The sequence below is a fragment of the Cetorhinus maximus genome, chromosome 17 (assembly GCF_964194155.1).
Source record: "Cetorhinus maximus chromosome 17, sCetMax3.hap1.1, whole genome shotgun sequence".
Classification (NCBI taxonomy): domain Eukaryota; kingdom Metazoa; phylum Chordata; class Chondrichthyes; order Lamniformes; family Cetorhinidae; genus Cetorhinus; species Cetorhinus maximus.
Window position 1 is genome coordinate 42894883 of NC_135895.1, and position 144179 is coordinate 43039061.

At 42.2% G+C, this 144179-nt stretch overlaps 3 protein-coding genes across 6 annotated transcripts in view; 1 reads left to right on the forward strand and 2 right to left on the reverse strand.

Moving 5' to 3' along the window:
* The window catches only part of ipo13b (importin 13b), a 151503-nt gene extending 117146 nt beyond the window's left edge, over positions 1 to 34357 (reverse strand). Inside the window, exons 1-2 of one of the 3 annotated variants that reach the window (XM_078561077.1) lie at positions 33683 to 34357; positions 7535 to 8268 (exon numbers count right to left, since the gene is read on the reverse strand). In XM_078561077.1, the coding sequence (XP_078417203.1) occupies positions 7535 to 8268; positions 33683 to 33742 (794 nt within the window). In that variant the 5' untranslated portion in view covers positions 33743 to 34357. The remainder of the gene's footprint in view (positions 1 to 7534; positions 8269 to 33682) is intronic. The other 2 variants (XM_078561074.1, XM_078561076.1) reach the window with 2 other exon arrangements.
* A 27830-nt stretch (positions 34358 to 62187) lies between these two features.
* Positions 62188 to 101295, reverse strand: armh1 (armadillo like helical domain containing 1). Of its 2 annotated transcripts, XM_078561078.1 has the most exons (12): positions 101148 to 101295; positions 99152 to 99385; positions 92279 to 92347; positions 91334 to 91500; positions 86909 to 87105; positions 85641 to 85725; positions 82648 to 82767; positions 75906 to 75978; positions 71135 to 71264; positions 63837 to 63914; positions 62835 to 62916; positions 62188 to 62734 (listed from the first exon to the last, which is right to left on the reverse strand). In XM_078561078.1, the coding sequence occupies exons 2-12, from the start codon at positions 99355 to 99357 to the stop codon at positions 62715 to 62717; spliced, it is 1227 nt and encodes a 408-aa protein (XP_078417204.1). In that variant the 5' UTR covers positions 99358 to 99385; positions 101148 to 101295; the 3' UTR covers positions 62188 to 62714. The 2 variants fall into 2 exon arrangements, with proteins under 2 accessions (XP_078417204.1, XP_078417205.1); XM_078561079.1 differs by lacking the exon at positions 82648 to 82767.
* A 1980-nt stretch (positions 101296 to 103275) lies between these two features.
* On the forward strand, positions 103276 to 119000 carry tmem53 (transmembrane protein 53). The gene is made up of 3 exons (XM_078561080.1): positions 103276 to 103441; positions 111142 to 111233; positions 116108 to 119000. The coding sequence occupies exons 1-3, from the start codon at positions 103387 to 103389 to the stop codon at positions 116798 to 116800; spliced, it is 840 nt and encodes a 279-aa protein (XP_078417206.1). The 5' UTR covers positions 103276 to 103386; the 3' UTR covers positions 116801 to 119000.
* The last annotated feature ends 25179 nt before the right edge of the window (positions 119001 to 144179 follow it).

The following is a 144179-nucleotide window of genomic DNA, read 5'->3' on the forward strand; positions in this document are numbered from 1 at the left end:
AAATCACACAAAAAAGGCACCTTCAACAATTGAGCACTACCGCAGCACTGCATTCCCACAGCACTGCACTGAAGGATTAATATTTTTCTTTATTTCCTACATAATGTGATCTAGAATCATTTGTTACAAATTGCCTAGCAATGAACAAAAACACCCATCTGCTTATCTTTAAACAAGCCACTGGCAACGTCAATTCCTCTTCGTGTAGCCAGTTAAACAATGTAGTTTGCATCTGCCTTTGAACACAGAATTTTAGAACAATGCTGCATTCACAATTTCTTATTGAATGTACAGACGTTTCTCCTCCAGCCTTCACTGGGTTGAATGACTTTGAGCTTTCTTCCTAATGTGCTCAATTTTGATCAAGCTACAGTTACGCTAGGAGAGGATACAATACAACTGATTCCAAATGTAGAAGGAATGATATACAAGGAAACATTAGAGAAGCTGGAGCTTTAAAGATAGAAACAAAGCACTTAAGTATTAAATGTAGTTAAACCAAGTCATAGTATTTGTACATGCAGCAACAATTTGAATTTTTTTTCTGGTTCCTTCCTCTTGTTGAAGGTTGGGTGCAATGTTGCACCGGTCACTTCTACTGTAAGCTGTCCTCAGTGCATCGCAATAGCTCATGTTTGCTCTTTACTTGATGTTGCTTGTCCATGAAACTCTTGGTCTTTCTTGGCTCCTTTTCCACTGACATGGCCTTCAAGCAGTGTTCTGCACGTCTCATCTTGCCTTGTCAGGTGGCCAAAATAACTCAATATCTTGATGATGTCTATCATGCCTCTTCTTGATTTCATTCTCCCTTGAACGTTCTCATTTGTTTACTCTCTCTTCCCAAAATATTCTGAGCATTCTTCTGTCAGCCCACATTTGATCATTTAGTTGCCTACAGTCCAGGTTGCACAGCCATGGAGAAGTGTTGACCAGACATAATATTTCAGCAAACATTTTCTTGTACAGAGGCTCATTCTCTTTATTTTCAGAATCAAATTACTTTTGCCGAAAGCACCTCTTACTATTTAAATTCTTCTGATAATTTAATTGTCATGTTTAACATCTTCCGTAATGATCTGACCAGGGTACACACATTTGTCCATTTGGAAATTAATGGCGGAGAAGAAAAGAATCAGGATACATGTTTGGAATAACCAATCAAGAAAGGTAATAAAGTGAAAACTAGGAGGTAAAAAAATTTTTTTAATTCTTTCATGGGATGTGGGTGTCACTGGCAGGGCGAGCATTTGTTGCCCATCCCTCCTTGAACTGAGTGGCTTGCTCAGCCATTTCAGAGAGCAGTTAAGAGTCAATCACATGCTGTGGGTCGGGAGTCACATGTAGGCCAGACCAGGTAGGATGACAGATTTCCCTCCCTAAAGAGAATATAGTGAACCAGATGGGTCTTTTTTAAAACAAAAAATCGCTGGTAGTTTCATGGTCACTATTACTGAGACTTGCTTTATATTCCAGCTTAATTTCCTGAATATCCTCAGATCATTATCCTGGGCCTCTGGGTTATTCACCCAGTGACAGTGCCACTACACCACCATCACCCCGTAATTAGATACTATGATAATAGAGTTATATGCTGGAGAGTTACAGTTTTGGTCTTCTTACTTAGCAGGATATACTGCATTGGAGGGAAGGTTCACTAGGTTAGTTCCTGGGATGAAGCAGTTGTCTTATGAGGAAAGGTTGAGAAAGTTAGGCATATATCCTTTGGTGTTTAGAAGAATGAGAGGTGAACTATTCAATGAACGGCACAACACTAGGAAGTTTTGAGGAACAAATGGACCTTGGCGTGTGTGTCCATAGATTTCTGAAGGCGGAGGGGCATGTTAGTGGGTTGGTGAAAAAGGCATATGGGACACTTGCCTTTATCAATCGAGGCATAGATTACAAAAGTAGGGAGGTCATGTTGGAGTTGTATAGAACCTTGGTGAGGCCACAGCTGGAGTACTGTGTGCAGTTCTGGTCGCCACATTATAGGAAGGATGTGATTGCACTGGAGGGGATGCAGAGGAGATTCACCAGGATGTTGCCTGGGGTGAAACATTTAAGTTATGAAGAGAGATTGGATAGACTTGGGTTGTTTTTGTTGGAGCAGAGAAGACTGAGGGGTGACCTGATCGAGCTGTACAAGATTATGAGGGGCATGGACAGGGTGTATAGGGAGCAGCTGTTCCCCCTTGTTGAAGGGTCAGTCACAAGGGGACATAAGTTCAAGGTGAGGAAAAAGTTTTTTACCCAGAGGGTGGTGACGGTCTGGAATGCGCTGCCTGGGAGAGTGGTGGAGGCGGGTTGCCCCTCATCCTTTAAGAAGTACCTGGATGAGCACTTGGCATGTCATAACATTCAAGGCTATGGGCCAAGTGCTGGTAAAAGGGATTAGGTAGGTAGGTCAGGTGTTTCTCATGTGTCAGTGCAGACTAAGGGCCTCTTCTGCACTGTGAGATTCTGTGATTCTGTGATCTTATTGAAACACTTAAAATTCTGAGGGGACTTGACAGGGTAGATGCTGAGAGGATGCTTCCCCTCATAGGGTAATCTAGAACTAGAACACAGTTTCAAAATAAGTGGTCTCCTATTTAAGACAAAGGTGATGAATTTTTTCTTTCAAGGGGTCATTAATCGTTGGGAGTTCACTACCCCATAATGCAGTGGAGGCTAGGTCATTGAATATATTCAAGACTAAGTTAGTCAACAAGACAGTCAAAGATTATGGCGCACAGGCAGGAAAGGGGAGTTAAAGCCACAATCAGATCAGCCTTATTCTTATGTTCCCAGGCTGGAATGGAAAATTGGTCCCTGTCCATGTACTAATGGCATTTCTGGAGGAGTATTACATAACTAGGGGCTTGTAGTGATGGGTTGAACTATGCAATTGGAGCATTCTTTCATCTTCAATTTTGTCATACAATTCAAGACTTGCACTTAAGCAAATGTTTACTAGAGATCAAGGCTGTAATACTAAATACAATAATCAAAATGACATCAAATCAGAGGTCACTTAGAATCATACATGAACGCTAAAATATACGCAGTATAAATATTAGAAGTTGGTTAACCACATTGAATTCACTCCTAGATATTCATTATTTAATATATCTGTTGATATTAGTCCCAAATAGCTATTATTAATGTTTTTGAGAGGGAAACGTTTTGGTGTGTAATGCTTTAAACTTTTGATCAAGAGCAAGTTAATTGTTTTGATGCCACTTGCACGCTGGAAGAGTCCACTCTTACATGCAAATGATTTTTGTTGCTTAACACAAAAACAAATTAGAACAACTAGAGTTACTTAAGCCTGCTTTGCTGGTGATAGAACTGTACCCATGTCAGGACCTGCACTGTTCAACCTACAAAGATTGAACTTTTATATCCAACTGGCTATTCCCATTCAATATATGCACACGTGCTAAATGCAGCTTTACTTTCACTCAACAATGCTGCAACCAATTAACTGAAATTCACCAAACATTGACCCTACATTCACTACGATATTTTGAACATCCCCCTACCACAAAAGCTTTCATTTTTTAAAAAGTCCTAATATGTATGAACATGATTTATTGATGCAGTTCCAGGGCAGTGTAACTGAGGGCTACCCCCAAAGATGCGTTGGGGACCCCCCTCCACCTCCCTGAGACTTCCAGGTAAGGGTTGCATGGCAATCGCCCAGGAAGTGCAAATTTCCTTTGGGCAATTGCCCTGCAGTGGGAACCATCTGAAAATATGATTTAAATCGCAAGCTGCGGATGGCTCTGACTATGTTACATCAATAGTTACCCAGAAAAAGTTAGAAGAATTAAAACCGCTTCTGGCTTCAGGGTAACTACTGTACAGACCCACACCAAACCCAATGGGACTCTCCCAACTCCCCCAACCCAACCCCCTCTCACCTACCCCACCACTAGTGCTGTAAAAAAAAAAGGGAGTGCGAGTGGCCTCCTTACATCCGACTCTGAAGCCCAACTCTGAAGCCCTTGATAGAAGGCCCCAGGAGTGCACTGCCCTGCACAGTTCTTGTCCGGCTTCAGTTGGAAGGTCGGGCAAGACAGGATCGATAGGATTTGAAGGTAAGAAAGGAGGAACGGAGTGGTAATCCGACTCCAATTGCCACTCCATGGAAGCTCAGGCCCATAGTAATAAAACACTGATCTGACTCTAATTAAAACAATTAGAAAGGTTGCTCAGAACATATCTATTCCTCCGCGCCCCCCACCCCCTGGAGCCTTTACACAAGAAAGGAGGGAACTTCACAGGATAAATATTAGCAGGATATAGATACTTCATCTTAATTAAAAAGGGGGGGGCAACAGGAATAAGAGCCCAAGTTCTATCATTTATATAGAGTTTGGCTTAAATTAACCTATAAAGATCTACTTGACAGTCAATTCTCACACTGAGTATTTCCCCAATGTTAAAATGTCCCAAAACAATATTCAACATTGTATTATGCTTCCACAAATGTACAGGCACCCACCCTTTCAAAATTATGTAAATGATTTAAAACTTGGATGGTAACCTGAAATTAATCATTTCATCTATAAAATAATAGTTTTACAGCAATCTGTGACCATTTCTCACCATATAAAAATCATACATATTTAGAAACAGTTCTACAAATACCATTTTAAGATCGCATTGAAGATTTAACTGAATGCTTGGAACCGTTTTACAGAATACTGAAAATGTTTCTGAAACATTTATGGAATAACTAAATGAATTTCATAATTCTCTCCTCAGCTTGAACCAGGTCTGTATAATTCAAAAGCAAACTGAACACTATCAAAATTAAATATTCACAGTCAATTTGTAAATTAGGTTTTCTTCTGCTGTGGTACGTAAATCTAAATTGGTACTCTGGCTACTGAAATTAAATGAAGCAAAAGAGGGATGTTCAGCAATTAATTGCCACCGATTTTTTAAAAAGGCATTTATTGTACTCTTTGTAACCCAGAAGCTTCAATGCATAACAATTTCAGGATGGTAACTGTGATTTTAGTCAAATTACCATGCCATCTGTGATCCCCAATTTCATATAACATTATAACAACAAGGGTATATCTTCCACACAAAAAAGCAAACATAAATCAATTCTACACAGCAAAACCTTGAGATTTATTTGCTTTCAATCAGCATTATTGACCAGAGAAGTAGTGAGAGACTACCAAATATGTAAGTGTGTTTAAATAGTTTAAAGCATTAAATTTCAGAGTACATCCCTGTAACCCTAACATTAGTTTCAAAGTGGATGATAGTGGAACCGCAGCTTTGGACTTTTATCCACCTATGAGACGCCCAACTCCCAGGAAGTGCGCTAGTGATCAAAGGAACAAGCTGATCTTTAGAAGTTACTCTACCCAATTTGCTAATAAACTGAGGCAGAAAATACAGCTGGCTGGATTAAAAAAGCATCTATACAATAGTTTCTACGTTGAAGCTGAGGGGATACTGGAAAGAAACATAAGACATTATATTCAAAAGAAAGTGCTATTAAGCTGTTTTCTCTTCCTCAGATTGAGTTAGTCCATTATTATTCCTATATGTTCTTCAGGGTCTCTTCTGTTCCCTTCAACCCACTATCTTCCATATGTTTCTTTTCATACTCAGAATCTTCTCATCACAACATCAGATACTTCATCAGTTAAGACCAATATGACCCTAACCTCTCTAAGGCCCCACTTCCAACTAGTCATAGGTCTGTGAAGGTAACATTGACACAGGATTTAATCAGTTGGGGACATCAAGCAAAGCGGCTTCATCTTCATTTTACAGACAGGTTACCAAAAGAACAGATTTAAACAGTCATCACTCCTTTTTCTCCTCCTTAGACCCTATATTAAAAATCAGTGATAATACAATTTTTTTTAATTGACTGGTCTGCTTTAATAATTTTTGAAAATAAGCATTTCACAGATTAGAAAACTGTTAGATTCTGATGAATGAATACCTTCCCTAGAAGTTGCACAGCATTCTTATTTTTTCTACCCATAAGAATTCCATAGCATCCTTTTCATTTTTGAAGTTCATGAGAATTAACTGATCCAAACAAAAACAACTGAAAAAGGTTTCATTGCATTATTGATTTTGCTCTTTGTTGTGCATTTTTTGGTACCTTGCTGTAGTAACCAATTTACTTCTGACTGGAGTTAGCTTTTACACAAGACATTCCACTATTTCATCTTATTAGGAATTATAATTGAATTATTAGCAACCTAGAAAGCACAGTCCTTTTGAGCAGATATTATAATATTGTCTAAAACACAAACCAAATAGCTAGATGTTCTTGAACAGACAATGCATTTTTGCACAGTTCAAGAAGCTGACATCTTGTTCGAATCATGAGTCATTTTCCTTTGCAAATGTATTTAAAGACAATGCTCAAACATTCTAAACCTGCTGTCTTTTACTAATGCAATTAGCACTCTCATTGCCAACACTATAAATGCATGTGAATGACTAAACTCATCTACATTTTACCTAATTAAAAATTTAAAACACCGATAAGGAGAACTTAAGATCTAGGATTTATAGCCAACCCGCCGCCCTGGCCACACCACAGTTTCAGTGTCACTGCTTGAAGAAACCACCTCAACCTGCCTGCTAACTCAATTTCTTACATCCCTTTAAAATATTTTATTCTACTTCAGAAAACTGTTATCCGACTAAAAACATTTTCTTCAAAGTATGCAAATAATAGGAGGTTGAGGCCATAAAGCCCCTTGAGCCTGCTCCATTATTTAATAAGATCATGGCTGATCCTTGACCTCAACTCAACTTTCCAGCCTAATCCCCACAGCCCTCAATTCACTTAGAGTCCAAAACAACATGATTTTAAGAGATAGGTTAACTTCTTTTCAGTGGGTTGACCAATGTTATACTCATTGCTGAGTTAAATCGAGTACTTTACAATTGTAAAGTAGGGTTAGCAACTTTTCTAAGCGCTATCTATGCCACAGTCTTTACAAACTACAAGAAATTACCTATACACACCACACACACTTCTTCCCAACCCACAATGTCATATACTATGCCTATACGCAGATAGCCTGCATGCTAAAATCTGCTACGACTTTGGTATAACTAAACTGCTAATAGCTGTGGGGCAGATTACATAACAGAAAGCACCAGCCTCAGGGAGCCACGTGTCCACAACTTGGTTTCCTACATAGAACTTAATGCATGGGTTATCCCTAGGCTACTATTCTGACAAAACATTTATAATTTTGTTGGCCTAATACAAGTACTAAAATTCCAGAGACTATGTATATGCAGGCAATTTAGCCTGGTAAACTTGTAGTGTTTACAGCAAAAGGATTTCAAATGTTGAACATTTGTGAAAAGGAAATCAGAAAACGTTGAAAACACGTAGCAGAATGAACAGCATCTGTGGAGAGGACAAGCCAAGATATGAGGTGCAATCATTCAGAGTTGTGATAAAGTATTACATCTGAAATATTAACTTATCTGTTCGCTCCACAGATACAAACAAACCCATAATAAATATTAGTTAATAGTGACTTACCTTTGAGCATCAGGCTGGGAGATAGCATTGACAAGGGCTTCAACTGCTGTGTCAAAGAGCTCGGCATTCTGTAGAGAAGTAAACGAAGCCTGCATCAAACACTCACAATCCAGGAGAGGAACATCCAGTTGTACCCAGCTTGAGAAACACTTGAGAGCCTTCTGGCTGATAAACACAGGAGAATCTGTCTGTAGTAGCTGCTGTAGAAGAGGAAAGACAGCACCAGACTCTTGTGCTAGGGCATTTCGCACTACACCTTTCCGACATTGAGGCAGGCGACTTGTTTGGAACTCTTCAGGGAGGACAGTTAGTAGTTCCAGCAAAGCCATACACCTAGCTTTGCCATCCACATCTGAACTTTCAGTCTGGAACATCTTGACCATGTCACCTACTGCATTTGGCCAACTCTCAGGCATCATGTTGAGTGCCAGTGATGCTAATGCTACACAAAGTCTGGTGAGCACTATCTTGGAGCCAGAGGCAAAACATGCTATTTGATTGAAAAGTTGGGATTTCAGAGTCTCACATTGATCTGAGGGGATATCGTTCCAGTAGCGGGAGATCTTGATATGAAGGGCACTGGCTCCAAAATACTGGATCTCAGGCACTTTATTGGGACTGAGCAATGCCCAGCTAAATTGCCAAGCTTGAGGAGAGACTTGTGCCTGCATCAGCCATTTCTGTGCCAGGTTCTTGTTGTCAATATTTGGATCATAGTACAACTGATGTAATGCCTGCAAAGACAGAAAAGACAGGAAAATATGAAAAATAATATATTTTACCCATGGGAAGGGCACAAGGAGAGGAAGAAAGGAATGGAAATGAAAATACCCTATGCCTGTATCTGCAGTTCACCAATAGTAGAAAATAAAGTTTCCAACCAATTTCAACTTCGATTAGATATCACTACAAATCTAAGTAAAATTGTCAATTACTTATTTCAGTTCCTTTCCAAAGGACAAAATAATCCATTTATTTCATGTTTTTAAATCAACTGTATTAAATTGAATAGTGAAAAGGCATAGGATTTCAGAAGTGCTTAAACTCCAGTTTATGGTGATAGTGGTCCAAGTCTCAAAAGAAAACATTTAGAAAACGTACATAAAATTTTCAATTGAGATTCAAGATGTTTTTGTTATATTGAATGAATATTTACAATTTTCACTTTGCACCAAGTACTGTGCAACATTAACTCAATACTATGTTGATTTAAAAGTTACCAAAAATAAATTTGTACACACCCTTGAATCCAGCTTCAAAAATATATGCTCTATTAAAATTGCATAGGCATTCTATTTTTCATCCTAAAATAAATAAAATATGGACAATTATACAAGAATTTAGTATCAGACTCACCACAAAGAACAAAAGTGCAGAGATTCCATTTTAGCGGGATAGACTTCGGAAATAAACAAGGAAGTAGTTAAATGAACTGAAGTGGAATTGTTAGAGGGACAAGGTTTGGAGCAGAATTAGTATACATTAAATACACAAATTACTTTTTACTACTGCATAAGATTTATGAGTAAAAACCACATAGAAAACAAAGATGCTATTACAAGAAATAAGGACAAAAAGTATTCTTCAATTATAGGTCTTCAGGTCCTGTGGAAGACAGACACGAGTATAAGACTAGAATGGAGAAGGTTAAACAAAAGTCTCTTTTTACCTGTTTGCCCAATGAGATAAGGACTGACATTAAAAAGATGCTTCTAGAAATACATTTAGAATATGAATAAGAATATCAAAATAGTAATAGGGCCTCAGAAATACCTCAGGCAATTGGAAAATGCAACGTATCATAAGTAATTTCATTACAACAGTGTTCATGGAAGAAATTAGGGCTTATTTTGTAGGAATTGAGGATGAAATCATAAAGACACTAGTAATTATTGATAAGGAAGCAACTGGAACATTGAAGGCATTGAAAGAGGGCAAGACCCTGGCCACATAGCTAGAACAAAAGATAGTCATGTTCTGGTGAAGATCATCAGAATCAGGAGTCATACTGATGGATGGGAGAGGAGGGAACATAACACCCAGCTTAAAAAAAAACAGCAAAAGGTGAGTATTGGAAATTACATACCATTGAGCATACATTGGAAATGGATAATGCCATACAGAATATCATTAAATGCCTAGAGAAGTCTGAAGTTATCAGTATAAGTCAGCATAGTCTTTTGGAACTGAAAGTGGAAGGAGTAGCAGTAGGGCCTGCCTACAGGGTTAATATGGGACCGAGTACAGTGCTGCCCACACATTGATGTAAGAAGGCATAAGACCCAGCACCAGGGTCAGTCTAGAGATGGATAGAGATGTGTAAAGACCTAGGATGGAGTCCACTCCATGCCTGTGCCCTCTACTATATATAGTTATGAGTGTTAATAAAGACTTGCTGTTAATATACTCAAGACTACGAAGCCTACTTCATGGTATCCACGCCCATATCAAAAACCCTTATCCTCACAAGAATGCAAAAAAATTTAAGAAAAAAGGACACCTTCAACTAATTCTGAACTGAAAGAAGCTCCCAACTGAAGCTACAGATGCTGAGAAAATTCACCAGGGAAAGCTCCAGAGGGGAGCCTGGAAGCTAAAAGACAGAAGTCCCATGGAAGTACAGCTTCAGCAAGCAGAATTCATAGCCTGCAAGGGTGAGACAAGTTTTGTTTTTACTGCCCAAGCTGCAGCCGGTCCTGAGAAGCCCCCTTTTACTAATACAGCCAGAAGCACCATTTGAACAAGACACATTGCTAATCCCAATCTCCGACTCAGAGTCTCAATGCATGGCTCCCGAGTTCAGCAAAGAAAAAAGAAATTAAACTAATAATTAATTTTGTCTACTTCGGGTTACTTGTGACCATCCGACTTCCTAAACAGAAAGCCTATGGTTCTTTTCTACACCTCCCGACTTGCAATGCTATACCGCTGATTAAATTAAGTTGGCAGCCAGCTGGCCCACGCAGCCATTGCGAACTCTTTTCCTTCAGGCAGAAGCGCGCCGCCACCATTTTGGAAAGCCCACCAAAAACCAGCAAGAGCAGGACGATCCATTGTTCAGCAGTGAATAGCAACAAAACAACTTGGAAGCCTGTAATCTCTTAAAGCTTTACCCACACTTTTAAAAATCTTCAGAATGGATCACAATTCCACATTTCCAACTCCACTGGGATTCACCCATGGCTCAGGCCAGTCTCAGAATTGGAGTCTTTGGAGGAAAAAAAAATTAAGATACAGCATTGCTGCAGGCCTAAATAAATAAAAAAATCAGAAGCAGAACAGGTCAATACACTTCTTTACTCAATTGAGCCAACTGCAGAGGGCATCATTGCACAAACTATCGATGAGTTATCTGCCAGATTTGATAATGTTTTAAAACCCTTCAATATTTATTTCTACCTGAGATCCAACAAAATATTGGAGAGCGCTAAATTTAATGAGAGAGAAAGAGTCCAAATGCCCGATCTCTACAGGCTGGCACAGGGATGCAAATATGGTGATTTAAAGTCCGAGCTCAGAGACAATATCATGGTGGGTGCTGCAGACTATTCATTCTCTGACCTCCAACAAGTTAAAGATGATTTTACCCTAGACATGGCAATCCAGCCAGTTAGGCTGTCTGAGCCATGTGAACAACACAGGACCATCTGAAGGGGAGAGAACACTACTTGAGACAAAAACCAAGCCTCAGGCCTCCACATCTGGTCACAGAAAGGCAGGGGCCATCCAAGTCAAGGAAAGCAATTTCTGAACCACCCAGAGCAACCTTGCCATTGCTGTGGTGTGAAGCGCCCTCACAGGAAAGATCAATGTCCTTTGAGCACTGGCCAGTGATTCCACTGCAACCGACAAAGACACATTGGTAAATTGTGCAAGTCAAAACCCCAGCACCACACAGACATCCCGAAAGGTTATCCACGAAGTTGAGACCAAAAACCCTGAAGACATACAACCATGCTTCTTGGGTGACATCAGAGAATGCGGCTCTTCATTTTGGAATGATGACATCCTGGTAAATGGTCATTAACAAATTTTAAATTAGTTTCAGGAAACTGTCAGATGAGGAACCATGGCTCCAAATGTTTCACCAACTGAAATAGTTCACTTCTCTTCACTTTACTGGGCAATTTTAAGTGTACCTCCCTAGCTACTGCTTTCAATTGCTCTGTGATAAGAGCCGCTAAAGTTCCACCATTCAAATTCCCTTGCTGGGCAAACATCTGGGCATCAATAGTTGCCATTTTCTTAGTGTTTGGGAAAAAGAATGTGCTGTGATTTTTCTTTATTCATTCATGGGATGTGGGTATCACTGGCTAGGCCAGCATTTATTACCCATCCCTACTTGACCTTGAGAAGGTAGTGGTGAGCTGCCTTCTTCAACCACTGCAGGCCATGTGGTGTAAGTACACTCACAGTGCTGTTTGGGAGGGAGTTCCAGGATTTTGACCCAACAACAGTGATATATTTCCAAGTCAGGTTGGTGAGTGGCTTGGAGGGGAACTTCCAGGTGGTGGTATGCTGCACTTGTCCTTCTAGATGGCAGTATTATTTGTGTTTTAAAATTCATTCTAGCCACTGAGTTTTCCCCTTTTGGCTTCTAATTGACGCTCATCAGATTTGGCTTGTCTCTTAAACTCTGGTCAAATTCATATGGGTTATACCGGACTTGAGCTCCCAATCTCTGTTATGACAGGAGAGGGGTTTAATTTAAACAGCCCTGATTTCTCCTCGCCACCCATCCATAATCAGGAAGGAGTTTTGATTTTGATTTCCCCTTTCATAAACAGTGGCATATTTCCCAACCCCTCAGTTTTGGTGCGATCCAATTTTTATTAATAATCCCAAAGCAAACTCAGGATAGGGTAAACTCAGAGGGTGAATTTATTCGCGCACAAATAAACCACAGGAGGAGAGTGTCACTACATAGGCCCCTGTACATTCATACAATAAAAGAAGAATAGAGAAAGAAAGAGTGTTACAGGGCAAAGACCACAGAATAAAGAATTATTGTTTCATGTGAGTCCAGAATCAAAGTCCAATGGTGTACTCTTTCACAGAGTAGGTTGAAGGCTGATGCTGGATAATTCAGTTTTCCAGTAGAGATGACTTCCACAATGGGATAACACAGAGATGAATTAGTCTTGTAGGTGCTGGCACAGAAGTTCATAAGTTCCAGTACAAACAGTGTATGGACAGGGGGGGTGGCGGGCAGGTATTCAAACCTGGACAGCACCCTTTTTTCTGAGCTGCTGCTTGCTAGATGGAAAAACGGTAGACTGATTGGCAGAACAGCAAGACAGTGTTACAGGTTCCCCCAGCTAGGGGTTCATGTCACATGACTCCCACCTATCTATTTTGGCTTTGACAAATGATATATATTCCTTTGTCTGGACTCTTGAGATTGTTAATGTTTCAACCATTAAGAATTTGAAAGGAAAGATGCAGGGTCCTTTGTCCTAGCAGACTGGTAGTCTCCGTTTGCCAGGTCTAGACGAAGGAAATGAAGATGGCCTTTGTATAGCTCCCTTTGAATTTGGTTCCTGCTGCTCACAGGGTCATTAGCGTCTCTTCAGAGATAACAAGGCACAAATTTCTTCGATACTGCTAGGTTAGCTCCTATTATTAAAGGTTACGGGCAGGCATAGTTTCAGCCTTTTTAAAGTCTTAGCCCAGTTTTTAAAATTTTAGGTCCAAAGTAGGATTTTTCATAATGGGTTAAGGGAATTCACTTTGAACATTTTGGTCAGAATTGTTTGAGGAGATATTGGAGTTTGAGATAAAGGGAACTCTGTAAACATTGTTTATCTAGGCCAACAAAGTTTCAAATGCAGTACTATTTAGAAGGTTGGTTCATAAAACAGTGTTCGAAAAATGTAAATTGCATCTAGTTGGCAATCTACTTTAGTATCAAAAAAACAGAGGTTGGTCATGCACTGAGCTATATCGGTACATAGCAAGAAGCGAATTAGTGGGATGTTCCAATGACATAGTGGCTCTTTTGCTATTCATATTGATGTACAATGATTTGAAAGGCCAAAAAAAAAATCAAAATTTCCCAGTGATATTAAAGGCGGGAGCTGCAAATAACCGATAGCCAGCTAATCAGGTTTAGATGGGTCTAGGTAGATTGAAAATGGCAAATGAAATTTAATAAGAACAAAATGATAAGACAATAAAAACATTGGAACTATAACTAAATTATTAGCTTACAGGATAAACATTTAGGGAAATAATTGGGGTATTAGTGGGCAGATTATTACAGCTATTTGCTGTGTGGGGTAGCAGTTAATAAAAGGCAAATAAGATTTGGTTTGCAGAGTTTAGAATATAATACATTATAAAATGTGGTACTGAATATTCACAGATTATTGATTCACCCTCATCTGGAGTACTATATACAGTTATAGTCTTCATATTACAAGGACACCAAGGTGCTGAAAAAGTGCAACCTGTCGGATATTAGGCATGCTTGACCTACTGCAGTTTCTCCTAGTAACTCCATTTATTTAGACTGGAGAAGTTTTATTGAAAGGTTAAAGACAGTTAAGGGTGTCAAAAAGTTGGACAGTGAAAAAATTACATGTAGTCTTGCAACAAAACTCAGACAGAAATTGAATGGACAGATAAAATATAACTATTTTACCCAGATGACAATTGTGTGAAATGGGATACCTATGAAAGTAAGCGAGATCAATAATGTCTGTAGTTTTTAAAAAGAGAATTGCTTCAGCATTTAATGAGGAAAATTCAATTAAAGAGAACTTAATTCTGCTTTTGAACTATGGGACCAGCCAGACGTTTTTTTTTTCAAGAGCAGGATCACCATAATGGCTTTACTTCAGTTGATGCATCATTTGAAACAGTAAGCCTAACAGCAAGTTGCATGTCAGACCAATTAGCTCCTTCAAAATATTCCAAGTCCACATGTAGACCAGATGCATTTAACACAAGATATATACAGAGAATTTCCATATGCTTAAATAACTACAGACATTGTAAAAAAAAAACACATGATCCTACTTGCACATGTTAATCATAATCTATAGGATAGTCAAAGATGTTCAGCAAAATGGTCAGTTTTAGTCTTTCCAGCTAAAAGAGACAGACTATAAGCAACAAGTATATTACATATTTGATACAACATATACTAATTGATCGCAAGAACACTGCTCACATACAATAGTATGTCTCTCATCTTATAGCTTTGCTGGTCTTTTTTGTCATCCACTATGTCCCTTCATCTCATTTTATGCCTCATGTACTCTTTGTTATCCACTTGTTTCCTCCTTCATTCAGCAAGTATTTCCTGCTCTCCATCTACTCCCTTTTTTGCTCATTTCCAGTACATCCTATCAATGTGTTTCTCGTGCTCTTTGCCTCCAACCTCCCCAACTTCTTTTTGTCTCAGCTCCCACAGAGACTTAAAGCCAGACTGCAGGCTCCCATCCAATTGAACACTTTTTTTTTCCCCATTTCAGTTTAGAAGTGAGCGTAAAACATATTGAGTTCTGCCGAAGGGCCATGAAGGCTCGAAACGTTAACTGATTTCTTCTCCGCCGATGCTGCCAGACCTGCTGAGTTTTTCCAGGTAATTCTGTTTTTGTTTTGAGTTTTCTGCCTTATTGCATGGGTCATTCTCTGCAAATAAACTCGCCTAGGATTCTCATCCCAACAACAGGATTAATTTGTTGTCAAGTCAACAAATACACAAAAATACAGAAATGAGAGACAAATAAAAAAAATCAGATTATTTGCTGAATCCCAGAAAATCTTCTCAGTTTAAAACCCTCTATTGCATGATTCCAGGAAAAACACAGATAAAAGGTGAACAAAAATAAGCTAAAACAAATTTGTAGAAGTTAGCCTGAATCCAGGTTGGGATTTTTTTATTAAGAGGTGTGCTTCAAATCAGAGCGGAAGCTGGCCCTGTGGAATATCGAAAAAATAAAAAGTAATCGTGAAAATTTGACCTGTTAGGGCCTCAAAACACTGAGGGATACACCAGTTCAAACAAATTTCCTTACTAACCCACTATGTAAATTTTCTTTTTTTAGGCACTTATTCTAGCTCTACTTAGTTATTGTAATGATAGGTTGGTTCCACTTTCAAATTTACCTTCTCAATTCTATTCCGCCATTTTATTTAATCTGTTGTGCATGGCAATAGTTTGAATCCAATATCCCATATTCCATGATTGCTGTATTGCAGCTTTGACCCATTATTACTACATGTGGTTTACTAAAAGCTAATATTAAAAATACCTGAATTAAACTGCTGCAATTGGATACATTACTGAAAACTCAGCAGCTCAAAATTTCAATTTCAGCTACTTCTGTTATACAAAGTTTCACTGTTGATATCAGGTACCTAACAGACATCAATGAGATTGAACAGTCTCATTAGTCACCTAATCACCCAATTCGAGTGTCCTATAAAGGGAAATACAATTTTGTATGCAACTAGATTGATGAAATCTAGTACACTTTAAATTGATATTTTTGCTCGTGCAAAACACATCCTAGATACCTCAATAGCCTCTGCTAGTTTAAAAATGTTACAAGGAACAAATATTCATAGTTATCATGCAGAACAAAAGTATTTATTCATGAAAACAGTCTTTTCCATTCTTTCAGTAAATGTAGATAGAAACTACACTGAAGAAGAAGAGAGACCTTATTTTAGTAGCAAGGCTACAAAATCCAATCGCAGACCCTCACCAATACCCATTTCGTGTTCCGGTAATTAAGCTCAGATCAGAGATTGAATATATAACGGAATCAGAATCACAATTGTTACAGCAAAGAAGAAGGCCATTCAGACATCGTGTTTGCACCCACATACAACCTTCCTGGCTGAGTTTCAATACTACACCACCGCAGATAAATTATTTGTATGTTAAAATATCTCGATCAAGTAAGGTGGAGGTAGACCAACTAAAAATTGTTAGAATTTTATCACTCCGATTTTTTCACCAGTTCTTTTCCAGACGATCTCCTGTAGGACCATGCGAACAAGGGTACTAGGAACCCTCTGGTACTTTCTTCAGGTAGTCAATAAATCAGTGAGCCTAAACAGTGTGCTCTGGTCTGGCAGACTATTTAACTGTAGCATCAGAAGATAATTCTTGTCATTCAGCAACCAGCTTCTAGGAGTCTCTGAATAACAATCAACTGTACAAACCATAGTTAACTTTATCTGTTCCCAAATCCGAGGGTCCCAAAACCAACTGCAATGCCCCACGTCTGACTTGGCTGGCCAGGGGAGGATTGAAATAATCAAATTTGGAGGTAACAAAAGCATGGATGAAAGTTTCATCAATAAATTGGGTAAGGCAGGAGGCGATATTCATCTCAAGAGTCATAGAATCATAGTCATAGAGGTCTACAGCACAGAAAAAGGCCATTCGGCCCATCGAGTCTGCCTCAGTCAAACAAGTACCTAACTATTCTAATCCCATTTTCTAGCACTAGGCCCGTAGCCTTGTATGCTATGGCATCGCAAGTGCACATCCAAATACTTCTTAAATGTTATGACGGTTTCTGCCTCTACCACACTTTTCAGGCAGTGAGTTCCAGATTCCCACCACCCTCTGGGTGAAAAAATTCTTCCTCCCATCCCCTCTAAACCTTCTGCCCCTTACCTCCACCAAGGGGAAAAGTTCCTTCCTGTCTACCCTATCTATGCTCCTCATAATTTTATACACCTCAATCATGTCCCCCCTCAATCTCCTCTGCTCCAGGGAAAATAACCCCAGTCCATCCAATCTCTCCTCATAACTAAAACTCTCCAGCCCAGGCAACATCCTGGTAAATCTCTTCTGCACTCTCTCTAGTGCAATCACATCCTTCCTACAATGCGGATTCCAGAACTGCACGCAATACTCTAGCTGTGGCCTAACCAGCATTTTATACAGTTCCAGCATAACCTCCCTGCTCTTATATTCTAAGCCTCGGCTAAAAAGGCAAGTATTCCATATTCCTTCTTAACCAGCTTATCTACCTGTCCCGCTACTTTAAGGGACCAGTGGACATGCACACCAAGGTCCCTCTGATCCTCGGTACTTCCCAGGGTCCTACCATTCATCGTGTATTCCCGTGCCTTATTTGTCCTGCCCCAGTGCATCATCTCACACTAATCCAGATTAAATGGCATTTGCCACTGATCAGCCCATCTATATCCTCCTGTAATCTAAGGCTATCCTCCTCACTATTTACCACCCCACCAATTTTTGTGTCATCCGCAAACTTACTGATCAACCCTCCTACATTCAAGTCTAAATCGTTTATATGTACCTCAAACAGCAAGGAACCCAACACCAATCCCTGTGGAACCCCACTGGACACAGGCATCCAGTCACAAAAACACCCCTCGACCATCACCCTCTGCTTCCTGCCACTCAGCCAATTCTGGATCCAATTTGCCAAATTGCCTTGGATCCCATGGGCTCTTAACTTTGTCACCAGACTCCCATGTGGGACCTTATCAAAAGCCTTGCTGAAGTCCAAGTAGACTACATCAAATGTGTTGCCCTTATCTACACACCTGGTCAACTCTTTGAAAAATTCAATCAAATTGATCAGACATGACCTCCCCTTAACAAAACCATGCTGACTGTCCTTGATTAATCCCTGCTTCTCCAAGTGTAGATTAATTCTATCCCTCAGAATTGCTTCCAACAGTTTCCCTACCACTGAGGTTAGACTGACTGGCCTTTAGTTCCCTGGTTTATCCCTTCCTCCCTTCTTGAATAACAGTACCACATTGGCTGTCCTCCAGTCCTCTGACACCTCTCCTGTGGCCAGAGAAGTATTGAAAATTATTGCCAGCACCCCTGCTATCTCCTCCCTTGCTTCACTCAACAGCTTGGGATACATTTCATCTGGACCTGGAAATTTATCTACTTTTAAGCCTGCCAGACCACTAGAACCTCCTCCCTTTCTATGCTAATTTCTTTAATTACATCACAAGAGGTTTAGAATATGTAAGTATGAAAGAAATACAGTGCTGAACAGACCTCATTCAGAGTACAATATTCAATTTTGGTATCCCACCTTAGAAGGAGAAAGTTCAATGATGATTCACCATTATGAAAGCTAAAATTAAGGGACCAAGTTATGATGTGTGATGGGTGAATTTAAAATTATGTGCCATAGAAATGAGGTTAAGTAATGGAGTCATTATGGCACAAAAGGAGGCCATTTGGCCCATCAAGTCTATGCTGGCTCTCTGGAGCAATCCAGTCAGTTCCATTCCCTGCTCTATCCATATAATCCTGCAAGTTTATTTCTTTCAAATTCTCATCCAATTTCCTTTTGAAATCATTCATCGTCTCTGCTCCCACAACCCAGTCATTACAATTTGCTGTGTAAAACAGGTCTTCTTCTCATCCCTTCTGCATCTCTTGCCCAAAGTCTTAAATCTATGTCCTCTTGTCCTTGTACTATCAGCTAATGGGAAGAGTTTTTCTTTGTCTACCTCATCTAAACCAGTCATACTCTTGTGCACCTCTATCAAATCACCTCTCAATCTCCTTTGCTCAAAGGAGAACAACCTCAGCTTCTCCAACCTAACTTTGGTTCTAAGATGAGGGATTTTAGCTACATTCTGGTAAATCTCCTCTGCACCCTCTCAAAGACATCCTCCCAAAGTGTGGTGACCACAACTGGACACAGTACTCTAGTTGTGGCCTAATCAGAGCTTTACAAAAGGTTCATCAAAACTTCCCTTCTTTTGTGCTCAATACCTCTTTTACCTGTGATCTAATTGGGGCATTATAAATAATGAAGGGAATTAATTAAGATTAGATAGGGCCGATTCTATTTTCTAGTAGGGAAATCCAAATTAAGGAGCAGGTTATTAGAATTAAAGCTACATTGGCTAAAAGGAAATCCACTAGAAAACGTCAAAGGGTTGAGAAAATGTGGAACATAAAACTGGAGAAGCTCATAGATACAAGATCAACTGAGATGTTTAAGAGGGAGTTAGACACTTACTTAAGAAGCATGGACATTAAGGGATATGAAGAAAAACAGAATTGTGATTAAAAAGAACTGCAGGGCAAAGATGATAGATCCTAATTGCTTCAGCACAACTGGTGCATACTTTATACTAAATTATTAGCCTTGCTCACAAAAAGCCAGTTAGATAGGTGGTGTGATAATTTAAAAGTTCTTTTGGTGATATAAAATATTCTCCAGGGGTTTGAGTGCTGGATTACTCCCCAAGCTGAACCTCAAAAAATAAATCAACGCAGTGTCAGAAGATATAATGGTATTGGAATTTATTGTGAAATAGTGGTGTGTGTGTGCGTGTGTGTCTGTGTGTGTGACTTAATTGGATTAAAGGCAACTAGTCTGAAGGCTTTGATGTTTTAGAAGATGAGTTAGGTTTGAAATGTTAAGTATGTAAACATGGGGGAAGTTTAGAATGTAAGGTGTAAAAGGACATTTACGTTTTTAAATAAACTAGACTAGATTGTTTTCAAAGGGCAGGTGAAATGTGTCACCTAGCCAGGTCAAGTTCAGAAACAGTGGGTAAAATTTTTAGCTCGGCGGTCGGGTGTGTGCCTGACCTGCTCAAGCATAAAATGACACACATTGACATTGGGCGAGCGTCCCGATGTCAACACGCAGTCACGCGATATTTCATTTGGCGGGCACGCATCGCAATCGGCAGCATGCCCACCGACAATTAAAAGGCCTGTTAAGGCAATTAAATTATCAATTAAATTGAATTTTTCACTGCCCGCCCAACCTTACGGTTGGTGGGCAGGCAAAAAAGCCAAGCGGCCTTTGCACTTAAGGAAACCTCATCCACGGGCAAATAAAAACAAAATAAAAATTTTAAAACTTAATTAATAACATGTCTCTGATCATGTGACAGTCACATGAAGGGACATGTTTCATTGCATATTTATTATTTTTTATAAGCTCTGAGCCTCAGGGAGATTATCAAGCGATCACTTGCGCGAAGGTCACACTCCCCCCCACCCTCCTCCTCCCCGCCCGCACAGGCAGCTGCCGCTCGCGTTTCACACTGTGCGGGCCTTAATTGGCCCACCACCATGAAATCGCCTTCTGGCCCCAATTGCGGGTGGCGGTTGGCGTCCCGACTGACCCCACCTGCCCCCACCAAGCCCGCCTAACCTGGGTGAAATTCTGCCCAGTGTCTTTACTTTTCCTAAATATTACTAGTAAAATGAGAGATTTTTATGATCAGGGGGGTCCAAAAACATAGTGAAACAATGGGAGTTTGCATTCAAAGGGGAAATATGTATAAAGGAGCAAAGGCTGTGTGTAAGGGCAAGCATTCTAAGACCTAACAAGTGTGAAACACCTTCAGCATCTAAGCCTCGAGCTGCTGAATACAAAGAACTGAAGTTAAGAAAACTCACTTTGAATTGTTCAAGGTATCATGTTTCTTTGCCTGGGTCTTTTAATGTGTGTGTCTTACTGTTGCCTTAATGAAAATGTAACTGGGAGCTAGATTAATTAAGAGATTTTGAAGTTATCATAGTAGTAATTTGTAGATCTATGTATGTATTTAAAATTATTTCTTCTATTAATAAAGGTTTAATTTAGTTTGGTAAGAAGCCTATAAGACTTGGTGGTCTTATTACTACTGAATTCAAGGCATGCATCTCGAAATTCATACAAATTGCAAAACAAGTTGTGGCAGTTGTCTCAAGTTTCCCTCTGGGATTTGAACACCACAGCATTTACTATCGGCTGTGCCATAACATAGTTGGGGGCTCTTTGCGGGATATATTTAAAATTCCTTGATTGGTTGGAGTTGGTGAAACTTGAGGTTACAAGTACAAGAAGCACTTTGAATTCAGGAGTTGGTGTGAGGTGTTTTTTTTTAAGTGGTGAGGCTGCACTATGGCTTTGGCAGTTACTAAAGCTTGTCTGGGAGTCAAAATTATAACTTTGGCTAGTTTACAAAAGGTAGCTACAGTTAATTTAATGGAATTGGCTGATAAATTACAATTGCCACTTGCAGGGGCAAAGAAAGCAGATATAATTGAAGGTATAGCACAGCATTTAAAGTTGGAAGTGATACACTAGTGAGTCACAGCTGGAGGTGGTGAGACTTCAGATAGAAATGAAGAAGCTTGAACTTGAACAAGCAAAGGAAATGAAAAATCTTGAGCTACAGGCAGCAGAAAAAGAAAAAAGGAAGAGCATTTCAAAGGGAGCAGGCAGAAAGGCAAGAGAGAGAAAGAAAACAAGAAAGGGAATTAGAAATTGCTAGGCTAGAAAAAGAGAGAATTCCAGCTTAAAATGCAGGCAGTTAAATAAAAGATGCCAGTAGGTGAGGAAGGACTTAATTTCAGACCAGAACCCAGTAAGGAGATGTTTAAATTTGTACAAGCTCTGCCAATGTTTGAGGAAACATTCTTTATTTCATTTGAGGAGATAACTAAGCAGATGAAATGGCCACAGCAAAACTGGGCATTGTTGTTACAATCCAGGTTGGTGGGTAGAGCACATGAGGTTTATGCTTCACTGTCAGAAGAAATGTCGGTGAACTATGGTGTGGTTAAAAAAAAAGATTATTTTAGTGCACACGTGTTGGTTCCTGAGGCATACAGGCAGAAATTTAGGAATATGATAAAACGGCCTGGGCAAACGTATATTGAGTTTGAAAGAGTAAAAAAGTAATTTTGACTGGTGGATACGGGCATTAAAGATAGAAACAACACCTCAATTTTTGAAAGTCACTTCTACCCTGAGCACCTTCCTTTCTATTCTGAGAAAAAACTCCCTGGCAATTTCCACCTACTCCTCTTCCCTGACTACCCACCTTCCCACTTTCTATCCTTTTCTGATTTAAAAGTGTGTCAAAAAAAATGCATATGCAGCTCTTGAAGAGGTAATTCTTTCAGAAGAATTTAAAGATTCAATTCCTTCGGTAGTGAGAACTCATGTGGAGGGACAGAAGGTTGAAACAGTGTCATAAGCAGCAGAGATAGCTCATGATTACGAGCTAGTTCACAGATCTAAACCTTTTTTGTCACCCTTTTAAATCAGAGAAGGATAGAGTGGGATAGAAAGAAGGAATAGGTGGAAATTCCCAGGAAGTTTTTTTCTCAGAACAAAAAGGAAGGTGCTGAGGGTAGAAGTGACATTTGAAAATTGAGGTGTTTCCATTGTAATGAAGTTGGACATACAAAATCTGTATGCTGGAAATTGCAGGGAAAATCTGTTGGAATTATAGGGGTGCAGAAAAGTACTGGGGTAAAAGCACTGTGGGTTCTGAAGTTCAGGCACAAGAGAAACCAGTGGTTTGTGTACAAGTAAAACAGGGAGAAAACAGTGATAGGTAAAGAAGTGGGAATGTGTTCACAAATTACCCAAGAGAATTCTGAGGAGCAGGTTGCAGAAATGTTTGAAGGTTGTGTGTGTGAAGGGAAAATCTTTCCACGTGTACAAGGTGGAGTAGGTAAATATGTTCAAATTTTAAGAGACACAGGGGCTAGTCAATCCTTAATGGTGTGGGAGAGAGACATTTGTTGTTCAGAGGGAATGTTTCAGGAACAGGCAATAATAAGTAGGGTTCATGGAGATGCTAAACCTATTCCATTTTGGAAGGTAAAGTTAAAGAGTAAGTGGAAAACAGGTCAAGTGATTGTTGGAGTAGTGGAAAAATTGCTCACTGCAGGGGTTCAATTTATTTTGGGTAATGACATAGCTGGATCACAGATGTGGGTGATGCCTATGGTAGTTGAGCAGCCTGTAGAAGTGTTTTCAACAGAAGTGTTGCAGAGAGAGAATCCTGGATTGTTTCCAGATTGTATAATGATGAGATCACAGGCTCATAAGTTGAAACAAGAAGAACAGGAAGTTCAAAGGCAGGGAGAAGGTATGGAAATCCAATTAGCTGACACAATGTTTGATAACGTTGTTCAGGGAGAAAGACTGGAAGACAATTCAGCTGCAGTGTTTAACTCAAGGCGGTTAGTAGATTTACAGAAAAAGGATTTGCAAATAAAACATTTATATCAGACAGGTTACTCAGAAACAGAGGTAAAATGTATTCCAGAATGTTATTATCATAAGGGTAATGTTTTGATGAGAAAAATGGGGGCCTTATGCTTCAGCAAATGAAAGCTAGAGAGGGGTGCTTCAGATTGTAATACCATTTGGGTATAGAAATGAGATTCTGAGGATAGCTCGTGAAATTCTATTGGGGGAAATTTAGGAATTAGAAAGACACAGGCAGAGATACAAAAACATTTTTTTTGGCCTGGATTGCATAGGGATCTAGTCAAATTCCGTAGAACATGTCACACATGTCAGGTGATAGGAAACCACAAGCAGTGATTAAGTAGGCGCCTTTAATTCCAATTCTAGCATTTGAAGAACTTTTTACTATGGTCATGAGTGATTGTTTTAGGGAGGGTCCTACACAAAGTGGAAATCAGTATTTATTGACAATAATGGATATCTCTACTAGGCTTCCTGAAGCAATACCTTTGAGAAATATTACAAAGAAAATTGTGGAAGAATTAACTAAATGTTTTACAAGATATGGTTTACCCAAAGAAATACAATCAGATCAGAGTTTAAATTTCATGTCACAGCTGTTTAAGGAAGTAATGAACAATTTGGGGATAAAAATATTTAACTCAACAGCTTATCATCCTGAGTCACAAGGGGCTTTGAAAAGATAGCATCAAACTCTAAAAACTATGATGACAGAGTATAGTCAGAATTATCCACAGGGTTGGGATAGGGGAATTCCATTCGTTATTTGCTTTTAGGGATGCTTCTAGTGCACCGGCTGGTTTTAGTCCTTCAGAACTAATTTATGGTCATGAGGTAAGGGGACCACTGAAATTGATTCATGAAAATTTAGAAACTACTCTCTTGCATTATGTATCACTTTTCAGAGAGAGACTGGAAAAAGCATGTGAGTTGGTTAGGGAACATTTAAAAGATATCATAGCAAGTGATGAAAGTGAAGGCAGACAGGAAAGCTACAGCTCATAGTTTTGTTGCTGGGGAGAAAGCGTTAGTTCTATTACCAGTACTGGGTGGCTCATTAAAGGCAAGATTTAGTGGGTCTTTCGGCAATGAAAAGAAGCTGAGTGACGTGAATTATTTAATAAATACTCCAGATAGAAGAAAGAAGCAGAGGGTGTGTCATGTAAATATGCTTAAAAAGTACTTTGATAGGGAAGAGGACCAAAAGGAGGTATTAGTGGTGGTAGATAATGAGAAAGAAGTAGAAATGCAATATTCTGAAATTGATTTTCCTCTAATAAAATTGGTTAATGAGGGGGTACTTGAAAATTTAAATGTAATATTGAGATCCTTCCAGACAAATGTCAAAGTGATTTAGAGAAGCTATTGCAGTCACACTAATATTTTTGTGGAAATAAACTGGGAAGGATGAATTTAGCTATACACGATGTGTCTGTAGAAGCTTCATCTTCACTAAGGCAACATCCTTGTAGATTAAATCCAGCAAAGATATCACAAATACATAACGAAATTGAATTCATGCTTCAAAATGATATCATTAAGTCTAGTTGCAGTAACTGGAGTTTGCCTATTGTGGTATTGGAACCATTTGGAACACAAAGACTTTGTGTGGGCTATCGAAAGGTGAATGCGGTGACAAAAGCGGATTCATATACTATGCCACAGTTGGAAGGTTGTCCCACTTTCTCAACACAATCAAAAATTTATCACAAAGATTGACTTGCTAAAAGGATATTTGCAAGTATCGTTATTGGAGAGAGCAAGAGATAGAGTCATACAGTTATACAGCACAGAAACAGGCTCTTCAGCCCATCATGTCCGTTCAGCTTTTGTGATGCCAGATGGACTATATCAGTTTAAAGTCATGCCATTTGGTATGAAAAATGCACCTGCAACATTTCAAAGACTAACAAACAAAGTAATTGCAGGTCTGAGCAATTGTGCTGTGTATATTGATGACTTGATAGTTTTCAGCCAGACATGGGAGGAGCATTTACAATATCTGGGATGAATTATTTGCCCAATTACAAGAAGCTAATTTGGTGATGAACTTGGCTAAAAGTGAATTTGCAAAAGCGCATGTTACATATCTAGGCCATACCACTGGACATGGTAAGGTGGCTCTGAGAGATGTGAAAGTCAAGGTTATCGTGGATTTCCCCATGCCTACAACAAAATGAGAAGTTTTGAGATTTCTGATATATAACTTTAAGTGAAAAACGTACTCTGTACAGAAAACTCTCCCTTCAATGCAAAACTGTTCCCTTTTTAATTTATAAAATGATTACAAAAGCAAAACGTCTCACAGAGAATGTAGTTAGAAATTTCTTGTCCACTGCAAATGGCACAACAAATTTATCCAGAGACTAAGGAGATCCCAGAACTGATCCCCAGTCTGATCCAATTTAGTTCCTTTCAGCTGGGGCTGAGAGAGCAATACAAACACCTGAAACCTTTAGATTTAGAATAAGAAAATCATCCAAAACTCCAACTTCTGATCAATAGTCAGTGGCATCTGCTGAAAATGGACATTGGTCATCAGGTAAGGACAGATGAGGCCCTGCACAATGTCCCCATAGCTTTACAGCTTACCAAAGCTCATCATCGTCAAGACTTGCACATCACTAGTGATTTGTGCAAGGTGTTAGAATAGGTCAAGTATCCATAGATCCATATCCTAGAAGAGTCAGTCAGGAGATGAGGAAAGGTATATATATCATAGAATTTTTATTGCCGGGGGGGGGGGGCCATTAGTCCCATCATGTCTGTGCTAGCTCTCTGAAGGACCAATTCACCTAGTGCCACTCCCTGCCTTCTCCCTGTAGCCCTGCATATTCTTCCTTTTCAGATATTAAGCCAAGTAATGAAATAATAATGGAAAATTAGAACCATCAACAAACAAAAGTCTCCCAGCAGCACTGCGAGTATACCTGCACCATATGACCTCAACAGTTCAAAGTGGTGGCTCACCACCTTCTCAAGGGCAACTAAGGGTGGATAATAAACGTTGGCCTTGTCAACAAAGCCCACATCTCATGAATGAATAAAAACAATTGAATACTAGTTACCAATTTCCGAGAGCATTTACTTCTGATCTGCTGTTCAGCTGATATTACAGGAATCACTGAGTCAGAGTTAACAAAACAGAGGCAGGAAACAAATGTGCTACTGATCATTGATAAAATTGCTCCGCTCTCAGATCAATTTTCGTGTTTCTTTGCAGAATAAAAAAATGTCAAATTGATGAACACTTTTCTCCTGTCTGAAAAACAAATTACAGACCCACAAATATTGTTCAAACTAAAGAGCTATAAAAACTAATTGGCAAGATCCATTTCTTTTGCTACTAGATTCATTCACATCCTTGTACCTCACAGATGTTAACACAGTGATCAGCTAAAAGACAACCAATTCTCATCCATGCTGGAAGGCCATAAATGCTGACTGATCAGAGCTCTCCAATTAGAGTTGATAAACCAGTCTTCACCACAAACTCAAAATCAATAATACATTACGATGAAAGTCCTTGAAGTTATAAGTTCTCTTGTGCATGTCACACCTTCACTGATGATTTCATAAAATGATTGGGTACAGTGCTATTTATACATTGATGCAACTGTCTACTACCCATAAGTTGACTAAAATTTAGTTCAATCAGATCAATATGCTAGATTTTATTGTAGCTAGCGATGAACAATGTTGGATACATTAGAAACAAAACTCAAATAAATCATCTAAAATTGCATCTAAAGTGTTAATTTCCATGAGCCGACATCACACAGTAGCACACAATTACAACTAAGTAGGAAGTAGAACTGGGTTGCTTTCTTCAGTGTGCACAGGGACGCAGAGTTTTCCAAAACAAAGCTGCATAACAATCAGATGATCTTTTAAAAACAATATTTATTAATTCCACCACTAAAAGGATAGTTTAATGTGGAATTAATTTACAGTTTTAAAACAGTTTACAATGTCTGAATAAAAGTAAGGAACAAATAACTAACCCGATATGTGTATTCTTTAAAAAAACATGGGTTCTCAAGACCAATTAGTCAATATTGCTTAAAAGGTAAATTAAAAATGTTTATGACAGCATAAACTAGAAAAGTAAACATCTTAAAGTTGTTAGTCACCTGAACTATTTAATGCAATTTGGATATTATCCACAAAAAAGGTTATGAATATATTTAAACTCTGTTTTACTAGCTGATTTAGCATGCTGTTGCTCATGAAAATATACCAAAAAAAAATGAAATTTCTGCATCTCTTTCTGTAATTGTTTCTCTGCTTGTCCTAACTCTACTTCATTGTTGCTCCACCCACTCACCCCCACTCTTCCACTCTCATGACTTCACCTGAACTTTCATATTGGAAGGAGACGGGAACCAGAGCCAATGCTTAAGGTTTGGGAAAAAGCAGAGTTGAAGAAACAGTAGGAAGCGAGGGCGGGGTGGAGGGAGGGAGGAGGGAAAGACTCATAGTTATATAGCACTCTTTATAGCCACAGCACATCCGAAAGTACTTTACAGCCAATGAAGAATTTTTTGAACTGTAGTCACTGCTGTAATGTAGGATTGAAACAAAGAAAGGGAAAAAATGTATTTAAATAGTTAATGTTTCCAGTCCGTTTGATTCTTCTTCAGAGCTCTAAAGAGTCATACGGACTCAAAATGTTAACTATGTCTTTCTCTCCACAGATGCTGTTAGACCTGCTTAGTTTTTCCAGCATTTTACTGTTTTTGTTTCAGATTTCCAGCACCTGCAGTATTTTGCTTTTATCTTAGCATTTAAATAATGCCTTTCACAATCTTAGGAAATCCTAAAGTGTTTTTCAACCAATAAATTATTTTTTTTAAAAGTGTAGTCACTGGTGTAACATAACACAGGAGCTAATTCATGCAGAAAGTTCCTACCAACAGCTTTGAATTAAATAACCAGATCTGTTTTAGGTGTTGGTGGTGGGATAAATGTTGGCTAGGACATTGGGAAAACACTTCTGCTCTTCTTTGAATAGTGCTGTGGGATTTTTCACGTGCAGAGATAGAGGGGGCTCAGTTTAGCATCTTATCCATGAGACAGCACTTCTCCCTCATTACTGCATTGATGTGTCAGCTTAGATCATGTAAACAAGTCTCTGAAATAGTACTTTAGCCTGCAATCTTCTGATTCAAAGAGGAGTGTTACCGCTAAGCTACAGATGGCATTTCAGGTCAAAGTTCTCTGGCAAAGATGGTATTTATGGAGTTTCCAGAATTTCTGGAAATATTAGGGGTCTTTTAGCAGAGCATAATGCTCAAACTTATATTAAAACAGATAACCATGTTACCCAGAGTCCATGTATGCAACATTCTATTTCTCTTAGTGCATTAACAAGCATCTGCCACCAGGAAACAATGATCATTTGTTTTTAAAAATCCTGGAATGTGGGCATCATCATTGGCAAGGTTTGCATTTATTTGCACATGCCTTGTTGCTCAAGAAGGTGGGAGATGGACAGCCATCTTGAACCATTGCTGTCCATGTGATGAAGGGGTTCCCACAATGTGGTTAGGTAGGGTTCCAAGATTTTAATCCAGTAACAGTGAAGGAATGGCAACATATGTCCAAGTCAGGCTGCTGTGTGACTTGGAGGTCATTTTGATCTCATGCAGTATCACCCATGTTCTTCTAGGTGGTGGAGACCACACATTTGAAAAATGCTGCTAAAGTGGTCTTCGAAGGTTGCTGCAGTGCATCCTGTAGATAGTACACATTGCAGTCAAGTTATGCAGTGGTCAGAGGAGTGGATATTTAGGTTAATGGGTGAAATGCCAATTAAGTAGACTGCTGTGTTCTGGATAGTGTCAAGCTTCGAGCATTGTTGGAACTGCACAGGACAAACAAAACATATTCCATCAAACTCCTGGCTTGTGCCTTGTAGGTGGCAGCGAGGCAAGTCACTCTTCAAAGAATACCCAGCATCCTGACATGCTCATAATTTTGGAAATTGGAGTTTCTGCTCATTGAAGATGATGGGGGTGGGGCGGGTGTGTGTGTGTGTGGTTTAGGGGTTGTAATACCATTTGAATATTAAAGGGAAGTGGTTTGCTTCTCTTTAGTTGGGGATAATCATTAGTGGCTATTGTATGGCATAGATGTGCTTGCCATTTATCAGCGCAAGTCTAGATGGTCCTAGGTCTCACTGCATGAGGACATGGACAGCTTCCTTATCTGTGAATTTGCAAATGGAACTAAATACATGTTGACCTTATTAATTTATTAACCTGCTGCCATGGTGGGATTTAAACTCATGTCCCCGGGGCATAAGTCTGGACCTCTAGGTTCCTAGTCCTGTGATGTTACCGCCATGTCATCATCTCCCTGTTGAAGTGAAGTCTAATGATGAAGCAGCTGAAGATTGTTGGGCTAGGAGGATGTTTTCCTGAGAAACTACTGCAGCAATGACCTGGGCAGAAATGAATAGCCTCAAATAACAACGACCTTCTTCCTTTGTATTAGATGGGACTCCAGCCGCTGGGGAGTATTCTCCTTCATTCCCATTAACTTCAGTTTTACTAGAATTTCTTGGTGTGACACTTGGCAAATTCTGCCTTCATGTCAAGGACAAATCACTCCCATCTCACTTACCTAATTCCACTCTTTTGTCCACAGTTAGACCAAGACCATAATTAGGTCTGTAGCTGAATAGTCCTGGCCAAATTCAAACAGGATATTATGCTGGTTATGGGTGAATAAGTGATGCTTTATAGTTCTGTTTAACATCTCCTTCCATCACTTTGCTGATGAATGGGAGAAGCCTGATAGCACAGTATTTGGCAGCATTGAATTTGTCCTGTTGTTCTTTGAGAGAGGACATACCTATAGAATCATTGAATAGTTACAGCACAGAAAGAGGCCATTCAACCCATCATATCTGTGCTGGCTTTCTGCAAGAGCCATTCAACCAATGCCACTCCCTAGCCTTTTCCCAATAGCCCTTCAGATAATGATCCTATTCTCTTTTGAAAGCCACATTTGAATCTACCTTCACCACACTCTCAGGCAGTGCATTTCAGATCCTAGCCACTTGTTGCATAGTTTTTCAAGTTGCCATTGCTCCTTGTGCCAAATTTCTAAATCTGAGTCCTCTGGTTCTCAATCCTTCCATCAATGAGGACAGTTTCTCCCTATCTACTCCAGACCTCTTATGATTTTGAATACCTAGCTAATTTTTCACTTTGTCAGGCAGATATCAGTGTTGTAGCTGTGCTCAAACTGATGAGCTGGGGGTCAGGGCTAGATGTGGAGTACAGGCCTTTGGCCAGGATGTTCTGGGACACATAGCTTTTGATGTATCCAGTGCACTCAGCCATTTATTCATAACACATATCAAACTGGCTAAAGATTGACATCCATGATAGTGGGGACCTTCCCTGGAGGCTGAGAAGGATCATTTAGTTGAGGGATGGTTGCAAAATCTTCAGCTCCATCATCAATGAGGATGGATATGTTCATGGAGCCTTCCCCTCCTGCCAGTTGCAACATTGGTCACCACCATTCATGACTGAATGTGGCATAACTGCAAGCGTTGACCCAATGCATTGGTAGTGGAATAACTTAGCTGTTTGTAGTAGGCTGCTTCCACTGTTCAGTATGAATGCAGGCCTGTGTGGGTAGCTTCAACAGATTGGCACCTCATTTCAGATATGCCTGGTGCTGCTCCTGGCATGCTCTTCTACACTCATCATTGAACTAGGATTGGTCATCTGTTTCATGGTGATGGAGGAGTGAGGGATACGCAGAGCCATGAGTTTACAGTCTGTGGTAAAATAAAAATCAGCTACTGTTGTAGGTTCACAGCACCTCATGGATGCCCAGTTTTGAGTTGCTAGATCTGTTGTTAATCTATTCCACTTAGCACAGAGGAAGTATCACAAGGCATGGCAGAGGGTGCCCTCAGTGTGAAGTACAGGGGGCTGGAAGTTATGACATTGCTGGAGATATTCTTCTACAATCAGATAGCTGACACTGGAACCAACCCAGTGCAATCTCACTGAGCAGCACTACAGAGGAAGGGTGTTGGAAGACAATGGCATGATCCGCCATGTCAACAGCTACAGAGAGGCCAAGGAGGGAAAATGTGCCATAGTCACAGAGGATGTCATGTGCAACTTTGGTAAGAGCCATTTCAGTGCTACAGCCAGAATGGAAACCTGAGATTCAAACATGGAGTTGCAGGAAAGGTGAGCAGAAATTTGGGAGACAACACATTCCGGCACTTTGGAGAGGAAGGCAGACTGAAGTAGGTGGTAGTTTGCAGAGGGAGTGAGGGAAAAAAAGGGATCTTTTGAGGACTGGACAGATGGCAGAGATTTTTTTTTAAATAAGCAGAAAAGTACCTGAAGAGAAGGAATCATTTACAATGTCAATTAGCAAGAAAGCCAGGAAGGGAAGCTGGTTGGATTGGGGTAGTATAAAACTGAGATTGCAAACAGTAGGGTTCATCCTGAGACAGCTGATGGGGAAGTGATTGGATTGGTGACACAAGTGTGACATTTATGGTGAGTCAAAGCCAATGGCTTCAGTCTTTCCAATGGCCAACTGGAGGAAATTGTGACTCATCTAAAATTAGATATTTGTAACTCCTTTGAGAGCTACAAACCCACACAGCAAAACACACTATTCCTGTGACACTGGCACTTGTGCACCAACCCCTCCCACATGCCTTCAGCAACCAGATTCTCAAATTCCCTAAGCTCTTTCACCACCTCCCTCTCCTCCTTTAAGACCATCTTCAAAATCCAACTGTTGAGCTGAGCTTTTGGTTATCATCTTTGGCTTGCCATTGTAATTTTGATTGTATAAGCAGTTTTGGGACATTTTTCTACATTAAAGTCATAAATACAAGTTGTTGTTGTTTTTGAACTGTCTAGTTATTTATAGCTATGAAAAACTGCACACATTGTCCAAGAGGTAACAAACCTAGTCATCTCTGGTGGGATCACTTACTTCTTAAAACCCTTTTATAAAATAGCGGTAACGTATCTTCCAGATAGATAATCCTTCTTAGCAAAACTAGATTAGCACAGGAGGTAGGCACCAAAAGTCATGAGCCAGGTTCATTGGTCAAATACGGCCCTGAGATGAGCCTACCTTGGATCATTCAGAGAATGAGATCAAACTACATGGAGAAGAATCCTGCCTAAGGACAGAAAAACCTTCAGAGGTCTATATTTTTCACATTTGGATTCCTACAAATGTAGAGATTTAAAACTCCATTCTGGCCTAATTACAATTTCCCTGTTCTAAATCAGACTCTTCCGACCTCTATTTCACATTGTTTAACCTCCCACAGCCAAGATCTTGTTTTCCCTGTTCCTTGCTGTAGCAGGTCAGCTTCAAGGATTCAATAACTCATAAGCATAATACAACAAACGAGTAAAAATGGGTTGGTTTACACAGTTGTTACTACAATCACAAATAATCCTTTGGAATCTAAGATAACATAGCTCTGTACAATAAAGGTACATTTTCATAAAAATAACTTATTTTGACAAATAGCTCCATATCTTGAAAGATGGCCCACTACTAATTAGCCTTTGACACTTCAAATACACAAGCATGCTTCCAGTATGATGTGCCTAAAGAATAATTTTGTTTACTGTAGAATGATATTTTTGATAAATAGACAAATGTGCAATCTACCCTACCCTACCCCCCTCCCCTCGAGTAAAGCAGGCTAAATGTTTCTAGGTCCATTCTGGGATCTAACTTCAGCATTAAAATTTTACAAACAACAGGCACAAATACACTTGTATGGAATAATGGAACAAAAGATAACAAACTATTACTTTTAAAGCCAACAAGGTATACCCATTTGCACAGCAAAAGCTTAGCTCCAATAAGTGTGTCAAAGGTAAATTGCAACTGATGGCATCATTATATTACACAATAAAAATACTTACAATCTAACTACAATGATTACAATCCCTTTTATTACTAACTAGGCAAAAAGACACAATATTGTTACATTTATGACTAAGCATTGGTAGAACAGGGAATCCACTTGCCAGGTAATGATTTTTATGTACTGTACCTACACGTTTTAGAGTTCACAGAAACCATGATAGGATGGCGAAAGGTACCATGTTACAAATAAATGAAACTGATATAGTCTTACCTTTTCTACATTTGCTACTGAGTAATCTAAATTATCTTCACTCTCTCTTTCACGATCCATTTTTTACAGGGCTGGGAGGGAAGAATATTACTATTGTTGCTCTTTCCCTTCAATTTACCAACAGCCCTATCGTGATGGAGGTGGAGGGGGTTTGTGGGGGGAGTGGGAAGAGGGGGAAGGGGAGGGGTTGATGACAGTCAGGATGACCCTGTACCAGTTCTGGATTCCCTCCACCTCAGGATGACAGCTGAGGCAGCCCCTCGGACCTCCTTTGTGTCCTCCTCCTCCTCCTCCTCGAATACCCCGCTCACTAAATTAACAGGGAGCGCCGCATCGTCCGCCTTGAAAATCACACTCTCAGCAACAACAATGGCGGTGCCTCAGGAGGAGAGCGGCTGCACGGACCAAATCGCTGTCCAGCTTTAAATTTCTCGCAGACACCTTGGGGCCTCCAGTGACAGATCCGAGGGGTCCTGGCTGTATCAAGGGAGGCTGCGCAGCCGCCTTCTTTAAAGGAGCATATTATACAAGCAACGAAAGAAATATAGCATACTGTATTCTAACAACCAGAATTATCTTTTTCGCTTTTGACAACAACGAAAAAAACAAATATCAAGATATCTTGTTAAACGACCCCAGGGACCACTTGAAAACCTGCATGTTTAACCTAGTGGGTGTTGCTGCAGGAAAATGCATGCGCATATAGGCCGCCTAGTATTCTGGGGAATGTAGTTCTCCATTTGGCCGCCTGGTATTCTGGGGAATATAGTTCTCTATTTAGCCGACTGGCATTCTGGGGAATGTAGTTCTCTATTTGGCCACCTACCTCTACACCTGACAAAGGAGCACATCATTTCCCATCGTACATTGTACTTCCTCCTATTCCCGAGGCCCTGTGAGGAATCACGTGTCCATGCCTGCCGCTACGCTGATTGGTGCTCGGGTGGCCAGATTTCTGCCAATCACTTTGCACTTGAGTTGAAGGGTGCACGCGAGTGAACCGTTGGAAAGGGTTTTGTGCTCAAAGCGTGACCGTTCCCCGTCATCAAAGGAGCGTTGGAGCAACTCACATTTATACAGCCCTTTTATAATAAAACGCCTTAAAGAGCCTGACAGAGAGTTACGCAGACAAAAAATGGACCCGAGACAAAGGAAATATTAAATGCAGCGTAAGAATTAGTCATGAGCTTATTTCGGCTGTGTGAGGAGTGAATAATGGGACAGTCCAGTCGTAATTTGTCTTCAACAATTATTTGCGCACTTCTATTAATCACGAAATTCACCGTTGAAAATTTTATCAACTCTTATGCTTCTCTATCAAATACCTCTGCTGTCCTAGGGGTTAATCATTTACTAGTGCATCCTTGATGCATCCTTTTTTCGATAAAAGCATGCACTCTACCAGTTAGTTTAGAAGGTTCCTATAGATATCTTTTTTCTAATAATAAAGGTTTTATTTTCAAAAGTGAATTTTCAGGGATGAGAATGCTTTAAATAGAAGTATTCACAGTATCTTTACAGTGCAGGAGGCCATTCAGCCCATCAAGTCTGCACTGGCTCTCTGAAAGAGCATTCCACCTAGTCCCACACCCCTGCCTTATCCCCATAACCTTGCACATTCTCTCTCTTCCGGTAGCGATCCAATTCCCTTTTGAATACCTCGATCGAACCTGCCTCCTTCACCCTTTCAGGTAGTTTGTTCCAGACTCCAACCACCCTCTTGAGTGAAAAAAAATTTCCTCATGTCACTCCTTTTGCCAATTATTTTGAATCTGCCCTGTAGTTCTTGATGTTCTCTTGAGTGCGAACGGTTTCTCACTATTTACCCTATCCATACCCCTGCGGATCTTGAATACCTCTATCAAGTCTCCTCTCGGTCTTCTTTTCCCAAAGGAAAAGTGCCCCAACCTCTCCAATCAATCCTCATAACCACAGTTCTTTATCGCTGGAATCATTCTTGTGAATCTCCTCTGTTCTCCCTCCAAAGCCTTCACATCCTTTTTGAAGTATGGTACCCAGAACTGGACGCATTACTCAGATGAGGCCTAACTAGCATTCTGTAGATAGGCAGGATGGCAGAGGGGGTGGGGTTGCTTTGTTCATAAGAAATGAAATTAAATCGATAGCAAGAAATGACGTAGGGTCAGATGATGTAGAATCTGTGTGGGTAGAGTTGAGGAACCGCAAAGGTAAAAAAACCATAATGGGAGTTATGTACAGGCCTCCGAACAGTAGTCAGGATGTGGGGCACAAGATACACCAGGAGATAGAAAAGGTATGTAAGAAAGGCAAGGTTACAATGATCATGGGGGATTGCAATATGCAGGTAGACTGGGAAAATCAGGTTGGTAGTGGATCCCAAGAAAAGGAATTTGTGGAATGTCTACGAGATGGCTTTTTGGAGCAGCTTGTGGAGCCCACTAGGGAACAGGCAATTCTAGATTTAGTGATGTGTAATGAGGCAGATTTGATAAGGGAGCTTAAGGTGAAGGAACCCTTAGGAGGAAGTGACCATAATATGATAGAATTTACCCTGCAATTTGAGAGGAAAAAGCTGGAATCAGATGTAAGGGTATTACAGTTGAATAAAGGCAACTACAGAGGCATGAGGGAGGAGCTGGCCAGAATTGACTGGGAGATGAGCATAGCAGAAAAGACAGTGGAACAGAAATGGCAGGAGTTTCTGGGAGTAATTTGGGAGACACAGCAAAAATTCATCCCTAGGAAGAAGAAGCATACTAAAGGGAGGACGAGGCAACCATGGCTGACAAGGGAAGTCAGGAACAGCATAAAAGCTAAAGAGAAAGCATACAATGCGGCGAAGAGCAGTGGGAAGCCAAGGGATTGGGAAGCCTACAAAGACCAAGGGAGGACAACTAAAAAAGAAATAAGGAGGGAGAAGATTAAATATCAGAGTAAATTAGCCAGTAATATAAAAGAAGATTGCAAGAGTTTTTTAAATATATAAAGGGTAAGAGAGAGGCTAAAGTGGATATTGGGCCGCTGGAAAATGACGCTGGAGAAGTAGTAGTGAGGAACAAAGAAATGGCGGAGGAACTGAATAGGTATTTTGCGTCAGTCTTCACGGTGGAAGACACGAGTAACATTCCCAAATTTCAAGAGAGTCGGAGGGCAGAGGTGAGTATGGTGGCCATTACCAAGGAGAAGGTGCTAGGAAAACTGAAAGGTCTGAAGGTGGATAAATCACCTGGACCAGATGGATTACACCCCAGAGTTCTGAAGGAGATAGCTGAAGAGATAGTGGAGGCATTAGTGGTGATCTTTCAGGAATCACTGGAGTCAGGGAGGGTCCCAGAGGACTGGAAAATCACTAATGTAACCCCCCTGTTTAAGAAGGGAGTGAGGCAAAAGACGGGAAATTACAAGCCGATTAGCCTGACCTCGGTCTTTGGTAAGATTTTAGAGTCCATTATTAAGGATGAGATTTCAGAATATTTGGAAATGCATGGTAAAATAGGGCAAAGTCAGCATGGTTTCATCAAGGGGAGGTCATGCCTGACAAATCTGTTAGAATTCTTTGAGGAGGTAACCAGTAGGTTAGACAAAGGAGAGCCAATGGATGTTATCTACTTGGACTTCCAGAAGGCCTTTGACAAGGTGCCGCACAGGAGGCTGCTCAGTAAGATAAGAGCCCATGGTGTTAGAGGCAAGGTACTAGCATGGATAGAAGATTGGCTGTCTGGCAGGAGGCAGAGAGTGGGGATAAGGGGGTCCTTCTCAGGATGGCGGCCGGTGACTAGTGGAGTTTCGCAGGGGTCAGTGTCGGGACCACAACTTTTCACTTTATACATTAATGATCTTGATGAAGGAACTGAGGGCATCCTGGCTAAGTTTGCAGATGATACAAAGATAGGTGGAGGGACAGGTAGTATTGAGGAGGCGGGGAAGCTGCAGAAGGATTTGGACAGGTTAGGAGAATGAGCAAAGAAGTGGCAGATGGAATACAACACGGGGAAGTGTGAACTCATGCACTTTGGTAGGAAGAATAGAGGCATAGTCTATTTTCTAAATGGGGAGAGAATTCAGAAATCTGGAGTGCAAAGGGACTTGGGAGTCCTAGTCCAGGATTCTCTTAAGGTTAACTTGCAGGTTGGGTTGTTAGTTAGGAAGGCAAATGCAATGTTGGCATTTATTTCGAGAGGACTAGAATATAAAAGCAGGGATGTGCTGCTGAGGCTTTATAAGGCTCTGGTCAGACCACATTTAGAATATTGTGAGCAATTTTGGACCCCGTATCTCAGGAAGGATGTTCTGGACCTGGAGAGGGTCCAGAGGAGGTTCATGAGAATGATCACAGGAATGAAAGGCTTAACATATGAGGAACATTTGAGGACTCTGGGTCTATACCCGATGGAGTTTAGAAGGATGAGGGGGTATCTGATTGAAACTTACAGAATACTGAAAGGCCTGGATAGAGTGGACGTGGGGAAGATGTTTCCATTAGTAGGAGAGACTAGGACCCGAGGGCACAGCCTCAGAGTAAAGGGAAGACCTTTTAGAACAAAGATGAGGAGAAACTTCTTTTGTCAGAGAGTGGTGAATCTATGGAATTCATTGCCACAGAAGGCTGTGGAGGCCAGGTCATTGAGTGTATTTAAGACCGAGATAGATAGGTTCTTGATTGGTAAGGGGATCAAAGGTTACAGTGAGAAGGCGGGAGAATGGGGTTGAGAAACTTATCAGCCATGATTGAATGGCGGAGCAGACTCAATGGGCTGAATGGCCTAATTTCTGCTCCTATGCCTTATGGTCTTATACAAGTTCAACATGACCCACTTACTCTTGTACTTAATGCCCCTATTAATAAAGCCTAAGGTATTACATGCTTTATTAACTGCTCTCTCAACATGCTCTGCCAAGCTCAATAACACATGTATGTATACACAGAGGTCCCCCTGTTCCTGCACCTCCTTTAGAGGCTCTCCCTCTATTTTATACTGTCTCACCATATCTTTTCTGCCAAAATGAATCACCTCACACTTCTCTACATTGAACTTCATCTGCCACTTGTCTGCCCAATCCACCAACATGTCTATGTCCTTTGGACATTCGCATCTATCCCCATCACAGTTGACAACATTTCCGATCTTCATGTCATCTGCAAATTTTGAAATCATGCCCTGCACACCACAGGATATATATCAGAAAGAGCAAGGGTTCTAACACTGAATCCTGAGGAACTCCACTACAAACCTTCCTCCAATCTGAAAAACAACCATTTATTACTACTCTGCTTCCTGTCACTCTGCCAATTTCTTATCCAAGTGCCTACTTTCCCTTTTATTCCATGACCTAGAATTTTGCTCACAAGTCTGTTGTGTGGCACTGTACCAAACACCTTTTGAAAGTTCATATATATCAAATCAACAGTGTTTCCCATATCAACATTCTCTGTTACCTCCTCAAAAAACTCCGGCAAGTTAGTTAAATATGATTTCCCCTGAATAAATCCATGCTGACTTTCCTTGGTTATTCTGTACTTGATTTTATCTCATACTATAGTTTCCAGAAGTTTCCCTACCCCTGAGGTCAAACTGACTGGTCTGTAGTTGCCAGCTTTATCCTTACATCCCTTTTTGAACAAGGGTGTATCATTTGCAATTCTCCTGTCCTCCGGCACCTCCCCTGTGTCTAAGGAAGACTGGAAGATTATCATTAGTGCTTCTGCAATTTCCATTCTCATTTCCCTCAGTACCCTTGGATGCATCTCATCCGGTCCTGGTACCTTATCTATTTTAAGTAAAGATAGCCTTTCTAACAACTCCTTCCTCTCGATTTTAAGTTCTTCTAGTGTACCAGTTACCTCCTCTCTCACTGCAGCCTGAGTAGCATCTTCTTCCTTTGTAAAGACAGATGCAAAGCACTTATTCAAAACCTCCACTACTTCTCCTGCCTCCACATGCAAGTCCCCTTTTTGTCCCTAATTGGCCCCACTCTTTCTTTAACTACCCTTTTATTATGGAAGTCTTATAGAAGTCCTTGAGATTCCCTTCTATGTTCATTGCCAGCCTCTTTTCATGCTCTCTCCTTGCTTTTCTTATCAGTTTCTTCATTTCCCCTCTGGCTCTTCTATATTCAGCCTGATCTCAAACGTATTTTCTTCCTGACACCTGTCATACGCACACTTCTTCCTTTTCATCTTTACCTCTATCTCTCTCGTCGTCCAGGGTACTCTGGATTATTTGTCCTATCTTTCCCTTTCAAGGGAATATACATTGACATTGCCTGCAATACTTTTTCTTTGAAGGTGGCCCATTGTTCAGCCACCGTCTTTTCTGCCAACATTTGATTCCAACTCACTCGATTCAGATGCATTCTCATCCCATTGAAGTTGGCTTTCCCCCAATTAATTATCCCTGTTCTGGATTGTTCCCTTTCATTTTCCATGATTAACCTAAACCTTATGATACAATGGTCACTGTCCCCCAGAGGCTCTCCCACTGACATTTGACCCACTTGGGCCAACTCATTCCCCAAGACCAGGTCCAAAAGTGCATGTCCTCTCGGACTGGAAACATACTGCTGCAGAAAATAATCTTGAACACATTCTAGGAACTCTCACCCCTCTTGTCCCTTTGTACCATTCCTATCTCAGACTATATTTGGATAAATTAAGCCCCCATTATGATTACTCTATAATTCTTGCACCTTTCCGTAATTTCTTTGCAAAGTTGTTTCTCCACACCCCTTCCACTAGTTTGTGCTCTATAATACTGCACCAATCAATGTTATTGCACCTTTTTCCATTCCTTACCTCTAGCCAGAGAGACTCTGTCCTTGACCCCACAGGAACATCCTCTCTCTCCAGTACTGTAATGCCATCTTTAGTCAATATTGGCACTGTACCACCCGCACCCCCCACCCCACCCCTACCTCACTTTTCTTCCCTTCCTGTCTCTCTTAAAAACCTTGTACCCAGGAATATTTAACGTCCAGTCCTGCCCTTCTTTGAGCCAGGTCCTATTATAGCAATAATATCATAATTCCATTTGTCAACCCGTGCCTGCAGTTAACCGATCTTATTAACAACACTCCGTGCATTCACATGCATGCATATTTGCCATAATTTAGGCTTTTTTAAAAACTTTCCACTTCATTCTGATCCCACCTAATGACTTACTATTGCCTACTCTAATTCTATCAAACTCTCCAAGTATTCTGTCTACCTTGATACTATTCTCTGATATATCCTTGTTATCAGTTGATACTTCACTACTTCTCACTGCCAGTTTTTCTCCTCTACACTCTGCATATCCCCTCAGTTTCCCATCCCCCTACCATCTAGCTTAAACCCTCCCCAACAGCACCAGCAAACCTCCCCACGAGGACATTAGTCCCAGTCCTGTTAAGGTGTAACCCGTCCTTGTACAGGTCCCACCTGCCCCAGAACCGATCCCAATGCCTCAGAAATCTAAAGCCCTCCTTCCTACTCCATTTCTCCAGCCACATGTTGAACTGCTCAATCTTCCTATTCTTATGCTTTGCAAGTAATCCTGAGATTACTGTTCTCAAGGCCCTGCTTTTTAATTCCCTTCCTAACTCCTTAAAATCTGCTTTCAGGGCCTCGTCCCTTTTCCTACCTCTGTCATTGGTCCCAATGTGGACCACGACCTCTGACTGCTCACCCTCCCCCAAAAGAATGTCCTGCAGCCACTGTTATGGCACAGCTGCTGGTAAATGCTGAGTTGTTCAAATCCCAAAGGGATTTCGAGATGCGTGCCTTGAATTCAGTAGTAATAAGACCATCAAGTCTTATATCTTACATCTGTACAGGAACGAGACCAACATCCTCGCAGGGAGGTTTGCTAATGCTGTTGGGATGGATTTGAACTAAATTGGCAGGGGGGTGGGATCCTGAAAAGTAAATCAAAAGGGAGAGAAGCTGAGATGGAATTAGAAGTTAAAACACTAGTAAGTGAGTCCGGAAGGCAGAGGAAACATAGGCTAGATAAGAAAGAAGTGAGTTTAACAAGGATAAATGGAATATATTTTAATGCAAAGAGCCTGAGGAATAAGACAGACGAGCTAAGAGCACAGATAGAGTATGATATCGTAGCTATGACCAAGACTTGGCTAAAAGGGCAGGATTAGCAGCTCAACATTCCTGGTTATAGGGTATTCAGACAAGATTGTGAGAGGGATAGAAGAGGAGCAGGGTGGGGGGGGGGTCACAATATTGATCAAGGAATCAATTATAGCAGTGAGGAGGGGTGATAGCTTGGAAGGATCATCAAATGAGGCCATATTGGTAGAAGTAAAAAACACAAAAGGGACAAAAACGCTATTGGGTGTGTACTATAGGCTCCCGAACAATCAGGGAAAGATGGAGGATCAAATATATAATCAAATTTCAGAGAAGTGTAAGAATAATAAGGCAATAATAGTGGGCGAATTTAACTACCCAAATATTAACTGGGATAGTTTTATTGTGCAAGGTAGGAATGGAGCAAAATTCTTAAGTTGCATCCAGGAGAACTTTTTTAGCCAGTACATAGAAAGCCCAACAAAGGAGGGGGCAGTTCTGACCTAATATTTGGAAATGAGCCTGGGCAGGTGGAAGGCTCATCAGTAGGGGAGCATTTTGGAAATAGTGACCATAACTCAGTTAGATTTAGGATAGTTATGGGAAAGGATAAGGCTGGGCTGGGAATAAAATTTCTACACTGGGGAAAGGCTAATTTTACTAAGGTAAGATACAATTTGGTCCAAGTGGACTGGGAGCAGCAACTTGCAGATAAAACTGTGTCAGAGCAGTGGGAGGCATTCAAAGAGGAAATAGCGAGAGTACAAGGCAAATATGTTCCCATAAAGACAAAGGTGGGGACCAAGTCCGGAGAACCTTGGGTGTCTAGGGACATAAAGGTTAGGATTCAGAAAAAAAAGAGAAGCTTATGGCAGATACCTAGGGCTCAATAGGGCAGAGTCCCTAGAGGAGTATAAAAAGTGCAGGGGGGGACTTAAAAAGGAAATTAGGAAAGCTAAGAGAGTGTATGAGAAAGCATTGGTGGGTAGAATAAAGGAAACCCCAAAGGGGTTTTTTAAATATATAAAGAACAAGAGAAAAACAAGGGAAAGAGTAGGCCATTTAGGGACCATAGAGGTAATCTGTGTGTGGACCGGGAAGACATGGGTACAGTCCTCAATGAATACTTTGCATTGGTCTTCACAATGGAAAAGGACAACGCAGGTATAAACATAAGGGTGGAGGACTGTGAAATATTAGAGGAAATTAACATAGAGAGAGAGGAGGTACTAGCAGGTTTAGCAGCCCTAAAAGTGGATAAATCAGCAGGCCCGGATGAGATATATCCCAGGCTGTTGAAGGAGGCAAGGGAAGGGATTTCAGGGGCCCTAGCAGTAATTTTTCAACTCGTCTCTGGCCACAGGTGAGGTGCCAGAGGACTGGAGGACTACTAACATTGTCCCATTATTTAAAAAGGGAGGAAGGGATACACCAGGAAATTACAGGCTGGTCAGTCTAACCTCAGTGGTGGGGAAATCACTAGAAAGAACTCTGAGGGACAGGATATATCTGCACTTGGAGAGACATGGATTAATCAGGGATAGTTAGCATGGATTTGTTAAGGGAAGGTCGTGTTTGACAAATCTGATCAAATTTTTTGAGGAAGTAACCAGGAGTGTTGATGAGGGTGATGCATTTAATGTGGTCTACATGGACTTTAGCAAGGCTTTTGATAAGGTCCCTCATGGCAGACTGGTCAAGAAAGTAAGGGTCCATGGGATCCAAGGCAAAGTGGCATGTTGGATCCAAAATTGACTGAGAGGCAGGAAGCAGAGGGTGATGGTAGAGGGATGGTTCTGTAACTAGAAGTCTGTTTCCAGTAGGGTTCTGCAGGGCTTAGTGCTGGGGCCCTTGTTATTTGAGGCGTACATAAAATGATTTGGACTTAAATGTAGGGGGTATGATCAAGAAGTTCACGGGTGACATGAAAATTGGTAGGGTGGTAAATAGTGAGGAGGATAGCTGTAAACTGTAGGAGGATATCAATGGACTGGTGAGGTGGGCAGAGCAGCGGCAAATGGAATTCAACCTGGAAAAGTGTGAGGTAATGCACTTGGGGAAGGCTAAAAAGGCAAGGGATTACACAATGAATGGTAGGGCCCTGGAAAGTACTGAAGATCAAAGGGACCTTGGTGTGCATGTCCACAGGGCAGGGCAGGTAGATAAGGTGGTTAAGAAGGCATATGGGATACTTGCCTTTATTGGCCGAGGCATAGAATACAAGAGCAGGGAGGTTATGCTGGAACTGTATAAAACGCTGGTTAGGCTACAACTGGCGTACTGCGTGCAGTTCTGGTCACCACATTATAGGAAGGATGTGATTGCACTGGAGAGGGTGCAGAGGAGATTTACCAGGATGCTGCCTGGGCTGGAGGGTCTGAGCTATGAGGAAATATTGGATAGGCCGGGGTTGTTTTCCTTGGAGCAGCGAAGGTTGAGAGAGGACCTGATAAATGTGTATAAGATTATGAGGGCCATAGATAGGATGGATAGGAAGACACTTTTTCCATTAGTAGAGGGGTCAGTAACCAGGGGGCATAGATTTAAGGTAAGAGGTAGAAGGCTAAGAGGGGAGTTGAGGAGAATTTTTTTCACCCAAAGGGTGGTGGGAGTCTAGAACTCACTGCCTGAAAAGGTGGTTGAGTCAGAAACTCTCATAACATTTAAGGAGTATTTAGATATTCACTTGTGTTGCCATATCCTCCAGGGCTGTGGGCCAAGTGCTGGAAAATGGGATTCGTGTAGTCAGACCTTTGTTTGTGGACACAGTGGGCCGAATGGCCTCCTGCTGTGCTGTAAACGTCTATGAGTCTACAGGTTTTACAAAATTAGATTAAACATTTATTAATAAGAGAAATGATTTTTAAATGCATACATAGATCTAAAAATTACTACCATGATAACTTCTAAATCTCCTACTTGATCTGACTCCAAGTTACACTTTCGTTAAGGCAACAGTAGGACACATAGATTTTAAAAGCCCCAGGCAAAGAATCACGATACCCTGAACAAGTCAAATTCAAAGTGAGTTTTCTTAACTTCAGTCCTTTGAAGATAGCAGCTTGAGGCATACAAGCTGAAGGCATTTCGCACTTGGAAGATCTTCTAAATGCTTCCCTATGTCTTTGGATTATCTTCCTGATAATAAAAACCTCTCATAGCACTAAATTTTACCAGTAATTTTTGGGAAAAATAAACACATATTTCCTAAACTCCACCTGGCTAGGTGACACATTTCACTCCCTCTTTTGAAAACAATCTAGTCTGGTTTATTTAAAAATGCAAATGTTTTCTTGAAACCTATGTTTCTAAATTTCCCCATGTTTACCTAATTAAGATTTCAAACCTAATTCCTCTTCTTACATCAAAGGACCCAGACTAATTCAATTAAGTCTCTCACACACACAGTCACATATAAACACAGAGGCACATCCCACTATCACTCTATTTTACAATAAATTCCAATAATATTATGAGAATTATTTTATCTTCCTGACACCGCTCTATGTTTTCCTTGATCCTGGCACCAGGGAGGCAACATACCATCCTGGAGTCATGTATATGGCCACAGAAATGCCTGTCTGCTTCTCTAACTATGGAATCCCCTACCACTATAGCACTTCCACTCTTCCACCTCCCCTCCTGTGCAGCTGAGCCACCCGTGGTGCGACGAATTTGGCTCTTGCTACAGTCCTCTAAGGAACCATTTCGCTCACCAGTATCCAAAATGGACAAACGGTTAGACAGCAAGATAGCCTCAGGGGATTCCTGCACTACCTGCTTGTTCCTCTTAGATACACTGGCAGTCACCCTTTTTCTCTCTGCCTGTGTACTTCTTAGCTGTAGTGTGACCACCTCTCTAAATGTGCTATCTATGTAGATGCATCATAGTGATTCCAGCCGCCGCTCAAGTTCTGGAACCTGGAGCTCAAGTTTTTGCAGCTGGTGACACTTCCTGCAGATGTAGTCATTTTTGTGCCTGCATGACTTCCTACATCCTGCAAGATGCACATTCCACATCGCCAAGCTGCACTGACATACCTTAAACTTTATATAAAATATTTACTCACCTGTCAGTCACCAATCATCTCCACCTCTCCCTCTCGCGCCTCTGCAATGGTTGCAGTTTTTTGATCCTTAGACTCACACATAACTTTATAAATATGTTCTGATTCTTGCTTCTGTTATAATTATGAGATTTATAAGATTATTGTATTTTGGGACTGTTGCTTTAAATGTAGGGTAAATGAAGAGGGTCATATGACCTATTCAGAAGTCTGCTGGAGAGTAAGCCTGGGTGGTTTGATTGTTAGAGATCCAAGGAAAGCTTAGATTGTTTTACTGAGAAGGTACAAAGTATTTACCCTTGGAGACAATGGAAGCACTCTTTGAGTTTATAATGGGTAGACTCTGAGTCTCCTAAAGTCCCAGAAAGGTGTTGTTGGTATTGGGTTGCACACAGTTATGCTGTAAACTATCCATTTACTGGGATCAAGGATAGCTAATTAACATTTCTAGGTGTATGAAAGGTTAACGTGTTTCAGATTGCCATGGGGAAGAGCAGAGTAAATCATCTTTGAGTCTTCCCTACAAATCAATAAATGTCACAGATAGACAGCAGTTTTGTGTGGTCTTCAGGCTCCTTGGCTTTGCAAACTACCACAGCCAGATACAGGAAGGAGATGGTTTCTAGTCGAAGGGACACATCGTAGCCTTCCAAGGATTTCAGGAGATTTAGCCAGCCTGGCTGTGGAATGAAAAATCATTGGAACAGGCTTTACTGCCAGTGGTAGATTTAAGGAACTCTTCAATAACTGAAGAAAGCACCTGAAGACAGTCACTCAAAGTTACTAATCAGCAAAAGGGGAATATGGGAACCCACTGAAAGCTGAGAGTAACCGTGGACTGTTTGCTATAAAGACTATGGGCAGAGTTTTCCCGTTAGTGTGCGGGAGCGTACCCCTCACATCCGCACGTAAAATAACGCGCAGTGACATCAGGCAAGCATCCGGACGTCACCGCGCAACATCGTGATATTTCATTGGGTGGGCACATGATGATATCCGCTGCGCGCCCACCATTAAATAACGGGCCACTTAAGGCCTTTGACTCACCAATCAACGCCAATTTTCTGGCGCCCATGCAATCTTCGGGTTGGCGCACAGGTGCAATGGGCAGGCGGGTAGGACACATTTGTATGAACCTCATCCACGGGCGGGATAAGAGGACTCAGTGGGGTCGCGAGAGTGCTCTCTCGAGTATTGATTTTTCAAAGTTTTTGAAACTTTGCCTGTGTGATCTGCAATACTTCAAAATGCATACCAGCTGCTTTGTCTGAACTCTTAACACTCAGGTCAGCACTCTTTTTTGGGCCTGCAGGTTTCTGGAAGCCTTCCCATAGCCTGGGAATGGGAGCTGAACTCTCCACTGGAGGCACCTCCTCTGAGGAGGAAGGGAGGGCTAGAAGGGGGAGGAGGGCAGGAGTGCACATTCAACGTCCAGGAGAGCCACCTTTGGGAGGACAGGCACAGATACAAGGGGCGCAGGGCCAAGAGGTAGAGCAAGGTGAAAGGGGCCACAGAAGACGCCACTATCCTGCTGCCAGGGTATACAGGCGGCAAAGCGGCTACCTCAATATGTCTGAGATGCAGTGCCGAAGGAGGGTCCGTCTCTCAAGGGAGACAGTCAACTATATCTGTCAGATGATTGGGATTGAGAGAAATATTATTGAGATCTCCGCTAACAGTGTGGGTGGACACCCCATGCCAGTCTAAAGGTCACAGATGCCCTCAACTTCTATGCCTCTAGCTCCTTCCAGGGGTCAGTGGGTGATCTTTGCGGTGTCTCCCAATCAGCTGTCCACACTTGTGTCAAGCAGGTTACAGCCACCCTGTTTAAGCGTGCATTGACCCTCATCCACTTCCATTGGGACCAGGCAAGCCAGACACAGCGAGCCAGGGGCTTCACGGCCATTGCTGGCTTCCCCTGCATCCAGGGTGCAATAGACTGCACACATGTGGCCATCAAGGTGCCAGCAGGTGAGCCCGGTGCCTTCGTCAACAGGAAGGGCTTCCACTCCATGAACGTGCAGATAGTGTGTGATCACAGGATACTGATTCTACAAGTCTGTGCAAGGTACCCAGGCAGCTCCCATGATGCCTACATCTTCAGACACTCCCAGGTGCCGCGGGGCTCTTCAGTGCTCCAGCCCGGCTTGATGGTGGCTGCTGGATGACAAGGGCTATCCTCTCAGAAGGTGGCTCATGACGCTTCTCCGCCATCCAAGAACAGAAGCTGAGCAGTGGTACAATAGGAGCCATGCCTCCACAAGGGCTGTGGTGGAGAGAACCATTGGTTTTCTCAAGATGCCCTTCCGATGCCTGGACTGCTCGGGGGGCACACTCCAGTTCCCCCCATATCGTATGTCGGTGATATTGGTTGCATGTTGCGCTCTCCAAAATCTTGTGCTGGAAAGGGGACTGCAGTGGACGATGAAGATGTTGACACAGTGGCTGCGGCTGCACACGATGAGTCCAGCAGTGAATCCGAGGATGAGCATGCACAGGGAAATGCTGAGGGGGTAGACGCTGACCCGGGCATACTGCAGGGAGGCAGGGACACCTGGGAGGCTTTAATCCAACAAACCTTCAGCTAGCACACCACAGATGGACCTCCAGGACAAGCCTGGGCTGTAGGCTGCATACTTGGTACCTAAGTGCCAAATCTTCCAGGTTAGGATCAGTAACTAAGGGCCTTGTTAATAAAGCTGAATGGCCCACAAAGCACTCCTAACATTTTTGGAAACTATACACATGCAGAAGAAAAGAGGCACCCTCAGCCATGGTCACATGTTTGAATTTAATATCACAGGCAAAGAAACTTAATGAAACAAAATTACAAGGATGTTTCAATTCAAAGCAAATCACAAAGACCTCATCTCAGACCGACACAAAAGCATCAGTGATAAGGGTACCTTATGTTTACGTTTCCGGGTGCTACATCTTGGTGCTGCCCCATCGCTGGGAGTGGCAGCTGATACAGCCTGCTGACTCTGCTGTCCTGTTGGCCTCGATGACCTTGGCGGTTGTCCTCTGGCCTGTGGAGCCTGTGCTGGCCCCGCCTGGGAGGGAGCTGCCAGTTCCACAGCTGGCATCTCCCCGGTCATCGCAGCCTCACCGGATGATACGGTCACTGGGAGAGGGGCGGAGGATCAGCCGCCCTCATCCGGAGCATCCTGAGAGGTGCCCGCAGAGACAACAGGCAGCTGCTGCGCAGACGTAAGGTCGCTTTGGACCTCCCTGCTCACCGTGGATGGATGGGCACCAAGCTGGGAAACTTGGTGCCCAAACCATCTCCCACACTGGTATTGACCAGCTGAGGTTAGTGCCGATGTGAAGGTTCGCTGGTCAGAGCGCATCCCCAGGAAGCCCTGATGGGTCTCTTGGAGGAGGCCCTCCACGAGAGTCGTCACCCTCTCCATGGAGGACGCATGGCGCTCAGACGTGTGGCTCATTGCTTCGGCGATTGTCCGCATGGACTCCTCCACCACGGAGACCAAGCCAAGCATAGACTCATGTATCTCCCCCAGATGCTCCCACATGCCCGGCCGCATTTCATGCCCCTGCTGCGTCATGGACGACTCCAGAGGTACTTCATCAGGCACCGACTGAGCACGTGCCTGGTCCCCTGCAGTCCTCCGACTACTGGCGCCATGAGCTCTCTCTGTCTCTGCCAGCTCCTCCAGCGACTGTTAAGTGCCCTCACCGCTGTGCCCCGGGACACTAGCCATTGTTCTAACTCCCACCGAGGGGCTAGTATCTGCGTTGGTGCCTGCCTGGCAGAGATGGTGTGACGCTGGTGAGACTTCAGGACCCTCAGGTGTGAGAGGGGGCCTTTGCTGCTCCTCCTCCCAGCCCTGCTCTGCTGATGCTGAGAGGAAGAACAAGGACATTGTATCAGTTAACGTGGAGATAATAACAAAGTGCACCCCTGTCCCTGGGATCATTATGTGCTCATCCTTTCATAAGCAATGGCCAAGCCATGTTGCAAAATTAAATCACTTAACATTCAGCACTGCTTTGGCTGTTGGATGAACAATGCTGGGCATACATACCTGGCTGTGGCGCCCCAGCCTCACTGACACCAGTGGACCATGGCACATGGCACCTCTCCAAATCCAGGGCCTCCTGCTCAAACCGACTGAGAATGGCTAACTGTGCCTGGCTGCCGCCAGTCCTTGCACGCTCTGCAGAATTATGAGCATTCTTCTCATGAAAATGAGAGAAGAGCATTGATTTGTGCAAATTGTACATGGACTCTCTTAGCGCACGGCCCACCCCAACCAGAGTGGGACATATCAGGGCTCCAGTGCCTCCTCACCCTGCTGCTGCCAAACACTCACACAAAGGTGCTAGGCCTGTTCGCCCAGCCATTGTGAGCAGCCTTTCCAAGGCTGCCAGGCCTTCCTTTATACAAGCCATCAAGTCGCTGTTGGACCCGGGGGCTAAGCGCGCCAGCTGCCGCCCACCCACTCCCGCTATGCACGGGAGTCGTGAAGTACGCTGGGCGGGCCTTAATTGCTCCCACTCCCGCTCCCACTCCACCCCCCTGCCATCCAGAAAACTCTGCCCTATAATTCCGTGGAGAGTGCGATCTGTGATAAGTATAAAAGGGAATATGTTCCTCCCTATAGTTCAAAGCAGGCTTGTCCAACCTTTTTGCATTCGGTCCACATTTCCAATTTTTTCTAACTCAAGGGGCCGATGAGCAGATTTCAGTAAGATACATGAATTTTAAAAGAAACAGAGCTGAGTATGAAGAATAGAAAAAACTTGCTGAGCAACAATGAAGCAATGTCAAAGCAATAAATTTATATATATTTTTTAAAGAGTAATGAATAAAAATGACCATTAGAGGGTGTGAATGTGTGTGTTTGGCTCACTCAGTCTCAGGGTGTTTACTCACTTACCCTCCCCACAGTGAGAGTGGGTGTGAGTATGTGTTGGTCTGTGGGGATGTGTATCACTGAGAATCCTGAGCCTCCCCCTCTCCCTCTCTCTCTCTCACACACACACAGACATACACATACAGTCTCTCTCTCTCTCCCTCCCTCATACATACACACTCTCCCTCTCATACACACACACTCAAACTCTCCCTCTCTCACACACACAGTCACTCTCACACACTGACTCTCCCTTTCTCTCACACACACTCACTCACTCCCTCTCTCTTATACAAGCACTCACTCACTCTCTCTCACACACACACTCACTCTTCCTCTCTCTCTCACTGTCCCTCTCTCTCACATACACACACGCACACTCTCCTTCTCTCTCTCTCACACACACACACTCCCTATTTCATATATACACACTCCCTCTCTATTTCACACATTCACTCTTTCCCTCTCTCTTTCATACACACCCTCTCCCTCTCTCTTTCACATACACTCTCTCCCTCTCTTTCACACACTCTCTCCCTCTCTCTTTCACACACACAATCTCCCTCACACACACACTCACTCTCTCCCTCTTTCTTAGATATACACTCATTATCTCCCTCTTTCTCACGCTCTCACTTACTCTCCCTCTTTCTCCCACACACAGACTCACTCACTCACTCCCCATCTCTCTCACACACACACACGCGCGCACCTTCTCTCTATTCTTCCGCCCCCCCTCTGCCACCCTGAAATCCTCTCCTTCTCCCCAGCACACTTACCATCACTGGAGATTGTTGCTTGTCCAATCAGAGATTGCTTCTCTCACTAGTGAGCCTATAAGCAGCAAATATGGGAGAGGAATGCCATGTAATTGGAGGAGCAGCTCCTTGCAGAATCTTCAACTTCACTTACCTGTCTTACTGGCATTTTGAACAGTGCTCTGGGAGTCACACAGAATGGCTTCGGTGGCCATAATCTGGCCCACAGGCTGCCGGTTGGACAAGCCTGGTTTAAAGTGTAAGTTGTCAGCAATAAGAAATAGTGTTTAGTCAATAGTGCTTTTAGACATTTGTTACAGTAGAAGTTTCAAAATGTGAAATTTTGATGTTATTCTTTCAGCTATTAACTGGAAGTTTGAATTTTGTTTTAAAAGGTTATCAGTGTCTATGGGGATCGTAACAAAATTGAGGGCTCTGCGTGACTTTCAATCCACAGGTGGGTGTGCTGAGATTTGCTAAAATTTAAACGAATGGGATTTCATGGTAACCTTTATCGTTTTCATTGAAAAGTGAAAAATGGGTCTGTCTTGCTGAAGCTTTCATTGAAAGGGGATTTGTCTTTGAGTGCCTTGCAACAGTTAACAAAGATTAATTTAAAGGCAGTGGCAGAAAAGCTGGAAATAGAATTAAAAATAATCGCTACAAAAGCAGAAAATTTGAAGTATTGTCTCAACATTGAGACAATAGTTGAAGTATTGTCTCGAGGAAGAAGAAGAAAATCCAGATAAAATGCAGATTGCGTTGGCTGGGATTCAGCTGCAAATGAAGCAGCTTGAAATGGAAAAAAAAGTGAATGATACTTGACCTGGAAAGAAAAGAAAGAGAAAAAGATAGAGCATTGCAAAGAGATAGGGAGATTTTAACTGGATAGGAAAGTCAGGAAATTTTAACTGAGTAGGGAAAGGATTATGTGGACAGGGAATAGCAGGCAGATTTGAAGATGATTAGGATTTAACTTCTGGTTTTGATTTGGCAAGGAATATTCAGCTAAAACCTGAATTCAGGAAGGAGTTAAAATGTATTTATCATTTGAGAAAATTGCTACAACGTCACAGTGGCCACAAGAAATTTGGACAATCCTATTACAAAGTATTTTGGTAGGAAAAGAATTGGAGGTTTATTCAACCCTTTCGATGAACAGTCTGTCGATTATGACAACAGTTAAGACTGTTGCGCTCAATGCTAATGAGCTGGTTCTATAATGGGGCTATTAGACAAACATTTAAACACTTGAAGAAGAGACAGAATCAAACTTTGGTAGAATTTGCAAGAGGAAAAAAGGTGGTGTTTGATTGATGGTATAGGGCAATGAAGTTGGAGCAAGCTCTTTTAGTCACAGGATTTCTATGGCTAGACCAGTTCAGTTTCTGATCAATGCTAACTCCCAGGATGTTGATAGTGTGGGATTCAGCAATGTTAATGCCATTAAACGTCAAGGGCAATTGTTAGATTCTCTCTTGTTTGCAATTGCCTGGCACTTGTGTGGCACAAATGTTACTTGCCACTTGTCAGCCCAAGCCTCGATATTGTCCAGGTCTTGCTGAATGTGGACATGGACTGCTTCAGTATCTGAGGAGTTACGGACGGTGCTGAACATTGTGCAATCATCAGCGGACATCCCCACTTCGGAACTTGTGATGGAAGGAAAGTCATTCATGAAGCAGCTGAAGATGGTTGGGCAAGGACATTACCCTGAGGAACTCCTGCACTGACACCCTGGAACTGAGATGATTGACCTCCAACAACAACAACCATCTTCCGTTGTGCTAGGTATAACTCAAACCAGCAGAGAGTTTCCCCCTGATTCCCATTGACTCCAGTTTTGCCACATTTGGTCAAATGCTGCCTTGATGTCAAGGGCAGTCACTCTCACCTCACCTCTGGAGTTCAGCTCTTTTGTCCATGTTTGAACCAAGGCTGCAATGAGGTCAGGAGCAGAGTGATCCTGGCAGAACCCAAACTGAGTGTCAGTGAGCAGGTCATTTCTAAGCAAGTGCCGCTTGATAGCACTGTTGATGACCCCTTCCATCACTTTACTGATGATCGGGAGTAGACTGATGGTGGCGGTAATTGGCCAAGTTGGATTTGTCCTGCTTTTTCTGGATGGGACATACCTGGGCAATTTTCCACATTGCCAGGTAGATGCCAGTGTTGTAGCTGTACTGGAACAACTTGGCTAGGGGCACGGCAAGTTCTGGAGCATAAGTCTTCAGTAGTATTGCCGGAATATTGTCAGGGCCCCTAGCCTTTGCAGTAGCCAATGCATTCAGCCATTAATTGATATCATATGGAGTGAATTGAATGGGCTGTATACTGGCATCTGTGATACTGGGGACATCCAGTGGAGGCCAAGATGGCTCATCCACTTGACACTTCTGGCTGAAGATTCTTGCAAATGCTTCAGCCTTATCTTTTGCATTGATGTTCTGGGCTCCCCCATCATTGAGGATGAGGATATTTGTGGAACCGCCTCCTCCTGTGAGTAGTTTAATTGTCCACCACCATTCACAACTGGATGTGGAAGGAATGCAGAGCTTAGATCTGATCTGTTGGTTGTGGGATCACTTGGCTATGTCTATTGCATGCTGTTTACGCTGTTTGGCATGGAATTAGTCTTGAGTTGTAGCTTCACCAGGTTGACACCTCATTTTTAGATATGCCTGGTGCTGCCCCTGGCACACCCTCCTGTGCTCTTCATTGAACCAGGGTTGATTCCCTGGCTTGATGGTAATGGTAAAGTGGGGGATATACCAGGCCATGAGGTTGCAGATTGTAGTTGAGTACAATTCTGCTGCTGATGACCCACAGCGCCTCATGGATGCCTAGTCTTGAGCTGCTAGATCTTTCAAAATCTACCCTCACTTAGCACAGTGGTAGTGCCACACAACACAATGGAAAGTACCTTCAATGTGAACACTGGACTTCGACTCCTCAAGGACTGTCTGGTGGTCACTCCTAACGATGCTGTCATGGACAGATGCATCTGGGGCAGGCAGATTGGTGAGGATAAGGTCAAGTATGTTTTTCCCTTTTTTTGGTTCGCTCACCACCTGCCACAGACCCACTCCAGAAGCTATGTCCTTTAGGACTTGGCCAGCTCAGTCAGTAGTGACACTACCGAGCCAATCTTGATGATGGACATTGAAGTCCCCCACCCAGAGTACATTCTGTGCCCTTTCCACCCTCAGTGCTTCCTCCAAGTGGTGTTCAACACAGAGGAGTACTGACTCATCAGCTGAGGGGGTGGTGGTGGTGGTAGGGGGTGGGTTTGCAGCATGTGCTAATCAGCAGGAGGTTTCCTTGTCCATGCTTGAATGCTTGAACTGATGCTATGAGACTTCATGGGGTCCAGAGTCAATGTTGAGGACTCCCAGGGCAACTCCTTCCCAACTGCATGCCACTGTGCCGCTACCTCTGCTGGGTCTGGCCTGCCGATAAGACAGGACAAACCCAAGGATGGTGCTGGTGGTGCCTGGGACATGATCTGTAAGTTATGATTCCGTGTGTATGACTATATCAGGCTGTTGCTTGACTAATCTGTGAGACAGCTCTCTCAATTTTGGCACAAGCCCCCAGATGTTAGGAAGGACTTTGCTGGGTTGACGCAGCTGAGTTTGCTGTTGTCCTTTCCAGTGCCTAAATCGATGCCAAGAGGTCCATTTGGTTTCATTACTTATAAACTTCGTAGCAATTTGATGCACCTGAGTGGCTTGCTAGGCCATTTCAGAGGGCATTTAAGAATCAACCACTTACTGTCACACTTAGGCCAGGCCATGTAAGAACGGCAGAATTTCTACCCTAAAGGGCATTAGTGAATTAGATTGGTTTTTAATGGTCATCATTAAACTTTTAATTCCAGATTTTTATTTAATTCAAATTCAAATTCCATCTGCCATGGTGGAACCCAGGTCCCCAGAACATTATCCTGGCTCTCTGGGTTACTATCCAGCTTCCCCCAATTCAGACTGCTCCGCAGCCATTTCATGCTTGAATAAGTGTCAATTGGCTACAGGGGGGACTTCTGCCCCTCACTCAGGAGGAAGAGCCACCTTAGAGAGCTGCCTAGTGCCTTTTTGTTTTATTCATTTACAGGATGTGGGTGTCGCTGGCTAGGCCAGCTTTTATTTCCCTTGAGAAGGTGGTGGTGAGCTGCCTTCTTGAACCACTGCAGTCCCAGTGGTGTAGGTACACCCACAGTACTGTTGGGAAGGGAGTTCCAGGATTTTGACCCAGCGACAATGAAGGACTGGCGATATATTTCCAAGTCAGGTTGGTGAGTGGCTTGGAGGGGAACTTCCAGGTGGTGGTGTTTCCATGTATCTGCTGCCCTTGTCCTTCTAGATGGTAATGGTCATGGGTTTGAAAGGTGCTGCCTAAGGAGCCTTGGTGAGTTTCTGCAGTGCATTTTGTAGATGGTATACACTGCTGCCACGGTTCGTTGGTGGTGGATGGTGTGAATGCTTGTGAAAGTGGTGCCAATCAAGCGGGCGGCTTTGTCCTGGATAGTGTCAAGCTTCTTATGTGTTGTTGGAGCTGCACTCATCCAGACAAGTGGAGAGTATTCCATCACACTCCTGACTTGTGCCTTGTAGATGGTGGACAGGCTTTGGGGAGTCAGGAGTTAAGTTACATACCGCAGGATTCCTAGCCTCTCAGCTGCTTTTGTAGCCACAGTATTTATATGGCTAGTCCAGTTCAGTTTCTGGTCAATGGTAACCCCCAGAATGTTGATAGTGGGGGATTCAGCAAAGGTAATGCCAATGAATGTCAAAGGGTGATGGTTAGATTCTGTCTTGTTGGAGATGGAAATTGCCTGGCATTTGTGTGGCATGAATGTTACTTGGCACTTGTCAGCCCAAGCCTGGATATTGTCCAGGTCTCGCTGCATTTGGACATAGACTGCTTCAGTATCTGAGGAGTCTTGTGCATGAAACACAAAAAGTTAGCATGCTGGCGCAGCAAGTAATTAAGAAGGAATTTTGACCTGTATTGCTATGGGTTGGAGTTTAAAAACAGGGAAGTCTTGTTACAACTGTACAGGGTGTTGGTGAAGCTGCACCTGGAGTAACTGTGTACAGTTTTGGTCCCCATATTTAAGAAAGGATATACTGGCATTGGAGGCAGTTCAAAAGAGATTCATTAGGCTGATTTCTGGGATGAAGGTGTTGACTTACCAAGAACAGCTAAACAGGTTAGGCCTTTATTCATTAGCTTTTAGAAGAATGAGGGGTGGTCTTATTGAAATGTACAAGATTCTGAGGGGGCTTGATAGGGTAGATGTTGAGAAGATGTTTCCACTAGTGGGGGAGTCTAGAACTAGGGAATATAGTTACAGAATAAAGGGACACTCATTTAAAACTGAGATGTAAAGAAATTTCTTCTCTCAGAGGATAGTGAATGTCTGGAATTCTCTACTCCAGAGTGATGTGGAGGCTAGCTCACTGGAAATATTTAAAGAGGTAGATAGATTGTTGAAATATCGGGGAGTTGAGGGCTTTGAGGAGCTGGCACGAAAGAGGAGCTGAGGCCTGGGGCAGATCAGCCATGATCTTATTGAATAGCGGGGCATGCTTGAGAGGCTGAATGGCCTACTCCTGCTCTTATTTCTTATGTTCTTATGAGTCGCAAATGCTGCTGAAAATTGTGCAACCATCAGTGAACATTCCCATTTCTGACCTTATGATGAAAGGAAGGTCATTGATGAAGCAGCTGAAAATGGTTGGGCCAAGGACACTACCCTGAGGAACTCCTGCAGCGATGTCCTGGCACTGAGATGATTGACCTCCAACAAGTACAACCATCTTTCTTTGTGGTAGGTATGACTCCAACCAGCAGACAGCTTTCTCCCTGATTCCCATTGACTCATTTTGCTAGGGCTCCTTGATGCCACACTTGGTCAAGGGCAGTTGCTTTCACCTTACCTCTGGAGTTCAGTTCTTTTGTCCATGTTTGAACCAAGGCTCTAATGAGGTCAGAAGTTGAGTGACCCTGGCAGAACCCAGATTGAGCGTCAGTGAGCAGGTTATTGCTAAGCAAGTGCCGCTTGATAGCACAGTTGATGACCTCTTCCATCACTTTACTGGTGATCGAGAGTAGACTGATGGGACAGTCATTGGCTGGATTGGATTTGTCCTGATTTTTATGTACAGAACATACCTGGGCAATTTTCCACATTGCCAGGTGGGTGCCAGTGTTGTAGCTGTACTAGAACAACTTGGCAAGGGGCATGGCAGGTTCTGGAGCACAAGTCGGAGGTTTCGAAGGCCCATAGTCTTTGCAGTATCCAGTACCTTCAGTCGGTTCTTGATATCACGTGGAGTGAATTGAATTGGCTGAAGACTGGCATCGGTGATGCTGGGGACCACCAGAGGAGGCTGAAATGGATCATCGACTCAGCACTGCTGGCTGATGTTGTTACAAATGCTTCAGCCTTATTTTTACATGATGTGCTGGGCTCCCCCATTGAGGATGGGGTTATTTTTGAAACCTCCTCCTCCAGTGAGTATTTTAATTGTCCATCACCATTCACGACTGGATGTGGAAGGACTGCAGAGCTTAGATCTGATCCATTGGTTGTGGAATCGCTTGGCTCCCTCTATCACTTGCTGCTTATGCTGTTTGGCACGCAAGTAGTCCTGTGCTGTAGCTTCACCAGGTTGACACCTCATTTTTAGGTATGCCTGGTGCTGCTCCTGGCACACCCTCCTGTGCTCTTCATTGAACCAGGGTTGATTCCCTGGCTTGGTGGTAATGGTAAAGTGGGGGATATACCAGGCCATGAGGTTGCAGATTGTAGTTGAGTACAATTCTGCTGCTGCTGATGACCCACAGCGCCTCATGGATGCCTAGTCTTGAGTTGCTAGATCTTTCAAAATCTACCCTCACTTAGCACAGTGGCAGTGCCACACAACACAATGGAGAGTATCTTCAATATGAACACTGGACTTCAACTCCTCAAGGACTGTCTGGTGGTCGCTCCTAACGATGCTGTTATGGATAGATGCATCTGGGGCAGGCAGATTGGCAAGGATAAGGTCAAGTATGTTTTTCCCTCTGTTGGTTCGCTCACCAGCTGCCAGAGACCCACTTTAGAAGCTATGTCCTTTAGGACTTGGCCAGCTTTCCCATTTAGCATGGTGGTACTGCCGCACAACATGATGGAGGGTATTCTCAATATAAAGACGGGACTTTGTCTCCACAAGGACTGTGCAGTGGTCACTCCTACCAATACTGTCTTGGACCAATGCATCTGCGGCAGGCAGGTTGGTGAGGATGATATCAGGTATGTTCTTCCCTCTTCTTGGTTCCCTCTCTACCTGCATCAGACCCAGTCTAGCAGCTATGTTGCCTGCAATGACAAGAGTTGCAGTGGACTTAACAGAAATTTGAGGAAGATGCCTGAGCCCAAGTCCCAGTTCGGGATCACAGAATCACAGTGCAGAAGAGGCCCTTCGGCCCATCGAGTCTTCACTGACACGTGAGAAATACCTGACCTACCTACCTAATCCCATTTACCAGCACTTGGCCCATAGCCTTGAATGTTATGACGTGCTAAATGCTCATCCAGGTACTTTTTAAAGGATGTGAGGCAACCCACCTCCACCACCCTCCCAGGCAGTGCATTCCAGACTATCACCACCCTCTGGGTAAAAAGGTTTTTCCTCACATCCCCCCTAAACTTCCTGCCCCTCACCTTGAACTTATGCCCCCTTGTGACTGATCCTTCAACTAAGGGGAACAGCTGCTCCCTATCCACCCTGTCCATGCCCCTCATAATCTTGTACACCTCGATCAGGTCACCCCTCAGTCTTCTCTGCTCCAACGAAAACAACCCAAGTCTATCCAACCTCTCTTCATAACTTAAATGTTTCATCCCAGGCAACATCCTGGTGAATCTCCTCTGCACCCCCTCCAGTGCAATCACATCCTTCCTATATGTAGCGACCAGAACTGCACACAGTACTCCAGCTGTGGCCTCACCAAGGTTCTATACAACTCCAACATGACCTCCCTATTTTTGTAATCTATGCCTTGATTGATAAAGGCAAGTGTCCCATATGCCTTTTTCACCACCCCACTAACATGCCCCTCTGCGTTCAGAGATCTATGGACACACACGCCAAGGTCTCTTTGTTCCTCAGAACTTCCTAGTGTCACGCCGTTCTTTAAATACTTCCTTGTCAAATTCTCCTTCCAAAGTGTATCACCTTTCAGGGTTAAATTCCATCTGCCACTTATCTGACCATTTGACCATCCCATCTATATCTTCCTGTAGCTCGAGACACTCAACCTCACTGTTAACCACCTGGCCAATCTTTGTGTCATCCGCAAACTTACTAATCCTAACCCCCACATAGTCATCTATGTCATTTATATAAATGACAAATAATAAGGGACCGAGACGACACTGGCTTCCAGTCACTAAAGCATCCCTCTGTCATCACCCTCTGCCTCCTACAACTAAGCCAATTTTGAATCCACCTTATCAAATTACCCTGTATCCCATGTGCATTTGCCTTCTTTATAAGTCTCCCATGTGGGACCTTGTCAAAGGCTTTGCTGAAATCCATATAAACTACATCAACTACACTACCCTCATCTACACACCTGGTCACCTCCTCAAAAAATTCAATCAAATTGGCAAGCTAAGTTTAAGGTGTCCCAGGGCAGGGAGGGTATGGAAGACCTGGGCGGGTGGAAAGTGGGCGATTGGGTTGTTAGGGGAGAGGCCAGGGTGAGGGGAGGTCCAGCAGTCATCATTAAGTGGGTGGCACCCGAAGTAAGAAGGAGGCTTCTCATGGAAGTGTTTCTCCCCCCACTCCTGCCCGAGGCCTAAGCCAGTTCATTTTTGGGCTTACGCCACACCAGATAAATCTTCTTGCCAACCTAAAAATTGAGGTTGGGCAGGAAATTGCCCTTAAGTGGCCAATTATTGGCCACTCAAGGGCCTCAATTGGGACAAGACGGGGTGACCCATCCAAGGCCTTGCCCAACCCAGCGTAAAATCGTGGCAAGGTCAGGGCGGGCAGGAACCCAGAGGGAATCCCGTTCCTTCAATTTCAGGTACACCCCACTCTGCCTAAAAACCCACCAACAAGGGAGCATGACATTCAGGCAGTAGCTTTTGGGAGTGTGTCTAGTGTTTCGTCAGAGAATACTGCACCAGTAGGTGGAGCTGGTGATAAATTGATACCATCGAACGTATTTACAGTGGGTGTAAATCAGAACATAAATTTTGGGGGTTTTATATTTGAGGGTGAAGTAACTCCAATTTTGTCTAATCAATCATCCAAAAAAATTATTATCCTTAGAGATAACGGTTTGGCTCAAAGTTTGATGTTAGCAAAAAATTTGAATTTTCTCCAGAGAATTTGCTAAATAAAAGAATATTGATAAAGGATATTGGTGGAAATTATTTACTTGTATAATTGTGTAGAGTGTATTTAAACTGTGCTTTAGTCAATGGGTCTGTTATTGTTGGAGTAGTGTCTGAATTGCCTACCAATAATGTTGATTTCATACTAGGAAAATTACCTCAAGTCAAGTTTTACTAAAATTGACAATGTACCCAGGGTCAGAGGCTTTTTGTAATCCTGAGATAGAAAGTACTCTTTCTATTAAAGATGTGTGCAGAGAATCAAAAGCTCAGACGTCTGAGAGTAAAGAACTTCAAATCCTCTGACTTGCAGCAAAGAGTTAAAATGCAAATGAACTGAAGCTCAGGCTTTGCCATCTCACTTTGTGCTCCCACTGTGTGTGGTGGCAAAACCTGTACGCTTTTAAAGAGAGCTGATGATTCACACTCAAATTGCAACTGCTAAGTCACCTTCTTGCTACAGTAATCAATTTCAGTTGATTGACAGATAAGTACCACTGCCAGGCAGTTTCTGCTAAACTAGGCACCTTAACTAGCTTACAGTTTTAAAGTTTGAAGTCCAAGTCTGAAAAACTTGCCAAAGATATCCCGCCTGCACCAAAATCCGACTTAGCAATTGCCCTTGTTGCACTCAGGCCTTGTCGTCTTGCTCTGTCCTCCCACTTAACCTGTTAAAAGTTTGAGGGTCAGATACCGGTCAGGACACAAGGGAGAACTCCCTTGATTTCCTTCAAAATAGTGTCATGGGATTTTTAAAAAATGTCCATCTGAGAGGACATTTTAATGTCTCATCCAAAAGAGGGCATCTCTGACGGTACTACACTGGAGAGTGAGCCTAGATATTGTGCTCAAGTTTCTAGAATGGGAGTTGAATTTATAAATGAATGCCACAAACATCCAAATTACACCAGTGATTCCATGTCACTGTTGTAATTTAGGAACAATCGTGACTCCAAGACCGATCCCTCAAAGCCTCTATTCAGCAATTCCCTCTACTTTGGCATAACTCAAACACATCCTGTTTATTGCCTTTCAGCCAATTTCATATTCATACTCATTATTCACCCTCATTTCGCATGACTTTGACCTTACCTAATAACCTTTTGGGTAGAACTTAAAGGGACTGCTAAAGGCTATTTACAGAAAGGTAAGTTTTTTTTATACTTATGTTAATGCAGAGCCACAAGGGCCAGGAGTGTACTTGGCTTTGCAACAATACCACAAGCCACTGCTGGCACAGCTTGCCCAATCTTATTTACCCTCCAAAATCTGCATTGGTACACCCAATTAGAATCCACAGCTCGCCATTTTCCAGCATGAAATCACTTCACAGCCGTGATTAATAAAAAAAATTAGAAATCATGAATGCAATATTTTCTTTAAGTAATTTTCTTACAATTGTAATGTTGAGAATCGATATCCACCAACAGTTACACTTTTAAAAATATTTTTAACAGGTTGAAAGACAGGAACCATGGAAAAATTAACAGTGATGCCAAAAATTTCATTTGTATATTTTATCTAATAGACATTCATACAAATACTAGAGAATATAAGTTTCATAAATAATTAAAAGATATTGAACTTTGGTCGTCCTGTTGGTGTACAGAGCTAGTATTAAATCTAAGGTGCAAATACACATTGTTAAAATCAGCTCAACTGCAGCACCATGGTAGATAAAAGCACAATCCATCACTAATGGTTAGAATGAATTTCCATTGCTTTAAGATGGAATGGGAGAGACATTGAACTGATTCAAATGCCATTTTGTTCTGGCTACCTGAAGTCTACTCGAAAATGTAATTAATTCATAAAAATGTTGCATTGATCTTTTTCATTGGTTTAAAAAAGAGCTCAATCTTGTCATGCTACAACTGAAAACTTGGGATTCATCCTGGTACTTCTTCAACTGTTGGGTTAGAACATAACAGATTATTACATTAATGCAATTGTTCAACTGGTAAAATGTGTATTTCTTATGCTAGTACACAGAATTAACTCTGCCTTACTTCCTGGAATATTGATTTTGTTGCCAACCAAAACTGCAGCTTGGACCGAGTCCATATTCAAATACATACTCTCTGGATTTATCTGTATTGATTTAAAGGATACATATGTAAGTTCAAGATAACAAAATATTTTCCCCTGCCCTATAAAGGTGGCTTTCTATATTTCATGTGTAGTATAAAAATGTAAGTTGTATTTTTGGCTCAAAGATAAGTTCTTTGATATATTAAGTAGTGCACTGAGGTTCAATGTATGTATTACTCCAGCGCTGTTGTAAATCTGTATTAGCAAGCTGAACTCAAATCACTGTGAAGAGTGATTGGTCCTGACATTTTCTTCTCCTTCCCTCAGCAAATATTGTTTTGTCACATGACACAAGAACAGAGTAAATGGGCAAACACAGATGTAGGTTAGGATTCAAGCCTACTGATTTGAACTAAAACCAGTGAATTTTTTCTAATTTTCTGCTTGTATCAAAAGCACCTAAGCCTGATACTAATTTGCCAATATTTTCAATGCAGATTCCAGCAGAGGTCACTGGAAATCATTTAGGCCCAAGAGTCTTTTCACTTCCTGTTCTAAGACGACTGAGTACTGTGTTGAAATCAGCTAATTTAACAAGGACCAGATTAAATGTAGGAGCTTCTCTGGGTCAGTACTACAGATGAAAGCTCCAGTGAATCAAAGAAGTGAAACAAACATTTTTAAATGGGAGGAAACATTTAAAAAGGCACATGATCAAAAGTAAGTAACTACTCACACTACTTACTCAAAGATTATACATATACTCCAATAGAACATTAATGATAAATGATTTCAAAATCATATTTTCTATGTAAAGCAAAAAATCATTGTGTAATGAATTGCAATATACTTTTACATTTATATATTTTAGAAAAAGGACAATTCTAAAATGTTCAAAGAAAAGAAAGCTTGGAAAAAAATGCAGTTCTATTTGCTATTATTGTCATAAATTACTATAATTAAGATGATTAAAGAATTACCATATACAATTCATAAAGTGTTTCTCCCATGGCTTTTCGTACATTTTCTTCTACAACTGGAAATGTACGAATCAGGTGCTGAAATGAAAGATATATAGCTTTTAATTCTCATTTATACAAACAAAATGTTATGAATAATCACTTGGTAAAACAGGACTTGAGTATTGCTGAAAAAAAGAGACGTTGTCAAAGCTTTTCATTTTGCATTCATCAGGACAGAATTGCAAGAATACAAACCTCAAAGGGAACAACAATTAATACTGCATGAGAAGAGGGTGCTGATTGGTTAAAATATTATGGTATTTTGGTAACATATTATGAAATTATTTAGAACAGGGTGTAACAGAAACAGAGCTCCATCATGCCTCTGGCAGCCACACATCTGTGGTAACTTAAAGGAGCCAACTTGACCTGCACAGGTTATTGCATGATTACAGAGCTTAGCAGGAACAATGAATATGAAGTGTTGCATTTTATTAAGAAAATAACAGTAATTGGATTGTTCATGGAAGAAAGCTTAGTTCTATGGAACAGCAGAAGGATTTGGAGGTACAAGTTCATAGGATATTAACGGTAGCACTTTTTAAAAAATTTTTTCACGGGGTGTGGACATCACTGGCTAGGGCAGCATTTATTGCCCACCCCTAATTGCCCTTGATAAGGTAGTGGTGAGTCACTTTCTTGAACCGCTGCATGCCATGTGGTGCATGTAGGTACACCCACAGTGTTGTTAGGAAGGGAGTTCCAAGATTTTGACCCAACGACAGTGAAGAAGCAATGATATAGTTCCAAGTGACATTGCTATGGCTAAAGAGGTATAGAATATAAAAGAAGAAAGGTAATGATTAACCGAAGCTGACACATCAGTGCAATACTGATATGTTAAATCAAGATCCTGTGTGCCTCCATGGTGAAAGATCTTTATCAATTTGCTAAAATAAAAACAATTTTATCCCATGGAAGCATGATGATAACGTATTGGTGTTAGGAGGTACAACTCAAAATGAATCACTCCAAAACTGGGATGGACAATAATGTGACTCTTGATTTATATGACACAAAAATATTCACATACGCAATCGCCAGCTAGTTTAATTTTGTTAGCTACTTGCAATTTTAACATAGTTTCAGATAAATTTTGATCATAGCTGAAGGGAGGCAGAGACCATTTCTGTAATTTTAATTGAAAACCGCACTGTAGTTCTTGATAAATGAGCGCCTAACTCTTTGATAAATGAGCGCCTATTGTAGCATAGCAGTAACATATTCATAGTCACTTAAAATACTATATTGTGCATCATGACATGAACAAGGCTTTAATGATTGAAATTTTAATGTAGAAATTATATTTAATCAAAGTGGGTGGGAGAAATATATAATTTCAACATTGGATCATAACAAAAGATTATGAAATAAGCTTAATTGTTACAACTATTCAATCATGTTGGTTTTAAGGGTGGATTCTGGTCATGATTGCAAAGACGTTTGCATGAAAAATAAACTTTAAAACTTTCAAAGCATTGATATTCAGTGTATTAGTAATAATTAAGTAAAGATCAGATAAAAAAGGAATAGTTCTGAAAGAATAGTGTACTTGAGTATTTAAATCTCAAAGATTTGGTATTTGGGTGTTAAAGCAATCATAACTAATGTGGAAATGGTATCCTAAGGCAGGAGAGTTGATTTCTCAGAAACTATTTTACATTTCAAGCAGGAAAAAGGGGTTTTTGGTTAGTGCTACACTGGAGCTATAACTATGGAAACTCCTTGTTCAGTTCAACAAATAACTGCCAAGAATGCAAAGAGTTATGTATAATATACGAAGGAGTTGCATTATTTCAGACTGAATGGTCACTTGATTCACTCTTACTTGACATCCAACTTGGACAATGAAGTCTCAAGCTATTTCCAAATCGAAAGATTACAAATTAAGTACTTTTATTCTGAAAGCACTTTGTGTTAGTGATGTAAAAGGATTATAAACCTAATTTTTGTCCATCCTTGATCTGTACATGTTTGAAGAGGGTGATGTGGGGGAAGGAAGAAATTTCTTCTGCATCACTGGACAGTTTCAGTGCATTTCCAGACTAGGAGAAAGGGAGAGAGATTTGCATGATACTAGTGTGAGATGGGGTCTGAATTTATTTTGTGGAAACACTATTTGCTATTTTCTCTGATAGTTTTAAGTATTTCAAGTTCTAAGGTCCACTCTGGACATACAGCTCCTATTGAAAACCAAGGCTGTTTGTCCAAGATGTTTCCCAGAGGCAGTCACTGGGCAAAGTTTGTTAACGTATTTTAAAATTTATAACGGTGTTTAAAAGCTTATAAAATGTTTAAAAGTTTTTGAAATATTATAAAACACTCACCTGCCTTTCAACTGAAGATTGACCTTAATGGGTGTGCCTTCACCTCATAATGTCACCAGGGGCATGGCATCACCTGGCATGTGCCTTGCTGCAAGGCTTTGCTGTTCCTCATGTTGGCAGCCATGTTGCAGCAAGAACTTGAAATTCTCACTCCAACCAACAAATTAGTTAAGTGCACATTTCTCAGCACAGTCAGTTGTGAATACTGCTTCTCCAATGCTGGAAGCAAATTCCAGGCCATTGCTGTTTGTGAGACTTTACTATGCACAAATTAGCTGCTGCACTTCTCTATACTATAATAGTAACTATGCTAAAGAACCTCCATTAGATGTGAAATGTTTTGGAATTTCTTGACACGGTGAGAGGCGCTACATGCAAGTTCTTTTTCTAGAAACCCTTAACAACTACAGCAACTTGTATTTATATTAACTCAATGAAACATCCCAAGGTGCTTCAGAGGAGCACAAAGTATAATACCGAGCACTTAAGGTGGTTGATCAAAACTTTGGTCAAAATGGGATATTTTAAGAAGTGAATAAGGATGGGAAGCGAGGTAGGGAGGTGGAGAGGTATAGGGAGGGAATTCCAGAGTTTAGGGCCTAAGCAACTGACAGCACAGCTACCAATGCTGGAGCATTTATAATTGGGAGTGCACAAGAGGCCAGAATTAGAGAAGCACAGATATCACGGAGAGATGTGGGGTTGAAGGAGAATACAGAGATAGGGAGGGGCAAGGCACTGGAGGTAATTGAAAACCAGGATGAGAATTTTAAATCAAGATGTTGTTTGACCGGGAGCCAATGTAGGTCAGTGAGCATAGGCGTGATAGGGGAGTGCGACTTGCTGCAAGTTAAGACAATGGAAGAAGAGTTTTGGATGATCTTAAGCTTACAGGGTGTAGAATGTAGGAGAGCAGCCAGGAGTGTTTTGGTATAGTTGAGCCTGGAGGAAACAAGGACATGGTTGAGGATTTCAGCAGCAGATGAGCTGAGACAGGGGCAAAGTCAAGTGATGTTACGGAGGTGGAAATAGTTTAAGTGATGTGATATGAGGTTAGAAACTCACCTTGGGATCAAATGTGACACCAAGATTGCAAGCAGACTGGTTTAATCTCAGACTTTTGACCGGAGAGGGATGGAGTTATTAGCTTGGGAACAGAGTTTGGAGCGGGGATCAAAAACAATGGCTTCAGTTTTCCCAATATTTAATTGGAGCAAATTTCTGCTCATCCAGGACTGGATGTCAGATAAGCGGTCTGATAATTTAGCAACAGCAGAGGAATTGAGAGAAGTGGTGGTGAGGTAGAGCTGGGTGTCGTCAATGTATATGTGAAAACTAACCCTATGTCTTCAGATGATGTCACCAAGAGGCAGCATGTAGATGAGAAACAGGAGGGAGGCAAGGATTGATCCTTGGGGTCACCAGAGGAGGTAACCGTGCAGGAACAGGAAGAGAAATCGTTGCAAGTGATTCTCTGGTTACGTTTAAATAGATAAGAACAGAACCACGTGAGAGCAGTCCCATTCAGCAGGACAACAATGGAGAGTTGTTGGAGGGGGATGGTATGGTCAACCATTTCAAAGGCTGCAGACATATGGGAAGGATGAGGAGGAAAGTTTACCTTTGTCACACTCGCATAGGATGTCATAGGGAGGCCTTAAGACCTGAATTAAAGTGCTCTTTGCATTATTGGGCTCCACACAATAGGAACAATATTTAGAGAGGGTACAATGCAGATTCACTTGGATGCTGCCTGGTCTGAGAATACAAAGACTTTTTTCATAGGAACAATGGAAATTAAGGGCCAATGTGATAGAAGTGTTTAAAATTCCTAAAGTATATAACATGGGCTATAAATACATTAGATTTAAGTGGTTTAGAAAAGAGACCAAGAGACATTTCCTTCCAGAGAGTTATGAAGCTGTAAAATTCATTTCCAGATTTAGTGGTTGAGGCAGAACTTGTTAACATTCAAGATTAGATTGGATAGGTGGTTGAACGATATGGGAATATGGTAGTTAAATGTAATCAGGATTTATTGCTTGCATGAAGACTAAACGATGACATGGACAGGTTTGGCTGAATGACAATGACAAAAATTGTTAACTTATTTTGGAGAAGCATTACATGTCAGATAATGTACCGCCAGTTAGTTGCAGTATTTTTTTTACAGCTGCATAAGCGTATTCCTTGTAAATATATGCAATATTAGTTTAAGTCTGAATGTCAAAGTCTGGCAGGGTAGTGTTTATAGCTTTTTGGAATAGATAATATAATGTGTTGGAAACTCGTAATTTTTTTTCCTTCCTACAAGAAACATACATCTGTTCTGCCCTTTATCAAAATTGGGCACAGACTGAGAACAAAGTGATATACCAATTCTACTCTGCCCCAATGCTTTTGCTTATGCAGCATTCTTGCCTCCTGCCATTTTCTCACTGCTCAAGACTTAAGCCCTGATATTTCTGGGTTGTGTAAAGGCATAGGGCCTGTTTATGTGCTGTCTAACTCTATGACTCTATATGTCAGCAATTACACTTTCTTGGAGCTACCAATAACTGATGTAGCTGTTTAGACTGGGGTTTTGCAGGAAAACTATGAGCATGAAATCCATTCTGTGATTCTATGTCCAGGATGAGTTGAAGAATTGCATATCAATTGGGTGTTTTCAGGTAATGGGCATTTACTGGGGACTCACCCATGTTCATATATATATATAGGAGCAGGCTCACGGAGGTTTTCTGCAGCTCAAATTCCTGGGCTTTATATCTGGAAAAAGCTCATTGTGTAAGGATGTTCGCTTAATGATGAATTTCAATAGTTTATATAAAGAAGCAGGCTGAAATTGTGGTTATTGGATTGGAGGTGCATGGTTTGTAATGTGTGTTTCTTAAATTAAAGTTTGTAAGTATATGAAGACTAGGCCTCAGTTCCTTCACTGCCTAGCTATCTGAGTTGTAACAAGAAGCATCTGTCCTCCCAGTGGCAGCCACATGCAATGATAGAGCTGAAGAGATGACGTCAACTGTCCAAAATCCCATGATATCTACCTTCCCATCCAACCTTGAAAATATGAGGCACTCTTTAAAAGGCACAATTTTCTGGGACCCATTTATCAAGACACAAATACTTGATTAAAGCAGCTTGTGGACATATTTGGTCATATCATGGGCTCACTGCAAGTATTGCAAAGCTTTTTAAAAACTCTTATGCTCAGGAAGCCTTCCCTAAATTCTGCATTACACTTGGAAAGCAATTCATTTCAAGACAACTATTGAGCTGAGGTCTGATGGTTGCACAATAAACTTCCTAATGTGAACTGAATGTTGCATGATTTATATGTAGGAACAAGAAGAGAAGCAGGTAGCTGTAGGTGAAGCCAGATTAATCAGGCAGCACCAGAGAAGTGCCAGACCATCTCAGCAATGCCCATTCTGCAGGATGTTTGTATCCAGGTGTACTCTGTAAGACTTTTCACAAGAGCATTGTCTCAGGAAGCTGTACTTTAGTCACAAAGCTTTGGAAGAGATTAGTTAATTAGTGCAGCCAGATTGCAACTGAGAATCACAGCACATACAACTCTTACTGTGGCACGGAAAATGACCACAGCTCTCAATTTCCATGCCATAGGTTCCTTCCAGCAAAGCACAGAAGGCTTTTGTTATATCAACCAATTTGCAAGTCTCTGTAAGACAGCGCCAATGTGCTATTTACCAAGACAGCTCAATTTATTTAATTTGACAATGCTCCCACATAGGATGTCATCAACTGTTTCAATCCCCAGGGTTGTTAGAGCTATTGATTGGCACCCATATAGCAACTGTGTGTCCCAAATGTATTTACATGAACTACCATGGCTTCCTTTCCCTAAATACGCAGCTGCTTTCTGATGAAGGACACAACTTCTTGTACCTGAATTCATGACTTACTGGAAACTGTTATGATGCTTTCATTTACTGGTTTCCAAATTTGTTTTTTCCTTCATTTTCTCCCCGTGACTGCCAATTCTTAAAGGCACTGACTTCAGAAACCACAATTTTTCACATGTGAACCAGACAGTTAGTGCCAGCAGGAAGGCATCATAGCTGAGTCTGATTCCATCCTTGCCCCCATCCAAATAGATGCACTTTCCAGAGACCCAGAAGAGATAAACAGCTTTTTTTCCCTAAAGGACATTAGGAAGCTTTTTTTAATAATCTGACAGCTTCCTGGCCACTTTTACTAATACCATTTTTTCCAGGTATTTTCTAAACTGAATGCAAATTCTCAAACTGCAATGGTGGAATTTCAATTCACAGTCACTAGATTATTAGTTCAGATCTCTGGATTACTGATCCAGTAATGTAACAACTACACTACCTTACCTGATATGATGATGAACATTTTGACTCAATTAGTTCAATTTAATTATAATTGTAATGGACTGTTGAGAAAATTAGAACTTGCAATTAGAAAGCAGCTTTCATGACCAATGGAGTGTAGTTATCCTTGTAATGTAGGGAAATATGACAGCAAAGGTCACTTAATGAGCCATCTGAGGAACATGTTTTTATTCAAATTTAATACAGAAATATCAATATTGATAAATCTATGCCTTAGCATTTCTAATCTTTGATAATATATAAAAACATTTTGGCCTAGTTTCGAATTGATTATTTTCTTCACCTTTAATTACTGCACTATGCATTCAATAATCTATATTTTTATCATGAATGAATATAATCACTGTAGTTACCTGAGCATGTATTACCCTCCAAGATGCAAGAGGTAATTATGCCGATTTCACACTATTGGCACGAAACTTTGCGCATCAGCAGCAACTGTTTGGAAATCATGGGCTTACTTTTCACGATTTCCCAACTGATGCCGAGTGAAGCACCCTGCCAGCAGCATAGACTTGGAAAATTACACCCATAATGATATGCTTACTTCCAATGTTAAACTAGCCTGCCTTTGGCTGTCAGCATGATCCAGGTTCCCCATAGCAATCATGAGGTGATGCACCACTCTGAGTTGCAGCAATTCCTCAGCTATTTCAGCAGATTCTTGAATGAGTATACTGTGAAAGGCAAAAGGTTATAAAACAGATGTAAGACACATTCTGCAATTAGAATGAATAATAATAAAATAATTAATTTTACGTTTCCACCCAAAATTTGTGTTACTTCTCTCCAAAAGAAATAGGTTCTTATCTAGATGTCAGTGGTGGGAAATAGGCCACTTTTGTGATCATTGGCATCAAGCATTCCAGGTCAGATAATAGTAGCTAGATGCAGAGCAAAGCACTCTTTACATGTCAATTATGTACCTTAGCCACAATTTCGAAAGAACATTGCCTAGTGCAGTGGTATGTATGTTTCCTATCCACATTATCTATTTTAATTGATACTGAAATGCTTTTGTATCAATTACATACGAACATACAAGCTAGGAGCAGGAGTAGGCCACTCGGCCCTTTAAGCCTGGTCCACCATTCAATAAGATCACGGGCAGGATTTTCAGCTCGGAGTGCGAGCATGCGCCTGACACACATGAGCGTGAAATAGCGCGCAATGACGTCGGGCGAGCATCACGACGTCATCGAGCACTTGCACGATATTTCAGTCGGCAGGCACACACGAGAGTCGGCAGCATGCCCGCCGACAATTGAGAGGGCTATTAAACCCATTAATTAATCAATTAATTAAATTGAATGTTTCGCTGCCCTTCCAAACTTACAGTTGGCAGGCTGGTGAATAAGTCAGGCAGCCTTTGTAGTTTTTGTGAAACCTCATCCACAGGCAGGATGAGGTTTCCAACAGTGACTAAAAAAAGTGAACATATTTAAAACTCATTGTTCACAATTCCCTGTTCATGTGACAGATCACATGTGGGGACATGTTTTCCTTATTTTTGAAATCTTTATTTGTCATGTTAAAAATCTTCAGCTCTCTGAGGCAGCTCTGTGCCTTCAGGGAGCTTTCACTGAGCGTACCCCCGCACATGCACACACTTCGGCACTCGCGCTCCTCCTGCCCCTACCCCGGCTGCGCTGAGGTTATCAGCCCATGTTTCACACTGGCTGGCCATTAATTGGCCAACCAGTGTGAAATCGCGGTCGGAACCCGATTGCAGTCTGCGGTCCGTTGCGCAGCTGCTCCTGGGCTCGCCCGCCCGACGAAGAGAAAATCCTCCCCTATGACTGATCTGACTGTAACCTCCTGCCTACTCCCGGTAATATTTCACCCCATTGCTTATCAAGAATCTATCTACCTCTGCCTTGGAAACATTCAAAGACTCTGCTTCCACTGCCTTTTGAGGAAGAGTTCCAAAGACCCACTACCCTCTGAGAGAAAAAAATTCTTCTCATCTGTCTTAAATGGGCGACTCCTTATTTTCAAACAGTGACCCCTAGTTCTAAATTCTCCTGCAAGAGGAAACATCCTCTCCACATCCACCCTGTTAAGACCCCTCAGGATCTTACATGTTTCAATCAAGTTGTGTCTTATTCTTCTAAACTCCAACATTACAAGCCTGGCCTGTCTAACCTTTCCTCATAAGATAATCTGCCCATTTCTGGTATTAGTTTAGTAAACCTTCTCTGAACTGCTTCTAATGCAATTCCATCCCTTCTTAAATAAGGAGACCAATGCTGTACACAGTATTCTAGATGTCGTCTCACCAGTGTCCTGTACAACTGAAGCATATCCTCCCTACTTTTATATTCAATTCCCCTCACAATAAACGATAATATTCTCTTAGATTTCCTAATTACTTGCTGTACCTGCATACTAGCCTTTTGTGATTCATGCACTAGGACACCCAGATCCCTCTGAATTTCAGAGCTCTGCAATTTCTCACCATTTAGATAGTATGCTTCTTTTTTATTCTTCCTGCCAAAATGGACAGTTTCACATTTTCCTACATTATAGTCCATTTGCCAGATCTTTGCCCACTCACTTAACCTATCTATGTCCCCATGTAGTCTCTTTATGTCCTCTTCACAGCTCACTTTCCTACCTATCTTTGTATCATCAGCAAATTTAACAACACACCTTCTTCGGTCCCTTCTTCCAAGTCATTTATATAAATTGTAAAAATTTGACGGCTCAGCACTGATCCCTGTGGCACACCACTCGTCACACCCTGCCAACTAGAAAAAGACCCATTTATAGCTACCCTCTGTTTCCTGTTAGCTAGCCAATCTGCTAACTGCACTAATATGTTATCCCCTACATCATGAGCTTCTATTTTCCACAATAACCTTTAATTTGGCACCTTATCAAATGCCTTCTGGAAATCTAAGTACAGTACATCCACCGGTTCCCCTTTATCCACAGCACATATGACTCCTTCAAGGAACTCCAATAAATTGGTTCAACATGATTTCCCTTTCACAAAACCATGTTGACTCTGCCTGATTGCCTCATAAGTGCCTTGCCATAACATCTTTAATAATAAGTCAAACTATTAACACTTGCATTTATATACCTTTCATGACCTCAGGACGTCATAAAGCATTTCATAACCAATGAAGTGCTTTTTGAAGAGTACCCATTATTGCAATGTAAGAAAAGTGGCAGCCAATTTATGCACAGCAAACTTCCACAAACAGCAATGTGATAATGACCAGATACTGGGCAGAATCTTGTAGAGACAATGGGAGTCTCAACCACCGGTGGAGCCAGCGAGGCCCCACGTCACCTCTTTTTGAGAAGGCCTGCTGTATCTTGCGCCATTTAAGTATTTAACAGGTCAGCGGCGAGCCTAACCCCTGGGATCAAGGATCCCGGCAGCTCTTCTGTACTCTGCAACACCACCAGAGATGCAGTGGCTGCCACTGCAAGTAGACCCACACAAAGCCTCTGATCGAGTAGGGAGCCTGGTACAGGTAAGTGATGGCAGGAGGGATTTGCAGGGTAGGGTTCAGGGGGAATGGGAATATGGAGTCTGCAGCAAATGCAAGGATTGGCTTTCAAAGGTCCCCTCCCCTTCCCGATGCTGGGTCCCTCAGTCAGACATTCAGTGCCTTTGAACATGGGATCCCCCACCATGGAAGTCCACAAGCAAACATTCCAGGGTTTCCTTGTCATGCTCCCTGCAGGGCAAGCCTCCTGCCGCCATTGAGTTAATACCAGCAGCAGTGAGATGAGGCCCTTAAGTGGACATTAATTGCCCACTTAAAGACTCCTCAATTGGTGCCTAGGTGGGAAGGCCATCCACGGATGGAATGTATGAACTGTGCGCCTATGAATTTGTACCAGGTTTTACCTGGTCCTTGCTAGAAATATGGAATCAGCCCTTTTATTCTCTGAATCACTTAATTAGGGTGGAGGCAGGAAGGTGACGGAGTCCCCACCACAACCCTCCTGCCTGACTAAATGCCCCCCACCACCGAACTCACCACAGGGAGGGCACAACATTCCAACCAATCTGTTTTTTTTAAGTTTTGTTTACTGAGGGACAAATATTGACCAGGGCACCAGAGATAACTCCCTTGTTTGTCTTTGAAATAGTACAATAGGATCTTTTACATCCAGCTGAAAGGGTAATCAAGGCCTCAGTTTACCACCTCATCAGAAAGATGGCATCTCTGACAGTGCAATGCTCCCTCAGTACAACACTGAAGTGTCAGCCTAGATTTTTGTGCTCAAGTATCTGGAGTGGGACTTGAACTTCCACGTATTGACTCAGAGGTGAGAAGTGCTACCAACTGAGCCACACTGACACTATTTGGTTCCCTCACATTCTAAAAACTAAGTTGAAGTTCCTCAAACCCATTTCATATGAAATCTTAGAGTCAGGAGAGTTGACCATGAGCCACACCCCCCCTCCCCCGCCTCAGTTTCATCTGATTAAAGCTAAGACTGACAGCAATTTACTGTCCATTATTTCAGCATGTGATGTGGACTTAAAGAAGAGAAGATTACAAAAAAGAAGTTATGGAACTGTATTTCTATGTTTCTATTTTTTAAATTGTTCGGGTAACTGATTCCCTTGTCAATGATGCTGAATTTGGATACTGTAACCTCTCTACACATTGCTCTAGTTTGAAATGTGGCCTTCGTTTACCAGTATGTCAAGACACATAAAGATCAAGTTTGTGCTTCCAAGAGGAAATGAATTAAAAATGGATGAAATGTATGAACTGCGTGCCCATTAATTTGCACCAAGCATTATCTGCTCCCTGGTAGAAATATGGAATCAATTCTTTTATTCCCTCAATCTATCAATATGTTAAAAATCATATATATGGTATTCACATCCTATCCAAACAGCAATTTCTTCTTTCACTTTCCATGTCAAAATTTGCGATGGAAACTGTTATGTAAACATTTCTAAAGGGAAAACTCAATATCAACATTTTATAATTGGATCCCTCCAAATTTTTTGGAAATAAAATGTCCATCATTTTGTTTCTCAGAAACTGAAATTTTTGGAGTCCAAAATAAGATTTTTTAAGAAATTCAAATTTCAAACAGAACCTTACATAAAGAAGTTCTCTCCCACACATTTAAACTCACCCCCTCTTCATCTCCCCACACCCCATCCCCACCAATGTTATAAAACAGAGTATGCTCTAACTTTCTAACTTGCTGCACTGAGCAGTATACCATAAGTTTCTTTGGTTTGTCAACAATTAGTGATTTGCAATATTAGTGGCAATGCAGAAACCCACTTGCATTTTGTCTTCTATAAAATCATTTGGCACATGACTTACCCCATAACTTTTGCTGCTGCAGCCTGCTGTACAAACAAAGGTAAGGATTCTGTAAGGATTGTTGTGGGTTCATCTAAATGTGAAAGAAAATTACTGTCTTAAGAAATTTATAAGCAATTAGATGCCATTAAAATTATATAATTTTATTGGCATTTAAGTTATATTGAATTTAGGAATTAAAAACAAAACAAAAACTTGTGAAAATATTTTCAGGTACCAATACATATTTTGCATTAGAAAACAAATTAATAGCTCTTCAGATGGTTTATTGGGAAAAGTAATGTATAGCTGAGCTATAAAGACCAGTAGGCCTGGGGTTTAATGTATGATCTGTATTGAGTTGGCTGATCTTAATGGGACAATATATTTCACCTGAGTACTAGTTTAGGGAAGGAATGTGTCAAAAGTTCCCAGTGACTTCTGCTGCTAAGTTTGCACATGTACATGTTGATTCAGGATAGACTAGGGCACATGACTTTTATATGATATTGTTCACTGTTGAACAATTTCACGATGTAGGTGCCATCACTTGCCAAATGTGCACCCATCTTTCTTGCAATTTCCAGTTTGAATCTCTCTGTTTAGGTTTCCACCCTGCCACTACACTGAAACGGCACCAATCAAAGTCACAAATTATATCCTCCATTACTATCACCATGGTGCACTATCTCTTCTCATCTTTCTCGACTATTGCAGATTGACCACATCATCCTCCTCAACATCTCCCTTCTATTCAGTTGAATGGTTGACCTGGCTTGGTTCCACTCTTATCCAAGCATCTCGAGAAATGGCTTCTCTTCCTGCACCCTGCAATTTCCTTCAGCTAATCAGCAATATCAAAGCCATTGTCTTCAACCCCTCATCCCATCCCCTCCAGTTTCTCACTACCAATTCCAAATGCCTCTCCAGCCATTGTATCAGGCTGATCACAATCTCAGCATACCATTTTTTACCTCAAGCTGAGCTACTGACCAATATACTGTCTATTGCAAAGATTGCCTCCTTACATCTATGTAACATTGCACAACTCCACTCCTGCCTCAGCTCCTTTGCTGCTGAAATCCTCATCCGTGCTTTTGTCACCTCGAGACTCAACTATTGCAATGCTCTCCTGGGTGGCTTCCCATCCTCCAAAAGTCTTAGCTTATGCAAATATAAAAATGCGAACATACAACAGGTAGAACAATGGGTTCAGGCGAGACAGTAATAAGAATAGAGACATCTGCATAGGGAAGACATTTTTATTTGGACAAGAAAGTGATTGGAGTAAATGATTTAAACCGACAAGGAATGAATTAAAGCAAACAATAAAGGTGAATAACGATCGAGTTATTCAATTTAAGGTAGAAAGAAATAAATGACAAAAATATGTTGAAGAATATAATGCCAAAGAGGGAAAGCTAGTTGACACTGAAATGGGGAAGATAGAGGAGCTAGAAGTTGATTTTAAAAAAAGCAAAATACTGCAGATACTGGAGATCTGAAATAAAAACAGAAAGTGCTGGAAAAACTCAGCAGGTCTGGCAGCATCTGTGGAGACAGAAAGAGTTATCGCTTTGAGTCCAATATGACTCTTCATCGGAACTATCGATACTATTGTGAGGGTTGCAATAAAGAAAAGCTAAATGTGTGGCAAGATTCATAGCGTCAATCTGATTTCACATGATGCAAACATTATGCTCAGGTTACTTACAAGACGGTCATGATCAAAATCAGAATATTGGAATAAGTGTACTTCAAGATGGCAGATGTGTCAAGGAGGGTAGTGCTGTGTTGCAATGGTTAAAATTTATTTAATAGGAGGAAGAGTGTATTGACTAGAAAACTGAACATAAAATTGAAGAAAAAAATAGTTTGATTATACATGAGGTGCTGAAACATGGATGCTAAAGAAAGAGGTCAGTTCTAGGTGCATAGAGAAGTAAAATAGACAAGAAAATTAATGGGTTGCTAGCAATAATACAAGAAGAATGTAATTTTATGTTATTAGAAAATTTGAAATTAATTGGTTTAGGCACATGCTGAGAGGGGATGGGATGTTGAAATAGTTGATAGTTGGGTGGATGGATGAAAAAAGACCATGACCAAGAAGGATGCTTCAGGACCGTATGAAGAATAGGAGATCATATATAAAAGCACATGACAGGGGGTGAAATTTTCTTTGCCCACTGGCGTCAGGTGTTTTCGGTGGCGAGAAGGCCAAAAATCACTTTCACAACATTGCAAAACCAGTTTGCGATCATCCGCTGAGCCTGTTGGTGGGCTGCTTTCCCCGCCATCAGATATTGGGAACCTCATTGTAACACATCAGCATATTATTACTAGGCCAGCCCACCGGACTCAGTCCTCTCCGCTGAATCGACCACCCACGTCAGCGGGAAAATATGCTGGTGCAGAACACGTCTTGACAACTGTGACATGCAAAAGTCCGAGACTTACCACCAGGTCTGTGCTCACATTGCGGACATTCGAGGAACAGAAGATGCTGGAGCCCAACAGGAACATCCATGGCATGCTGTGTGGATTCTCATGGACATGGCTCTGCTGCAAAGCAGCTCACAGAAATTGTAACGTCATTGTTGATGCTCATGGTGGATGATGGTTGAGTGGGTGGGAGAGGAAGGTCTAGGATCGACTGGGAGAGGAAGTGGTGTCGTGGGGGGTGAGGTTAGGAGGGGGGAAATTAAGGTGTCAGGGGGCTGAGGTTAGGAGGGAGGGAATGAAGGTGTTGGGGGGGTGAGATTAGGGGATGGGCGGATGAAGGTGTCGGGGATGAGGTTGGGAGGCAGGAGTGAGTACAGGGGTAATGAGGGAGAAGATGGTAACTGGGGATGTAGGTGTAAAGGGGGGTTGAAAGGTGTAAGGGAAGGAGTTCGGAGTGGGGAAGGAGTGCGGAGAGGGGAAGGAGTCCGGGGGAGGAAGGAGTGCGGAGAGGGGAAAGAATCCAGGGAAGGAAGGAATGAGGAGAGGGGAGGGAGTAAGGGTGGAGGAAGAAGTGCAGAGACGGGAAAGAGTCCGGGGGAGGAAGTTGTACGGAGAAGGGAGGGAGTCTGGGAGGAGGAAGGAGTGTGGAGATAAGAGGGAATAGGGGTGGAGGAAGAAGTAAGGCTGGAGGAAGGAGTTGGGAGGGGGTAAAAACTAAGGGTGGTGGAAGAAGTAAGGATGTCTGAGGGAGTCAGGAATGGGGAGGGAGTAAGTGGGGGTGGGGGTGGGTTTGGAGGACTAAGTGGGGAGGGGAAGGAGTCTGGAGGAGAGGAAAGAGTTCTGGGGGGTGCGGGGTCCTGGGGAGTGGGGGTCCCAGGGGGTCCAGGGGTGGGAAGGGGTTCCAGGAGGGGGAAGGGGTTCCAGGAGGAGAGAAAATTTCTAGGGGTTGGAGTAGGGGTCTGGGGGAGGGGAGGAGGGGTTCTGGGAGGAGAGGGTTGAGGGGTGGACAGGGGTCCAGAGGTGGGGGATGTACAGGTGAATGTGCAAGGCAGGGGTCTAAAGGGTCCATGACTGCCTCCTGGGGAGTGAACTGAGGGAGGGCATGGTATGAGGGAATGGTGAGAATGACCGAGGGCAGAGTGAGGTGGTAGGGTGAGAGGATGAAGGTTCGGCAGTATAAGTAGAGGGATGGCAAGGGTGGTTGGTGGGGACTCAGAGACAGACACATACACTGGGAGTGGAATGAGGAGGTCAGGGAGGTGAATATGGATTGAGGTGGGATTGTCGGGAAAGAAGGGAACGTACACATTCGCCTGGACATCCCCTAAGGAAAAGTGCTTTGGCTGGTAGGTCACAGAGCTGAGGTGGAAGGTAATGCCGGGGGGTTAACTGTGATGGAGGAAAGGAAATGGGTGACTGGGGGAGGGAAAAAGACGGGCGAGCTGACGAAAAAGCGAATCCAGACCATACTGTCAAAATCGAAAGTGAAACGACAGTCATGGCAGACGAGGTCAGGTACTGCATGGGAGCGTGATCATTGGGTGTGCAGAAATGCAAGTCAGCTCAGATGGACAACTGAAAGCGAACCCCAGCGGGCAGCATTCAAAATGCTCAGGACATTGAGGTGAGTGCGATATGTGAAGGATCACATGCGTGGGAGAGTGCTTGCACAAGGCTTCGAAAGGCTGTACCACATACACACACTTCTCCCTCCAGGGTCACTTGTTAACTGGTTGCTCCCTTTGCGGTGACAGAGGACAAGGTTGAGGGACTCACAGGCAAAGGAGACACGGAGGGAGGGGATAGCATTTGAGATTCCTGAGTGGATGACCAAGGGGTGTCCAGCTGCTGCTCCTCTTCCCTTCAGGTGCCCGGTGGCCCCGGCCTGACTCGAGGGGGAAGGAGCACCTGGAGGCGTGTCGAGGTGCCCTGTTTCCCTCTCATGTTGCCACTGCAGGAACTCATCCATGGCTCCCGCGATGGAGTGCAAGTCGACTCACATTTCTGCATTGAGCTGGACCAGGGTCTCTATGGCATCCGCCATACTCCCCATGAAAACCTCCACACACGCATATGTGGGCACCGCTTCAACAGACAGCAGGCAGACAATCTCATCTGACTCAGGTGCCACTCTGTCGAGGGCTTCCAACAGCTCTGAGTGATGTTCCCATGCCTTCTGCTGACTCTCCGGGATGAATTGGAAGGCCAAATCCAGAGGCTTGTCATCTGACTCAGACCTCACAGATGCCTGATCCCCAGCAGTCCTTCAATTGCTGGGGAGCTCCGTCGAACTTTCCTCCTCCTGCTGCAGACACGTGTCCTTGCTGTAACCACCAGATTATGTACCCAAGCGTGCTCTAGATCTAGGTCCCACCAAGGTGTGTCTCTGCGCTGGTGAAGGACGTGGTTAAGCGCTGTGATGGGTTTTCCAGGCTGCTCATTTCCAGCTCCTCAATGGAGGAGTGTCCTCTTGGCTGGAGGTGAGGACCTGGCTGAAACTGAGGGACTTCCTGGCTGAGGGTGTCGGTCACTTGGCAGAGCTTCCTATGAACCGAAGTAGAAATAATTAGTGCATGGCAGCAGAGTCAAAAGCAGGAGAGAGAGTGTTGCGTTGAGAGAGGGATGATCTGGTGCAGGATCCTCAGGTGGCTGTTTGCCACCAACATCACCGTCGCCGCAGGGCCCACGTCCTCACCAGTCAGCGCAATGGCTTGCTCCTCAAAGTGAGTGAGGGGCCTAATGTGGGCCCAGTCTGGGGCCTCTCCCTGCTGATGTGAGCAGGCTTCTCCTGCATGGAAACAGATGAAGAGAGAGTAAGCAGGACACATGGCACTGCATGAAATGTTTGTATGGTGAGCGGAGCCATGGACAGGATGAGGATGTAAGCTTGAGAGGATATGAGCCTGATGGAGATGTGAGGGTGTATGTAGGAGTTAGTATTGTTGTCCCTTGAGGTGTGAGATCCCTGTGCATGTGTGAAGGGTTTGTGAGTGTGTGAATTGAGAGTGATGTTACCTTGGCGGAATGGATGAGACCATTCAACCTGTAGCGGCACTGGGTGGCTGTCCTCTTTTGCAGGGTATTGGCGCTGACCACCGCTGCCATGGCCTCCTATGCTGGATTGGTGATGCCACTGGCCCTCCTGCAGCCAGAGTGGGGGTAGAGGACATCACAGCAGGACTCCACAGCATCCAAAAGGCGCTCCAGGGGCACATCACTAAACCCCGGGGGGTGGGTGCAGTCTCTTTGCCTTTCCTGTCTTCCATGCAACAGTCCTGGGCTGGAAGCACTGAGGGGTATGCGCGAGGCTGGACTTTAAATATGGTGTCTGGCGAAGGTGATGATGTGGCGGGTGACTGAGAGCCCACCCGCCATGGAAACGGCGTGTTTCCCAGGAATGCATAATTAACATATTAATAATATGTCGTTTTACCCACCCGCTACCGCACTTAGTGAAAATCTGGGACAATTCCACCCAGGGTCATTTAGCAAAGAGAAAATTGAGTCAGAGCCTGCTTTAGACAGACCACTGACGATGATGTAAATGTTAGTTGTTGTTGATAATACTGACTGGCTAGTCTATTTTTTGATGGGGTTGATTGAGGGGTGGGGAGGGTAGCAGGGAAATGTTAACATGGTGAGAGCACCTTGCCCTTCACATGGATCTTTAATGCCCAGCTGAACCACTAATTCAATAGTACCTGCTAAGGATGACAATGTTAAGAATTAGCACTCCCTCAGTACTACACTAGAAATATTACATTTTCAAGATCTGGAGGGAAGCTTGCACCCACAGCTAATTACAACAATAACCCACAACTGGCAAGAGTGCTACCAGCTGAGCCAAACTTGCACATAAAAATATAGCAGTAACATAGAGTTTGCAGTTTGAAGTACTACAATTCTTTAAAAAAGTGTTATAAAAATCAGGTTATTTTAATGTTTTATATTTGGTTTAACCTTAAATTGAGCACTGCACTGATTCAAATTTATGAAACTGGAGCATTTAAGTTGCATTTTAAGTTTAAAGAGCATTTAATCTAAATTAGATTAAATCAAATATATTACCTATGGCGTGCCACACCAACTGCCTCATATGCTTTCCGATAGCACTAACAAATAACAGTCCTTGCCTCATTTCACAAAGCTTTATCTAATGCTATACTCACAAAACTTCATTCAGTTAGTGATCCAACGCTACTTACTCTATTGAACTTTCTTCTGCCAGCAAATAAAATTGTTCACTAAACAAATAAATTTGTTCAAACATTCAGGTTGAGCACTGTTGATTTGATATGACTCAGTTTTTCTTTCTTACCATCAAGAATTTTAGATCGATTCTTTATGTCATCCATTGATGGATTAAGGCGTGCAACTAATCCTTCCAGCAAAGCTTTTCGTACATTATAGTTCATGAGTATCTTGATAAATTCGATTCCTACACGACAATAGTCATTACATGTAACACAAGAATATCTTAATATTTTACACAAATACTTTGATCTCCTGTGGCATTGAGACAAAATTAGATTTTTGAATTTTTAATAGAATCATAGAATGATAAAGCATGGGAGGATGCTTTTCAGCCTGTGTTAGCTCTATGGTAGAGTAGCCCGTTAATTTGGACGGTCAGTGTCTAAAGGAACACATAGAACTTCCTAATTGACAGGCTACTCGGTCAATGATTGCTGTTGTTCCAAACAACAGCAATTACTGGCCGAGTAAGATCCGCCAGATTCCCCAGTCCCTCTTTTCTTGCTTATCTCGTGTCAGGACTCATGGGAAGACTATTCTACTTTTGTTCTTTTGGAGCTTTCTTTACTTTCAACCTACTGGAGGCTGCTGGGGTGCAAGGCAAGGTAAAGTGCTGAGTGTCTCGCCCAGAAGGCCCTTCTTGAACCTCCTCCCTTGCTGGTGTGTGGCCCTGGCCCCTGGGTTGGGCCTTTCCTGACCTCCTCTCTCTCAATGGTGTGTGGCCCTGGACCGGGCCCTTCCCAACCCGAATTCCTCCCTTTTGATGGTAGCCCCCTTCCCCGGTTTCCCACCCAAACTCCTCCCTCTCGATGCTGTGTGACCCTGGGCCGGGCTGGGCCCTTCCCCACCTGACCACCTCCTTCTCGATGGTATGTGTCCTTGGCCTGCACCCTTCATCCCCGACCTTCTTCCTCCCGGTGGTGTGCGGCCCACCCCAGAGATGCACTCTGCTCCCAAGGTGAATACAAGTGGCCAGGGAGAAGTAGATTTTCTCCATTGTACCCAGGCCAACACTCAAGGGTAAGACACTGCGAAGCCACAGCTAGCAACAATATGATGAACTGAAAACTATTGACTTGACAGCAATGCAAGGAACCTAACCTTAAATAGCCTTGTTGAGTTCACTTTAATCTTGGACATTAAGTGGAATCCTTAGAGCCCAGTTGATGTTCAATTATTGTGAAACATTAAATCTGTAATGATTTAAACTCTATCACATAATCTCCATTCATCAAGCATTTAGTGTGCTAGGCCAGGCCCTTCCCATTGTGACCTCCTCCCTCTCGGATGCTGTGGTCCTAGTTCCTTTTTGCCTGTCGACTGGTTTACAGAGTGCCTTTCACAACCCCACAAATGAGCATCTCTCAGGAGTCTCAGCTATTGTGAAATACTTTTGTAGGCAATGTTATGTAGTGAATTCTAATGTCCAATTTACACGTAGCAAGATTCACAAACAGAAAAGGCCAGGTGCTGTGATTGGGGGTAAAATTACACACGAACACAGGAAATGGGAGCAGGAGTAGACTACACATCCCATAGAGCCTTCTCTGCCATTCAGTAAGATCATGGCTGATCTTGGGTTTCAACTCAATTTTCCCATCCGCCCCCTATATCCCTTAATTCCCTGAAAGACCAAAAACCTGTCTATCCCAGCCTTAAATGTATTCAACAATGGAGCATCCACAACCCTCTTGGGTAGAGAATTCCAAAGATTCACAATCCTTTGAGTGAAGTAATTTCTCCTCATCTTAGTCCTAAAAGATCAGCTCCTAATCCTGAGACTATGCCCCCATGTTTTAGATTCCCCAAACAATCTCTCAGAGTCCACCCTATCAAGCCCCTTCAGAAATTTGTAGGTTTCATTGAGATCGCCTCTCATTGGATCATTGGGTGCTATGAGGCCCCCTAAAGTCCCAAAATGGAGTTTGCACATGCACACACTTCTGCTGCGAAGTGTGCTGGCTGGTGGCAGGATGCCATCTTGGTAAAGGTTTAATGTCACACACCTAATGTTTCCCAGAAATGTGCAGAATAGGCAGATCAAAACATCAATCAATGAGTAACACTGATCTGACACCAGTGCTGCTCTTTTAGAGCAACAGGCTTTAACCTGCATCCTTTCTTAACCCTGCACAGCTGAACATGCGTTAAACATGTATGATTGAGGGGGAGGGTTAAAGGGGAAGGTGGGGTAAGTGGCCCAGAAACAGGAGGAGCACCAGGGCCCATGATTTCTCTCCTTGGCCCTGCACACCTGATTAGAGTCCTACCTGCCACTCTTAAACTGGCAAGAACATTTTGGTTTATACTGTCTGGAGGCCGCCAACTGAAAGGAAAGAATTTCTTTTTAACGTACCATAATGTGGAGCACGGAGAAGCAACAGTGTTCCTTCTGGGTCCACAGTATTACTGCGGGCTGCTGCCAGCACAAACTTGCTCCTACCTCCTTATGTTTGCCTTCTCCATTCTTAACAGTGCTGGCAGTGGCTCAGGAAACTGTAGAGCTGCATCAGGAGACTCAACAGGCATCAGCAGCTTGCCAGCATGATCCAGATAAGGTCCAATTTTGGATGAGTCTTAGGCACTGACTTCAGGTGTGTACAGCAAGCGCACCAACCATTCCAGCCCCACAAAGGGTCTAGCCAAATTTCTCTTCCAGAAATTTATTCTGCTTGTCTGGCACACTTGTCCAGTTTGAACCACTTACACTTTTCACAATGTAACAAGTTGAACTTCTGTTTTAATGGTTACATATAGATAGAAAGTTTGTGGCACATTTATTTTAAGCACTAATAATACATTTTTAGACAGTATATTGTCTATTTGCCCATTTTATTTAAATAAATCATCTTTTAATTAGACCTGAGTTTTGGTCTGACAAAGGTGTGTTCTGTCTGGGTTTCAGCAACATGTTTTTTAAAGTATTTAAACAGCACAGTCTCCGGATAAAATCTTACTCCTGAAAATTAAAGAAACAGAAATCTAGGAATCCAACTGGAGCTGAAACCCCATGTTGCTAAGCCCAACTATTTTTTCGTAGCCCAAACAGTACTTTACCTTCATACTGCACGTCGTAGTGTATAGTTTTCAATATGTTCAAAAGCGGTTCAATAGTACAAGGATGTACGGTCTTCACAAGCATCTAAAAAAATTGCAACGTACAGCAAGTAACCAGATTGACATTTAAAAACACCTTTTATGAATTAAACATTTTATAAAAGAAACACCTTTTAGGTTCCCCGGCACCATTCCTTGGCACAAAGACACAACATCCTGCCAACTCTCTGCCAATAGTGTTCTGTAATTGATCACTAGGTCATAAAGGACAGTAGCCTGAAGTGACTTTCCCTGTGGTTCCTTTTTCTTTCATTACTGTATGGGATTAATTAACTGACATGGCAATACAAAATTGCTCCGCAGCGTCGTAAGTGCCATCTTTCAGGTGAAACTTTAAACCGTGGTCACATCTGCTTGCTCAAGTGGATGTAAAAGATCCCATGGCAAATTCAAAGAAGAAAAAGGGGACTCTCCCAGTATCATGACCAATGTTTATCCCTCAACCAACATTACAAACAGAAGATAAAAACAAAATACTGCAGATGCTGGAAATCTGAAATAAAAACAAAATGCTGGAAAAACTCAGTAGATCTGACTCTTCAGAAGAGTCGTACGGACTCAAAACATTAACTCTGTTTCTCTCTCCACAGATGCTGCCAGATCTGCTGAGTTTTTCCAGCATTTTCGGCTTTTATTACAAACATAAGGCCTGGTTTTTCTTTCATTATGGTTTGTGGGACTTTGTTGTGCGCAAATTGGTTGCCGGGTTTTCCTACAATACAATACACTTCAATAGTATTTCATTGGCTGTAAAACATTTTGAGACATTGAGGTCATGGAAGGAGCTACCTTAATGTAAAATATAAAATAGAAACAGAAAATGCAGGAAACACTCAGCATTGTTGTAGAGAGAAAAACAGAGTTAACAATGTTTCAGATCAATGACCTTCATCAGAACAGGTCTTTCATTAACCTGAAACGTTAGTCATCATTTCTCTCTTAACAGTGGTCATCATCAATGCAATCTGAGCACTATGGACCAAAAATTTGTTGATTTTGTTGAATTCTGTTCTGTACCTCATATCACACTATTATAGAGGAGACTTAGTGCAGGGTGCAAGGTTCCCCTTTTGGCTAAAAAGAAATGCAAGGGACTAAAACAGAACAAAATAACAACATAAAATGAACAAAACTATTACAATTAAAAATGAAGGACCACTTTGAACAAATGGAATTATATGTAGACTTACAACTATTGTTGTTCGCACCTGTAAAGTCCTCAGTGTTTGAAGAGCCAGTTGTTGTACCTTTGGGGTGGTACATGGCAATAATGCAATCAGTCCTTTGTACACTTGTTGTTGATACTTTGGATTGCCTTGGGCTAGTAATTCCAACAAGATCTGAGCCTGTTCTTGGGTCTTTTCCAATTTTGAATTTGCCAAACACTCTGCAACGTTTCTCACACCTTATTTACACAAAAAATATAAAATATTTTCAAAAGTAAAGCCAAATTATTATTCACAGCCGCTTATTACTGCAGAATGCATTTAACTGCATTTGTACAGGAGAGGCCAAAGGTGGCACAGCTGCAGAAGTTTCCCCAAGCACCCACAATGACAACATGAACTGCAAGGTCTGTGAATGTCCTTGCCAATCTCGCATAGGACTCTTCAGTTATGAGAGGACCCACAGAAGATGATGCTTGGACATGCTCAAATAACAAGGAGTCTACCACCACACATGAGGTAACATGCATAATGCACTTTAGCATTCCAACATCTATGGAACAGAGTGACAGAATATTACTCTGCAGCTAAACAACTTTGTCCTCTTTTGGTGTTGCTCTGAAACAGCTGTGAGCGCACATTACAACATTGCTAAGATGAACCTCACTGATTCCCCCACCCACTCCTCTGTATGGATGAGCATGACTTCCACTTAGTAGATCCTCTCCAGTAATATGCTGAAGGTCGATAATTCTACTGTCCATTCATTTAGTTTCTCATAGAATATATTCCAGTGAGGAAGAAGGATTCTAGGAAGGGGATAAACCAACCATGGTTAACCAAGGAAGTTAAGGATAGGATCAAATTGAAAGAAAAAACATACAATGTGGCAAAGATTAGTGGTAATCCAGAGGATTGGGAAAGTTTTAAAAACCGACAAAAGATGACCAAAAAAATAATAGAGGGAGAAAATAAACTTTGAGGGTAAACTATCAAGTAACATAAAAATGGACAGTAAGAGCTTCTTTAAATATATAAAAAGGAAGAGAGAGGCCAGAGTGAACATAAGCCCCTTAGAAAATGAGGCTGGGGAAGTAATAATGGGGAACCAGGAAATGGCAGAGGAGTTGAATAAATACTTTACTTTGGTCTTCACGGTAGAAGACACTAATAGCATTCCAAAAATACTAAATAATCAAGGGGCAAAAAATACAATAAATAAATACAATAACTATCATTAGAGAAAAGGTACTAAGGAGTGATGGCGGTAAAGGCCGATAAATCCCCTGGACCTGATTGGTTGCATCCTAGGATATTAAAGGAAGTAGCCACAGAGATAGTGGTGCACGAGTAGTAATCTTACAAGAATCCTTACATTCTGGAAAAGGCCCAGAGGATTGGAAAACTGCCAAATGCCAAATTCAGAAAGGAAGGGGACAAAAAAACAGGCAACTATAGGCCAGTTAGCTTAATGTCTGTCATTGGGAAAATGTTGGAGTCTATAAAGGATGTAATTGCAGATCATTTATAAATACATAATATAATCAAGCAGAGTCAAAGGGAATAGAGTATAAAAATAGAGAAGTCTTGCTAAAACTGTACAAAGCACTCATTAGACCACACCTGGAATACTGTTAACAGTTTTGGACCCCTTATCTAAGGAAAGATATATTGCCATTGGAGATAGTCCAGAGAAGGTTCACTAGGTTGATCCGGGGTATGGAGAGATTTTCTTATGAGGAGAGGTTGAGTCGGTTGGGCCTGTACTCATTGGAGTTTAGAAGAGTGAGAGGCAATCTTATTGAAACATATAAGATTCTTAGGGTACTTGACAGGGTAGATGCTGAGAGGTTGTTTCCGCTTGTGGGAGAGTCTAGGGCCAGAGGGCATAATCCAGAATAAGGGGTCGCCCATTTAAGACAGAGATGAGGGGGAATTTCTTCTCTCAGAGGGTAGTGAATCTGTGGAATTCTTTACCACAGAGGACTGTATAGGCTGGGTCATTAAGTATATTCAAGGCTGAGATAGAAAAGATTTTTGATCAGTAAGGTAATCGAGGGTTATGGGGAAAAGGCAGGAAAGTTGAATTGAGGATTATCAGATCAGCCATGATCTAATTGAATGGCAGAGCAGACTCGATGGGCTGAATGGCCTGCTTCAGTTCCTATGTCTTGTGGTCTTATAGAATTCTAGTACCCCCGTATGATTTCAGTAGAGAAGAAAACCATTTGACCCATCATGTCTGTGCCGGCTCTCTGCAACACCACTTACGCTTGCCCCACTCCCCTGCCTTTTCCCCAAACTCTGCAAATTTTGGCTCTTTAGGTAATTATGAAATATTCTTTTGAAAGTCATGATTGAATTTGCCACCACTACACTCTCAGGCAGATCCTAACCTTTCGCTGCGTAAAAAAGTTTTCCCTCATGTTGCCTTTGGTTCTTTTGTCATTCACCTTAAATCAATGGCCTCTGGTTCTCGACCTTTCTGCCAATGGGAAGTTGCTCTTTATCTACCCTATGCAGACCCCTTCTGATGTGGAACACCTTTATCAAATCTCCTCTCAATCTTCTCTTCTCTAGAGAAAACAGCCCGATTTACTCTTAATCAATCCTCGTAACTAAAGACCCTCATCCCAGGAATCCACTCTTGTAAATCTTTTCTGCACCTTCTCTATTGTCTTCCTATCCTTCCTAAAATGTGGTTCCCAGAACTGGACACAATACACCAATTGAGGCCAAACCAGTATTTTATAACATCACAACATCCTTGCTTTTGTACTCTAAGCCTCTATTTATAAAGCCCACAATCCTGTATGCCTTATTAACTGCTTTCTCAACTTGGCCTGCCATCTACAAGGTTTTGTGCACATACACCCCCATGTCCCTCTGCCTTCCACTTCCTTTAGAATTGTACCTTTTTTTTATGTTACCTCTCCTCATTCTTCCTACCAAAATGTATCACTTTACATTTCTCTGCATTAAATTCCTCTGCCATATGTCCACCCATTCCATCAATCTGTCTATATCCTCTTGAAATCTATCACGATCCTCCTCACAGTTCACAATACTTCCAAGTTGTGTGTCATCCACAAATTTTGAAAGTGTGCCCTGCACACCCAAGTATACGTTATTGATATAGATCAAGAAAAGTGGTCCTAATAGTGATCCCTGGAGAACCCCACTATATACCTTCATCCAGTCCGAGAAACAACCATTCACCACAGCTCTCTGCTTCCTGTCACTCAGCCAACTTTGTACCCATGCTACTGCTGTTCCTTTTATTCAACGGCCTTAAACTTTTGCTGATAATCCTGTTAAGTGGCACTTAAACCTTTTGGAAGTTCACGTACACCACATCAACCACATTATCCTCAACAACACTCTCTGCTATCTCATCAAAAAACTCAATCAAGTTAGTTAAACACAATTTGTCTTTAACAAATTCATGCTGGTTTTCTTTGATTGATCTACATTTATCCAAATGGCTATTAATTTTGTCCTGGATTATCTTTTCTAAAAGCTCTCCAACCACTGAGTTTGATGGGGTTGTAGTTGTTGAGCTTTTTGAACAAGGGTGTAACATTTGCAATTCTCCAGTCCTCTAACACCACTCCTATATTTAAGGAGGATTGGAAGATTATGGCCAGTGCCTCTGCAATTTCTACCCTTTTGCAAAATGTCAGATTTCATCCCCATACATCCTTTCACATACAGTATTTTTCTGAACCCTGGTACAGGAGTCCACATTGGCTAATTTGTTGTTTTGAGAGCTCTCCTATTTATCCCTTTAGCAAAAACTGTCATTCACTAAATACAGAGGAGGCATCTACCATCCGCCACACAACAGATGCAAGAGAACACCACCACCTGCAAGTTCCCCTCCAGGCCATACACCATTCTGACTTAGAATTATATTGCGTTCCTCCACTGTCGCTGGGTCAAATTCCTGGAACTCTCTTCTTAACAGCATTATGGGCGTACCTACACTACATGGCCTGCAATGGTTCAAGGTGGCTCACTACCACCTTCTCAAGGGCGATTAGGGATGGGCAATAAATGCTGGCCTAGCCAGCGACGCTCACATCCCATGAAATAATTTAAAAATCGTAACTGGAGCATCTAAGCAGTACTTCAACCACTCAGCACCCATTTGTAATGGACTTTCTGAGTGAGGCCTTAATAAGTTTTTATTAAAAATTCTGCCTGGCCACTTCATGCCTCACCTTTTGCCATCCCAGTCCTAGCACACTAATCTACACAGAAAATATCACTGGTCTTTCACTGGCTGTTAGCAACTGAAATTCCTGTCCAAATCCCCAGCATCTCACACCATCCAGTGGGACCTTCATAAAACTATGTTAATGAGCTGACCTTACAATATTAAGTGAGGTTAGCTCACGTGGGAGCAGGTCCAATCAGCACTACACAGCCAAAATCACATAAATCGGTGCCAATGTGTTAGATTACCATAGCTTTCACAGATTAATTCCTTGTACTTTCGTCCAGCATTCGCAATAATTTGAAGCAATTTTAATGCTTCTTGTTTGTTATCTTCTTGCAACTGTTTTAATTTCAGAATTTCCAGAAAAGTCAAAATACCACCAACTTCTAAAACTTCTATCAGGTATCGATGTCTGGAATAAAAATTCATATAATTATAATGGTACACCTGTATTTGCCTAAAAGAAAAATTTTAGCTAATTTTTGCAAACATTTACACAGATATTGTAGAAAATGTAAATAATAAGCCTTCATATGAATAAAAAAAATGCTCTTTAGAGTATAGCGAATATACTTAAAATTTATCTATACCAACCCAAAAGAACAGTTCAATTCAAAACATGCAGCTGAAAAAACTTGTATAACATGTTTTCACAAATTTAACTTAATTATGTTGGATGAGTTACAAATAAATAAAACCAACAGGCCATAAGAGTGAAAGTGTTGAAAATGCACAGCATTCAGAATCAAACAGGAACGATGGAGATATGTTATTGCTGTGTAATGAATATGTATATTGGTACATTGATAGAAATAATATTCTATATTAACAGTTACAGTAATTGTTATCCTGATTAAGCAAGAATTAGAACTATTTGGGGGTCTAGTGCATTACAGTGCCAAGACAGTGGAAGCCACAGGTGCGATTAGTGATGTTGATGAGTTCTCAATCTTAGCTGCATTTCTGTAACAAAATATGGAGTGAAAGACATCTACCTTCCTGTAGATGCCCACCAACTAGAACCAGCTTAAAGTAGCATTTACAGAGGCCATGGATCAGGGGCCTTATTTCCCAGCATTGGTTGGCATGTGCCCCAGGCAACAACTGGAAAGTTCACATTTTTCACCAAAATAAAAGATGAAGAACTATTGATGATATAAACGTTATTTAATGGTTAAGTCAATGCTTACCCGCTTGTTGCGGATAAAAATACACCAATGGCTTGTAACTGTTCAGTTACACAGGTACCAACCATGTAGCTGTTCAAAAAAGTTAAGTACTTCATAAAATATTGATTGTTCTCCTGTTATGTGGCACAATAGAACAAGGCTCCCAACTTCCAGTAAATAAATAAACCATGTAATTTAATATCTTAGTTTTTTTCATTAAATATGCCTAAATTATAACTATTTTTAAGGACTCCCTGTAACTATTGGTTTTTTTTTCCAAGAGTTAGAAACATTGAATGATACAGCATAGGAGGAATACAGATTTTTTTTTTTGTTTTGTTTTACTCCACCTCTTTGAAACCAGACTGCTGAAGAAAGAGAGAGTGTGAAAGAAGAGACAACTACAGCTCCTATGATAACAGCCTGAAGCCCTGGGCAAATCACTCCAATTCCCCTTAATGCTGTCCTTGCCAGTTCCTTCCAACTCCCCTTGGTGGAGGCTTGTGGTGCTTGTCAAATGCATCCTGTGACAAAAATACAACAGAATCAGATGAGAAAAAGGTAAAAGAGTGCAGAAAAAAGTGGGGGAGTGACAGCAAGACACAAAGAGAAGCATATAAAGAAAGAGAGATAGGGAGGGAGCAGAACAGAACCTCCAGTAACAATGGATTTTATACTTAAATACTGGTTTCAGCTCAGTCTCAGGCTCCTGAAATTGACCTGGAACAAGTCAGGCCACATTCTCCTAGGACTCTCCCACCACCAATAATGTTATTTCTCTGCATTCAGCTAAATTTCCCAAAATCCGGTACTCCCTTTCATTGCATTCAAATCCTAAAAGCAGCCTCCCAATGCTATGGCAACCTCAAGAGCCTAACAAATTCACTCATTACTGTTGAACCCCTTCTACTCCTGCAACACTCCACAGCATCCTCCACAGCTGGAACATTTGAGCAATTTCTCTACCAAGTGCTAACAAACTGCTACCCACTCCCACCAATGCTCAAAGACACCTGCTGCCAACATACTCGATGATGCTACCATATCCTGAACCCACTGCTTCCAAACACTGGATCTCCTACTATTAGTCAAAACCAGAGAGTAATTCAAATTCTTGGCTGTCATATCACCACAAGTAGGCCTCAGAAATCATACCGTAAACCAAAACCTTTATTCAATCCCCAGTCCTACCAAACCCCATGTTTCACTTTGTAGTACTCCCATCTCCCCAAAACATTCCAAATTCCATAACTGCCACTAAGCTCCACAAGCTGTCCTCTAAACCAAGGCTAAATCTGCCATACCAAAAGCCAATCTGCTGTGTTGCCCACCATTTTGCTGCACATCCTCCAAAAATAATTCTTCATCCCTAAGTCCTTGCAATTGACTGCTCCATCTCCAACCTCCCTTTCTTCTCAAGTTCTTGAATATGTTGTTGCCTTGTGAAAGAGTCAGCGCAAGCTGATTGGCTGGAGGTGACAGAATACATGCACAGTGGATGAGTAGCTGGAGCTTAGTCAAAGGCAGCAGCGGTGGCTGCCTGTACTAGTCCCTGTCTCAGGGATCAATAACACTTGCCAGGCAGCAGTTAGAGATGATTTCTCAAGGGGAGAACAATCTGTTTGGGGGAATTGCACAGAATCACAGAATTATTACAGTGCAGAAGGAGGCTATTCCTCCCATCGTGTCTGCACCAGCTCTCCAGATGAGCAATTCACAGTGCAATTTGCGGCCCCCCCACTGCCTCTTCTCCCCATAACCCTGCACATTCTTTCTCTTCAAATAACAATCTAATTCATTTTGAATGCCTCAATTGAACCTGCCTCCACCACACTCTTAGGCACTGCGTTCCAGATGTTAACAACTCGCTGCATGAAAAAGTTTTTCTCATATTGCTTTTGCTTCTTCTGCAAAGTACTTTAAATCGGTGCCCTCTTGTTCTCGATCCTTTCATGAATGAAAACATTTTCTCGCTATCTACACTGTCCAGACCCCTCATGATTTTGAAACCTCAATCAAATCTCCTCTCAGCCTTCTCTTCTCCAAGGAAAACAGTGTTAACTTCTTCAATATATCTTCATACTTGAAGTTCCTCATTCCTGGAACCATTCTCACGAATCTTTTCTGTATTCACTCCAACACCTTCACATCCTTCCTAAAGTGCGGCGCCAAGAACAATACTCTAGCTGAGCCTGAACCAGTGTCCTATACAAGTTCAACATAACCTCCTTGTTCTTGTACTTAATGCCCCTATTTATAAAGCCTAGGATACTGTATGCTTTATTAACTGCTCTCTCACTGTCCTGCAACCTTCAATGACTTATGCACATATACACCCATGTCCCTCTGCTTCTGCAACCCTGTTAGAGTTGTACCTTTTAAATCAGGCGATTACTTGAACCGGGCTGTGGGATGCAAAACAGGCCCATGTGACCCCCAGCTGGTGTGAAACCTTAGCCCATGTGACAGGTTTTGCTGGAGGGAGAAGAGGAGTGTGGCACAGCTGAAAAAAAGGAAACGAAGGCTAGATTCAGGAGCTGGCAACTGGCAAATACAAGGATGTGCAGCTGTTTCTGTCACTTAAAGCAACTGAAATTGGTCATATAGTGCTCAGGATTGTCACTGAGAGTTTGGACAAAGATGTTTCTGGGAGCTACACACTATCAAGGCTGTCATGAGCAAAGCTGAGGAGATTCTGCAGAATTCTGCCCCTAATAACAGATTCCTCCATTTCCCTACAACTGATGTCATGCTAATTAACCTATGGTTCCATGTTTTCTCTTTCCTCCTTTCTTGAATAGTGGGGTCATATTTGATAGCTTTCAATCCATGGGACCATTCTAGCATCTAGGGTATGCTGGAAGGTCAAAAACAATCGACCACTGTCACGGCTGCCACCTCTTTTAAAACACTAGGGCATAAACCAGGTCCAGGGTATTTGTCAGCTTTTAGTCCCAATAATTTCACAGTGCTATTTCTTTACAAATACTATATCTTTAAACTCTTCATTTTCACTAGACCCTTGATTCAGGGAAAATGCCTTGATCAAGAAAAGGAATTGATGGTAAATCAGAATAATTGGTTGAATGCAGAATTAAAAACCAAGACTAATGAACTGTTAGAACTTCGCCGTGAAAAGAGTAATGAGATTCTTGAACTTCAAAACAATCTGGAGAAGATGAAGGGAAAGATATGTGAGATGGAGTGTCACAGTTCCAAAGTTGTTCCTGTGAATAAAAACTCTTTGCTAAATTGTGATCTAGTTGAGCAAATAACTGATCCAAGTAAAATTACTGATTTATCAATCTCAGTAATGGACAGTTTGAAAACAGCTAAAGTGCATGCAGAATTGGAAATCAAGAATTACCAATAAAAAGGACTGAAAGCGCAAAATGGCCTGGAAAAGTCAATGGCCAGAGACATTTATTTATAAGTGCTTGCCAGTGTCAATATACAAAATACAGCAGTTGGAGTTAAGGCAAGCGGACAGTTTGCAAAAGACCATCCAAGGCCGGAAAGGGGGGGATTCATATAGTTTGTGGATTATGCAAAAGAATTGAAGGGTTGGAACGAACTATGAAACTCCACAGTGAGAACATAGTTGACTTTGCTCAAAGAGAGGTGGAAAAGACCTGTTCGAAATGGGATCTGTAGAAACAACAATGTCATAAAAAGTTTAAAGATCAAACCAAGCAGGAGTACTTTTGTATGAACATAAAAAGCATCGCAATAACATCCTTGAAACAGCAAAAAGATATTTCGACAAGAGAAGAAATGAGATGTTAATGCAAAAAAATGCCATTTTTACTTTGTTAAATCAAAATGAAAATTTACCACGTTTGAATTTGGAAAATGAGCTTGAGGATGGAATTACGCCTATAGCTAACAAAAAGGGCTGTAAACTTAAATATAACCTTCTTTGCTGAGTTAAAGACTGGGAATAAGAGGAAAAAGAAACATAAGAGCTGAGTTATGATAATACTATGATGTGCAAATTCTGCTAATCTTGTTACGTTTATTGACTTTGTTTAAATACCTTTTTTGTAATTGTAATTGTATGATATAACATGTAATTATTAAACCGAGTGGGAAATTTATTTGTATAGTATGTAATTAGCTATTGTTAGAGGTTTATGATGTTAAGTTTGTGTGAGGCGGATGTAAGGCCATTGTAAAAAAACCTTCACTGTTGTGAAGCTTTCTTTCCTCCAAAGGAAGAGGTATTAGGAAATAGAGACAGTTTAAGTAAGTTATATTTGCATTTTGTGGGTGTTAGGAATGAATATTAGCTTTAAAGTTTAAGTTTGATTTGTATTTCTGTATGTGTGTGTTAAGAAAAGGTCAAATTGAGTTTTAGTTTCACTTTAAAAGGTGCTTGCATTTCTAATGAGAGTTTTACAACTGTAAGCTAAGTTAAACAAACAAGAGTAGAAGAATTGGGCTGTTGCTTAGCAACAGGGGTCCAGAGAGGCAGATCCCTCCCACATACACACACAGAAGAGAAACAACAGTTTGATTTTGGAAGCTGTTTGAGTTCAGCTGGTTATGAAAATAGGTGCAAGGAGAGACTGGAGCAAAGGGGATAGGTAGCCAGTCCCAAGCTAAAGAAAATACCCCAAAATCCAAGGGAGTAGAAGAAAGACCCAAGAAGATCTTCTAGTCAAAGGAAGGACAGGAACCTGGAAAAGATCCTGTTAAGTGAAGTTAAGAGTGAGGGGCAGAGAGAAAGGCTGAAAGCTTCAGATTTAAAGAGACAAAAGCCACAGAAAGCAGATTTAAAGTGAGAAGCTTGCAAGAGGCAAGAAGGTCCAAAGAGATGGCAGAAGGTCTGTAACTTTTTGCTATGGGCATGTGACACAGTGAGAGAGTGTGTGGAAGACAGCTTGAATGCATGCGGTGACCCAGGGAGAGGAACATCAGGAGAGTTCAAAACCCTGGAGGTGAACCCTTGCGGAAGGCGTCTAAGAGAAAGCATTGGTTTGGGAGACCAAAGCAAGTTCTTGGAAAGTTGAGATTGGAAACCCTCGAGTGAAAGACGGAGTGCAGTGAGACCAATTGGCTCATGGTGTGACAAGTGTCTGGGGGGAGTTGAGGAGAGATCCATATCTGGTTGAGGTGGCATCTGTCACTTGGTTTCAGAGTGTGGTGTGTCTGACCACAGGGTGCCTATTGGTACATGAACTGTGTAGTTACTGTGGACATTAGAGTATGAGATAGCTTTTGTAACTTGTGTTATCCTTATAAATCTGTATATCTCTGTAAAGGAGGGGTGAAGCGTGAAGGAGTATTGTAATATAATTCATCTTTTCTTGTTTAATAAATGTTTTATGCTTTTGTTAAAAGTTCATTAGCTGACTCCGATGGCTCTGTCCAGTAACCCCTCTCCACATATCTAACAAACAAAAATAAAACTTAGGATCAATCAAGCTGGGTTCCACCCTGGGATCAGGCTTGTCCACTGTAATCTCAGCTGGGATCATAACAATCCTGACTTGGAAATATATCGCTGTTCCTTCATTGTCGCTGAGTGAAAATTCTGGAACTCCCACCCTAACAGCAATGTGGGTGTGCCTACACCACATGGACTACAGCAGTTCAAGGCAGTTCACCACCACCTTCTCAAGGGCAATTAGGGAAGGGCAATAAATTCTGGCCTAGCCAGCGATGCCCAGATCCCATATATTAATATTTTTTAAAATGTCCATATTCTATACTCAGGAATTCCTGCCTATACCCTGCCTCTCCACCTTTCTCCCTGCCTTTAATAATCTCCTTAAAACCCAATTCTTTCAATATGATTTTGGTCACTCCCTGCTATTTGGCTTAGTATCTATTTATCTCTGGTTATCATAGACTCATACATTTTTAAAATTCATTTATGGGATGTGGATGTCACTGGCTAAGCCAGCATTTATTGCCCATCCCTAATTGCCTTTGAGAAGGCAGTGGTGAGCTGCTTTCTTGAACTGCTGCAGTCCATGTGGTATAGGTGTACACACAGTGCTGTTAGGGAGGGAGTTCCAGGATTTTGTCTCAGCGACCGTGAAGGAACGGCGATATATTTCCAGTCAGGATGATGAGCGGCTTGGAGGGGAACTTCCAGGTAGTGCTGTTCCCATGTGTCTGCTGCCCATGTCCTTCTAGATGGTAGTGGTTGTGGGCTTGGAAAGTGGTGTCTAAGGAGTCTTGGTGAGTTTGTGTAGTGCAGCTTGTAGATGGTACACACTGCTGCTACTGTGTGTCGATGGTGGAGGGAGTGAATATTTGTGATGGGGCGCCAAAATAGCAGGCTGTTTTATCCTGGATGGTGTCCAGCTTCTTAAGTAATGTTGGAGCTGCACTCATCCAAGCAAATGGAGAGTATTCCATCATACTCCTAACTTGTGCCTTGCAGATGGCAGACAGGCTTTGGGGAGTCAGCAGGGTTCCTAGCCTCTGACCTGCTCTTGTAGTCACAGTATTTATATGGCTAGTCAGTTCAGTTTCTGGTCAATGGTAACCCCCATGATGTTGATAGTGGAGGATTCAGCAATGGTAATGCCATTGAATATCATGCCTGCACCAGCTTCCACAACCCTGCTCTTCCCCCATTGCAATTTTTTTTCCTTTTCAAGGATATATCCAATATTGTTTTGCAAATTACTATACAATCTGCTTCTAGTACCTGGCTGTGTCTGATAAATTCACGTCAGATTTCTGTCTACAGTGGTTAAATCAAAATATGATTCTTTAAGATGTACAAAAGTTCCATAATTGTGTATTGGTGTCCTTTGTTTCCTCCCACAACCACCACCCCCACCGATGTTCAATGATTTATTTCAAAGTTAAAATGAAATATTCCCTAATAATTTGACAGAAGACAATTATTAAAATTAAGTCTAAAGGAAAGGATACGTTAATCTGAGCCATGCTGTCAATCTTGTGAGAAACAAACTGGCCCCTTGTGCAAACTGTAATTCCAGTTCTGGACCAGTTTTACCTTGATTTGTATTTATGAAGTCATTCAATATACGATGTCGGACAGCTTTGGTACCATTGTCCCACTCCTGTAGAAAAACCATAAGTCTAGAAATTTCCACTTCTTCTTTTGATGAAGTCATTTTCTGAATTTCATTAATCTCTCATCAGCTGAGGAAAAAAAGTTGAAAATCATTCCATACAGGGGGCGGAATTTAGTGAGGCCTGTAGAAACAGGATATGAGGTGGCAGGGGAGACTTCTTAGGCGGGAGCTGAAATTTTGGTTTCCTGGCAGGGGTTGGATTTGAGAAATTCAGTCAGCAGTGTGTTACCAGCAGAATGACAATCAAGAACCTATTTACCATGTATTTGCAAATCATGAACACTCATTAAATGGTAACTTTATCAAATTAAGTGCTAGCTCAAGATTAAGTCAGCAGCACATGGGAAACTCGTGCCTCCTGCTTCCTCACAGTTTAAAGATGGCGTATTTGTTTATTCTTTGGATCAGAAGTGAAGTTTTGTCTTTGTCTAACTCAGTGGCACAGGGGTGGGGAGCAAGACAAACTGGATGGTCAGGTAGTGGCAAGGACAAGGAGCGGGTGGAAAATAGAGGCTGGTGATGGCCGGGTCCTCGAATGGCAGTACAAGAAGGCACTGGCACATGTGGGAGTGGGGCAGGGAGGTGTCTGAAGAGAGCCAGGCTGTGGCTTAGAAGGTGGGTCCGTTGTTGCAGAGGTCTAATCCCATGTGTCCAAGGGAGGCAGTTGTACCATACATTGCAGGTCAGCGATCAGAAAAGGGATATTAAGGTTGAAGCAGGGAAGGTCCAGCTGGAGGGCTGATCAAAGGTCTTTGTGGGAGTGTTGAGGGATACCAAGGGTAGTCAAGGGTGATGCAGGGAGGCTTCAGGATAATGACAGGAAGGTTGAGGGTTGTGGGCGGGGCATGGGTCAAGGATGAGAGACAGAAGCTCAAGGTTGACTGGCTTTGGATCAAGGGATGATTGGGGGACGAAGCAAGGTGATGTGGGATGGATCAAGGGCAATAGGAGGAAGCTTGAGGGTGACAGAGGGATGATGGAGATAGATAGGCTGCAGATGCAGGGTCACACTCTGTAAGTCCATCAACATGGCTGCTAAGAAAGTTTAAAGTTCAAAGAGGATCAGGTTATTGTTAGAGGAGGCAACTGTGGGATGGAAGGAGTTCTGGGTGTGGCCAATGGGTCATGCATTCCCATTGGTCAAGTGCACTGCTCTAGAATTGAAGGCCATGTAAACTGAGGTGCTCATATGGTCACACAACAATATAGACCACAAACCGGCACCAGCCAAGGGAGAGGGAGGTCAGGAGGAAGGCAACCAGGACCGTCATTGTTGCCGAGGATGCAGAAGAATTAGAGGGGAGTTGGGGGGGAAATAATTCCACCCAGAGGAAGGGGGAAACTGGAACTCATTGCCAAAAAGGATGGTAATGGCAAAAGTCCTCATCTCATTTAAAAAATAGTTGGATATGCATCTGAAGTGTGGTAATCAATTAGGCTACGCACCAAGAGCTGGAAAATGGGTTTAGACTGGATAGCTGCTTTTCAGCCAGATAGACACAAAAGGCCAAATGACCTCCTGCGCCACATATTTCTATGATTCTGACTCCATACTCAATTACACCACCGCCCCCCCACCCCCAACCCCAACATCTCTGTTCGTTTCTTGTCTCTCCCTCATTGCGTCCCCATTTTTATTTAAATTGACCCCATAAATTATGCCACAGCAAGCTCACTAGTATTTAAACATGTGTATAGTTATGATTCCCTCTCTAGTCCTGAATATTTCCATTGTCAATGTATTCAGATGTCATTTCAAGTGATATATTGTTTTATTTCATTTAAATTTCATGAAATTATGTGGAGGAGAATGATACTTTGTAACTTACCTTCTTTTACTATTCATTTGAGCTTAAAGTTGATGAGTCACCTAGATGAGGTGCATCCAAGGATACTGAGGGAAGTAAGGGTGGAAATTGCAGTGGCACTAGCCATAATCTTTCAATCCTCCTTAGATGAAAGGTGATGCCAGTGGACTGGAGAACTGCAAATGTCACATACACCCTTATTCAATAAAGAGTGTAAGGATAAACCCAGTAACTACAGGCCAATCAGTTTAACCTCAGTGGTGGGAATGCTTTTAGAAACAATAATTCGGGACAAAATTAACAGTCACTTGGACAAATGTGGATTAATTAAAGGAACATTAATTAAGGAAAGCTGCATGGATTTGTTACGGGCAAATTGTGTTTAACTAACTTGATTGAGTTTTTTGATGAGGTACCAGAGAGGATTGGTGAGGGTAATGTGGTTGTTGTAGTGAACATGGACTTCCAAAGGAATTTGATAAAGTGCCACAAAAAAGTTTGTCAGCCAAGCTAGAGCCCATGAAATAAAAGGGATAGTAGCAGCATGGATATGAAATTAGCTGAGTAACAGGAAACAGAGAGTAGTAGTGTACAGTTGTTTTTCGGACTGGTATACAGTGGGGTTCCCCTGGGGTCAGTGTTACGCTCCCTTGCTTTTCCTGAGATATATTAATGACCTGGACTTGGTGTACAGGTCACAATTTTAAAGATGGCGAATGACATAGAGCTTGAAAGTATTGTGAACTACGAGGAGGTAAACTCCAAGAGGAAATGGACAAGTTGGAGGAATAGGCAGACAAGTGGCAGATTAAATTTAATGTTGAGAAGTGATTTACTTTGGCAGGAAGAACAAGAAGCGGCAATATAAAATAAGGGTACAATTCTAAAGAGGTGCAGGAGCAGATGGATCTGGGGGTATATGTGCACAAATGATTGAAGGTGGCAAGGCAGGTTAAGAAAGCAAGTGGTTACTAAAGCATGTGGGATCCTGGTCTTTATAAGTAGGGGCAAAGAGTACAAAGGCAAGAAAGTTAAGATCAATCTCATAAAACACTGGTTCAGCTTCAACTGGAGCATTGTATCCAGTTCTGGACACTACACTTGAGGAAGAATGTGAAGGCATTAGAAGATGCAGAAAAGATTCAAGAGAATGGTTCCAGAGACGAGGAACTTCAATTACATGAATAGATTGGAGAAGTTGGGTTTTTTTCTCCTTGGAGAAGCAAAAAATAAGCAGAGATTAGATTGCAGTGTTCAAAATCATGAGGGGTCGGGACAGAGAAAAACTGTTCCTATTGGTAGAAGATTCAAAATCAGACAGCACCAATTTAAGGTGATTGGCAAAAGAAGTAACATTTACATAGGAAAAACCTTTGTATGCAACAAGTGGTTGGGTTCTGAAATGCACTGCCTCAGACTATGGTGAAGGCAAATTCAATCACGGCTAATTTCAAAACAGAACTGAACAATTATCTGAAGAGACAAAATTTGCAAGGCTCCGGGGAAAAGCAAAGGACTGGAACTAGATGAGCTGTTATAGCAGAAAGCCAGCGCAGACACGGTGGGGTGAATGGCTTTCTTTTGTGCTGTAATTATTCTTTGATTCTGTATTTTTATCAATTGAAAATGAGAAAATCAATAAACTATTAGCCATCTCCAGAGCTCAGTCAATTGTTATTTGCCTCTCAAACTCACTGCCTAAAAGGGTGGTAAAAACCCTCATCGCATTTTAAAAACACCTGGATATGCACTTCAAGTTCGGTGAGCTACAAGGCAACGGATCAAGAGCTAAAAAGTGGGATTAAGCTGGATAGCTCTTTATCGGTCGGCAGGGACATGATGGCCCGAAAGTCCTCATGCTCTGCTATAAATATTTCTATGTTTTAACGCGTTTGGTCGATTCAGATTTTTTTGATAAACAGCAGATTTATCTTACTGAACAAGTTATATTTCTATGCTAAAGAGACCACACAATTTCGCACAAGCCAACCTACCGTGAAAACGGTAAACCGAATGGCATTGTACAATTGGCGTTCGTGTTAGCCAATTGCTGCGTAAGAATAGGGAACTGGAGCCCGAGGCAGCCAATCGGAGTCGCGGGCTGGGAAAGGGGGGCGGGCTTTACATGAATTTCCTGTTTGGCACGGTTGCGAAGGAAGTGAAAGGTCTCGCAATAAGGCGCTTCCGGATTGGTTGGTTCCGCTTGTTCCTGGTTAATAGCGAGCTGAGGTGTAAGCGGATAAATAGGGACGATTGAAGGATGGGTGATAAGGATCTGGAATATACTGTTGTGTTTTCTGAACCTAACGATTCAGGTGAAGTTCATTTGGTGTTCCGGTTTGCTGAAAAATCATTTCCTGGCTATCTTTGCACCGGACGTAGTCCAGGTTCTCTCTTCATGTGGCGGCTTTCCAGATGCATGAGAGTAGCTTCTGAGGCCCTGTTAAGCAGCAGCTAGAGGAGATGATAGCAAAACGTTAGTTATTTATATATTTAAGAATTCATTAACTTTAAAGAATTCCGCGAGTTAGACCGCTGTCGGGAAGTTGGAAGGCCAAGTGGTTTTAGCGTGTTTAATCCCGACTTTGATCTTGCAAGTCATAATATTGATTTTTGCTGAATAAAGTTATTTCTTTCCAAAACAAAAACAAAAATACCTGGAAAAACTCAGCAAGTCTGACAGCATCTGCGGAGAGGAACACAGTTAATGTTTCGAGTCGGTATGACTCTTCAACAGAACTAAGGAAAAATAGAAGAGGTGAAATATAAGTTGGTTTGGGGGGGGGGGCGGGTGGGACAGGTAGAGCTGGATAGAGGGCCAGTGATAGGTGGAGATAACCAAAAGATGTCATAGACAAAAGGACAAAGAACCGAAGATATTATCTAAGGAATGTGATAATAGGTGACATTAAGGGTAGAAAGCAGGATGAGTAAGGTACAGATAGCCCTAGTGGGGGTGGTGTGGGGAGAAGGGATCGAAATAGACTAAAAGGTAGAGATAAAACAATGGATGGAAATACATTTAAAAATAATGGAAATAGGTGGGAAAAGAAAAATCTATATAAATTATTGGAAAAAAGGGGGATCGGAAAGGGGGTGGGGATGGAGGAGAGAGCTCATGATCTAAAATTGTTGAACTCAATATTCAGTCCGGAAGGCTGTAAAGTGCCTAGTCAGAAGATGGGGTGCTGTTCCTCCAGTTTGCGTTGAGCTGGAACAATGCAAGCGGGCCAAGGATGGACATGTGGGCATGAGAGCAGGGTGGAGTGTTGAAATGGCAAGCGTCAGGGAGGTCTGGGTCATGCTTGCGGACAGACCAAAGGTGTTCTGCAAAGCGGTCACCCAGCCTGTGTTTGGTCCCTCCAATGTAGAGGAAACTGCATTGGGAGCAGCGAATGCAGTAGACTAAATTGAGGGAAGTGCAAGTGAAATGCTGCTTCAGTTGAAAGGAGTGTTTGGGCCCTTGGACGGTGAGGAGAGGGGAAGTAAAGGGGCAGGTGTTGCACCTTCTGCGGTTGCATGGGAAGGTGCCGTGGGAGGGGGTTGAGATGTAGGGGGTGATGGAGGAGTGGACCAGGGTGTCCTGGAGGGAACGATCCCTGCGGAATGCCACCAGCGGGGTGAAGGGAAGATGTGTTTGGTGGTGGCATCATGCTGGAATTGGCAAAAATGGCGGAGGATGATCCTTTGAATGTGGAGGCTGGTGGGGTGATAAGTAAGGACAAGGGGGACCCTATCATGGTTCTGGGAGGGAGAGGAAGGTGTGAGGGCGGATGCGCGGGAGATGGGCCGGACATGGTTGAGAGCCCTGTCAACCACCGTCATTTTCATTGAGAACTGTCGGCGTGACATCAGTCGTCTCAATTTCTTTGCTCCTCTCACCCACTCTAATCTGTCTCTCTCTGAACTTGCTGCACTCTGTTCTCTCAGGTCCAACCCTGACATTGTCATCAAACCTGCTGACAAAGGTGGTGCTGTTGTTGTCTGGCGCACTGACCTCTACCTCGCAGAGGCTGAGCGTCAACTCGCAGACACTTCCTCCTACCTCCCCCTGGACCATGACCCCACCTCTGAACATCAAGCCATTGTTTCCAGGACTGTTACTGACCTCATCTCTGGAGATCTTCCTTCCACAGCTTCCAACCTCATAGTCTCCCAACCTCGGACAGCCATTAATTTTGCTTCCAATTTCCACCCCTCACATGGTCCATCTCTGACACTTCCCTCCCCTTCCTTGACCTCTCTCTCAATTTCTGGTGATAGACTGTCCACCAAAATTCATTACAAGCCTACCGACTCCCACAGCTACCTCGACTACAGCTCCTCACACCCCGCTTCCTGTAAGGACTCCATCCCATTCTCTCAGTTCCTTCGCCTCCGTCGCATCTGTTCTGATGATGCCACTTTCAAAAACAGTTCCTCTGACATGTCTTCCTTCTTCCTTAACCAAGGTTTTCCACCCATGGTGGTTGACAGGGCCCTCAACCGTGTCTGGCCCATCTCCCGCGCATCCGCCCTCACACCTTCCTCTCCCTCCCAGAACCATGATAGGGTCCCCCTTGTCCTCACTTATCACCCCACCAGCCTCCTCATTCAAAGGATCATCCTCCGCCATTTCCGCCAACTCTAGCATGATGCCACCACCAAACACATCTTCCCTTCACACCCCTGGTGGCATTCCGCAGGGATCGTTCCCTCTGGGACACCCTGGTCCACTCCTCCATCACCTCCTACACCTCAACCCCCTCCCACGGCACCTTCCCATGCAACCGCAGAAGGTGCAGCACCTGCCCCTTTACTTCCCCTCTCCTCACCGTCCAAGGGCCCAAACACCCTTTTCAAGTGAAGCAGCATTTCACTTGCACTTCCCTCAATTTAGTCTACTGCATTCGCTGCTCCCAATGCGGTTTCCTCTACATTGGAGAGACCAAACGCAGACTGGGTGATCGCTTTGCGGAACACCTTCGGTCTGTCCACAAGCATGATCCAGACCTCCCTGTCACTTGCCATTTCAACACCCCACCCTGCTCTCATGCCCACATGTCCGTCCTTGGCCTGCTGCATTGTTCCAGTGAAGCTCAACGCAAACTGGAGGAACAGCACCTCATCTTCCGACTAGGCACTTTACAGCCTTCCGGACTGAATATTGAGTTCAACAATTTTAGATCATGAACTCTCTCCTCCATCCCCATCGCCTTTCCGATCCCCCTTTTCCCCAATAATTTATATAGATTTTTCTTTTCCCACCTATTTCCATTATTTTTAAATGTATTTCCATCCGTTGTTTTATCTCTACCTTTTAGCCTATTTCGATCCCTTCCCCCCACCCCACCCCCACTAGGGCTATCTGTACCTTGCTCGTCCTGCTTTCTACCCTTAATGTCACCTATTATCACATTCCTTAGATAATATCACCACCTTCAAAACCTCTTTGTCCTTTTGTCTGACATCTTTTGGTTTTCTCCACCTATCACTGGCCCTCTATCCAGCTCTCCCTGTCCCACCCCCCCCTTAAACCAGCTTATATTTCACCTCTTTTCTATTTTTCCTTAGTTCTGTTGAAGAGTCATACGGACTCGAAACGTTAACTGCGTTAACTGTGTTCCTCTCCGCAGATGCTGTCAGACCTGCTGAGTTTTTCCAGGTATTTTTGTTTTTGTTTTGGATTTCCAGCATCCGCAGTTTTTTGCTTTTATTTCTTTCCATCTATTTGTAATTGCAGTTGTTCTCTTCGTCCACAACTGAACATCGGGTGTACAACTTATAATGTTTTGCAATTACTTTCAGTGCTTCCCTATTTACCTCCTGATTCTAGTTTTGAACATTGTGTTTGGTAAATTAGTTTCTATTAAGTAATATTATTGTTAAAAATGGTGAGACAAGTTTACACAGTACAACATAGCTTGGGGGGAAAATACACTCAAATAGGCAAAGTTGCATAATTGTTTTCCTTTTTTTTCTATTACTCATTTACGGGATGTGGCATTGCTGGCTAGGCCAGCATTTATTACCCATCCCTGATTGCCCTTGAAAAGGTGGTGTTGAGCTGTTTTCTTGAACTGCTGCAGGCCATATGGTGTAGGTACACCCATAGTGCTGTTAGGTAGGGAGTTCCAGGATTTTGACCCAGTGACAGTGAAGGAATGGCATATATTTCCAAGTCAGGATGCTGTGTGGCTTGGAGGGGAACTTCCAGGTGGTGGTGGTCCCGTCTGTCTGTTGCCCTTGTCCTTCTAGATGGTAGTGGTTGTGAGTTTGGAAGGTGCTGACTGAGGAGTCTTGGTGAGTTTCTGCAGTGCATCTTATAGATGGTACACACTGCTGCCACTGTGCATCAGTGGTTGGAGGGAGTGAATGAATGGAGGGGGTGCTAATCCAAGGGGCTGCTTTGGATTGTATTGAGCTTTTTGGGTGATGTTGGAACTACACTCATCCAGGCAAGTGATGAGTATTCCATCATACTCCTGATTTATGCCATGTAGATGGTGGGCAGGCTTTGGGGAGTCAAGAGGTGAGTTACACAGTGTAGGATTCTTAGCTTCTGACCTGCTATTTTAGCCACAGTATTTATGTGGCTGGTTCAGTTCAGTTTCTGGTCAATGGTAACCCCCCAGGATGTTGATAGTGGGGGATTCAGTGATGGTAATGCCATTGAATGTCAAGGGGCAATGGTTGGATTCTCTCTTGTTGGAGATGGCTGTTGCCTGGCATTTGTGTGATGCAAATGCCACTTGTCAGCCCAAGCCTGGATATTGTCCAGGTCTTGCTGCATTTGGACATGGACTGCTTCAGTATCTGAGGAGTTGTGAATGGTGTTGAAAATTATGCAATCATCAGCGAACATCCGCACTTAAGTGCTATTGCTGGAATATTGTCAGGGTCCATAGCCTTGGCAGTATCCATTGCCTTCAGCCATTTCATGATATCATGTGGAGTGAATTGAATTGGCTGAAGACTGGCCTTTGTGATGCTGGGGACCTCCAGTGGAGGCCAAGGTGGATTATCCACTCAGCACTTCTGGCTGAAGATTTTAACACATGTTTCAGCCTTATCTTTTGCATTGATGTGCTAGGTTTACAGTTGGTCAATTTTTCCATTACAATACAAGGCTGGGCCAGAATACACCAATCCTTTTGAAAGAAGCTGTACCAGACTTGAGTTCATCGAGTGTGCAGCTGGTTTCATCATGCATTATCAGATCTGGTTGCACCACATCAAGCACTATACAACCTTGGTCGTCTGTGCCAAAATCACCGATTACTGTGGGATCCATTCTGGAAAGCAAGGAGAAGTTCAGCTTCATTTTCCATGAATATCTGTCGTCTTAAGACTCTCACCCATGTTTCCTTCTCCCTCACCTCCAGATGTTAGGAGCTCATTGTTCCTTTTCCTAATGAGAATTATTACTGTTCTCGCCAATCTTCCTTTCTGTGTAAGCATCTCAAATTTCTTGTTTCTTTAGAGCCTTAGAGCCTTATGTCAGGAAGAGAACTTCAGATCCTATTCATTACTTTGAAGTAATTGTTTTACCAGCTCTTTTGAATTTTTTGTTTTACTTTTACTTGAACAGACTGAAGTGATCATTTTTTTTTTAAATGACAATTAGGAACAGAAACCATAGCTGATCAGTTCAATGTCTCATCTTAAAAACAGCGCTGCTGACAATGCAGCCCTTCAGTGCTGCATTAACTGTCAGCCTAGATTATGTGGTCAAGTCCTAGTTTGGAGCTTGAACTCAACATTCTGATTTGGAGGTGATGACAACTGAGTCAAGCTGACTCGTATAATACAACCACATGAGAGTGCAACCCTGTTGACTTCAGTGTCTCTGGGATAAGAAAGGAGGTACCAGTAAGTATTTCTATTCCTGATGTAAAATAGAAAATGCTAGAAATATTCAGCATGTCAGACAGCATCTGTAAAGACAGCAATGTATTTCAGGTTAATGACCTTTCACGACAAGCGGAAATAGTTAAAGATGTAATGGGTTTTAAGCAAGTGCATAGGCATGGGAATTGGGGGAAGGGAGGAGAGGAATGAGCAGAGGGATCAGTGGAAGGGTGGAAATAACACAAGGCAGTGGTAGTTATGATCTAAAATTGCCCTCTGTCCACAGCCTCCTACACTGTTCCAATGAAGCTGAATGCAAGCTTGAGGAGTAGCACCTCATTTTTCTTTTAGACACTTTTTACAGCCTTCTGGACTCAACAATGAGTTCAACAATTTCTGATCATCGACTCACTTTTTTTTTCGTACAGTAGTTGCTGGTAATGATTCTGCTTTTGTCGCTTTCAGCTTCTCTATACCTATCTTTTGCTCCTTTTCTTGTCCCATTACCACTCTCTCTTTTGCCTTGCACCGTCATCCTTTTTGTCATTTCATGTCTCTTGCCTTCCACCCTATCACGTACCTTATCTCTTGTTCTTTCCTCTCCTCCCATCTTTTTCCTGCCTCTGTATTTAAACCTTTTTATGTTTGTAACTTTGCTTCCAGTTCTGATGAAAGGCCATTGACCTGAAACCTTAGCCCAGAATTCACAGTCAGCAGTGAAGCAATGGTGCTCGCCACTGATTTCAAATGATGTGTTGTTTTCCATGGCTTTGATAACATTAGTTTGAATCTGGTTCCAATTCATAGGGATTTCTGGCATCCAGGAATGTAATGTCATCAAGCATTGTAAGCAGCCCATCACTTAGAAGTATTCTTATAGACAGCAAACCAGAAAGTAAAATGCACTGAATATTCATCATTTTGATTAAATTTTAGTGTGGAATAAATGATTGGGACATGCATTTGGGATTAAGGTGGAAGCTGAAACGTCTGAAACTTAAAAAAATTAAAAATATGTGGAATTTTTTTAACAATGGTGAAATTTCACATTCCACAGATATAAAATTAATCTTTCAGGGTCAGAGAGGTTTTTGAGCTGTAAATATGAACTTAGTATGTAATTGAAAATCCAGTTACCCCTCATTCCCCAATAATCTTTTCAAAGGTTTTTACAGTGAGGCTGGTAGTGTAAAATGAAAAGTTCTCGTCATTCAGTGATTTCTACTTCATTACAGTCTGTGGAAACTTCAGGATTGCACCCTCTGGAGAAGGGTAGAACCACTCGCAGCAACTTATGGACTTCATGTTTAACTGTGCATGTGCAGACTCCAGAGGTTGCTACCAGTTTCAGAGGAGTAATGATGGTGCATGTGTACTACAGCAAAATCCCATGAATTCTAGTTCTATCCCACAGATGCTGCCTGACCTGCTGAATAATTCAAGAATTTTTTTGTTTTTATTTCGGATTTCCAGCGTCTGCAATATTTTTCTTTTCTATTCCTGATTATTTGTGGTTCAATGCCTTCTATGAATAGTGGACAGCATGTAGAATCTTTGTTTTCACTTTACTTGATTTGACCCATTTGATTTAATCTTGTTTTTGGTAAAAATCTTTTTAGGTAGGCGAAGCATGCTCTGGAATTTAGAGGCAACGTCTCTTTACGTATCACAGTAGAAATAGGCTTGTTTGTTCCTACAACTCCACTGGCTGCCCTATAATAGGACCATTGATGAAAAGAGAATTTGGCTGAGCTATATCACCTTCGAGCTCAAATAGTTTTTGAACACTTGCTGTCTTGGCTCACAATTCAGTTCTTGTACAAATGGTCATTACTCTTCCATCTCCCCAATTAATTTAATGCTAAATGATGCAAATGGTTTTTGCGTTGTGAATTTGATTAGGACTATATAAAGTAATATTTCAGAGTCTTGCATTTATAAGAATTGACTTTAATTCCATCATCTGTCTAAGTGAAATGAAACCTAAATACTCGAAAGGAAAATATTGTAAGCAACTAATTACTCTTTAATAGTTCAGTGATTGTAATTGTTCGTGAAGGACTCGTTTTTAACAAAGCCAGACTTCTCATAGGAATTGGAATAGAATTTGCACTATAATATTGTGGAAATATCAGTGTTAGGTTTGCTATTCTATCGTGCAGATATAACTTTTTGTGTATTTTAGGCTTTAAAGAAAACCCTGTGATAATCCTGTTGGGTTGGGCTGGCTGCCAACACAAGCATTTAGCAAAATACAGCTATATCTACAATAATCAGGTTGGTGTTGAGGAAAATGGCTTCTTTTCATGTGTTTATTTTACAGCATACTCTTTGAAAAATTGCTCCACATTTAATTGTGGTTATCATGATGCTATTAACACTTTTCAAGTTGTGTGCATGTCTAAGTTTTAAAAGCTACCAAAGGTAAGAGAGGCTGATTCTTTTCTTCCCCAATAATGAACACAACAGTTGGCATAAAAACAAAACATTCTAGAAACATTCAGCAGATCAGGCAGGATTTGTGGAGAGTCGAAACGTACGGCAACATTTCAGGTTGTTGATCATTTTCCAGTTCTGATGTAAGGGCATCAACCTGAAACCTGAATACTAGAAATGAAGGGAGAATATTGTAAGCAACTAATTACCCTTTAATAGTTTGATTGTAATTGTTTGGGATGGACACCTATTTAGCAAAGCCAGACTTCTCATAGGAATCTGAATGTTTCTTTCTCTACAGTTTTGCCTGACTTTTGTGTTTTAGTGTTTCCAACATTATCTGGCGCTATTCCAAATTTCCAGCATCTGCAGCATTTTGCTTTTTGTCAACTGTTGGCAAGTGTAGAAGGTGCAAAGCATGTAATGAACCAATATCGGTTGAATTTACCTTTGTCCACTTCTACCAATAGGCATGTCCCTCATAAGTCTTCCTGTGCAACTTGTTTTCTGCAGCTCATCCACAATGATTTGATATAACTAAAGGAAAATTAGACTATGGTAATAACAAAAAGTATTTATAATTATCAAAGGATACAGCACAGAAGAAGGACATTCAGCCTATTGTGCTTGTCCCAGCTTTTTGAAAGAGCTATCCAATTAGTCCCACTCCACCACTGTTTCTCCTAGTGTTTATCCGATTCCCTTTCAAAAGTTGTTATTGAATCTACTTCCACAACCTTTTCAGACAGTGCAATCCAGATCAAAACATTTTCTCTTGCCACCTCCCTGGAATTTTAATTTGTGTTGCTTGTTTTAAAGGGAGTCACTGGTTCATTCCCCAGATTACAACTGGACTACTTAAAATAGTATTAAAATATTGCCGACTTCAATATTATTCCTTCCTGGAATTTTGATGGTATTTCTTCCTTTTAAGACCATAAGACATAGGAGCAGAAGTAGGCCAATTGGCTCATCGAGTCTGCTCTGCCATGCAATGAGATCATAGCTGATCTGATAATCCTCAACTCCGCTCTCCTGCCTTCTCCCCTTAACCCTTGATTCCCTTACTGACTTAAAAATCTGTCTTTCTCAGCCTTGAATATACTTAATGACCCAGCCTCTACAGCTCTCTGTGGTAAATAATTCCACAGATTCACTACCCTCTGAGAGAATAAATTCCTCCTCATCTCAGTCTTAAATGGGTGACACCTTACTCTGAGATTGTGCCCTCTGGCCCTAGACTCTCCCACAAGGGGAAACAACCTCTCAGCATCTACCCTGTCAAGCCTCCTAAGCATCTTATATGTTTCAATAAGGTCAGCTCTCATTCTTCTAAACTCCAATGAGTACAAGCCCAACATACTTAACATCTCCTCATAAGAAAATCCCTCCATCCCTGGGATCAACTAAGTGAACCTTCTCTGGACTACCTCCAATGCCAGTATATCTTCCCTTAGATAAGGGGACCAAAACTGTTCACAGTATTCTAGGTGTGGTCTAACTAGTGCTTTGTATAGTTTTAGCAAGACTTCCCTATTTTTATACTGCATTCCTTTTGAAATAAACGCCAACATTCCATTTGCTTTCCCTATAACCTGTTGAACTTGTATGTTAGCTTTTTGTGATTAATGCACAAGGACCCCAAAATCCCTCTGCTGCAGCTTTCTGCAACCTTTTTCCATTTAAATAATATTCAGCTGCTCTATTCTTCCTGCCAAAATGCATAACCTCACATTTTCCCACATTATATTCCATCTGCCAAGTTTTTGCCCACTCACTTAACCTGTCTATATCCCTCTGTAGACATCCTCACCACTTGCCTTCCCACCTATTTTTTGCATCATCCGCAAAGTTGGCGATAGTACATTTGCTTCCCTCATCCAAGTCATTAATATATATTGTAAATAATTGTGGCCCCAGCACTGATCCCTGTAACATTCCACTAGTTACAGGTTGCCATCCTGAAAATGCCCCCCTTAGCCCGTCCCTGTCCTTCCATTAGTTAGCCAATAGGGAGATCCACAGGATGATAACAGTGGGAATAATTTCTCTATCTACTGTATGTGATCATTTTAATAACTTAAACTTTGATCAAATAACCCCATAACCTTCTAAATTCCAAGCAATATTACCCTAGCTTGTCTAGTCTCTCCTCGTAATTTAATCCTTAGGGTTGAAGTGTCATTCCATAAATTTACATTACACTTCCTCCCAAGGCAAATATATTTTTCCTAAGGTGTAGAGCTCAGACTTCTCTCAGTATTCCAGATGGGGTCCAATGAGGGCTTCATAAAGCTGTTAGCAAATGCGGAGAGTGATGATGATTGTTCACTGGCAGACTACAAGGGGTTAGTGCATGGGATTGGCAGACATTTGGCCAGGTTATCAGGTGCACTCCATGAAAATCAGCAAGAAAGAAAGATGCATGTTGGAGTTGCTGCTCGTAAGGAGAAAGTAGTGGGTACTTCAGTCAGCCCATTGAAGAATTCCAAGCAAGGCACAGATGGTAAGCTGTGGGCTTATTGAAGATTGAGATGGCAGCAGAAGAGTAGGATGGCAGAAGAAGTGAAGAAGACATGAGGTTGCAGGTGGATATAGGTTGAATGAGTGGGCAAAGATCTGGCAAATGGAGTTTAATGTGGGAAAATGTGAAGTTCACTTTGGCAGGAAAAACAAAAAAAGCGGAGTATTAACTTAAATGGAGAAAGGCTGCATAATTCTGAGGTACAGAGGGATCTAGGTGTTCTAGTATATGAGTCACAAAGTTAGTATGCAGGTACAGCAAGTAATTAAGAAGGCTCATGGAATGCTATCCTTTACTACGAGAGGGATTGAACATAAAAGTAAGGATGTTATGCTTCAGTTATATGGGGCATTGGTGAGATCACACCTCGAATACTGTGTGCAGCTTTGGCCCCCTTATTTAAGAAAGGATGTAAATGCGTTGGAGACGGTTCAAAGGAGGTTTACTAGATTGATACCTGGAATGAGTGGGTTGTCTTATGAGGAAAGGTTGGATAGACTGGGCTTGTTTCCACTGGAGCTTAGAGTGAGGGGTGATTTGATTGAAGTATACAAGATCCTGAACAGCCTTGACAAAGTGGATGTGGAAAGGATGTTTCCTCTTGTGGGTGAGTCCAGAACTAGGAGACACTTTTAAAATTAGGGGTCACCCTTTTAAGACAGAGATGAGAAATTTTTTTAAGGGTTGTGCGACTTTGGAATTCTCTGCCTCAGAAGGTAGTGGAGGTGGGATCATTGAATATTTTTAAGGCAGAGGTAGATAGATTCTTATTAGGCAAGGGAATTGAAGGTTATCGGGTTTAGATGAGAATGTGGAAATTGAAACACAAGATGATCAGCCATGATCTTATTGAATGGCGGAGCAGGCTCGAGGGGCCGAATGGTCTACTCCTGTTCCTATTTCTTGTGTAAGAATGGTGATGGGTTGGGGTAGGAGTTTTGGTGGCAGAGCACTTGGGAGGGAAGAAATCAAAGCTAGCAGTAAGGGGAGTGATAGAAAAGGAAAGAGAGTGGAGCAAAGGGGTCAAAAAGGTGGGGGGGAAGAGGAAGTATAAATAATGGCCCTGTAACTTAAATGCACATGCATACGCACACACACACTTCAGGTTACATTAACATGGCAAAAATTGAAAGACATGCCCTGGTCATAAATAAAAAATCTTCCCCCTTGCCTCATGTACATTTTACCAAATGCATCAAAATGTATTACATCCGGTACCATAAAGTTACAATATTTAATTAACCTCCTGTTAGAACACATGCATAACTTCACTGGATCAACAGTAACTCCACAAAAACAAGACTAACACATTTAATCAGTTCCTTTCTGTGAATTTACAGAACTGGGAAAGGCATTGATCTCTGGTGTGTGCTGAGTTCTCAGTGCTTTTACTGGGTAATATGTTGCTGGTTAGTTAGATAATGAGTATAAGCAGACAAACGTTTTAGTGAGGCACAGCCTGATGCAGTTTAACTAAGCTTCTTTATTTTGCAGACAACAAGTGAGTTTACAGGCTATCAATTAAAGCAACCATTTCTTCCACGCAATCACAGTTGTCTTCTCGAAAAAGTAGTAAACCACACGTCTTATCCTTTCATGGATTGACTTCCTTTTTTTACAGCATTACCTTTCTTTTGAAGCAAGTTCCCAAAGCGCAAATTAATCTTCTGCATCTTAGCCTTCAGCTCAAGACCTGCACCTTGCAGCCTGTTGCACAGAGTCTGTCTCTCATCTGCTCTCTCAGCAAGTTGTCGGGCTGTGCCTTTAGCTCCTCTTCCCCCCGCCCCCAAAGAATTTGCCTGTAAACCAAACCAACTACCCCCTCTTCTCAGAATATATTTTCAGAAGATACTTAATTCTTGGTACACATGAACAGAATTATTCCCATAATAAGCATGATAATTTTGATAGACCATCTATAATGAGACATTGAATTTCCCAGTTGTGGTGGACCACAGTAAGGGAAGTTAGCTATTTACCATATTAAACTGACCCGCACCCCCCTCCCATGACTCAGAGGCTAGATTTTTAAAACTGTTCAAATTTAATTTCCACTCACTCTGGGATGATCTTCAACAGTCGTCACAGAATTCACCACTCTCTTCCTTGCTTAAAGAACATGTTTACTTTGAGATAGTAATAAATGTCTTTTGTATAATGTATTAAAATCTATTTACTTTACTTGTTTCAGGGTTGTATAGTTCTCAGATATACTGTTCCATGGCGTCAGATATTTTTCCCTGGAACCTTCAGCAAAAATCTCCATTGCACTGCAAGAAAACTCTTAGATCTTCTGTTTGACATTGGCATAGAAGAGCATCCAATCATGTTCCACGTTTTCAGTAATGGTGGATGCATGCTATACCGCCACGTTGTTGAGCTCCAATGTAACAAAACTGAAACTTATTTCACCAAGTTAAATGTAATAGGAACCATTTTTGATAGTGCACCTGGAAACAGGAACCTCCAGGGTGGCATCCGTGCGCTGTATACTGTCTTGGGTCCTTCAGTCAGTGTTTTTGTGAAGTGCATTGCTATTCCTGCTTTTGTCTTGATTGTACTTCTTAAGACTGTGCTTTATCCAGTAACGCAGTTTGTCTCCTTGTCATGCTATGATGCTTTGAAGGTGGACCCATCAAGGTGGCCTCAACTTTTCTTGTATTCAAAAGCAGATAAAGTAATTCTTCACAAGGATATAGAGGCAATGATTAAAGTTAGAAAACTGTTAAATATTCAAGTACAATGTGTGGATTTTAACACATCACAGCATGTAAGCCACTTTAGAGAATTCCCTGATGAGTATTCCACGAAGTGCATCAGTTTTCTCAAAGAATGTGTTCAGAAAGCACCTTTGTCTAGATTGTTTGACAAAAAAAAAATTTAATGCAATGACTAATTCAAAGTCCAAGGTAGCAGCCAAGGACAACAATTGGACTCTGTGTCCCTGGGCTAGGTGTTGAGGGGGGTTGCTGGGGATGAAATCGGCCTGTATTCTACTTCTGTTTGTTATTTAATGACTCCTACTGGAAAGTACACTTGTAAATTTTGAGTGACAATATCATTAAACTTAGTTATGGTACCCTTCATGGTTGAGTAACCTGCTGGCACTGGTTGTCTCAGCTAGTGTGAAAAATAGCTCCTTGGGTGCAATCAGAGGGTTGATGTCACCCAACACATCAGCATCTTCAGAATGGGATGGCAGAATTAGGAGAGCATGAAGTTTTTTAAAATCCCAAGTCTCAGACAGAATATGTCCATAATCATTGCAAAGATTTTTGCACTCATATTTTTGGAGATTTTGCACAAAGGTTTTGGAAAAGTAGCAATAGTTGTATAATGTCAGATCCAACGCCCATGTTATGTTTGATGTAGTTTATGTTCTGATAATGTAAGATCAACCAATCATTAGCTTGTTTTTATTTGTATAATGGAAGCAAACACTTATAGTATCTAATAATTTGTGTATTAAAATAGTATTCCCAGTGTAATATTTTTCTGAATGGCTTACAGGAATTGGGAAGATTTTAAAATGAATTTTCGTGACGTGAGCATAGCTGGCAAGGCCAGAATTTACTGCCCATCTCTAGTTGGACCTGGGAAGGTGGTGGTGGGCCTTCTTGAATGCTGCATTCTATGTGATGTAGCTTAATGATGTAAGGTAGGGAGTTCTGGAATTTTGATCCGCAATAATGAAGACAGGAAAATACTTGTCCAAAGCAGGAAAGGTATGACTTGGTGCTGATGGTGTTCATGTGCACATGAAAGCCTTGCCAGGAAGTTGTGGATTTGAGAGGTGCTGTCAAAGAAACCTTGGCAAGTTGCTGTGCTGCATTCTGTAGATTATGCGTACCTTGGCTGCAGTATGTACTTAATTTGATTCAATGTGAAATGAGCTAAATAACTTCTCATTTATTCAATTCCCTATGTCTGTATCCACCTCAGGCCCTACAATCCCCTGAGATCTCTGTGCTCTTCTAATTCTGGCCTCTTGTCTAACCCTTTTTTAACCACTACTATTGGCGACCATCCCCTCAGTTGCCTGGGTTTTGGGTTTTTGAATCATGGCCCCCCATCCCAAGCTTTTCTACCTTTCGCTTCTTTATGATGCTCCTTAAAACCTACCTCTTTGACTCTGCTTTTGGTAACCTGTGCTAATATCTCTGTGGCTCAGTGTCAAATCTTGTTTGGCAATGCACCTGTGAAGTCTTGGGACATTTTACTATGTTAAAGATGCTGTATAAATGCAACTTATTGTGTTGTTTTGCCTCTGGATAAGTTGGCTGAAAACATGTCATCCAGAGTTTTACACATCATTGTAACCATGCAAGCAGGTTTTGTCCAGCAGCATCTCCAGCCTATACAGTGGTCCTGCACTGCATCTTAGAACTACTGAGGAACAAAAACTATTGTCTGCAGCTTTTATGTTGGCAAAGTTCGTGGTTCTTTTTGTCGTGGATTTTTTTTTTTTGCCACTGTTATTGATGTCAACTTCTGGTATTGAAGCATGATTTATTATTTTTCTTAACTGCCTTAGCTGCTGCTGTTTGACATCCCCCTTACTTCTGGCCTCTTGCTTATTTCTGATTTTTTAAAATCAGGATTTGCACATTTGACAGCAGTCACATATGATCTTTTGTCAGCATTTTGCTCTGATGAATGCCACATGCCACAAATTGCCTTTAGCTTCAATTGGTGTGTCTCATCCTGTCATTCAAAGCATAGTTTTACAATAATGCAGCAAGAAATCTCCTCCCTATCTTTTAGATTCTCTGTCACTTGGAGTAGTTGGATTTGATGGGCTTTTACTGGTTTTTTAATGGAATACATGGATTTCACCCTTTTTTTTTCTTGCTTTATCCTTTTTCACTTTGTCTTTTTATTCTTGCTTCCTTTTACTCTCTCTCTCTTAGACTGATGAATTTTTACAATAGGAACCTGTGACTCTGATCCAGACTGGCCACCATGTTCTCACAGATTGCTCAGAACATTTACTGGTAACTTTCTTTTTTGTTTCCCCTCGGTAACTGAAATTGTTCCTGTCCAAAATAAAGATCTAAACAAAATAATAAATATAAAATAAAATATATTTCACAACTTATCAGTAAACTTGGACTTTTAATGTATCGGTTCAAGTTTTTGCTTGGCAACCATTGCGCCTCTCAAAGGTCTAGAACTGGATTTGATATTTTTGCCCAGATATTTGATTTTATGGGCTAAATTTGGATTGTGCAGTATACCTAATTTCCCAGAATGCACCTGTGCCATTCAGTCAGCTTTAACGGTTGCTGCTCAAATTTGGGGAAAAAAACTAGGGGTAAATTTCAAAATACACTACTTTTGAGTGTGGTTTTTGAAAAGAGGAGATTTGTGATTTTGGGGGAAAAAAAGACCAGAGGCCAGGAAAAAAGGCAGACAAATTAGCACTGTCAGCAAGCATGCAGTTCCCTAGCTCCATTCCAGGCCATTTTACAGCTGTGGGATGGGGGCTGTGGGCCAGCAGGGCTACCTGCCCGCATGCAGCAGGTAGCCAGCCTGGCTGATTAAAGGCTTACTAAAGCAGCCCAGAGCAGCCTCTTGCTTGGAGAGGTCCTCCCTGTCTACCTGGGTGCAGCAGTAGCTGCTGGTTCCCTGACCCCACCCCGTGTTGTGGCCTGGCTGCAAAAAACATTTTTTTTTAAAGTTCAAAAAATTGAAGAGAAGAAGCCTCTGTTTTGACGTGCCTTCTCCTTCATTACCTGCCATCATAGCCTACTGCTCCTTTCAAGCTGCAAGGCCTCTGATTAATCCTCCAACTTTGCAAGCTCACTCGCTGACATTAATTGGACAGCGAGCCATCCTCTGGCCATTAATTGGCTGTTCCAGAGTGGAATCTTCCGTTTTGCAGCATATGTTTGGTGGCAGAAGCAGAAGTGAGTGATTTCTGAGAGGACATCACAGCTGGCCATGCGTGATCTTGCACTGTTCAGCTTATTCCACATGCATGAGAGTGGGGCACAATGAATTTTGCAGCGGGGTGACATGTAGTCCCTGTTCCCGCTATTACCTCATGAGATCGAAAGTCCTGGCACCATGTTAAAAGGGCACCCAGACAGCCATTCACTCACTGCAAAACAGGAACATCAGTCTGGCTGTCACGCAAGATTCTGCATCGACCAGAATGTCCCAGAAATGACAATGTGTGGCCCCAGAAATCAGTGATGCCTCCCTGCAGGTTATCCTCCAGGACATCTTAGGATAAAAGTTCTGGAGCAGTCTCAGGGTTACAGTCCGGTGAGCACATCACAGACATGGGCTCAAAACTGGCAGAGCAACAGAAAGCCGAGATCTCTGACACTCTGAGCGCTGCTGGTCTAACCCTCATGCAGGTGACAAGCCTCTGGATTCGGTCATAAGAGACATGTTGGAGATGCAGAGACAGGCAGGGATCATCAGGCAGAGATGACAAAGGCCATGCGGAGACTGGACCAAAGGCTGGAGAAGACTGATCACATTCTGTCTGCCATTGTGGTTCTGGTATGCCAGCGCTTGCCTGTCTCCATAGAAAGGGCAGCAGCCAGTTTAAAGACCCAGGTCTAGCAGAACACAGTAGCTGCCAGATATGTATTCAGACCTATGCTCTGCAGTGCAGCAGTGGCTAGGTGAGAGGAAATGGTGCATCTCAATCCCCCTCCAGATGTCCCTTCTCAAACAGCCAGGGAGCTGCCATCATGCATCACAGAGAGAAGCGCCAACAAGCCACCCTGGGGTCTTCATCCCAGGACACTCTAAGGGTGCCCTGCCGCTCAACCTCCTCTGCCAGTGACCCCATCACCTCCAGCAGGTCTGGCTGAGGGTGCAACTGTGCCTGTGCAGGTGACCCTAGGCAGGTTGGGGCCCTTTTAGGCCTTGGGCCACCAGAGGGCACTCGCCAGTCAGCAAGCTGCCTCGCCCCTGTTATGGATGTTGGGGCTGCACCTAGATGTAGTAATAAGAAAAGAAAGATAAAGAAGCTTTGAAGGCACGTAGGTGGCATGGGTGTATAACCATAATATATATTGTTAGGAACTAGAGTTTAATTAAGCTATATTTGTATTTGTGGGTGTTAGGGATGAGTTTTAGCTTTAAGTTTAAGATTAATTTGTGTTTCTGTATTGGTTTATTAAGAAAGGGGGAACTGGAGTTTTAGTTTAACTTTAAAATATGCCTGTATTTTAATGAAGGTTTATAACTCTTGAAGGGGAGTTAAAACAAACAAACACAAGGTAGATAAAACTGCTGTTGCCTAGCAACAGGGCTCCAGAGTGAGCCCCCCACCCCCGAAAGATTCTAACCAAAAGCAATCTGAGTTCAGTTGGTCATTTTGCTCTTAAACTGCTCCCTTCACCTTAAGTCCCTGTGTAGCTGACATACTAGCAGACTGCTGAGGAAAATAAGTCTAAGAATCTTACTTTAACTTTAGAGCAACTAATCTAACAGTGAATGTCAAGTGATTTCTGGAACTCGAGGGAGACACCAAGTTGTCAGCAGTCTACTGGGAGAGGGAACTGCAGGGAGCAGGTCCTAAAGGAAAAAGAGGAAGGCCCAAGAAGCCCTTTAAGTTAAGTCAAAGGACAAAGACAGGAATCTGGAAATGGTCCTGTTAAAAGTGAAAAGCAGAGGAAGGCTCCAAGCTTAAAGGGAGAAAGCTGCAGGACGCAGACTTAAAGCAAAACAGGCTTGCGAGAGGCCAGAAGATCCAAGGAGACAGCAGGAGGTCTGTAAATCATTTACTACAGTCATGTGAAGCAGTGGTGTTCTGTTGGCACAGCTGAGTCAGAGTGAGCGCAAGGAAGGAAGCTTGAATGCACGTTGAATCCAGGGGAGAGGAACACTGGAAGGAGAGTTCGAAACCATTGTGGAAGGCGTCTGAGAGAAAGCGTTTTGGAGAAGATCCCAAGTGAGTTCTTGGAGAGTGGAGGTTGGAAACCCTCATGTTAAAGATGGAGTTCAGTGAGACCAGTTGGCTCACGGTGTGACAAGTGTCTGGGGGGAGTTGATGAGATCCATAGCATCTTTTTGGGATGGCATCTGCCACTTGGTTTCAGTGTGGTGTGCCTGACCACATGTCACCTCGTAGTTTACATTGTGTACTTACTGTGTATAAGATAGTGTTTGTAACTTGTGTTATCCTCACAAATCTGTAAATGTCAGTAAAGGTATAGTGGGTGAAGGAGTATTGTAATATAGTTCATCTTGTTTAATAAATATTTTATTCTTTTGTTAAAAGATCATCAGCTGACTCCTGCCAATTTTGAATCCACCTCATCAAATTAGCCGGTATCCCATGTGCATTTGCCTTCTTTATAAGTCCCCCATGTGGGACCTTGTCAAAGGCTTTGCTGAAACCCATATAAATTTACATCAACTACACTACCCTCATCTACACACCTGGTCACCTCCTCAAAAAATTCAATCAAATTTGTTAGGCATGACCTCCCTCTGACAAAGCCATGCTGACTATCCCTGATCAAACCTTGCCTCTCCAAGTGGAGATAGATTCTCTCCTTCAGAATTTTCTCCAATAGTTTCCCTACCACTGACGTGAGACTCACTGGCCTGTAGTTCCCTGGCTTAACTCTACAACCCTTCTTAAATAGCAGAACCACATTAGTTGTTCTCCAGTCCTCTGGCACCTCCCCCGTGGCCAGAGAGGAATTAAAAATTTGGATCAGAGCCCCTGCGATCTCCTCCCTTGCCTCTCTCAGCAGTCTGGGACACAAATCATCCGGACCTGGAGATTTGTCCACTTTTAAGCCTGCCAACACCTCCAATACCTTGTCACTCCCTATATCAATTTGCTCAAGAACCTCGCAGTCTCTCTCCCTGAGTTCGATACCTTCGATCTCATTCTCCTGGGTGAAGACGGATGTGAACTATTCATTTAACACTCTACTGAGGTCCTCTGGCTCCACCCATAGATTGACCCTTGGTCTCTAATGGGCCCTGCTCTTTCCCTGATTATCCTCTTCCCATTGATATACTTATTGCAGCTTGAAGGACTGGCGTATTATCTCATGAGGTGAGAACAAGTAGGATGGGCCTGTGTGCTGGACTGTGCCAATGATGCCTGAAAGAGCTCCCACCATTGGGAGCAGGTGTGAGGGTGAGATGAGTGCATCCCTGTTGTGGTAAGATTTCATATTGCTTTCAATGTGCCATGCATATTCACTTAATGAGGACATGGGAAAATCTCTTTTCTATTTACAGGTTCCCAAGATCGAGGGAGAATGGAGTGTTGTCTGATGTTCTAATGTGTGCATTTAGCACAATGGCTCTGTATATCAGCACATTTTGGCGCATGCAAAGGATCAAGCTACCACCAGGGCAGACATTAAGTAGTGCAATTTAATTCAAGGTACATGAGAGCAAAGTATAATATGTGTTACACAAAAGGAGCTATGGCCTGCAGCGAGCAGAGGACAGAAAATCAAATAGTAAAGGAAATGTATCAGCAGCTTAGACTACCTGGAATCTATTAGCTATTAGTGTCACAGGTCTGTCTGCCATGTTGTACCCTAGCAATGGTCTCTACATGTGTCTCCACGACATCTTAGCCTTTGTCAGCACCGTCCTCATCATCGGAGAAGACACCTCAGTCCTCTGTGTCTCCCTCAGCCAAGACTTCAATATTTTATAGCTCAAGGTTATGCAGGGCACAGCATACAATGATGATCTGGGATGATCTCTGCGGGGAGTATCAAAGTGCCCCGCCTGAGCAGTCCAAACATCTGAACCTCATCTTTGGGAGGCCCATCATCTGCTCAAAAGTGGCCTTTGTGAAGACACATGCAACTAGCATCATCAGCCAGGTCTTCTGGGATATCCCTTGTCCCCAAGGAGCCAGTCCTGCAATCGCCAAGATCCTTCAAAAACTTGTGGCACCTGGGTGTGGTTCAGAATGTAGGCATCATGAGAGCTCCCTAGGAATCGAAAACAAACATGCAAGATTTGTCTTCTGTGATCACATATCAGCTGCACATTCGAAAAATGGAAACCTTTCCTATTGATTGTTATGACCAGGATGGGGGGAATGTGCAGTTTATCTAGTTTCACTACTCCACAGGTCGTACCATTAGTGTAAATGTTTAATTCACTTACCAAAATGGTAAATTATTTACCTTCGCTACTGTTAGGCACAGAATAAAAGAGACTTTAACTAGGCTTCTTTCAATAAACTCAATGATTTATTATAAAACTTAACTATTTTTAAAAAACCAGTTACAAGAACTGGTTAACATAATTTGTAATCCACACACGCGCACACGAAGAAGAGGGAAATGCTGCCCAGCGCGCACTCCTTGCCTTCCTTGAAATCCAGTGTGGTTATCAGTATATTGCTCAAAACAGGTAAGCTATCTATTGAATTTCTCCATGAGTGTATTAAACCTAAGGTTGTGCCAGTTTTCATTTCCAAATGTATCGATAATGCTAAAGTGAGACACAGTTCCACGATTGAGCAAGCGTTTATGCAAGATGAGATTGAACAGATTGATAACGGGGTTACTAATTTATGCCATGCCCTACACTGCACTTGGTCTGAGGTGCGCAAATTTCTTTCATTTTTTGATTTGATCTGTTTATGCCGCTATGTTGCTTCAATAGATCACCGCACCATAAACAGTACCCATTTGAAACACGTTTGCACCATAAACTCACTTAAGCAGAAGCGTTTAGGCAATGCAATTAATGACACCACTAACCCCGTAACAAATCTCTCTGACCATGTACTCTCAGAAAGCGAGCAATTTGTTTTTGCGCCTGATTTCAATTTTGGTGTGCCTTCACCCCAAATCAAGCGAGAAGGGGCATTTGCTGAGTTTGAACTCCTTTTCAGCCAACTCACCAGAAACCAGCATTCACTGAAGACGCCGAATCCTTAAAAGCGTGCCAAGCTGATCTAGTGCATGCATATTGCAGGATTCCGAATGACCTGTCTGATTTTCACATGCAACTTGAATGTCTTACAGCGTTGCGAGGCCTTAAGACCAACCAGACATACACATCAGTAAACCGGGAAAAGGAGGTGAAGCAAATAATTAAAAATGGCTTTGACAAGACCCTTTTAGGACATGTAGTAGCCTCTTGTCCCAGTAATACCAAATCTGCTCATTTTTATATATTAAAAACAAAACACGGAAGCACCCAAAGCATAAATCATCCTTAACTAGCGTGCCTATATCAACAAAATGCAACATTCTTAACGACAGGTCCAAATTTGTATCCATTGGACCTGCTGCTCAATGTGACTGCACAGCTTTGCTCGAAAGTAACCTATAAAAACACTTGCTGGACTTGTGTAAGCACGACGAACCGCCGCGTGATATATATTACAGGGCTCATCCTCATGGCTCGCTGCGTCTGTGTATGTATGGGCTGCCTAAGATGCACAGAAGTGATTGACCTATTTTATCTATGACCAGTTCTGCACAGCATAATTTGGCCAAATGGTTGTGCGAATTGTTACAACCAGTTTTGAGCAAGATGTCCATGTACACGGTGAAGGGTTCCTTCACATTTATGGAAACCATACAGGACTTGCACATCATAGAACCATAGAAAAGTTATGCCACGGAAAGAGACCATTCAGCCCCATCGTGCCTGCACTGGCCATAAAGAGAAAAAAGAAACTAGTTGCTCATTTTTAATCCCACTTTCTAGCACCTGGTCCGTAGACTTGCAGGTTACAGCACTTCAGGTGTCTTTTAAATGAGTTGAGCATTTCAGCCTCAACCACCGATTTAGGCAGTGAATTCCAGACGCCCACCACCCTCTGGATGAAAAAGTTTTTCCTCACGTCCCCTCTAATCCTACGAATCACCTTAAATCTATGCCCCCTGGTAATTGACCCCTCAGCTAGGGGAAACAGGTCTTTCTTATCTACCTTATCTGGCCCCTCATAATTTTTTATTCCTCAATTAGGTCACCCCTCAGCTTCCACCATTTTAAGCAGTACAACCCTAGCCTATCCAATCTTTCTCCACTGCAGCAATTTTCAAGCCTTTGCAGCATTCTTGTGAATCTCCTCTGTACTCTCTCCAGAGAAACTATGGCCTTCCTGTAATGTGACCAGAACTGTACATAAAATTCCAGCTGTGACCTAATCAGCGTTTTATACAGTTCCAACATTACATCCCTGCTTTTATATTCAATACCTCGTCCAAAAAAGGAAAGTATTCCATGTGCTTCCTTTACCACCTTATCTACCAGTCCTGCCACCTTCAGGGACCTGTGAACATGTACTCCAAGGTCTCTCACTTCCTCAACCCCTTTCAATATACTCCCATTTATTGAGTATTCCCTTGCTATGTTTGCCCTCCCCAAATGTATTATCTCACACTTATCTGGATTGAATTCTATTTGCCACTTTTCCTCCCACTCAACCAAACCATTGATATCATTCTGGAGACAACAGCTATCCTCTTCACTATCAACTATGTGGCCAATTTTTGTGTCATCTGCAAATTTCCCAATCATGCCTCCCACACTTAAGTTCAAATCATTAATATGTATGACAAACAGCAAGGGCCCAAAATGGAGCCCTGTGGAACACCACTGGAATTCTCTTTCCATTCACAAAAACATCCATCGACCATTACCCTTTGTTTCTGTCGCTGAGACAATTTTGGATCCAACTCGCCACCTTCCCCTGTATCTCATGGAAGCTCATGGTCTGCCAAGTGGGACCTTGTCAAATGCCTTACTCAAATCTATGTAGATAACATCCACTGCACTACTCTCATCAATCTTTCTTATTACTTCCTCAAAGAGTTCTATTAAGTTAGTAAGACATGATCTTCCCCTAACAAAACCATGCTGACTGTCCCTGATCAATCTGTGCCTAAGTAACAGTTTATTCTGTCTCACAGAGTTGATTCCAATAATTTGACCACCACTGAAATCAGACTGACCGGCCTATAATTTTCTGGCCTATCCCTTGCACCCTTTTTAAATATTGGTACAACGTTCACAGACCTCCAATCCTCTGGTACCTTGCCTGTATCTAGTGAGGATTGAAGAATGATCCTCAGAGCATCTGCTATTTTCTCCCCAGCTTCCTTTAAAAACCTGGGATACAATCCATCCAGCCCTGGTGATTTATCCACCTTCAAAGATGCCAGTCCCTCCAGTACTTCCTCTCTCATTATGCTTATTGTATCTAATGTTTCACACTCTTCCTCTTTAACTGGAATGCCTGCATCATCCCCCTCCTTAGTGAAGACAAGAGACAACGTACTCATTGAGAATCCTGCCCACATCTTCAGCATCAATGCACAAGTTACCATATATATCTCTGATTGGCCCTACCCTTTCCTTAGTTATCATCTTGCTCTTAATGTACTGGTAAAACATCTTTTGGTTTTCTTTGATTTTACCTGCCAATTATTTTTTTTTTGTAACCTCTCTTTGCATTCCTAATTTCCTTTTCTATCTCACCCCTGTACTTTCTGTACACCTCTAAGCTTTCCTCGGTATTAATCTTTTTGTGACCGTCATAAGTTCTCTTTTTCTGCTTTATCTCACTCTGTATGCTTCTGGGCAACCAGGGGGCTCTAGATTTGGCAGTACCACCCTTTTTTCTTTGTGGGGACATGTCTACACTGTTCTTGTAGAATCTCGCTTTTGAATGCCCCTCACAAATTTGACACTGTTTTCCCTTCTAGTAGCTGTATCCAGTCCACTTTCGCCAGTTCACTTCTCAGCTTTGAAAAATATGTCTTCTGTCAAGTTAGAACTTTTACTCCTGATCTATCTTTGTTCTTTTCCATAATGATGCTAAATCTAACTGTATTATGGTCACTATCTCCAAAATGGTCCTCCACTGCTACCTCATCCACTTACCCAGCTTCATTTCCTAGGACTAAATCTAGAATTGCACCCCCTCTCATAGGGCTTGTTACATGCTGGCTGAAAAAGTTCTCTTGAATGCAGTTCAAGAAGTTTGTGCCCTTCACATAGTTTGTATCCCAATTGATATTAGGATAGTTGAAGTCTCCAACTGTTACTGGCCTATTGTTTTTACACTCAGAAATTTGCCTACATATTTGCTGTTGTAAACTCCTTCCACTATTTGGGGGTCTATAGTACACGCCTAGCAATGTGGCTGCTCCTCTTTTATTTCTGAGCTCAATCCATATGGCCTCATTTGATGTTTCATTTAGTATATCATCCCTCCTCACAGTTGTAATTGTTTCTTTAACCAATAATGCTGCACACCCACCTTTTTTTTAAAATCCCCATCTCTATCCTGCCTGAAAACTCTATATCCAGGGATGTGGAACCGCGGTTTTTGTCCCTCTTTAAGTCAAGTTTCCATTATAGCAATGATATCATGCTGTCATGTATCTATGCCCTCAATTCATCAGCTTTATTTGCTATACTCCTTGCATTTACATATACACCTTTTAACACTGCCAAATTTCTGTATACTTTTTATCCTGTGCTTCTTCTGTTTTTCAGAGTCACACACGAATTTCCATCTCCTGGTCCCTGTTCTGAATTTGCCCTCCGGTTCCCAGCCCCCTGTCAATCTAGTTTAAAACAGTACCAGCAAATCTTCCTGTGAGGATATTTGTCCCAGTCCTGCTCAGGTGTAGACCATCCAGCTTATACAGCTCCCACCTTCCCCAGAACCAGTCCAATGCCTCAGAAATTTGATGCCGTCCCTCCTACACCAGCTTTACAGGCACGTGTTCAATCACTATTCTCCTATTTCTATACTCACTTGCACGTAGGACTGGGAGTAGTCCTGAGATTACTGCTTTAGAGGTCCTGCTTTTCAATCTCCTTCCTAGCTCCCTGAAATCTGCTTTCAAGACCTCATCTCCTTTCCTACCTAAGTCATTGATACCAATGTGGACTACGGCCTCTGGCTGATCACCCTCCCCACGAAGAATGTCCTGCAGTCGCTCTGTGACATCCTTGACCTTGCCACTAGGGAGGCAACATACCATCCTAGAGTCACATCTACAACCACAGAAACCGCCTGTCTGTTCCCCTAACTAACAAATCTTTTGGATGTTTTCTAAACTCAGCCCTTTTGTGCAGCTTTTCAACTCCCGGGTCTCCTGCAGGTGGAGAAAGATAGAGAAAGAAAAGAGCACCTCCCTCCCCAAATTCCCTGGTCACCAAACTCACAGCAATTCCACTCTGTAAATGTACAGTCCCAATAGCAATGCAGTATCCATGTGCTCATTTGACATTGCTAGTTTAATCACTAGTGTTCCACTTAAGGAGGCTATAGATACTTGCGCTGCAGCACTAGATCATGGCAATCTAGACCCACCACCATTTCGTGAATCAGTACTCATTGAATTTAGGAACTCGGCAACTCGCACAGTTGAGTTCAGCTTTAACGACAGCCTGTATGCCCAAATAGATAGTGTTGCCATGGGATCCCCTCCATGCCCAGCTCTCACAAACACCTTTGTTGGGTTCCACAAGGAACGTGACTTTAATGGAATGACACCGAACCTCCTACTCCTTTCATATTTCTGATATGTGGATGATATGTTTGTTAAATTTAAACCCGTAGTTGCATGTAATAATTTCCTTGCATGTCTTAATGGACCCCATCCTGCATTCAAATTCACCTTTGAAATGGAGCAGTCAAATAAACTCCTTTTCCTTGAAGTCCTAGTTGAGAAATCTGCCAGGGGATCTCTACCACGGTCTACTGCAAGCCTAACTTCACTGCTCAATACACGCATTGGGACTCTTACAGTACCATACACTATGTAATTGGTCTTATCGGCAACCTCTTAAATAGGGTCCAAGCCATTTGCTCATCATGCAAGCTTGATGCTGAAATAGGGCGCATCAAAGACATCCTGTGGGATAATGATTACCCTGATCAGATCATTTCACATTGCATATCATGCAAACTCATGAATGGGCCCAAGGTCATCACTTTCAGCTCTGAAAAGTGCCCAGTCTACCTCAGATTACCCTAAAGGAGCAAGGTATCTCAAAAATTTGAGCAACAGGTGAAGCTAGCTGTTTCACACTGCTACTATGCAATAGCCATGCAAGTGGTACTCGCCACTAATAGGATGCTGCCATCAAGCCAAAAAGGCATTCTGCCTATCACACAAATGAGTAATGTATATGAATTTCAGTGCCAGTGTGATGCTAGGTATGTAGGCCATACGTCCCAAAGACTGGTGGATCATATCAAACAGCATATCCCTTCTGTTGTTCGCAACGGGCAAGGTGCAGACTCTACCCAACCACCCATGCTTGTAAAACTCAAAACACATTAGATGTGGTTCTGCGATTGGACATTTGCTAAATAATCCTCAATGTGCTAAGGATTACGCTGACAACCAATTTAAGATTGTCAGTTGGGCTCACAGTGTGGAAGCTACATATATTAATACACCAGGCCCTGTTCTTTGCAGACAGCAAGAACATGAACACACATTGCGCCTGTTTCAGCTAAACAAAGTAAGTGACAGCCATTCGCTGGTTCATTCCCCAGGGTAAGGTTTTGATCAATAAAAGTCAAGCTGCCTGGTTTAAATTTCAGATAATGCTTGGCAGATAACTGTCAGTCACCATCACTGGTACATTCTCCGTGGCAATGCCTCTACCAATCATAGTCCACTTGCCAACCAATCAACACTCCCTTCTCATACAGTATAAATATGTTTTTTCCCCTGAGATTGGCATTTTCTTGCAAAATGAGTGCAAGATGAAAAGCTTCAACAAAAAACGTCTCCCCTTTTCAGCAATACCCAAGTTCTGTACTACCAAACGACTATTTGAAAGTATAGTTCTTGAAGATATGGTTCTAACATGATGAATGTGACTGGCTGATGCCAGGGAGCTCTCAAGGCCACATGTATGTAGTCAATAGCCCATTGCACTTGTGGGAAACCTGTGATTGCTGCAAAACCCAATGCTCTGGTGGAATTTGACGAACTGGTGTGCTCTCCTGAAGAGGGCATCTGTCACCTCCCAGATACACTTGTGTGTCGCTGACTGGGAGCTGCCACACAGGTCCCCAGTGGAGCCCTGGAAGGAGCCACTGGCCAAGATGTTTAGGGCTGTGGTGACCTTTAATGCAACCAGCATGGGAGTGCCTCCAAGTCTTTGTGGCCACAGGTCCTCATTGAGAAGCTAGCAGATGTGAGCAATCACATTCTGGGACATCTTAAAGCACCTCTAGCATTGTCTTTCACTCCTCTGTAGGTAGCTGCACTGCCTGTGATATACCCAAGGTCAGGCCAATGCTTGTTGTCACAATGGACCCTGGACGCCAGCATCCTGATTTTCTTGAGGCCACCCCTACCTCTTACTACTCAGGCCATTGCTCCTCCTGGCCCTGGGCTAACCTGTACCAGTTCCTCTTCATCTGGGTGACATCCAGTAGAAAGGCAGGGTTGCCTGGAGCTTGCATCATTCAGGCCTCAGTGGATCTGTGAACAAATTGCAGTAATCCACCTAATCAGCATATTCTCTCTAGATTAGCCTCCATCTGTGAGCCACAAAGCCAATGCTAAGCCCTGTGCCTGGCTTCCATTTAGGCATGGCATTCCCCACCCCATTCCTTCCAGATGAAGGACATCTTGGAGGACCACAGATGAGGGTTCCTCCCATTCATACATGACTATGCATGGTGACATTGCTCATTGACCGGGGTGATGACAGCCATGTATGAGAACTCTCCCTCAGACACTACCCAGCTTGTTTCCATTACCCCCCACACTCTATAAAGAGACCATTGCCTTGGCATCATAGAGAGATTTACCAAATGAGCCCATGTTATCCATGACCATTTACCAGGAAGGATGATGGTTTAGAGTCTGGAGTTTGCTCCCACCCACCACCCATGCCCCTTGGAGGCATTCACTCTCTCCCTTCCTTCATCCCTGCCTCTGACAGCAGCAGATGCCAAATCTTACAGAATGAACAGCAGCTCCAGACCTCACTGGGTCCTTGCTGGAATGAGACCTATTTGTCATGGAGCACTGCTAATTTATTGGGCATTTGAACCCCGAGAGCAGGACTCAACTGAGCCTGGTTCTCCAAGGAGTGGACTAATAATTAATAGGGTACCCTTTTGCTTGGCCCAAACAACAAGGCATTAACACTTATAACCTGGAAAGAGACCCCTCCCATATCAAACGCTTGGGAGGTTTCATGAACTGCACAACAGCCTTGAGAGCTTCAGCGTGGTGTGTTTGAGGTTTGCCAGCACGTCAAGCACCTTCTACCCTCACCCTGTTACCCACCAAGATCCCCCATCCTCTACACAATCACCGCCTCTCCCTCCTGTAACCATTCAGCCTCCCCCATTGCCTGGACTGAATTATTATTTGATATGCCTATGCCCCTCCTGACCCTTCCCGTTCTCAAAGCCAGCTGTACCCTGACTCTCCAAAACACCCACCCCCCAAGAGATCATCCACTACCCTACCCATGAGCACTTCCACCCTACCTGATCTAACTCCCTCCATTGACTATGCTCTGAGTCTCAGTACCCTCCTTCAAAACACTAAAACTAAATCCTTGAACTCACGGATCACGCCCATTAGATACATCTCTCTACGATGTTCACTGCCCAGAGAGGCCTTCCACCCACCCTACAACAGCACCAAGACATGCAATGACTTGCTTACCCTTCTAAACACGACCCGGACAGTCTGGCCTCTTTCCCCTGATGTCCTTCTAGCATGTCCAGAACCCTTCTAACAAGCCCCGGACAGTCTATCTTCCATTCCTGGATAGCCTCCCAGCCTTCCCTTCTGGTCCTCTCTCCTCTGTCTAGCCTCCACTCCATAGATCCCCTCTGATCCTTCCTCCACTGTTGACCCTCCACTCTACCATTCCACACTGATCCTGCCTTCCCTGTCCGGCCTGCACTCCACACTTCCCCGTTAGTCACCTCTCCCCTGTCCAGCCCTTCTGCCGCTTTTTTTCTCAAAAATATACTTTATTCATGAAATATCTAAAAGAACATTACAAAACATTTCAAAATGGTCATTATAGAAATTGAAATGATATTCAAATTTTCTACATAGATCATGTTGCACTCTGAGGTGCTTCAATACAATTGTGATACATTTAACATTTACTATGTACATTCAATGTGAGTCATACAGCCCGATGGGTTCTATACAATTTCCAGCCCCTCGGTGCACTATGGCTGAAAGATGTTAGACAGCGACCTTTCCCCATTGCACCTCTGCGGCGGCTACCCCAAACTTTAGTGTGCCCCTGGACTTTGGAATGTGTCAGTCTGCAACACTCGGTTGAGGACAACTGTTTGCATTGGAAGACCAACAAGTTTCTGGCAGACCAAAGAGCGTCTTTCACCGAGATGATGATCCTCCAGATGATGTTTGTCTTGAATTGCATCCCTGGAAACAGCCTGTAAAGAACAGAGTCCTGTATCACAAAACTGCTCAGGATGAACCTCGACAAAAACCACTGCATCTCTCTCCAGACCTTCTTTGCAAAGGCACATTTCAGAAGTGGGTGAACATGGTTTCTTTCCCACCACAGCCATCTCGAGAGCAATGTGCAGAGGGGGTGAGACTCTGGGCATGTAAGAAGGTTCTGATGGGAGGGCTTTTCTCACCACCAGCCAAGCTATGTCTTGGTGCTTGTTTGAAAATCCTGGTGATGAAACATTCTGCCAAATGACTTTGACAGTCTGCTTGGGGAACCATTTGACAGGATCCACTATCTCCTTTTCCCCCGGGGTCTCTTGGGCATTATGTGCAGACCACTGCCCAATGGACTTGTGGTCAAAGGTGTTTCTCTGCATAAACTTTTCCAGGGATAGGTGGTACAGCACCATCCAACTACTTGGACTGTTCCACAGCAACGTGGCCAGATCCATCCTTCACAACACTGGGGACAGGTAGAAAATCAGCACATTGTGACACTTGGTGTTTGGGTACTGAGGGTCTACACACAGCTTGCTGCAGTCACATACAAAGGTGGCCATCAGGATGAGGGTGTTGGGTATGTTTTCTCTCCCATTTTATCTAGAGGTTTGTACATCGTGTCTCTGAAAACATGGCCCATTTTCGACCTCCAGCCTTTGTGCAACTTGGCCTACCAGCACCAATCTCAATCAAGAGGCTGACCTTTGTGAGTGACCCCTAAGAAAGCCATATCAGCGGCTACTCACTCCAAAGTCATGGAAGAAGTCAACCTCAGCAGGTGCATGCCATTTATGTGCAGTCATAAATTTGAACGTTCTAATTTCTGACTGGCGGGGAAGTTAATTTGGAGGGGGAACTTAACTCTGGTGAGCTGGCCTTTTAATGAGCATGCATGACATGCTAATGCAATTAAAAGGGCTTCCCAACATTGTTCATTGGGACACTTGGCCTTTAAGGTCCTGAGAACTTAATTGCAAAAGTTCATTCTGCCATCGGGAAGCTGATTTTTGGCCTCATATCAAATTAAGTTCGCCTGCCCACCAAACTTCCCACTGCCAACAGGACCGGAAGATTCCAACCTGAGCGACTGTTTCCTACACAATGAGCCTGACGGATGGGTTCTGAAGCCCACAGGGAAAATTCTGCCCTTTGTGTTCAATTATTGTCCACGCATGATATTCAGAGTCTTTCCACAACGTAATTGAGTTCATTTTTCAAAAAACTTAGTTGAATTTTTAAAGCAGGCAACTTCTATAATTATTTCACTGGTTATTGCCTTTGCTATATTGATGGTTAGAAAAAGTAAATATTCAAATTACTAAGAGTTGTCAGAGGTGGAAAAATTGAATAATTTGTTTTTAAATTTTGAAACGATGTTGAATATTGAAAACTCTAATTACAACTTATATTTCATTCATAGTAATTTACATGCTCTTAGCCTTCAGTGACTGAGTCATGCAGACTCAGAGATACACACCTAGGGACTAATCACAAATGATGACAATCAAAAATAGTTTTCCAGGTAATTCTGTTTTTGATTAGGAAATCAGAAGCCAGTGCTGTTGCACAATGGAGACTACAACCAGTTGGATCAGGTCCATGCCCAGTCCTTCCCTCACTGTCAATAAACTGCAGGAATGTAATAGACCAAACCTGTCACTCAAGTTCCCTAATTGTGGCAGATGTCAGCTCTACTTTCCACGGTTCTAGAAACCCCGTGTTTGTTTGGTTTTTTTTGCAAAAATATACTGTATTCATAAAATATCTAAAAGAACATTAAAAAACATTTTAAAATGATCGTTACAGTAAATGCAGTTATATTCAAATTTTCTACCTAGATCATGTTGCACTCTGAAGTGCCTCAGCGCAATTGTGATACATGTAAATATTTACTATATACATTCAATGTGAGTCATACAGCCTGAGGGAATCTGTATAGTTTCCAGCCTCTTGGTGTTAGGCTGAAAGACCTTAGACAGTGATCTTTGCCCGTTGCACTTCTGCGGCGGCTGCCCCCAGCTTTAGTGTCCCTCAGCACATAGACCTGGGCCTTGGAATGTGCCAGAATGCAAACTTGGTCGTGGACAACTCTTTGCGCTGGAAGACCAACAAATTTTAGGCAGACTAAAGAACATCTTTCACTGAGTTGATGATCCTCCAGCCACAGTTGATATTTGTCTTGGTGTGTGTCCCTGGGAACAGCCCATAGAGCACATAGTCCTGGGTCACAGAGCTGCTTAGGATGAAACTTGACAAAAACCACTGTATCTTTTTCCGGACCTCCTTTGCAAAGCACAATCCAGGAGGAAGTGAACACCCCATATTCACCAAACCCCATATTTTATTCTCCACAGTATGAATGAACTCTCAATACCACACATGTTGTTATCTTGAAGAAAGCACATGTACTTAAGTGAAATTTAAAACATCTATTCTACTACATAGTTTTATGGTCTGCGACATAGCCTTTAGCCATCTTGCCCTCGTTAACTGGAACTAATCCCTGAATCTCTTTGGCTTGACACATCTCCTCCCCATTTTTAAAGTCACCCTTAAAACCTAGTATTGCAATGGTCTTTGGCCACCATGCATAACTTCCAATTGTTTTATTTATTTTTATTTTTACAGCTGTGCTGTTCATCTATGCTGTACTATTACACTTCAGAAACGTGGAGATGTTATACTGCCTTCAACAACACCTTGCAATATGTATCTTCTGTAGAGAAAAATGTTCCAAGGCACTTAATGGTCATCCGCTTTAAGCAGCAATAGGGAACCAACCACTGGAGATAGCCAAAAGTTCTTTTGAGGTAATGAATTTTAAGGAGGATTTTAAACATGTGGAATATTTGTAACAAAGTGGAGGGGTTTAGAAAGGCAGTTCCAGAAGATAGGGCAAGATGCCTGTAGTAGGTTTCTGCAACTGATGGCGGAAAAAGTTGGGGGAAGGGAGAAACCCACAGGAAGCCAATCTTGCAAGTGCACAGAGTGGGGGACAGAAATGTAGACCTCAAGGTGATTGCAAAGAGAGAGAGGGAAAGGCTATGATGAAATGGGGATGAGGATTTTGAAATTGATGTAGAGGAAGGGAGCCTATAGAGTTTGACGAGAATCAGAATATAAACTGAGCGAAGTTTCGTGCAAGATAGGATATGAATGTCAGAGTTCTGGATGAGTTGTAGTTTATGGTAAGTTTTAAGATGAGCAATGAGCATTGGAAAAATTAAATCAGAACATGATAGAGTTGTGGATGAGTATTTCAAAACAGTCATGATAAACTAGGCAGAGATAAGTGATGTTCAGGAGATGGAAGTAGCTAGTTTTAGTGATGGAATGGATGTAGTTTGAAGCTCAGCTTGTATATTGAAATTGCACATTGGCTTGAGTTTCAATGGGTATCCATGGGATTAGGGAACAAAGTTGTTGCTGAGTACGACAAAACAAAATGGATAGACTTACTAACGTTGAGCTGCAAACATTCTAGCTCATCCACAATCTGATTCCAGACAGGCAGTCCAGCAGTCCATTAATAGTTGTAGAATTAAGGATGGAATAGGAGAGCTAAAAATAGGCTTCAGTGTATACGTCAAAGCTGAATCTGCATTAATGAATATTGTTAAGGAGCAACATGTAGATAAGGAATAGGAGGGGACCAAGGTTGGGACCTTAGGGCACACAAGGGAAGAAAAATAAATATTGTAATAGGTGGAAGTAGAATTATGAGACAGCAGTCTTCCAGAGAAGAGACAGTGGAGAAGACAGTATGGCCCATCGAGTCATAAGACACTGAGAAGTCAAGGAGGGATAATAGACTATGCAGGCATACAGCTCGTGGAGAGTGGGGAGACTTCATTTTTAAAAAGAGCATGGAGAGTGGGGAGACGTCATTTTAAAAAGAGCGCGGAGAGTGGGGAGACTTCATTTTGAAAAAGAGCGCGGAGAGCAGGGAGACGTCATTTTAAAAAGAGCGCGGAGAGCAGGGAGATGTCATTTTAAAAAAGAGCGCGGAGAGCGGGGAGACTTCATTTTAAAAAAGAGCAGGGAGACGTCATTTTAAAAAAGTGCGCGGAGAGTGGGGAGATTTCATTTTAAAAAGTGTTAGGAGAGTTCATGTGATACCAGCGGCGGAGTGATGTCACGAACCACAACGTGATGCGAGTGCAGGGAAAGCAGCTGATTGGTGAGCAGGATTGGTGAGTATTTCTAGTCTTCAAAGTAAAAGTAAGGTCTTTAGTTTGTGTTTAGGTTTCTAGTCTTTTTTTCTCTCTTTTCCTTAAAAATAGCTTGTTAAGTATAAGATCGATACTGGTGTAAAAAAATATTAATTACAATAAAGTAAAGAGCAGGGATACTAGAGTAATTAATTAATAAATTAAATTAAATATGATAGTGATGGCAGGACAGGTGATGTGTTGCTGTTACAGCATGTGTGAGCTGCTGGACACCACTACAAACACATCTGTAGTAAGTGTTTGAAGCTTGAGGAACTTTGGATCCCAGTCCGAGTCCGAGCTGCAGACATTGCACCACATCAGGGAGGGAGAAAGTTACCTGGACACTTTTCTCCAGGAGCAGTCACATCCCTCAGATTAGGTAATTCAAATTTGGTCTGTGATCAGGGTCAGGAGGGTGAGGCAAATAGGGGGACCCAGTGGGTAGCATTTGAGGAGCCTCGGCCCCTTCAATTGTCCAACAGTTACGAGGATCTTGCAAGCTGTGTGGACGAGAGCGGGGACTGCGGGGAGGATGAGCGAACTGACCACAGCACACTGGTACAGGGAGACATTCAAGTGAAGGAAGAAAATAGGAATTGCAGTGGTGGTAGGGGTCAGTATAATTAAGAGGATAAATACTGTTCTCTGCAGCCATGAGTGTGAGTCCCGAAGAAGACTGTGCTGCCTGCCCGGTGCCAGGGTTAAGGATATCTCCTCAGGGCTGGAGAGGAATTTGGAGTGGGAGGGGAGGGATCCAGTTGTCATCGTCCACGTTGGTACCAACAAAATTGTTTGGACTATAAAGGAGGTTCTACTGAAATAATTTGAACAGTTAGGAGCTAAATTAAAAAGCTGAACCTCCAAGGTAATAATCTAGGGATTACTACCTGAGCCATGGGCAAACTGGCATAAGGTAAATAAAGTCAAAGAGTTAAATGCGTGGCTCAAAGATTGGTGTGGGAGGAATGGGTTTCAGTTCATGGGGTACTGGCACCAGTACTGGGGTAGAAGGGAGCTGTTCCGGTGGGATGGGCTTCACTTGAACCATGCTGGGACCAGTGTCCTGGCAAATCAAATAACCAGGGCTGTAGAGAGGGTTTTAAATTAAATAGAGGGGGGAGGGTTTTGTAAAGGGGATATGTAGGCTTACAAAGCAAGAGGGTATGGCATCATTGCAGGGCAGCTATTTAGGTAGTAATACCCAGAGTGTGACAGGAAGGGACAAAGTGTACAAACATAAAAAACAGCAGCAAAGAGGGTCAAAGTGGATAAAATGGCAAAATTAATGGCTCTTTACTTAAATGCATGTAGTATTCGGGGAAAAATAAATGAATTAACAGCACAAATAGAGGTTAATGGGTATAATTGTATAGCCATTACGGAGACATGGTTTCAAGGAGATCAAAGCTGGGAACTAAATATTCAGGGGTATATGACTTTTGAAAAGGTTAGGCAGGAAGGAAAGGTGGTGGGGCAGCTTTGTTAGTATGAGATGGAATGAGTACAATAGCAAGAAATGATCTTGGGTCGGAAGATGTAGAATCTATATGGGTGGAGGTAAGAAATAACAAGGGGAAGAAGACACTGGTGGGAATAGTCTAAAGTCTCCCTAAGAGTAGCTGTACTGTAGGACAGAGGATAAATCAGCAGATAATGATGGCATGTATAAAAGGCAGTACATTAATCATGGGTGACTTTAATCTTCATGTAGTTTGGGAAAATCAAATTGACAGAGGTAGCCACAAGCAAGAATTCATAGAGTGTATTCGGGACAATTTCCTAGAATAATACATTGTGGATCCAACCAGGGATCAGGCTCTTTTGGATCTGGTGATGTGTAATGAGGCAGGTTTAATAAATGATTTCAGAGTAAAAGATCCCCTAGGAAACAGTGACCATAACATGGTAGAATTTAGCATTCAGCTTGAGAGTGAGAAACTTGGTGGGAAACAACTGTGCTAAACTTAAATAAGGGTAATTACAAAGGAATGGAGGCAGAGTTGGCTGGAGTGGACTGGGAAAGGAGTTTAGCAGAAAAGTCGGTTGATGAACAATGGCAGATATTTAAGAAAATAGTTCATGACTCACAACAAAGATATATCCAATAAGGAAGAAGGATTCTAAGAAGGGGATAAACCAACCATGGTTAACCAAGCAAGTTAAGGAAAGTATCAAATTGAAAGAAAAAACATACAATGTGGCAAAGATTAGTGGTAAGCCAGAGGAATGGGAAAGTTTTAAAAAACAACACCAGAAGACCAAAAAATAATAAAAAGGGAGAAAATAAACTTTGAGGGTAAACTAGCAAGTAATATAAAACAGACAGTAAGAGCTTCTTTAAATATATAAAAAGGAAGAGAGAGGCCAAAGTCACAATAGGCCCCTTAGAGAATGAGGCTGGGGAATAATAATAGGGAACCAGGAAATGGCAGAGAAGTTGAATAAATACTTTGCATCAGTCTTCAGGGTAGAAGACACTAATGGCATTCCAAAAATACTAAATAATCAAGGGGCAAAAGAGGGGGGGGGGTGCTGGGTAGGAAATAAATATAGTAACTATAACTAAAAACTAAAAAGTACTAGGAAACTAATGGGGCTAAAGGCTGATAAGTCCCCTGGACCTGATGGGTTGCATCCTAGGATATTAAAAGAAGTAGCTACAGAGATAGTGGATGCACTGGTAGTAATCTTCCAAGAATCCTTAGATTCTGGAAAAGTCCCAAAGGTTTGGAAAACTGCCAATGTAACATCCTTATTCAAAAAGGGAAGGAGACAAAAAACAGGTAACTATAGGCCAGTTAACCTAACATCCAACATTGGGAAAATGTTAGAGTCTATTTTAAAGGATGTAATAGCAGAGCATTTAGAAATGCATACTATAATCAAGCAGTCAGCATAACTTCATGAAGGGGAAATCATGCCTAGCAGATTTATTTGAATTCTTTGAGGAGGTAACAAGCAGGATAGATAAAGGGGAACTAGTAGATGTAATATATTTGGATTTCCAAAAGGCGTTTGAGAAGGTACCGCACATAAGGCAGCTTAATAAGATAGGAGCCCATGGTGTTGGGGGTAATATATTAGCATGGATAGAGGATTGGCTAACTAATAGAAGACAGAGAGTTGCTATAAGGGGGGCATTTTCAGGATGGCAACCTGTAAGTAGTGAATTGCCACAGGGATCAGTGCTGGGGCCGCAATTATTTACAATATATATTAACGACTTAGATGAGGGAAGCGAATGTACTATCGCCAGGTTTGCGGATGAATCAAAAATAGGTGGGAAGTCAAGTGCTGAGGATGACCCAAAGAATGTACAGGGGGATATAGACAGGTTAAATGAGTGGGCAAAGACTTGGCAGAAAATGGAGACAGACTGCAGAAAGCTGCAGCACAGTGGGATTTGGGAGTCCTTGTGCATGGATCACAAAAAGCTAGCATACAAGTTCAGGATGTAACAGAGAAAGCAAATGGAATGTTGACCTTTATTTCAAAGGGAATGGAGTATAAAAATAGGGTAGTCTTGCTAAAACTATACAAGGCACTAGTTAGACCACACCTAGAATACTGTGAACAGTTTTGGTCCCCTTATCTAAGGAAAGATATACTGGCATTGGAGGCAGTCCAGAGAAGGTTCACTAGGTTGATTCCGGGTATGGAGGGATTTTCTTATGAGGAGAGGTTGAGTAGGTTGAGCCTGTACTCATTGGAGTTTAGAAGAATGAGAGGCAACCTTGTTGAAACATATAAGATTCTTAGGGGGCTTGACAGGGCAGACGCTGAGAGGTTGATTCCCCTTGTGGGAGAGCCTAGGACCGGAGGGCATAATCTCAGAGTAAGGGGTCGCCCATTTCAGACTGAGATGAGGAGGAATTTCTCCTCTCAGAGGGTAGTGAATCTGTGGAATTCTTTACCGCAGAGAGCTGCAGAGGTTGGGTTGTTAAGCATATTCAAGGCTGAGAAAGACAGATTTTTAATCAGTAAGTGAATCAAGGGTTATACGGAAAAGGCAGGAAAATGGAGTTGAGGATTATCAGATCAGCCATGATCTCATTGAATGGCGGAGCAGACTCGATGGGCCAAATGGCCTACTTCTGCTCCTATGTCTTATGGTCTTATAGCATATTGATGGTGACATTGACAAGAGTGGTCTCAATACTGTAGTTAGGGTGGAAGCCAAATTGAAGGGATTTAAGTAGTGAGAAAGGTGGGTATATAGTTTGGTGGAGAAAGATGCTACCCTGGACCTTAAGAATAAAAATGGAGGGTGGCAATGGAATGGCATTTGGACAAGAGAGAGTTTTAAGAGTGGGCTTTTAAGAATTTAAGGATTATTATAACAAAGTTTTGAAAGTTGGGGGGAAGGAGCATTGCCAGAGGAAAGAGATAAATGTGCATTAATCATCGATTGTGCTGAGGAGGGGGAGTTGATTGGTCTGGAGCTGAGTGAACAGTGGGTTAAGGCAGCAAGATGTAAATTCCATGGAAGAGATGAGGGCTGGGGTGAAGTAAGTGGGGATAAGCTATAGAATTGCAAGATCAGAGTTGAGATTGGAGGAAATTGGGAGTAGTTGAGGAATTAGGATGTGGATGATGAATTTGTTTTTTCCTCAGGCTGAAGATTAATGTTCCTCACAACTCATGTCAGATGAGAAGGTGTTGAGGGCAAGAGGAAAGATATTGGAGAAGATAATGGAAGAAAGCAGTTTAGAATTTCTATCTCTATACCTTGCCCCATTCCCCCCATCCCGCCCCCACCACCACCACAATGTTCTTGGAGTAATAGGATTATTTAGTTGCAGCAACATTATACATTTGAGTTAAATCCAACGATGGATAGTAACTCTGATCAGACACCATGGGCTGGATTCTTGGTCTCTACCAGGGCTAGGAATGGAGGTAAGTGAGGTCAAAAATTGACCCCACTGGCCGGTCTGCTGGCTCCTCAGCTCCATCCTACCTCCCAAGGATGGGTTTAGGACCAAGAAATTTCCCAGCCTCTGTTTCCCACACCTGGAGGAAAATCCAGCCCCAGACATTCTTAGGCTTGCAACCCTTGGATTTAAGAACGGAATAGGTATGTATTATACCAGAGAGAATGGGAGTGGTTGGGTGCCACAAGGCTTCTAAAGGCATCAAAAACAAAAGCTAGGGTGCTGTTATTATAAATTTACAGAGTCAGCAATGGTTAGAGAGCTAGTGAAGAGGGAGTTGTAAAAGGTGTTGAAGAGGGAGATGGATGATAGTCTTTCCAGGATTGAGTGTTTTGGGGAATGGTGATGTAGATACTGAAGGAAACATAAAAATGTTTGTAAATGGCCATGATTTTTGTGCTGGTGGTGCACTTGTTAAAGGAGAAAGATAATGCTTACAAAACAATTTACTTTTGAATACATTTTCAAAAAGCTTTCATTCTGTTTCATTACTTCTGTTGAGTGACTAGCAATTTAAAATCAGAATGGCTGCCGAGTAAACTCTGGCTCACGGCTGCTACATTTTTTTCTATATTATGTAAATTGTGAAAATGATAAATGAACAATCTGTAATTGCACTGATTGCTTACTCGAATATGCAGGCATCTGATCTAAGACATGAGGGATTAGCTCAAGATTATCCTTTCCAATCTTCTATTAGTACAATTAAATTGTTTATTGTAACCAATTGCTTGAAATACTTCAAAAAGTTAAAATATCAAATTTGTAATCAAGATATATGGCTAGCATATACTATTACTACATTGTCAGGTGCAAATTGAGAAAAGCTTTAAAGCAATAGTATGAATGGTGATGAGTTTTTCAAATTAGGTTGACATGTACAGTTGTAGCAAGACTTCCCCACTTTTATATCCCTTCCTTTTAGCTGTAGATCGCTCCCCCACCACAGCCACCACCACTGCACCCGCACAGTTTGTTATCACCTGCAAATTTGAGTTACTTGTTTCTAAGTCCAAATCATTAATGTAAATGCAGCATATACAGTATATATGATAAAGGTAAATTATCTGTCTCAATCTATCTGCAGCCTTTGACATGGTGTTCACCCAACACCTCTTCACTTTTGTCCAGCTGGGTGAGACTGCTCTTGCCTGGTTTCATTCTTCTTTTTGCTCTCGCACCGTGACCACTTGTGTCCCCCAAGAATCTATCCTTGTCACCATCCGAAATCACAGCATTAATTTTCACATGTCCACTGACAATACCAAGCTCTACCTCACCACCACACTGCTCTCAACTCCTCCACTGTTTCTAAATGATAGGCTGTTTATCTAACATCTGGTACAGGTTAAACAGAACTTCCCTCCAACTAAATATTGGGAAAACTGAAGCTATTGTTTTCAGTCCCCACTCCAAACTCCATTCTCTGGCCACCGATTTCATCCCTATCCCTGGCAACTGTCTGAAACGAAAGCAGGCTGTTCATAACCTTGGTGTCATATCTGATCCTGAGATGAGCTTCCAGTCACATTCACGCCATCACTAAGGTTGCCTATTTACATCTCCGTAGCATTGGCCAATCTTGCTCTTCTCTCATTTCATCTGCTGCTGAAATCCCTATTCATACTTTTGCTAGCTCAAGACTTGACAATTCCAGTACTCTCCTGGTTGGTCTCCCACATTCTACCCTCTGTAAACACTGC

What these genes read in the sequence shown, in the direction of transcription:
- armh1 (XM_078561078.1), bottom strand. Translation starts at nt 99,357, where the DNA reads ATGACTTCATCAAAAGAAGAAGTGGAAATTTCTAGACTTATGGTTTTT. An exon ending in ACAGCATGGCTCAGATTAAC is followed by an intron (nt 92,348 to 99,151) that starts GTATCCTTTCCT and finishes TTTTTTGAACAG; the next exon opens with CTACATGGTTGGTACCTGTG. An exon ending in CTACGACGTGCAGTATGAAG is followed by an intron (nt 82,768 to 85,640) that starts GTAAAGTACTGT and finishes ATTGTCGTGTAG; the next exon opens with GAATCGAATTTATCAAGATA.
- tmem53 (XM_078561080.1), top strand. Translation starts at nt 103,387, where the DNA reads ATGGGTGATAAGGATCTGGAATATACTGTTGTGTTTTCTGAACCTAAC. An exon ending in TTCTGAACCTAACGATTCAG is followed by an intron (nt 103,442 to 111,141) that starts GTGAAGTTCATT and finishes TGTGTATTTTAG; the next exon opens with GCTTTAAAGAAAACCCTGTG. An exon ending in GCTATATCTACAATAATCAG is followed by an intron (nt 111,234 to 116,107) that starts GTTGGTGTTGAG and finishes TACTTGTTTCAG; the next exon opens with GGTTGTATAGTTCTCAGATA.